The sequence below is a fragment of the Coregonus lavaretus genome (genome assembly GCF_964263955.1).
Source record: "Coregonus lavaretus genome assembly, chromosome: 18".
Classification (NCBI taxonomy): domain Eukaryota; kingdom Metazoa; phylum Chordata; class Actinopteri; order Salmoniformes; family Salmonidae; genus Coregonus; species Coregonus lavaretus.
The window spans coordinates 45,834,720-45,956,615 of NC_140005.1; the positions used below are offsets into that span (position 1 = coordinate 45,834,720).

General features: G+C 43.0%; 1 protein-coding gene across 1 annotated transcript; it reads left to right on the plus strand.

The window, feature by feature from the left end:
* Nucleotides 1-25,797: 25,797 nt before the first annotated feature.
* On the plus strand, nt 25,798-121,428 carry LOC311145269 (CAP-Gly domain-containing linker protein 4-like; the record flags this gene model as incomplete). Its single annotated transcript, XM_084181505.1, has 14 exons — nt 25,798-25,936; nt 45,767-45,906; nt 48,235-48,328; nt 48,528-48,689; nt 49,209-49,327; nt 97,719-97,973; nt 98,888-99,023; nt 99,349-99,456; nt 103,028-103,210; nt 103,973-104,107; nt 109,711-109,834; nt 120,140-120,204; nt 120,478-120,544; nt 121,050-121,428. The coding sequence occupies 14 exons, from the start codon at nt 25,798-25,800 to the stop codon at nt 121,426-121,428; spliced, it is 2,106 nt and encodes a 701-aa protein (XP_084037631.1).
* Between the last annotated feature and the right edge of the window lie 468 nt (nt 121,429-121,896).

A 121,896-nucleotide genomic window follows, 5' to 3' on the forward strand; every position in this document is an offset into this window, starting at 1 on the left:
AGGCCTCTCTCATCTTTTTAAGTGGGAGAACTTGCACAATTGGTGGCTGACTAAATACTTTTTTTCCCCACTGTATGTAAATAAGGTATTTCTGTTTTTTACTTTTAATAAATGTGCAAACATTTCTAAAAATCTGTTTTCATTTTGCCATTATGGGGTATTGTGTGTAGATTGCTGAGTTTTTTTTTTTTTTCATTTAATCAATTTTAGAATAAGGCTGTAATGTAACAGAATGTGGAAAAAGTCAAGGGGTCTGAATACTTTCCGAATGCACTGTATATGGAGACTGTTTACTGCCAAAAATAAGGGGTTAAGTACATAATATTTCCTGATCTTTCTTATATCTCTCAGATGTAGGACAAACATTTCAGAACAAACTTCCTTTTGATTTTTTGGGGGGACTATCTGTTGTTCCATGTAGTGAATATTTTATTAAATGCGTTGTATGGGCTAATAGCAGTAAGGCCAAAACATTTTTTTCATTAAATAGGAAAGCGCTCAGGGATTTTACCATGAGGCCAATGATGACTTTAAAGCAGTTACATGCTTTAAAGGCTGTGATAGGAGATAACTGAGGATGGAACAACAACATTGCAGTTACTCCACAATACTAAGCTAAATCAGTGAAAAGAAGGAAGCCTGTACAGAGGGTACTAAAGTAAAACTTAAAAAAAAATTGGGAAAGAAATTACCTTTATGTCCTGAATACATAGCATTATGTTTGGGGCAAATCCAGAAAAACACATCACTGAGTACCACTTTTCATACTTTCAAGCATGGTGATGGCTGCATCATGTTATGGGTATTGTTGTCATTTTTTTTGGATTAAAATAAACAGAATAGAGCTGAGCACAGGCATAATCCTATAGGAAAACCTGGTTCAGTCTGCTTTCCAACACTGGGAGATAAATGCACCTTTCAGCAGGACAATAACCTTAAACACAAGAGCAAATATACACTGGAATTGCTTACCAAGGTGACATTGAATGTTCCTGAGTGGCCTAGTTACAGTTTTTACTTAAATCGGCTTAAAAATATATGTCAAGACTTGAACATGGATGTCTAGCAATGATCAACAGTCAACTTGACAGAGCTTGAAGAATTTGAAAAAGAATAATATGCAAATATTGTACAATCCAGGTGTGCAAAGCTCTTAGAGACTTACCCAGAAAGTCTCAGCTGTAATCATGCCAAAGATGATTCTAACATGTATTGTTGACTCAGGGGGTTGAATTAGTGTTTTATTTTTAATATTTATTTTATTTTACAAATGTTAAAATTTTTCTTCCAGTTGAGTGTTTTGTATAGATCATTGACAAAAAATTACAATTCAATTAATTTTATTCCCACCGTGTAACACAACAAAATATGGAAAAAGTCAAGGGGTGTGAAGTTTGAAGTTTAGGGAAGCTAATTTTCACCATAAAAATTCCATGCATCATCGCATTTGCAGACTTATGTAAGATAGCCTACTATTCGTAATGTGATGAGTAGATTGGATAGTCATAATTTAGGCCAGTGGTCACCAACCTTTTCTGAGTGAAGATCCCTTTCTGAGTCAAAATGCCAGCCGAGACTTCAAATCAAATCAAATCAAATTTTATTGGCCACATGACATTACAGTGAAATGCTTACTTACAGCCCTTAACCAACAGTGCATTTATTTTTAATAAAAAAGTAGAATAAAACAAAAAAGTATTGAGAAATAAAGAGCAAGGGAGGCTATATATACAGGGGGGTACCGGTGCAGAGTCAATGTGTGGGGGCACCGGCTAGTTGAGGTAGTTGAAGTAATATGTACATGTGGGTAGAGTTAAAGTGACTATGCATAAATAATTAACAGAGTAGCAGCAGCGTAAAAAGATGGTGGTGTGGGGGGCAGTGCAAATAGTCCGGGTAGCCATGATTAGCTGTTCAGGAGTCGTATGGCTTGGGGGTAGAAGCTGTTGAGAAGTCTTTTGGACCTAGACATGGCACTCCGGTACCGCTTGCCGTGCGGTAGCAGAAAGAACAGTCTATGACTAGGGTGGCTGGAGTCTTTGACAATTTTGAGGGCCTTCCTCTGACACCGCCTGGTATAGAGGTCCTGGATGGCAGGAAGCTTGGCCCCAGTGATGTACTGGGCCGTACGCACTACCCTCTGTAGTGCCTTGCGGTCGGAGGCCAAGCAGTTGCCATACCAGGTGGTGATGCAACCAGTCAGGATGCTCTCGATGGTGCAGCTGTAGAATTTTTTGAGGATCTGAGGACCCATGCCAAATCTTTTCAGTCTCCTGAGGGGGAATCGGCTTTCTCGTGCCCTCTTCACGACTGTCTTGGTGTGTTTGGACCATGATGGTTCGTTGGTGATGTGGACACCAAGGAACTTGAAGCTCTCATCCTGTTCCACTACAGCCCCGTCGATGAGAATGGGGGCGTGCTCAGTCCTCTTTTTTTTCCTGTAGTCCACAATCATCTCCTTTGTCTTGGTCACGTTGAAGGAGAGGTTGTTATCCTGGCACCACACGGTCAGGTCTCTGACCTCCTCCCTATAGGCTGTCTCATCGTTGTCGGTGATCAGGCCTACCATTGTTGTGTCGTCGGCAAACTTAATGATGGTGTTGGAGTCGTGCCTGGCCATGCAGTCATGGGTGAACAGGGAGTACAGGAGGGGACTGAGCACGCACCCCTGAGGGGCCCTCGTGTTGAGGATCAGTGTGGCAGTGTTACCTAGACTTAAAACATGACTTAAAAAACATAAGCCTATACAACATTAACCAATTAAAAACAGTTCTGTAACAACAAGGTTTGTACAGTAGGCTATAGGCCCAATACATTATCACTGAATATTGGCTATGCTTGAATTGCCCTGCCAATGTTGTTCTTCTCAGACCATTTTATTATATATGTTTTTATTGGTATATGACCACACTGGTAATAGATAATTTGTTGTATTACTTGCGAGGCATAGTTGGACTGATGGCCTGTGTCTGATGGTCAGTCTGAGGGGAGGGAGGGAGCAGCGGTGAGTTTGCCTCTGTCCCTCCGCTCTCCTTCCCTCCCCTGAGAAAAGGGGACACAGTCTTCCAGCTGATGGCAAAGCTCAATTCGCACTGTATTATTTCTGCCTCATGCACCAATTCATGTTGTTACTCATATGACCAGAGAAAGTGAAATATTCCTCAATATTAAAAAAGACGCAAGCCACTAATAAAAATGTAAGCTTATCGGAACACTTTGCCGTACTCATTCATTGCAGCTGCAGTGCTGGTTGCAGCGTGAGTGGAAGTAGGGAGAAAGCACATTTTATGGCTTATAAAAGTGTTGAACAAAGTGTTGACAGTGCTGAATAACAACTTTAAACATGAACTTACTCATAAAAACAGCAGCTCTTTGCTGTATTCGTTGAGTCTCTAGTCATGGTTTTGAAATCTCACAGTATCAACTTTGCTGTGCATTCTAGGCTTTTTTTTTTTTTACAGTCTATGGGTCGAGGAAACTGTGCAGACACGGTGATCTGAGCTATCTGATTGGCCAGTGCACTTGATTTGCTCTCTGGGCCTGCCGGGTAGGCGGAGTTCTACCTTCAGACACATGAAATTGTTCAAAATGGGAACACTTTGCCTTCCCAGCACTAAGGCTGCTGAATCAAGTGCACCTATTGCCAACAGCGCGAAACAATAAAAAAAAATAGGAACGCAAGGCTTTATCGTTGTTTTTTTTACAGAAACGTTACGTGATCGACTAGGAATGCCTTGAAGATCGACTAGTCGATTGCAATCGACTGGTTGGTAACCACTGATTTTGGCTAATAATATAACTCAATCACTGTTCCCAAAAAAGACTGTTCAATGAATGGCTGAGCGCGTATAGCGTAGAGTATGCATGGAGGAAAATGTGGCCTTTTATTAACACATTTCATGCAATTCTACTACACTTTATATGACTGGAGACATTAGCAGAATCTTTTTTAATATGACAAATTACAGGGTAGCCTACTCTGCTGACACTGACAAACAGATAAATAAAAATGACATTGATTATATAATAGGCCTAAAAGAAGGGCAGGCACAAATAGAATATGATGTCCATCTAAACTGGAGGAGGAAATGATTGTCCAAAAACAAACTTTTAAGTAGCACTGACCCAACAACGCTAAATAGTGAATATGCACAGTGGGTACTCACCGGGGATATTGCAAATGCTCTCCGCTGGTGCCAATAAGATAGGCGATGCTGTTGTTCGCTCAATTAAGTTGAGAATATTGATAACTAAAATACAGATTAGTCTTTTCATTGTCTTCTTGTTACAACAATAACCATTTGCGTTCCAAACTATGTTATCCCGCGATTGTATTTTGAAATATTGCGAGATGCCTGGCTTAGCCTCTCTCCATTTCACAGACAGTCGCAACTCAACAATAATCTGCCCAAATTGTGTGCGTTGCCTTTCCTTTCTTCTGTAGGCAATGCGATTTAACACAATCCAAAACTATTTTTTTAAAAAGAAGCTAATGATCCTCTGTGGCCAAATCATGCTTAAGTAGCCTATTTTGAATTATGTTATTTATTTCTCTATAGACAGGTGTAGGCTAATTAGGCTATATCATTTTGGAAATTTAATTCAATTTACTTTAGGGAAAGCATAGCTTCCCCTAGCCTTATGGACGGCCACCTATGGTTACATATTTTAAAAGTATCTGCACGTATATTACTAGGCTATATGTAAAGACCAGATTACATTAGGAGTAGTCTGATGGGTGAGAATATTGTCAAGTGCTTGTCAAATTGTGAATGAGAGACTGATGAAGTGTGTGCAGCCTGCGCAAGAAACAAAGAAAAGCTCAATGCCTTTCATGCAACTTTTTACACATAATCATTAGTCGCATTACACAGCCTTAGAATGTATAAAAATCTAAACATATAGCCTAATGTTCTATGACAACTAAAGCTGCATAAATAATTCTAAATTAAGCATATAGCAGGACCTTTTTCTTTGTTAACCGCTCAACACAAAATAGCCACATGTGCAGCTGAAATTATTTGGGGAAAATATCCTTTATATTTTATTCAGCTATGTTCAATTGTATTCTTCATACTATTAATTAATGTCAAATAATTTCATGGAATTCTAAGCAAATCCTGTCTGCTAAATGAACTAGTGTAGCCCACGGCCATACGGCATAGCCAGATCAGCGCCTAACATCAGGACAACTCAGAGTATGGTATTCTGTTCTTCTGAAATAGGCTACATTTTCTTCATATCATGTTTCTTTAGACCTGTCTAAAATAAATAATGGATTCATTGTGATGGTGTAGGCTATATTAAATGGATTTATTATACTTTTTTAAATGTAGATGTTCCAAAGGTCCGCATCAGTGGCTTGTAGGCTATGCGTGGAAGCCAGGAGATACTAAACGTGTTTATGTTAATTAACGGTCAATTACCGTGAGACCGGCAGTTATTTGCATGACAATTTCATGACTGCCACAGCCCTAATCGTGACTACAACTAAGTTACTAAGTCGTTGACCACACTGTGTTGTTACTTTGGTGAGTAAAAACTCTTGCTTCCTACCCTTTAAAGCGGCAATCAGCAGTTTAAACAATAACTCCCCACCCCTGTTTCGGTAAAAAGCTGAGCGATGGTGCTGGAGAAATGTAACAACTCTCAAAGTCATAGACAGAGGTACGCAAGGACTGACCATCGCGCCTCCTTCTTAAACCTCATTGGAGGAGAAGACCCAAGGTTCCTCCCCTCAGACCTCGTTCAATGGGTTTTGAGAAGGATGCAAGTAGAGAGGAAGTGAGGAGTTGGGCATAGAATAATTGGGACAGAGCTCATGTCATTGTTTTAGGTGGAATCTTATGTTGAATTATATATTTATTATCTGTTTGCAGCAGAGGAGGCTGGCGGGAGGAGCTATAGGATGACAGGCTCATTGTAATGGCTGGAATGGAATCAATGGAACAGAGCCAAACGTGGTTTCCATACATTTGATACCGTTCCATTTATTCCATTCCAGCCATTACGATGAGCCCGTCCTCCTATAGCTCCTCGCACCAGCCTCCTCTGGTTTGCACGTATATCTTTGTTCTACTTGTGCTCTTTCCACAGATGGCTCTGGCTTGCTGATAACATCTGATCTGATGAGACTCCCTATGCGATTTGACTCCTGTATTACTGACTGTATTCAATAAAACTTCCAATGCCAAATTAAACAAATGTGGGATTCTGTCATTGATAGACAATGGTAGTTCCCAATCAGACAATTACTATAAAACAAATCTGTTTTCCTCAGTGCAATGTTTGGTGAATGCATGGCGTTGTTTTGTTTACTGATTCAGTTCTATCTTCACTTCCTCATCACTGCAACGGATTGTCCGGTCGCTGAGAGGGCCATTGGCTGCCACCTGCCCTCCATCGAGGTCCTGCACGACTCCAGGGCAAGGACGCGTGCAAGCAGGATCATCGCCGACCCCTTCCACCCCCTCTTCCAAAGACGCCCCTCTGGCAAACAGTTCAGGTCAATCACGACCAAAACCTACCGCCACCTGAACAGTTTCTTTCCCTGCGCCGTGGCCCTCACCAACCATCCACCTGGTCCATGATGATCCTCTCATCCATGGATTCTGCACTATTCATCCACAGACTATGCAACCTGCGCTATCATCCCAGAACTGCACATTTCTCTTTGCACTCTCTGCACTTATCTTACATGCATAATTTATAATGTAGCTTATAGTGTTCATCGTGTAGTCTGTAGTTTTTAGCTTACAGTGTTCAGTGTACATACTGTATGTGGATCTGTGGAAGTTCTACGTCTTTATGTCTTGCCTGTATTTTCTGTTTATTGTCTGTCTGTTTATTGTGTCAAATTCCTGTACATGCAAATGTTTTGGTGAATAAAGGTGATTCTGACATGTTAACCTGAGTTTAGCTGGTTTATCATATTCTTGCCAGTTTACATTCTATTATTTGGGACTGGTTATGTACTGTATGAACTGTAGCAGGTTCCCCCCTTTGTGTTTTCATATAATTCAAAATCCCAATGTGCTGTGTGCATGTGTGTCCTTGGGCTTAATATTGGATCCTAGCTTCAATTAGTGGACTCGTTTTATGGACTCGTTTTATGGACTCGTTTTATGGTGTTACCTAGAGTTGACTGTCTGCTTTTCATTTTTCAGACGAACGTTGCTGGCTAACAAGTAATTAGCCAGCTAACTTTAGCAAGTAGATTCCACTCAACTCAAGGTTTATACTGTAGTATATTTATTTCCCAATTCATTTGGTTCTCAAGCTGCTGGGTTTCCCTGCTCACTAGCTAGACAGAAGGCTCTGCAGTGCATCTGTTTGAAGGCACGCAAACAGAAGGCTCATAATAGCCAATCACAACACTGGACTGGCCAAGGGCAGGAATTTGTTAGTTCGTCCATCACTCCAGTGAAAGTGACACATCTAAGGTTTCTAGACACGCACCCGCCTTTAAGCCCACCCCCATCAGCCTGAAACCCAAAGGTGCCAAGACTTGAGAGAGAGCAATTTGAGAAATTAAGAGCAAAAACTTGACAATGACAAGTGACTATTGCTGGTGGACAATTGAATGCATTCAAATGTAATTTTTACACGTTTTAATCATGTTTCTTTGCTTACAGTTCTATATGTATTGTTAAAGAATTTTTTCTTTTTGATCTGTGACGATGTTTTTACTACAGATTTGATTTGATTTGATGTTCTGCTCACTCAAACACACACTTGCAAACTTTCAAGTTTTAATTTCTGCTCTCAACTGGCCTGTGCACTCGTGGGACCCGTCCTCTACTCGCTCACCCCATTTCTTCTCTCTTGCTGACCAAATTTCTTCTCTCTCGACTCAGTGTTTGCTCGCGCAATGATGTTTCATCTTGCTCGCGCGTGCCATCTCGCACCCGTTCGACTTTTGAATGGATTTGACTCCATACAATTTAAATGTATTAACATTTGCTTGTGTTTTAGCTCCATGGGCAAGAGGATTAATTTGCTCATAAACAAAGTAAATGTAAACAAAGACTAGGCTATATACAATGCCTTCGGAAAGTATTCAGACCCCTTGACTTTTTCCACATTTTGTTACGTTACAGCCTTATTCTAAAATGGATTAAATGAATCAAAATCCTCAGGAATCTATACACAATACCCCATAATGACGAAGCAGAAACAGGTTTTTAGACATGTTTGCAAATGTATAAAAAACAGAAATACCTTATTTACATAATTAGTCAGATCCTTTGCTATGAGACTCGAAATTGAGATCAGATGCATCCTGTTTCCATTGATCATCCTTGAAATGTTTCTACAACTTGATTGGAGTCCACCTTGGGTAAATTCAATTGATTGGACATGATTTGGAAAGGCACAGACCTGTCTATATAAGGTCCCACAGTTGAAAGTGCATGTCAGAGCAAAAACCAAGCCTTGAGGTCGAAGGATTTGGGGAAGGGTACCAAAAAATGTCTGCAGCATTGAAGGTCCTCAAGAACACAGTGGCCTCCATCATTCTTAAATGAAGGAAGTTTGGAACCACCGAGACTCTTCCTAGAGCTGGCCGCCCAGCCAAACTGAGCAATCGGGAGAGAAGGGCCTTGGTCAGGGAGGTGACCAAGAACCCGATGGTCACTCTGACAGAACTCCAGAGTTTTTCTGTTGAGATGGGAGAACCTTCCAGAAGGACAACCATCATGACAGCCCACTTGGAGTTTGCCAAAAGACACCTAAAGGACTCTCAGACCGTGAGAAACAAGATTCTCTGGTCTGATAAAACCAAGATTGAACTCTTTGGCCTGAATGCCAAGCGTCACATCTGGAGGAAACCTGGCACCATCCCTACGGTGAAGCATGGTGGTGGCAGCATCATGCTGTGGGGATGTTTTTCAGCGGCAGGGACTGGGAGACTAGTCAGGATCGAGGGAAAGATGAACAGAGCAAAGTACAGCGAGATCCTTGATGAAAACCTGCTCCAGAGCGCTCAGAACCTCAGACTGGGGCGAAGGTTCACCTTCCAACAGGACAATGACCCTAAGCACACAGCCAAGACAACGCAGGAGTGGCTTCGGGACAAGTCTCTGAATGTCCTTGAGTGGTCCAGCCAGAACCAGGACTTGAACCCGATCAAACATCTCTGGAGATACCTGGAAATAGCTGTGCAGCGACGCTCCCCATCCAACCTTACAGAGCTTGAGAAGATCTGCAGAGAAGAATGGGAGAAACTCCCGAAATATAGGTGTGCCAAGCTTGTAGCGTCATACCCAAGAAGTCTTGAGGCTGTAATTGCTGCCAAAGGTGCTTCAACAGAGTACTGAGTAAAGGGTCTGAATACTTATGTAAATGAGATATTTCCATATTTCAAAAAACCTGTTTTTGCTTTTTCATTATGGGGTATTGTGTGTAGATTGATGAGGGAAAAAAACTATTTAATCCGTTTTAGAATAAGGGTGTAACGTAACAAAGTGGAAAAAGTCAAGGGGTCTGAATACTTTCCGAGTGCACTGTAGCTTCAAAACATTGTTAAAACTATAATTATGATATCATGGATGGTCAGTCCTTGCATCCATAGCTTTATGAATTTGAGTTGGTACATTTCTCCAGCCCCATCCCTCAGCTTTTTACCGAAACCAGAGCGGGGAAAACACTTTGTTATTGTTTCAACTGCTGATTGCCTCTTTAAGGTTAGGCTATTTGTTCAAAGAAAGGGAAGGAGGTTGAGATTTTTTAAATACTACTCTACTTGATCACTTTGCTGTAGTCTCAACACAATTAGCATGAATGCAAAAATCGGTGCTGTGTCTCAAACCCTGTGTCACGGATTCGGCCGAGGCTGCTCTTCCTCCTTGCTCGGGCAGGCTTCGGCGTTCGTCGTCCCCGGAGTACTAGCTGCCACCGTTGAATGTTATCGATGTTTGTTTGGTTTTGTCTTCCTTGTACACCTGTTTCCATTTAGTGTTCATTATGTCCCCTATAAGTTTCTCGTTTTGTTTGTAGTTAGTTGTGTGTAATTGTACGCCTGTCTGTTGGGGTTTGTTGGATTTTGCATTCTCGTTTTTCAAGAGTAGTTACGCACTGTTTGCGCATCTCTTGTATTTAGTGTTTTACGCACGGTCTGCGTATCACTCGCCTCCGTCGTTTGAGGCTGTTTATTTTGTATTTGTCCTTTTCCTGACTAGTAAAGTCTGTTTGGATTAAGCTTCTGTGTCCTGCGCCTGACTCCACCACCACATCGACATCAGTACCACTGACACCCTGTCACCCATGGTAGGCAGCCTAATCAACAGGAGACAAGCTCCATCTTCACATATGTGCTGTTGCTTTGAGTTAGCACTTTTTCTGAAAGGGCTCTAGGCCTAATAAATGGGTTTGCTCAACCCCAGGCAGTAGACAATGCCTATTTTACACAATCAACTTACTTCTGTTAAAACTGGAATTGTGGTATTTGCAGTAGTCATTTAAAAAAATCTTAGTTCTTAATTATCCTGTAGTTATAAAACTTCAATTTCTAAGATGTATATTTCTGGGGGGTATTTAAGTTATACTAATTTTCCTTTTTTCCCCATCAAACAAACACATTGTATAGCATAAAAACATTGAACATGACATTTAGACATACCCTCTAGCATAACACACATTCAAAATCAAGTACCTCTTCAGCATCGCATAAGCTACAATACAAAACGGATTCACAAGCACAGTATTACCATACAACATGGGCCATCCCCTCCCAGTCCAAGAAACGACATGACAAAGAAAGTGTCCAGATTCTCTTAATGTTTTCATTTCTACCAGTGATTCTAGCAAGCATTTGTTTATAAGATGCCACTTCCAGCATTGATTATATCCACTGTTTCAGAGTAGGAGTGGCATGGCCTTTCCAAAGTCTAAGAATCAATCTAGGAGCTGTAACGATACCAACATTAATCAGATACTTACATTAATTATGTTCTGTTACCTAAGAGACATATTCTTGGCGAAACTGGGATTGTTGATCCCGAGCATTCTCCCAAATATTTCAGAATATCCTTTCAGAAGGTAGCACTAATGTATATTCCAATATTGCGTGTAAGAATGTCTGTGTCTTTTTGACATTTCCAGCACAGATTATTGTTGATCAACCCCATTTTGTGAAGCCTTGTTGGAGTCCTAGGGCCTTATAAAATCTGCGATGCAGAGAATATAAAATACACGATTCTGAGAAAGTGGACGGAATCACGGAAATCAGACATTAAAACGGAATTCAACAATATTCAACAAAAAATTGAACTTAGTAGGGAATCACCTAAAGTATTGAAAATGAATTAATTAGCCCAAGTTTATCATAAGACATGAACAGAATGCATCAGTGATTCGTATTTCCTAAAACGTTCTGAAGATGCAGCGAGAATTCCCCGTATGTGCGGGGCACTTTGTGTAGCCATTAGCAATGATGCTAATGAAAAGTATTTTGGTAGATGGAAAGGTTTCCCAAAAACCTTTTCAATTAAATGTTAACTACAAAGTAGCCAATGCTTACCTGGTAGAATGATATCATGATTATTTGCATCAATCCAGTGGGTATTTGTTTAGAAAATTCTACCATCACATTGCCTTCAAAAACACTGCTAAACAACAGCATTTTGCGAGGTGCGCACTGGAATTAAAGAGTAACTACACCCCAAAATGTAAGTTTCTCAAATTTTTCTCAGACCTCAAAAGTGGTGATGTGGTTTAAGCATTGTTGTGGACTTACGCCATCCAATTTAGTTGTTTTTCTATTTTAAAAAGTGTGATTTTGAGAGCGAAAACTTGAAAAAACAGGGGGAAACGGAAACCTGGAAAAACTAAGCAGAGAACTGAATTATTGAAAAAAAGAAACAGAATCAGGCAAAAACTTTAACTGATTTTATAGGGCCCTATAGTCCAATATAACTTATGTAGTATCTTATATTGAGTGAGCTGAGTTAGACAAAATCTTTAACCAGGTATCATGCTCAATTTCACATTTAAGATCAGGTTGCCATTGTCCTAAGAGTAAAAATTGGCTGCTTTATATTTAAGTAATTCCAAATACTCCACTGTTGGATTCTTTCCTGGATTTAATTGACAGCAGGTTAACAGACATTCCCTCAATTGTAAATATTTGACTTGACTTTTTCCACATTTTGTTATGTTACAGCCTTATTCTAAAATGGGTTAAATAAAATTTTTTTTTGCAAATATATTAATAATAAAAAACTGAAATACCTTATTTACATAAGTATTCAGACCCTTTGCTATGAGACTAGAAATTGAGCTCATCATGTTTCCATTGATCATTCTTGAGATGTTTCTACAACTTGATTGGAGTCCACCTGTGGTAAATTCAATTGATTGGACATGATTGGGGAAGGCACACACCTGTCTATATAAGGTCCCACAGTTGACAGTGCATGTCAGACCAAAAATCCAAGCCATGAGGTTGAAGGAATTGTCTGTAGAGCTCCGAGACAGGATTGTGCTGCAAAATGCCCATGATCATCCGACATTGGAGAGGGGAGGGAAAAAAACACATTAGGCCCCATCTAACATTTTGGGCTGCTTTGTTGCTCTCCGCTCTTTCTACAATCTACATTGTTCTCTTGTATTATGTTAATAGTCTAGCTACAAAATTGAGGTCAGATAGACAGAAAATAAATCGGTCTGCCATACATACAGTCCCAGTCAAAAGTTTGGACACACCTACTCCTTCAAGGGTTTTACTTTATTTGTACTATTTTCTACATTGTATAATAATAGTGAAGACATCAAAACTATTAAATAACACACATGGAATTGTGTAGTAACCAAAAAAGTGTTAAACAAATCAAAATATATTTTATATTTGAGATTCTTCAAAGTTGCCACCCTTTGCCTTGATGACAGCTTTGTACACTCTTGGCACTCTCTCAACCAGCTTCACCAGGAATGCTTTTCCAACAGTCTTGAAGGAGTTCCCACATATGCTGAGCACTTGTTGGCTGCTTTTCCTTCACTCTGCGGTCCAACTCATCCCAAACTATCTCAATTGGGTTGAGGTCGGGTGATTGTGGAGGCCAGGTCATCTGATGCAGCACTCCATCACTCTCCTTCTTGGTCAAATAGCCCTTACACAGCCTGGAGGTGTGTTGGGTCATTGTCCTGTTGCAAAACAAATGATAGTCCCACTAAGCCCAAACCAGATGGGATGGCGTGTCTCTGCAGAATGCTGTGGTAGCCCTGCTGGTTAAGTTTGCCTTGAATTCTAAATAAATCACCAACAGTGTCACCAGCAAAGCACCATCACACTTCCTCCTCCATGCTTCACGGTGGGAACCACACATGCGGAGATCATCCATTAATCTACTCTGTGTCTCACAAAGATGCGGCGGTTGGAAACGAAATTCTAAAATTTGGCCTCATCAGACCAAAGGACAGATTTCCAACGGACTAATGTCCAATGTTTGTGTTTCTTGGCCCAAGCAAGTCTCTTCTTCTTGTTGGTGTCCTTTAGTAGTGGTTTCTTTGCAGCAATTCGACCATGAAGGCCTGATTCACACAGTCTCCTCTGAACAGTTTATGTTGAGATGTGTCTGTTACTTGAACTCTATGAAGCATTTATTTGGGCTGCAATTTCTGAGGCTGGTAACTCTAATGAACTTATCCTCTACAGCAGAGGTAACTCTGGGTCTTCATTTCCTGTGGCGGTCCTCATGAGAGCCAGCTTCATCATAGCGCTTGATGGTTTTTGCGACTGCACTTGAAGAAACTTTAAAAGTTCTTGACTTTTTCCGGATTGACTGACCTTCATATCTTAAAGTAATGATGGCTGCCGTTTGTCTTTGCTTATTTGATTTGTTCTAGCCATAATATGGACTTGGTCTTTTACCAAATAGGGCTATCTTCTGTATACCACCCCTACCTTGTCACAACACAAGTGATTGGCTAAAACACATTAAGGAAAGAAATTCCACAAATTAAGTTTTAACAAGGCACACCTGTTAATTGAAATGCATTCCTGTTGACTACCTCATGAAGCTGGTTGAGAGAATGCCAATAGTGTGCAAAGCTGTCATCAAGGCAAAGGGGTGGCTACTTTGAAGAATATAAAATGTATTTTGATTTGTTTAACACTTTTTTGGTTACTACATGATTCTATATGTGTTATTTCATAGTTTTGTTGTCTTCACTATTGTTCTACAATGTAGAAAATAGTAAAAAATAAAGAAAAACCCTTGAATGAGTAGGTGTGTCCAAACTTTTGACTTGTACTGTACATTTATCTCTTTATACCAGGTCACCAGCTCACTGCCCTTCTTAATTGCTGGGATTATGTTAAGTGTTCTGCTTTTTCAGTTGCCTTGCTAGCAACTTGCCTGTTTTCTCACATCCCTCATAGGTTCTGAGCCTAAACAGGGCACTCTCTCCCTTTTTATTATACATTTTGTGCAGCTGAAATTTTAGGTTGCAGACGGTTTGAAATGTGTTGTCAGTTGAAGACATTTCCTTTTCCAAAACACATATCTCAGTTTCTAATCTTTTCACTGCTTCCGCCCCTCTTCTTTTTGGATGCATGGGCTATGATTTTTCCTCTGATAAATGCTTTAGAAGCTTCCCATACAGTGGAGAAGTCTATTCTGGAGTGTTTTATGTTATTCTCTATCATTAGGATTAACAAATCTCTAGATGTCTCTAAGACCCATATCCTGTGAATTTACTTTTATCAATCACTTGGTTAAAATCTCCTGCCAGGATGATATGCCCCTCCATATTTCCTAGTATAACATTAACCTCATGAAAGAAAATCTGGTTCCTTCTTATTTGGAGCATATACTGTATGTTGAATAACTCTACCTTAATCACATTTATAAGAGCCTCAATGCAGATAAGCCGGCTGACCCCATCAGTGTTGCGTTAACATTACAACATATATTTTTTGCTTATCAGAATAATCTCCCCATATCATTTGGAATTAAATGAGCTATGATAAACTTCTCCAACCCAACCTTCTTTAAATGTCAGTGCCTCTGTATCTGTTAGATTCAACACCTTGTATGAATACAATATCTGCCTGTTTTGATTTTAAATATGTCAATCTTTTTCCTGTTCACTTGGTTCCCACAACCATTATGATTCCAATAAATAATGTTTACATAACCATTAGCCATGTTTTCTCTGAATAATTATAGCCTGTGAGCTGAAGTTTCCCATATGGTAATACATGTGTTACCTACAGTTTCACAATGTAAGCCTCTTCTGTACAATAAAACAGTTTGTATCAAAGTAGAAAAACAAACACAAAACAAAGCAAATGTGACGTTGCTTCTCAATGAGCTAACCATCAATTGTCACGTTCGTTGAGTACAGGATTGGACCAAGGTGCAGCGTGGAATGCATACATGTTTATTAACGAAGTTAACACATGACAAAACAACAAAAGAACGTAACGTAAAGCTCACAATGGCTACACACAAACAAGCCAAACAAGAGTCAAGATCCCACAACTAAGGTAGGCAAAATGGCTGCCTAAGTATGATCCCCAATCAGAGACAACGATCGACAGCTGCCTCTGATTGGGATCCACACCCGGCCAACATAGATCTAAACATACTAGATATACACATTACATAGATACTCACACCCTGACCAAACCAACTAGCGAACTCTATGTCAGGGAGTGACAGTACCCCCCCCTCTCTCTCCCCCCACAGGTGCGGACTCCGGCCGCAGAAACTAACTTAACAGGGGAGGGTCCGGGTGGGCATCTAGCCTCGGTGGCGGCTCCGGGCGTTACGTCCTCTCCCTTTCTGCCTCCCCGTTGCACCCCTGGTCCGGTCTGGACCTCGGCGCGATGCTTCCCCTCTCTGTCCTCCCACGATGCACCAAGCCCTGTCTGGACCCTGGTGTGGGAGGCCCCGACCCTGGAGAGGGGCTGACATCTGGGCCTGGACCGGCAATCCGGACTGGGAACACGCACCACTGGTTTGGTGCGGGGAGCAGGTACAGGGCGTACCGGGCTGGCGACACGCACCACTGGTTTGGTGCGGGGAGCAGGTACGGGCCGCACTGGGCTGGCGACATGCACCACTGGCTTGGTGCGGGGAGAAGGTACGGGGCATACCGGGCTGGCGACACGCACCACTGGTTTGGTGCGGGGAGCAGGTACGGGCCGTACCGGACTGGATACACGCACCACTGGTTTGGTGCGGGGAACAGGCACGGGCTGTACCGGTCTGAGAAGGATATACTGGACCGTGGAGGCGCACTGGAGGTCTGGAGTGTATAGCTGGCACAACCCGTCCTGGCTGGATGCCCACTTTCGCACGGCACATGCGGGGCGCTGGCACAGGACGCACTGGGCTGTGAAGGCGCACTGGCGACACAGTGCGTATCTCCGCATAACTTGGTTCCACAATGAACACACGCTCCCTCTGTTGCCTGGCCAGCTCCTCTCTCCGTGCATCCACTAATTCCTTCTCCCTTTGGGCCTCCTGCAGCACCTCCTTCTGAAGTGAGAGCTCCTGCTCCCTCTTCTCTATCAGCCCCCGTAATATGATGGCCTCCTCTCTCAAACTGCTGATCCGCAGGTCTTGGAGGACCTCTACAATAGCGGCCTCCTCCTCCACAGTCAGCCCTTTCACGGCCTCCTGCTGCTTCGTCGACCACCCCGTGAGCCCCCCCCCAAACATTTTCTTGGGGTTGCCTCTCGGGTCTCCTTCGTCATTTCGCATTTTGGAGTCGCCGTCTTTTCTCCCTCGCTGCCTCTGTTTGCTCCCAAGGAAGGTGATCCATACCATCCTGGATCTCTTCCCACGTCCATGATCCTTTTCCTTCCAGTATCTCCTCCCATGTCCAGGCTTCTTGCTTTTCCTGGCCACGCTGCTTGGTCCGTTGGTGGTGGGATCTTCTGTCATGTTCGTTGAGTACAGATTTGGACCAAGGTGCAGCGTGGAATGCATACATGTTTATTAACGAAGTTAACACATGACAAAACAACAAAAGCAACGTAACGTGAAGCTCACAATGGCTACACACAAACAAGCCAAACAAGAGTCAAGATTCCACAACTAAGGTAGGCAAAATGGCTGCCTAAGTATGATCCCCAATCAGAGACAACGATCGACAGCTGCCTCTTATTGGAAACCACACCCGGACAACATAGATCTAAACATACTAGATCTACACATTACATAGATACTCACACCCTGACCAAACCAACTAGCGAACTCTATGTCAGGGCGTGACATCAATACAGAACTGTCTTACATGCTACAGAAAATAACCTGTAGTCTCATCTCAAAATCCCTTATGGTCTGTGAGGTGCTTAAAAGCTAACCTAGGCTAAATTAGCAAAACACTCCCTAGAGTCCTGCACCCACATACAGTACCTTCGCTTGTATTTGTAATCGGCATACCATCCAACTTGTATTTTACATTGTCCCGTCTCCTTTATCTTCTGGACTTCCTGATGGGCCTCCCCCAGATGGTGATGGAAAGCAACAACACATCCGCCGCGGAGACCCTCAACACGGGGGCCCCTCAGGGGTGTGTGCTTAGTCCCCTCCTGTACTCCCTGTTCACCCATGACTGCGTGGCTGTGTACAACTCAAACACCATCATTAAGTTTGCTGACGGTGGTTGGCCTGATCACCGACGACGATGAGACACCCTATAGGGAGGAGATCAGTGATCTGGCAGTGTTGTGCTAGGACAACAACCTCTCCCTCAACGTCAGCAAGACAAAGGAGCTGATCATGGACTACAGGAAATGGAGGGCCGAGCATGCCCCCATCCACATTGACGGGGCTGTAGTGGAGCGGGTCGAGAGCTTCAAGTTCCTGTGTGTGTGGACAATTATCATGGTCCACACACACACCAGCACAGTCATGGAGGCCAAAAAGATTTGCCATGGGCCCTCAGATCCTCAAAAAGATCTACAGCTGCACCATGAGAGCATCTTGACTAAGTCTGAGGGGGGTTTTAACCTTCCAGACCTGGAATTGTGTCAACTCTCCACCAAAGGCTTTTACTTGTGACATATTGTTAAATATGCTAAAGAGGAACAATGGGTACGTATTGTATCAGTGGAGGCTGCTGAGGGGAGGACAGCTCATAATAATGGCTGGAGCGGAGCAAATGAAATGGAATCAAACATATGGAAACCATTTATTTGATACCATTCCACCTATTCCGCTCCAGCCATTACCACGGACATCCCAATTAAGGTGCCACCAACCTCCTGTGGTACATATTGAAAATGTGCATGCACATCCCCAGAATCTTTTCACTTGTCAATTTTCAAAGCTAATAACATTAACAACTTTATAGTTAAGAGCACTATAACAATATATAAGACAATTCTACAGATTCTACAATAACCAATATCACCACCTAAAAGTACACCCCTATGGAACAATCCTCAGATAGCTTTTCAGAATTCACTGATAAATTGGCCCACATGGAAAACTAAATAACTTGGTAATAGGAAATACAATTATTTTCATGACAGAATTAAAATGCCATTTTGAACTGACTAATGTAGGCATTTTCAAATACTTTAGTTTTATAGTGAACAAAAATATAAACACAACATGTAAAGTGTTTCATTAGCTGAAATAAAAGATCCCAGAAATGTTCCATGTGCACATTTCCTCTAAAATGTTGTGCACAAATTTGTTATTGAGTATTTCTCCTTTGCCAAGATAATCCATCCACCTGACAGGTGTGGCATATCAAGAAGCTGTTTAAACAGCATGATCATTACACAGGTGCACCTTATGCTGGGGACAATAAAAGGCCACTATAATGTAAAATGATCTACCATAAGCCGCCTCCAACGTCATTTTATAGAATCTGGCAGTACCCACAAAACACCAGTCTCAACGTCAACAGTGAAGAGGCGACTCCGGGATGCTGACCTTCTAGGCAGAGTTGCAAAGAAAAAGCCATATCTCAGACTGGCCAATAAAAAGAAAAGATTAAGATGGGAAAAAGAACACAGACACTGGACTTTTTCTTTGCAACTCTGCCTAGGTCAGCATCCCGGAGTCGCCTCTTCACTGTTGACGTTGAGACTGGTGTTTTGCGGGTACTATTTAATGAAGCTGCCAGTTGAGGACCTGTGAGTCGTCTGTTTCTCAAACTAAATACTCTAATGTATTTGTCCTCTTGCTCAGTTGTGCACCGCGGCCTCCCACTCCTCTTTCTATTCTGGTTAGAGCCAGTTTGCGCTGTTCTGTGAAGGGAGTAGTACACAGCGTTGTACGAGATCTTCAGTTTCTTGGCAATTTCTCGCCTTCATGTCTCAGAACAAGAATAGACTGACGAGTTTCAGAAGAAAGTTATTTGTTTCTGGCCATTTTGATCCTGTAATCGAACCCACAATTGCTGATGATCCAGATACTCAACTAGTCTCAAGAAGGTCAGTTTTATTGCTTATTTAATCAGCACAACAGTTTTCAGCTGTGCTAACATAATTGCAAAAGGGTTTTCTAATGATCAATTAACCTTTTAAAATTATAAACTTGGATTAGCAAAGACAATGTGCCATTGGAACACAGGACTGATGGTTGCTGATAATGGGCCTCTGTACACCTATGTAGATATTCCATAAAAAATCAGCCATTTCCAGCTACAATAGTCATTTACAACATTAACAATGTCGACACTGTATTTCCGATCAATATGATGTTATTTTAATGGACAAAAAAATTGCTTTTCTTTCGAAAACAAGGATATTTCTAAGTGACCCCAAACTTTTGAATGGTAGTGTAGATGTGGTGGGACCATGTGGGTCTGGGCAGGTGTGATGTCAATGATGTTTGTTTGCATCTGTCTGTTGTCTTTTGTCTGTATATGTTTATATTGTAAAAAAAAAATGAAAAAAAAAAGAGCATCTTGACTGGCTTCATCACCGCTTGGTAGGGCAACTGCTTGGCATCCGACCATAAGGAGCTACGAGGTAGTGCGTACGGCCCAGTAAATCACTGGAGCCGAGCTCCCTGCCATCCAGGACCTCTATACCAGGTGATGTCAGCGAAAGGCCCTAAAAATGGTCAAAGACTCCAGCTACCCAAGTCATAGATTGTTCTCTCTGCTGCTGCACCATGTCTGGAACCAACTGGACCCTGAAAAGCTTCTACTCCGAGCCATAAGACTGCTAAATAGTTCGTCCGGGTAGCTATTGGTTAACTATTTAACCATTGACCCTTTAACCCTATTGACTATTTTGACTCTTCACATATGCTGCTGCTACTGTTTATCTATCCTGTTGCTTGGTTACTTTATCCCTACCTACTGTATATGTACATACACTATATATACAAAAGTATGTGGACACCCCTTCAAATTAGTGGATTCGGCTATTTAAGCCACACTCGTTGCTGACAGGTGCATAAAATTGAGCACACAGCCATGCAATCTCCATAGACAAACATTGGCAGTAGAATGACCTGTACTGAAGAGCTCAGTGACTTTCAACTGGCACCATCATAGGATGCCACCTTTCCAACAAGTCAGTTTGTATAATTTCTGCCCTGCTAGAGATGATCCGGTCAACTGTAAGTGCTGCTATCGTGAAGTGGAAACGTCTAGGATCAACAATGGCTCAGCTGCAAAGTGGTAGGCCACACAAGCGCACAGAACGGCACTGCCGAGTGCTGAAGCGCGTAAAAATTGTCTGTCCTTGGTTGCAACGGGAGCTTCATGAAATGGGTTTCCATGGCCGAGCAGCCGCACACAAGCCTAAGATCACCGTGTGCAAATCCAAGCGTCGTCTGGTGGTGTAAATATCGCCGCCATTTGACTCTGGAGCATTGGAAACGCGTTCTCTGGATTGATGAATCACGCTTCACCATCTGGCAGTCCGACGAACAAATCTGAGGTTGGCAGATGCCAGGAGAACGCTACCTGCCCCAATGCATAGTGCCAACTGTAAAGTTTGGTGGAGGAGGAATAATGGTCTGGGGCTGTTTTTCATGGTTCGGGCTAGGCCCCTTAGTTCCAGTGAAGGGAAATCTTAACGCTGCAGCATACATTCAATCAAATGTACAGTGGGGGAAAAAAGTATTTAGTCAGCCACCAATTCAATCATTCAATCAAATGTACAGTGGGGGAAAAAAGTATTTAGTCAGCCACCAATTGTGCAAGTTCTCCCACGGCAAGTAGCTTAGTGGGTAAGAGTGTTGTGCCAGTAACTGAAAGGTTGCTGGTTCTAATCCCCGAGCCGACAAGGTGAAAAATCTGTCGATGTGCCCTTAAGCAAGGCACTTAACCCTAATTGCTCCTGTAAGTCGCTCTGGATAAGAGCGTCTGCTAAATGTCAAAATAAAAAATAAAAAAAAAGAGAGAGGCCTGTAATTTTCATCATAGGTACACGTCAACTATGACAGACAAAATGAGAAAAGAAAATCCAGAAAATCACATTGTAGGATTTTTAATGAATTTATTTGCAAATTATGGTGGAAAATAAGTATTTGGTCAATAACAAAAATGTCTCAATACTTTGTTATATACCCTTTGTTGGCAATGACACAGGTCAAACGTTTTCTGTAAGTCTTCACAAGGTTTTCACACACTGTTGCTGGTATTTTGGCCCATTCCTCCATGCAGATCTCCTCTAGAGCAGTGATGTTTTGGGGTTGTCGCTGGGCAACACGGACTTTCAACTCCCTCCAAAGATTTTATATGGGGTTGAGATCTGGAGACTGGCTAGGCCACTCCAGGACCTTGAAATGCTTCTTACGAAGCCACTCCTTCGTTGCCCGGGCGGTGTGTTTGGGATCATTGTCATGCTGAAAGACCCAGCCACGTTTCATCGTCAATGCCCTTGCTGATGGAAGGAGGTTTTCACTCAACATCTCACGATACATGGCCCCATTCATTCTTTCCTTTACACGGATCAGTCGTCCTGGTCCCTTTGCAGAAAAACAGCCCCAAAGCATGATGTTTCCACCCCCATGCTTCACAGTAGGTATGGTGTTCTTTGGATGCAACTCAGCATTCTTTGTCCTCCAAACACGACGAGTTGAGTTTTTACCAAAAAGTTATATTTTGGTTTCATCTGACCATATGACATTCTCCCAATCCTCTTCTGGATCATCCAAATGCACTCTAGCAAACTTCAGACGGGCCTGGACATGTACTGGCTTAAGCAGGGGGACACGTCTGGCACTGCAGGATTTGAGTCCCTGGCGGCGAAGTGTGTTACTGATGGTAAGCTTTGTTACTTTGGTCCCAGCTCTCTGCAGGTCATTCACTAGGTCCCCCCGTGTGGTTCTGGGATTTTTGCTCACCGTTCTTGTGATCATTTTGACCCCACGGGGTGAGATCTTGCGTGGAGCCCCAGATTGATGGATATTATCAGTGGTCTTGTATGTCTTCCATTTCCTAATAATTGCTCCCACAGTTGATTTCTTCAAACCAAGCTGCTTACCTATTGCAGATTCAGTCTTCCCAGCCTGGTGCAGGTCTACAATTTTGTTTCTGGTGTCCTTTGACAGCTCTTTGGTCTTGGCCATAGTGGAGTTTGGAGTGTGACTGTTTGAGGTTGTGGACAGGTGTCTTTTATACTGATAACAAGTTCAAACAGGTGCCATTAATACAGGTAACGAATGGAGGACAGAAGAGACTCTTAAAGAAGAAGTTACAGGTCTGTGAGAGCCAGAAATCTTGCTTGTTTGTAGGTGACCAAATACTTATTTTCCACCATAATTTGCAAATAAATTCATTAAAAAATCCTACAATGTGATTTTCTGGATTTTTTTTCCTCAATTTGTCTGTCATAGTTGACGTGTACCTATGATGAAAATTACAGGCCTCTCTAATCTTTTTAAGTGGGAGAACCTGCACAATTGGTGGCTGACTAAATATTTTTTTCCCCCACTGTATTTATAAAGCCCTTTTTACATCAGCAGATGTCACAAAGTGCTATACAGAAACCCAGCCTAAAACCCCAAACAGCATGCAATGCAGATGTAAAAGCACGGTGGCAAGGCAGAAACCTAGAGAGGAACCAGGCTCTGAGGGGTGGTCATTCTCCTTCTGGCTGTGCCAGTTGGAGATTATAACATGGCCATTAAGGCCTGATTTTTCTCCAAGATGTTCAAACGTTCATAGATGACCTGCAGGGTCACATAATAATCACAGTGGTTGTAGAGTTGCAACAGGTCAGTACATCAGGAGTAAATGTCACTTGGCTTTTCATAGCCGGTCATTTAGAGGTTGAAATAGCAGGTCTGGGACAAGATAGCACGTCCGGTGAACAGGTCAGGGTTCCATAGCCGCAGGCAGAAGAGTGGAAACTGGAGCAGCAGCACGACCAGGTGGACTAGGGACAGCAAGGAGTCATCAGACCAGGTAGTCCTGAGGCATGGTCCTAGAATTAGAGGAAGCATACTTAAATTCACACAGGACACCGGATAAGACAGGAGAATAACAGCAGATATAACAGACTGACCCTAGCCCCCCGGCACATAGACTATTGCAGCATAGATACTGGAGGCTGAGACGGGGGGGGGGGGGGGACACTGTGGACCCGTCCGACGATACCCCCGGACACGGGGATTCTGGAAGCACAGAATCGTCCAACTTTGTGGCAACAGTTTGGGGAAGGCCCTTTCCTGTTTCAGCATGACAATGCCCCTGTGCACAAAGTGAGGTCCATACAAAAATCGTTTGTCGAGATCGGTGTGGAAGAACTTGACTGGCCTGCACAGAGCCCTGACCTCAACCCCATCGAACACCTTTGGGATGAATTGGAACGCCGACTGCGAGCCAGGCCTAATCGCCCAACATCAGTGCCCGACCTCACTAATGCTCTTGTGGCTGAATGGAAGCAAGTACCCGCAGCAATGTTCCAACATCTAGTGGAAAGCCTTCCCAGAAGAATGAAGGCTGTTATTGCAGCAAAGAGGGGACCAACTCCATATTAATGCCCAAGATTTTGGAATGAGATGTTCGACGAGCAGGTATCCACATACTTTTGGTCATGTAGTGTATCTACCTCAATTACCTCGTACCCCTGAACATGGACTCGGTACTGGTACCCTGTGTATGTAGCCAAGTTATCGTTACTCATTGTGTATTTAATCCTTGTGTTGTTAGTTTTCTATTGTTTCAATTTTTTCACTGCATTGTTGGGAAGGGCCCATAAGTAAGGATTTCACCGTTAGTCTACACCTGTTTTTTACACAGCATGTGACAAATAAAATGTTATTTTCTGCTAAACAAACTGCTCTTCCATGAATCTCTCTGCCTCCACGCTGTCCTTAAAAGTCATTTTCTGTCCCTTCCAGGTAAAAAGCAGTGTCGCTGGGTATGCCAGTGTGTGTCTGACATTTGTTTTCTGCAGTTGCTTTGTTTGTCACTGAATACTTCTTCCTCTTCATTGCGAGTTCCCTGGACAGGTCCAGAAAGATAGACAGCCGACGGCTCTCCCACTGTATGCCACCCTTTTCTTTTGCCGCTTGAAGTACCTTATCCCGGACTGTAGATCGTAGGAAACGAATGAAAACTGCACTCGGGGTCAGTTCTCGTCAGGAATGGTTAGTGTGCGATGGGTCCATTCAATTTCGTATTCGTGGCTGTCATCAAGCAATGATTTTCTGCACACATAAGATTAATCAACCGCCAGCCTCACTTCCATCTTTCAGATTAACCAATTTTACCATATTTCTCCTACTTCTGTTCTCAAGGTCTTTGACATGAGTCCACAACATTTCCAGCTTTTCCTCATTTCTCATTGTCCTTCTCAAGATGAGTGATGACATCCTCCGCTGTAGAAATCTGATCTTCTGCCTTAACCATCCTCTCATGCATTATGTCCACTTTGTCCTTCAGTTCGTTAGTTGTTGCTTTTATCGTGGAAACATCTGATTCAACACCCAACAAAGTTGTATTCATCCTTCCCATTTGCTCAAATACATCCTTCAGATTTCTTTGGGCTCGTTATTCATTTCATTTCTCTGTTGGGGGATTTGGAAGAGGTTGTTGTTTGATTGCTAGCCATGGTGTCCTTCTGTGAGTACCACATGTTGGGCTTGAAGACATTTTTGGCGTGTGACATTGCAGTTACAGTGGCTTGCGATAGTATTCACCCCCCTTGTCATTTTTCCTTTTTTGTTGCCTTACAACCTGGAATTAAAATAGATTTTTTGGGGGTTTGTATAATTTGATTTACACAACATGCCTACCACTTTGAAGATGCAAAAGAATATGAAATGGGCCTAGTACTAGGTTAGATTCTGGTGGGAAGATCTGAGTAAAAAAAATATTGCATTGACGCTACTAGTGTGCATCTTTTCCTTTTCTTTTAAAAATATCTAAGCTAATGCCTGGGCTTTAGCTCAGGGGGCTATCACAGTTTTATCACAATCGGACACAATATAGCATATAGGCCAATGCTGTTTTTTTCTTCTGTACTGCTGATATAAAAAGGTCTTCATATAATTTGATTGGGACGATTCCACAACAGGACAACCCGAACATATTTTGGGTGTATCAGATTGTTCTGTTAATTCTCAAATAGAAACTTAATTGAGAGGAACAATGTTTTTTTTTTTATTACACAAAATTTATTTTGAGAATTTATAAAAAATTGTCAGAGATGGTGTGTGATACAAATGTAAAAAGCATGTAAAAAGAATGTCAAATATGCTTCCTCCCAATAGGAATAAGTTCCTCCCAAGTTTATATGTGAGAATTGCCAGAACAATCAGAAATACCCGAAATATTTTCAGGCTGGCCTGGCGTGGATTGATTACTATGACCCATATTTTCTCCTCTGCTCTTGTCTGTGTGTCTATAGGCCCTGGGGGGGAGATGACCAAAGAGGTTGTCCCGGTGTCAGAGTCTTCAGAGGGGGACTCTGTCCTGGGCTGTCACAGCACACTGTCCCACGTTGGTATAGAGCGCCCCATCATCCACCAGGTGGCCTCTACCCCTATGCCCACTGACTGTGGTAAGGACACATAACATCAGATTACATTTGAATCGAAGTGTATTGAAAGGTTAATGTAGCCCTTAACACTCACAATATATACGGGTTGAAAATGGCAGATTTGGACATTGATGAGCATCTAAATTAGAACGCAGTGGCTGGACAGTAACATGCTAAGGGGTCTCTGCTCTAAGCGTGAGCACCAAGCGCAACAAAAAGAGGCCCCCATCCTGCTAATTGGGCTACCTTTGCAAATGTTTTGTTGTTGTGAGTGAGATGCTGTAAATCAAGAGGACTCGATGTGTTCTGAAAGATGAGACATTGAGGATTATAATAAATTCTACATTGATGTCATACAAGTAAACCACTCCAATGTGCACTTCACTATGATCACTATGTTTGATGTACAGTTACAAGATGACATGAGCTGTGTTCGAATACTCATACTAACCGCACTAACCGTACTATTTGTGATGTAAATTGAGTATGTAGTATGCTTATTGGTCATAGTATGGATATAGTTAGTATGCCAAAAGGTCCCGGATGTCATACTACATTCGCCAAAATACAAAGTATGCAAGCAGTGGACACTATTTCCGTATTTTTAGGGCCCATAATGCAATTCTTCAGAAAATGGGCGTGGCTTCACAACGTTTTCAGATTTGAGGAAAATGGCTGAAAATAGTCCCAACTAGAGCGGATAGAAATTCATTGCTTTAACTAATAATGACAAATGTTAAGAAAATGTTCAGCAATGTAATAAAGTAATGACTTTTCAAATAAGTTACCTTACACGTTATGTTGGCTGACAATTTGTTAGCAACGCTATCCTTACAAACCGCATAGCATATCATTACAGCAGTATGTACCGGTATGTTAGCTAGCTACCTAACATTAGTTGGCTACTAATGCATCGAACTTGCCAGTATATTTACTATATGCTATCTAACTAACTACCCAACATTTATTGACTTGATTATTCCCGTCATTCATAGTTTACCTAAGTGGTATAGTCGTTGTGCGTTCTCAATGGACATTCGGGTTCGTTCGTAAATTTGCTCTGGCTATCTACTCCGATTTCAGAGCACTCTCGTCTGACGTGCACCTGTGCCAGAGCGCAGAATAACTAATGAATTTACGAACGCTCAACATCAGTTGAATATGGCCGGTGTCAGTAAACGTCTGCAATAAAGCATAATTATATTGTTGCCAGCAGCACAGTTACGGTCACCAACACTCTGGATAACATGAAAACAGTCTAACCAGCTCTGCTAGGGTGAGTAAAATGGTAAAATGAGTGAGGTGTTCTCTCATTTGTGTCTGGAAGTAGCTAGAAAGTTAGCCAGTTAGCTTGGGTGCTTGACTGCCGTTGTGAGGTCAGAACGCTTAAATCAACCCTTTTCCTTGGCCAGAGCGTCCAGTGTGCGCTCTGAACGCTCTGAGAGCGAAATGCTCTGAATTTACGAACACACCCGAAGTTGTAAAATGTCTAGCTAGTCATTTGTTATGCTAACAAGCTAGCAAGAGGTTGCATAGCAACAGCATCAACTTCCGGTAGACAGGCGAAGCGCTAGTATGTTCAACTGAAAGGATACCGTTCGTTTACAGTATACTAAAATGAACTAATAGTATGTAGTATATACTCATTAAGTATGTAGTATACAGTATGTTAGTATGGGTATTCGAACACAGCTATGGTGTCATACCCTGGGTTGCTCTGAACAGAATGAGCCTGTTTTATTGTATTGTAAAGAAAATTTGACGCGGTACACACACCTGAATGCATTCATGACTCCATTCTATCAAAATTACTATCGGTTTCTCTGAAGTGCCTTGTGAAAGCCTAACACTGTAAGTTCGTATTCTATAACTTAGCTAGTCATGCTGGCAATAGAATAGGCATTCAAATTATTTAAAAAAATAAGTATTTAACCTTTATTTCCACAGGGAATCCCATTGAGACCAAGGCCTCTTTTGCAAGGGAGCCCTGCATATACACAATTTATCAAATTTACACACATTTACAATGACATCATAATTAAAAACATATAGGGATTTAAGAAAAACAATCACATTCCTCAGCATAGAGGTCCTTTATCAACAATTTGAACTGCCGCGGAGTCACCAGAACATCAAGTTTTGCAGTGAACACTGTAGATAATTCCATACATGGGATGCAAAGAAACTGAAAGCAGATTTACCCAACCCAGTGGAGATCGAAGGCCAACTGTTGGGGCAATAGCATACACAATAGTGTCATCTGCATACAGGTGTATAAAAAAAATGCAGATATACCAATATTATTTATATAGACAGTAAAAAGTACAGAACCTAAAATCAAAGAAACCTGACATAACACCATCAGAAAATACACACTGTGTCCTCCTGTCTGTCAGGTAATTTTTAAACCAATTACATGATGCCTGTTCCAAGTCAACGTCAGAAAATCTTTGAATTAGTAAAGAGTGGTCAGAAGCAATGTTCCATATAATTATTTTAGTCACTGAGCAAATTTCAGGTCTGCAGAGCACAAACTTGAATGTTGTGAAAATTCTGTGCAACTTCCGGCGCGCGTTTACTGTGAACACAGGCTGTACCCGCTTTAATTAAGTTTTAACAGTGGTCAAGTAGGCTACTGTGGCTATTTGATCATAATGTAGGCCTACCAGAGTGGCCTTCCATCAAAAACAATGGAGAAAATGCATCCAATAACATTTTAACATGGAAATAGCTGTTCTATCGTTCAACCTACACTGGGGGAAAAAGGTATTTAGTCAGCCACCAATTGTGCAAGTTCTCCCACTTAAAAAGATGAGAGAGGCCTGTAATTTTCATCATAGGTACACGTCAACTATGACAGACAAAATGATAATTTTTTTCCCAGAAAATCACATTGTAGGATTTTTAATTAATTTATTTGCAAATTATGGTGGAAAATAAGTATTTGGTCAATAACAAAAGTTTCTCAATACTTTGTTGTATACCCTTTGTTGGCGATGACACAGGTCAAATGTTTTCTGTAAGTCTTCACAAGGTCTTCACACACTGTTGCTGGTATTTTGGCCCATTCCTCCATGCAGATCTCCTCTAGAGCAGTGATGTTTTGGGGCTGTCGCTGGGCAACACAGACTTTCAACTCCCTCCAAAGATTTTCTATGGGGTTGAGATCTGGAGACTGGCTAGGCCACTCCAGGACCTTGAAATGCTTCTTACGAAGCCACTCCTTCGTTGCCCGGGCGGTGTGTTTGGGATCATTGTCATGCTGAAAGACCCAGCCACGTTTCATCGTCAATGCCCTTGCTGATGGAAGGAGTTTTTCACTCAAAATCTCACGATACATGGCCCCATTCATTCTTTCCTTTACACGGATCAGTCGTCCTGGTCCCTTTGCAGAAAAACAGCCCCAAAGCATGATGTTTCCACCCCCATGCTTCACAGTAGGTATGGTGTTCTTTGGATGCAACTCAGCATTCTTTGTCCTCCAAACACGACGAGTTGAGTTTTTACCAAAAAGTTATATTTTGGTTACATCTGACCATATGACATTCTCCCAATCCTCTTCTGGATCATCCAAATGCACTCTAGAAAACCTCAGATGGGCCTGGACATGTACTGGCTTAAGCAGGGGACACGTCTGGCACTGCAGGATTTGAGTCCCTGGCGGCGTAGTGTGTTACTGATGGTAGGCTTTGTTGCTTTGGTCCCAGCTCTCTGCAGATCATTCACTAGGTCCTCCCGTGTGGTTCTGGGATTTTTGCTCACCGTTCTTGTGATCATTTTGACCCCACGGGGTGAGATCTTGCGTGGAGCCCCAGATCGAGGGAGATTATCACTGTTCTTGTATGTCTTCCATTTCCTAATAATTGCTCCCACATTTGATTTCTTCAAACCAAGCTGCTTACCTATTGCAGATTCAGTCTTCCCAGCCTGGTGCAGGTCTACAATTTTGTTTCGGGTGTCCTTTGACAGCTCTTGGCCATAGTGGAGTTTGGAGTGTGACTGTTTGAGGTTGTGGACAGGTGTCTTTTATACTGATAACAAGTTCAAACAGGTGCCATTAATACAGGTAACGAGTGGAGGACAGAGGAGCCTCTTAAAGAAGAAGTTACAGGTCTGTGAGAGCCAGAAATCTTGCTTGTTTGTAGGTGACCAAATACTTATTTTCCACCATAATTTGCAAATAAAATCATAAAAAATCCTACAATGTGATTTTCTGGATTTTTTTTTGTCAATTTGTCTGTCATAGTTGACGTGTACCTATGATGAAAATTACAGGCCTCTCTAATCTTTTTAAGTGGGAGAACTTGCACAATTGGTGGCTGACTAAATACTTGTTTTCCCCACTGTACAGTAGTAGCCAATGTGTGGTGTTCAATGTAGGCCTACATTCCATGAGACTTTTGAAAAAAACATGCAGGGCTTGACATTAACCTGTTTATCCACTTGTCCTTCAGACAAGTAGGTGACAAAAAATGTTTTGTGATGTTTGATGCATTAAACCGCTTTACAAAATAAAATGCATCATTATTCCCATACCATTATTATATAGAATCAGACAAATTATGCTACCCTCTGCCTATTGGCTGCTTAGCTTATTCATGCCTGTCTCAAAATACAACACTGCCCCTTTAAGTAAAAAAAAAAAGCTCTTTACCTGACTCGTTTTTCAAAGATGTCTAGAAATGCACATATTTTGTGCTCTTGTAGGAAGCAATCATTCCCCCATTGCTGACTACAAATTATCTATAACTGGGCTAATAACTCACTCACTAGCAAAGGATATGAACAAATTTACACACGGCGCTACATGTAGCTCTCGCTTTGATTTCAAAACAAGCGCATCAACTCACGACCGCTGATGCTGTAAAAACAGTCCAGTTCAAAGTGAATGGCACAGATCCATATATGGCAATGGTCTATTTGCATATAGGCCTACTGCAGCTCTGATTGGTTATGCCGCACAGGTCGTCTGTGTAGAGTCCTTGCCTGAGTCATGCCTGTCAATGCAATCCTACTCCGATGTGTTCTGCCTACAACCTGTGCACGTGCGCAGCTTAGAGGGAACATTGGTCAGAAGTATCAAAAGCCTTCGACAGGTCAGTGAAGAGGGCAGAACCGTGTTTCCACTTTTCTATACCCTTTACCACATTATTTAAGACCAAGGATGCAGCAGAGATGGTGCTATAACCTGGCCTGAAACCAGACTAATGAACACTTAAAATACATTTTGTAGTAGGAAAGATCTAAGCTGACAGTTGATCAAAGAGTCTAACATTTTTGCTAGGCAAGAAAATTTAGAGATGGGGCGATAATTATTTCGATCGGAGGGGTCACCACCTTTGTGGAGAAGGAACGTGGGCCGCCTTCCAAACCCAGGCAAATACTGACTGTATACATTGCATATCAGTGTTTTCTCAGTACATTCAACATATTAATCTATATTGATTCCAGATATGTTTCTCTTGGCTGAGGTTCATATCAAGATCTTGATATGCTTTTTGATATGCTGAAAATAAGGACGTTTTCTGATACATTTCTGAGTTTTCAGCACAGTGCCATCCGTTTTGTCACCAAAGCCCCATATACTACCCACCATTGTGACCTGTACGCTCTCGTTGGCTGGACCTCACTACATATTCGTCACCAAACCCACTGGCTCCAGGTCATCTATAAATCCCTTCTAGGCAAATCCCTGCCTTATCTTAGCTCATTGGTCACCATAGCAACACCCACCCGTAGTATGCGTTCCAGCAGGTATATCTCACTGGTCATCCCCAAAGCCAACACCTCCTTTGGTCGCCATTCCTTCCAGTTCTCTGCTGCAAATGACTGGAACGAACTGCAAAGATCTCTGAAGCTGGAGACACTTATCTCCCTCACTATCTTTAAGCATCAGTTATCAGAGCAGCTTAACAATCACTGCACCTGTACACAGCCCATCTGTAATTAGCCTACCCAACTACCTCATCCCCATATTGTTATTTACATTGCAATTTATTTTGCTCATTTGCACCCCAGTATCTCTATTTGCACATCATCTTCTGCACATCTATCACTCCAGTGTTAATACTAAATTATAATTGTAATGATGATTTTGCACTATGGCCTATTTATTGCCTTACCTCCATAATTTACTACATTTGCACACACTGTATATAGATTTTCTATTGTGGTATTGACTGTATGTTTTGTTTATTCCATATGTACAGTGAGGGAAAAAAGTATTTGATCCCCTACTGATTTTGTACGTTTGCCCACTGACAAAGACATGATCAGTCTATCATTTTAATTGTAGGTTTATTTGAACAGTGAGAGACAGAATAACAACTAAAAAATCCTGAAAAACGCTTGTCAAAAATGTTATAAATTGATTTGCATTTTAATGAGGGAAATAAGTATTTGACCCCTCTGCAAAACATGACTCAGTACTTGGTGGCAAAACCCTTGTTGGCAATTACAGAGGTCAGACGTTTCTTGTAGTTGGCCACCAGGTTTGCACACATCTCAGGAGGGATTTGTCCCACTCCTCTTTGCAGATTTTCTCCAAGTCATTAAGGTTTCGAGGCTGACGTTTGGCAACTCGAACCTTCAGCTCCCTCCACAGATTTTATATGGGATTAAGGTCTGGAGACTGGCTAGGCCACTCCAGGACCTTAATGTGCTTCTTCGTGAGCCACTCATTTGTTGCCTTGGCCGTGTGTTTTGGGTCATTGTAATGCTGGAATACCCATCCACGACCCATTTTCAATGCCATGGCTGAGGGAAGGAGGTTCTCACCCAAGATTTGACGGTACATGGCCCCATCCATCGTTCCTTTGATGCGGTGAAGTTGTCCTGTCCCCTTAGCAGAAAAACACCCCCAAAGCATAATGTTTCCACCTTCATGTTTGATGGTGGGGATGGTGTTCTTGAGGTCATAGGCAGCATTCCTCCTCCTCCAAACATAGCGAGTTGAGTTGATGGCAAAGACCTCGATTTTGGTCTCATCTGACCACAACACTTTCACCCAGTTCTCCTCTGAATCATTCAGATGTTCATTGGCAAACTTCAGACGGGCCTGTATATGTGCTTTCTTGAGCAGGGGGACCTTGCGTGCGCTGCAGGATTTCAGTCCTTCACGGCATAGTGTGTTACCAATTGTTTTCTTGGTGACTATGGTCCTAGCTGCCTTGAGATCATTGACAAGATCCTCCCGTGTAGTTCTGGGCTGATTCCTCACCGTTCTCATGATCATTGCAACTCCACGAGGTGAGATCTTGCATGGAGCCCCAGGCTGAGGGAGATTGACAGGTCTTTTGTGTTTCTTCCATTTGCGAATAATCGCACCAACTGTTGTCACCTTCTCACGAAGCTGCTTGGCGATGGTCTTGTAGCCCATTCCAGCCTTGTGTAGGTCTACAATCTTGTCCCTGACATCCTTGGAGAGCTCTTTGGTCTTGGCCATGGTGGAGAGTTTGGAATCTGATTGATTGATTGCTTCTGTGGACAGGTGTCTTTTATATAGGTAACAAGCTGAGATTAGGAGCACTTCCTTTAAGAGTGTGCTCCTAATCTCAGCTCGTTACCTGTATAAAAGAAACCTGGGAGCCAGAAATCTTTCTGATTGAGAGGGGGTCAAATACTTACTTCCCTCATTAAAATGCAAAAATGGATTTTTTTTGTTGTTATTCTGTCTCTCACTGTTCAAACAAACCTACCATTAAAATTATAGACTGATCATGTCTTTGTCAGTGGGCAAACGTACAAAATCAGCAGGGGATCAAATACTTTTTTCCCTCACTGTAACTCTGTGTTGTTGTTGTTTTTTCCGCACTGCTTTGCTTTATCTTGGCCAGGTCGCAGTTGTAAATGAGAACTTGTTCTCAACTGGCTTACCTGGTTAAATAAAGGTGAAAAAAAATAAAACAGGCTCAATAATTTGTCAAATATGAAATCCATATTTTTCTTTCATGCACAAATCATTTTGGGATTCCCTCCTGATATCATACATAGTATGGCCGGTTATTGACTCATTAGATATCCTGAGATAGGCCTATGTAGACATCTTATTTTCTCTATATGATTACAAATACTGACAGTAGGCCTACATAGTATATTTTCTCAGCACATATGCTCTTGACCGAGGTCCATATCAGGATCTTGATATGCTTTTGAATATGCTAAATAAGGACAATTTCTGATGCTTATTTGAGTTGAGGACATGTTCAATAATTGGACAAATATTAAATCCATATTATTATTTCAGACACTAGCTAAACTTTTTGTTTTAGATCTGCATAAAGGCATGCACAAAGCTAATCTAAAAGCACTGTAACTGGTATCCCAGCAACTAGAATCACATATTTTCTGCTGTGGCACCCACATTTTTGAATTTCGTGCCACAAATGAGTTTGTAAATGGTGTGTGGTCGAACTGACAACTGGAGAAACAAAGAAGTGAGAAGCTGTTCAGAAAATACTTCAAAGAAGTTAACGCTAAAGTGAGTAGCTAATTTGAGATATTTTATTTATCTTAGTAACTACAATCAAGAACGTTAGCTAATTTGGCCAGCAGCCAGTAGGACTAGCTAGCTAGCTAGGCTTGATAGGGGGGTAAAAGCTAACTGGTAGCCTAGCTAGCTAACAAATAACGAAATGTCCTTCATTCAGGGATTGTTTTTTTCAAGCCTCAAGGTGACAGCTAACGTTTTAAAACTTTTGGGCATAATTTTGTATTACTGGTTAATATAAGATATCTAACGTTAGCTAGCCAACCTATCTAGCTAGCAACTTGGTTATCTAGCTTGTTCCAGTTAGCTTACTCATCATGAATGAAGCAGATAGAGTAGCTACATTGTGGTATGGTTATGTGAAATTACAATATTTTCTTGCAATATCAAAACAATTTTTATTAATGATTTATACATTGACAGTTTGGAGTGGATCACAGACCAACACTACCACCATGTTGGGTATGGACTGCGAGGGACCACCGCCAGCACCACTGATGACTCAATCTGCACCCATCGCATCCATCGTCCATAACAAACAGAGCAGGCAGGAGTATTGAGAGTGTGCAACTTTTATTTTCTGTTAAATAAATAAAATACATTTTTAGTAAAGACTGGTCTACGTTTGCATCTTTACAGAAAACATGTTGTGATTGGAGCTCTGGATTTGCTATGCTTCATTTTTTAAACAGAAATAGCAGAGATGTGCTTTAGATTAAATATGACAATATTTGCTTTTCCGTGCCTTGTAGCCTACTACTGAATATAGTGCAAATGAATGCTCAGATATGTCACCTTCATGTGAAGAAGCGCAGTGATTTTCGACGCCTGAACAGGTAAAATAATTTGGGCGCTGGACATTGATCATGTGTCAAATTTAGCCCATTTTCGATCAGACAAACAGTACCCGTCAAGAGTTTGGACACACCTACTCATTCAAGGGTTTTTCTTTACTTTTACTATTTTCTACATTGTAGAATAATAGTGAAGACATCAAAACTATGAAATAACACATATGGAATCATGTAGTAACCAAAAAAGTGTTAAACAAATCAAAATATATTTTATATTTGAGATTCTTCAAAGTAGCCACCCTTTGCCTTGATGACAGCTTTGCACACTATTGGCATTCTCTCAACCAGCTTCATGAGGAATGCTTTTCCAACAGTCTTGAAGGAGTTTCCACATATGCTGAGCACTTGTTGGCTGCTTTTCCTTCACTCTGCGGTCCAACTCATCCCAAACCATCTCAATTGGGTTGAGGTCTGGTGATTGTGGAGGCAAGGCCATCTGATGCAGCACCATCACTCTCCTTCTTGGTTAAATATCCCTTACACAGCCTGGAGATGTGTTTTGGGTCATTGTCCTGTTGAAAAACAAATGATAGTCCCACTAAGCGCAAACCAGATGGGATGGTGTATCGCTGCAGAATGCTGTGGTAGCCATGCTGGTTAAGTTTGCCTTGAATTCTAAATAAATCACAGACAGTCTCACCAGCAAAGCACCCACACACCATCACACCTCCTCCTCCATGCTTCACAGTGTCAACCACAAATGCGGAGATCATCCGTTCATCTACTCTGTTTCTCACAAAGACACGGCGGTTGTAAGCAAAAATCTCAAATTTGGACTCATCAGACGAAAGGACAGATTTCCACCAGTCTAATGTCTATTGCTCGTGTTTCTTGGCCCAAGCAAGTCTCTTCTTCTTATTGGTGTCCTTTAGTAGTGATTGCAGCAATTCGACCATGAAGGCCTGATTCACGCAGTCTCCTCTGAACAGTTGATGTTGAGATGTGTCTGTTACTTGAACTCTGTGAAGCATTTATTTGGGGTGCAATCTGAGGTGCAGTTAACTCTAATGAACTTATCCTCTGCAACAAAGGTAACTTCCTTTCCTGTGGTGGTCCTCATGAGAGACAGTTTCATCATAGCGCTTGATGGTTTTTGCGACTGCACTTGAAGAAACTTTCAAAGTTCTTGAAATGTTCCGTATTGACTGACCTTCATGTCTTAAAGTAATGATGGACTGTCATTTCTCTTTGCTTATTTGAGCAGTTCTTGCCATAATATGGACTTGGTATTTTACCAACTAGGGCTATCTTCTACAGTTGAAGTCGGAAGTTTACATACACCTAGGTTGGAGTCATTAAAAGTTGTTTTTCAACCACTCCACAATTTTTTTGTTAACAAACTATAGTTTTGGCAAGTCGGTTAAGACATCTACTTTGTGCATGACACAAGTAATTTTTCCAACAATTGTTTACAGACAGATTATTTCACATATAATTCACTGTATCACAATTCCAGTGGGTCAGAAGTTTACATACACTAAGTTGACTGTGCCTTTAAACAGCTTGGAAAATTCCAGAAAATGATGTCATGGCTTTAGATTAGCTTCTGATAGGCTAATTGACATCATTTGAGTCAATTGGAGGTGTACCTGTGGATGTATTTCGTTGCCTACCTTCAAACTCAGTGCCTCTTTGCTTGACATCATGGGAAAATCCAAATAAATCAGCCAAGACCTCAGAAAAAGAATTGTAGACCTCCACAAGTCTGGTTCATCATTGGGAGCAATTTCCAAACACCTGAAGGTAACACGTTCATCTGTACAAACAATAGTACGCAAGTATAAACACCATGGGACCACGCAGCCGTCATACCGCTCAGGAAGGAGACGCATTCTGTCTTCTAGAGATTAACGTACTTTGGTGCGAAAAGTGCTAATCAATCCCAGAACAACAGCAAATGACCTTGTGAAGATGCTGGAGGAAACAGGTACAAAAGTATCTATATCCACAGTAAAACGAGTCCTATATCGACATAACCTGAAAGGCCGCTCAGCAAGGAAGAAGCCACTGCTCCAAAACCGCCATAAAAAAGCCAGACTACAGTTTGCAACTGCACAAAGATCGTACTTTTTGGAGAAATGTCCTCTGGTCTTATGAAACAAAAATAGAACTGTTTGACCATAATGACCATCGTTATGTTTGGAGGAAAAGGGGGGTCGCTTGCAAGCCGAAGAACACCATCCCAACCGTGAAGCACGGAGGTGGCAGCATCATGCTGTGGGGGTGCTTTGCTGCAGGAGGGACTGGTGCACTTCACAAAATTGATGGCATCATGAGGAAGGAAAATTATGTGAATATATTGAAGCAACATCTCAAGACATCAGTCAGGAAGTTAAAGCTTGGTCGCAAATGGGTCTTCCAAATGGACAATAACCCCAAGCATACTTCCAAAGTTGTGGCAAAATGGCTTAAGGACAACAAAGTCAAGGTATTGGAGTGGCCATCACAAAGCCCTGACCTCAATCCTATAGAACATTTGTGGGCAGAACTGAAAAAGCCTGTGCTAGCAAGGAGGCCTACAAACCTGACTCAGTTACACCAGCTCTGTCAGGAGGAATGGGCCAAAATTCACCCAACTTCTTGTGGGAAGCTTGTGGAAGGCTACCCGAAACGTTTGACCCAAGTTAAACAATTTAAAGACAATGTTACCAAATACTAATTAAGTGTATGTAATCTTCTGACCCACTGGGAATGTGATGAAAGAAATAAAAGCTGAAATAAATCATTCTCTCTACTATTATTCTGACATTTCACATTCTTAACATAAAGTGGTTATCCTAACTGACTTAAGACAGGGAATTTTTACTAGGATTAAATGTCAGGAATTGTGAAATGAGTTTAAATGTATTTGGCTAAGGTGTATGTAAACTTCCGACTTCAACTGTATATACCAACCCGACCTTGTCACAACACAACTGATTGGATCAAATGCATTAAGAAGGAAAGAAATTCCACAAATTATCTTTTAACAAGGCACACCTGTTAATTGAAATGCATTCCATGTGACTACCTCATGAAGCTGGTTATGAGAGAATGCCAAGAGTGTACAAAGCTGTCATCAAGGCAAAGGGTGGCTACTTTGAAGAATCTAAAATATATTTTGATTAGTTTAAAACCTTTTGGGTTACTGCATGATTCCATATGTGTTATTGCATAGTTTTGATGTCTTCACTATTATTTAACAATGTTGAAAATAGTAAATATAAAGAAACTAAACTTGTGACTGGTACTGTAGATACGAGAAGGAATTATATATACAACAAGCTGTTTGTATGTGGTTGCTATGAAACTGAACTGTGTTTGCGTGTGATCAGGGGTGTATTCATTGCACCGATTCTGTTGAAAAACGTTTCTTAAACGAAGCTAACGGAACGAAACAGGGATAAACATACCTGAATTTCTGCAATAGAAACTCTTGTTTGCAACTGTTGGACTAATGATTACAACCTAGATCAACTAGATGCAGGCAAGAGTTTGCAATATTCTCTCAACCTGTGCACCTACGTTGTAAACTTTCATTCATAGGCTAGGTTGTAGCAACTTTATGATGGGTACAGGGAAAATCAGAGTATCATGTAGTAGCCTAAACCTATCGATGTTACATTGAGTTGGGTGAATTAAATATGAATGACTGTCATCCAATATGCTGTAACAGAAATATAAGGCCACGTTCATTTACAAAAATACGGCACCGACCGTCACTGTATCCGGGGTAATCTGGTTAATGGTTATATCATTGATTAGCTACACTCACTGACACAGGATAAACTTTACCCCTCATGCTGGCCCTGACCAAACCAGTAAATTGCCCCTCACTATAGCTGCACTACTCCACATGGCCAGACTTATAGTGGTCTTCTCCCGTTTTAATGCTCATGCTCATCCTTGAAGAATGCCATAAGCTCAGAAATAGACACCAAAGTCGACATACTGTACAAACTATTATCTAGGCTAAGTAAAACAAAATACTTTTTTATCTACTGCTCTGCTAACTAGCTAGCTAAAGTGTAATCAGTGGCTAGCTAAGACAGAGAAAGACGACGTATGAAGTTCATGGATTGGACACAGGTTTCTGATCGTGCTGGTGAACAGTAGCTGACAGTCGACTAGAGATGACGTGCAGGAGCTTCCTGCAGGAATTTGTAGTCTTGCTGAGGTCCTCAGTTGCTAATTAGCATTTCCATTTTTTTACATTAAATTGAGGTGAATATATTGATCAAACTCACCTTGTCCGAGAGAGAATGACACGGTTATCAAAACGTCACACCAGGGTAAGCCTAGACAAAACACAGACCTTATATGAAGTAGTTCTAAAATCCCAGATGCAAAATGAATGGTGAAAAAACTATTGGAACCATTACCGGGTTTTACCGCAAGGTTTTATGGGTATTATGACACGTCCACTGTGCTGGACTATTTGCGTTTTATAGTGAATTGCATTCTGGGATTAGGGAGTTTTCTCGTCACACATAAACAAAATAGCTGCCATCATAAAGAATTTAGCCGCTGTTAGCTTAGCTGACACTTATCTCTTTTCTAAACAATATTAAAAGTCTCCCTTGTGCTCACCAGAGATGTGGTACATTGTAAACAAGTCTAGATGTTAGGTTGCTAACTTATATTTTGTTTTTTTTGTCAGCGCAAGCTGTTATTTAGACTGGTTTATGGAATGAGTTTGGCTGTGGATGTGTTCCGTGTGTTGCTTGATCTGTTGTTTGAATACGGCGATACGAGCGCTTATTTCAAAGAGCGCTCCGTAAACCACGCCCCAGTAGGCAGAGCTTGGCATGTTGCACTGGGACACGTTTTAATACGAAGAAAAGCCTCTCAATTTATAATGGGTACACCGTGGTTCTTTGTAGCCTAGTTATGGTAATATATTTGAGACCAGTGTATTGCAGATAATTTTGTCTTTGACTTAATAAGTAAAATATCTTTGAGTAGTAAACAGGGAAACGAGTCCCAGACAGTTTGCAATAATAGGACATACCAGAGGGGGGCATCGTTTACTAGGCTACCTAAATTATTGGTGTAAAATGGTTTTAGCCATACTCTAGAGGAGGGCCACGTGGGATTGGGCCAGGCACGTCCAGGTGTCAGGCCAGGGTGTCCTCAGTCACAGTCCAAGAGCCTCAGGCCCTCGGGAAGGGGAGACAGAGAAAGATACAACATGAGGGTTAGTGAGCATGGCCAAGACCATAGAACACCACATGCACTGGGGGTAGAGAATAATCAATGTTGCTGTGGACACTCGATAACCTTGACCTCGATACTGTAGGAATACTTGTGTTACTTTTCTGAGTCAATTAGTGTTCAATGTCCTGCATTTGTGTTAACTACGGCAGTCAGCATTGTAAATAAATAGATGTGCAGAAAGATAGTCTGTGGATCCTTTTCCCTTAATGTATTTTCAGCCAGGCCCAACTTTTCAAAGAAACACCATTTATTTCAATCTCTAGTTGAGTAAAATAAGGAGTCTTGTTCTGGTCACACGACAAGCCATAAAATTGTGGTAAACAGTGCCACACTCAGGCAGAAAACGGAAAGTTCTATTCTCAGTCAGCCCCATCTTTTCAAAGAAAACAGATTTTATTTCAATCTCTAGTTTAGCAAAATAAGTAGTTTTGCTGTGATCACAAGAAAATCCTAACAATTCAGGTAAAGAGCACCACAGTCAGGCAGAAATATCTAAATGTTCTATCATAAAGTGAGAACAATTACTTTCCCTGGCAGATACGGCTGCTACATAGAAATACTATAACAGTCAATAATTAATAGGTGACATTCACTGCTATAAACCTGTCTCCAATATAATCGCATAGTTTACAAAGACCCACTGCGGACCTTTAACAAATACATCTCAGAGTGAAAAGGCATCCCATGATTTGCTATGTCAACGAACTCAATGTATTCCAAACACTGGTGGTAAGCAGATTATCCCAAATATTTAGGTAGCCTAGTAAACGATACCACCTTCTGGTATGTTCTATTATTGCAAACTGTCTGGGAGTCGTATCCCTGTTTACTACACAAATATATTTTACTTATTAAGTCAAAGACGAAATTAACTGCAATATACTGGTCTCAATATATATTAGCATAACTAGGCTACACAGAACCACGGTGGACTCATTGTAAATTGAGAGGCTTTTCTTCGTTTTCTTGTAAGGCATATTCCAACTCATGTAGTTATCCAACCATATCGGGCAATCAGACCACCGCAACTGAAATGTGTCAATTCTGCCAATGAGAGCCAGCATTGCTTGGGATTGGACAAAACAGGTGAAAATGAGCTTCATGTAAAATTAAACGTCCATTAAAATCACTGCATGGTCAAGTCTGACGTCTGCATTGGCCGTACAGCATTTACGGTGATACGGCCTCTGCAGAAGTCAAGGCATTTATACTTCTGGCGCTTTGCTGACCAGATGTGAAGGAAGTTGTCAAGGAAGTGAGTTTGTGTTTATACTGGACCTCCAGCCCCCACCTACCATCAACCAATCATGTCAATGCGGAGCTTAGGGCTGGGCAATATACCATATTTACGACATACCGGTATTGATGCATGGACCGGATTGGATTTTTACTTTACCTTCGATAACGGTATTTGAATGTTTGGTTTGTTAAATGTGGTACGCCGTGTGTAACGTTCATTTTTATAGTTTACTTTACTACTTGAGGCATCTCTCTCCACTCTCTCTCCCTCCATGCCACATTCCACATAGACCTAGCCCCGCCCCCTGTCACTCAAGGAGCACATTCGTTGTTCCTCGACCACGAGACACTTGTGTTCAGTCTCGGTATGGTCAATGCAGCACACGCAACAATGTTGATGACAACGATGCTGTTTTCACTTTGCATCTTAATATAAGTCCACTAGTGTTCTATAATTACACTATTAGTTTGTGTTTCTTACGTCTGCAAACAGCTAGTTTGCCTTTTCTTCGCAAGTTGGGCCTAAATCTTGTTAGCCGCTAATGCTAATTGCTAATGAATGTACTGAGTCAGAGCAAACGTTTGTGCAACAGTATCTTCTCAATCAAAGAGGAATACGCAAAGCAAGAATATGTTGGCTACATGAAGTAGCTAAGAGAAAACATTCAATGTAGCCACAGATTATAGGGTCCCCTAAGAAACACTTATCAATACTTTGGTTTCTACCCTGTCACTCCCTGGCATTTTCATTCGTTGTCATGTCAAACACTTTATTCATAGTGCCCATATAATTAGAATAATCATTCTATTTCCATGACTCCCAACTGTTCACCCAAATGTTTTGCTCTAAATCGCAAGTCAAATCGCAATTGCAACATTTGTTTATACATATGGCCTAGACCTAGATTGTTTTCCCATATCGTGCAACCCTACGTGGCAGTGTGGAAATGATCTCAAATTAGTGCAGGAAATGCAGAAATTGCTGAAAATAATTTTGGGTTGAAGTTGAATTGAACAGTTTAAAACAATCAGAATGGAGAAAGAACTATTGAAATCACTTAGAATGTATGTGTTGCCACCCTACAGTGAGGGAAAAAAGTATTTGATCCCCTGCTGATTTTGTGCGTTTGCCCACTGACAAAGACATGATCAGTCTATAATTTTAATAGTAGGTTTATTTGAACAGTGAGAGACAGAATAACAACAAAAAAATCCAGAAAAACGCATGTCAAAAATGTTATAAATTGATTTGCATTTTAATGAGGGAAATAAGTCTTTGACCCACTCTCAATCAGAAAGATTTCTGGCTCCCAGGTGTCTTTTATACAGGTAACGAGCTGAGATTAGGAGCACACTCTTAAAGGGAGTGCTCCTAATCTCAGCTTGTTACCTGTATAAAAGACACCTGTCCACAGAAGCAATCAATCAGATTCCAAACTCTCCACCATGGCCAAGACCAAAGAGCTCTCCAAGGATGTCAGGGACAAGATTGTAGACCTACACAAGGCTGGAATGGGCTACAAGACCATCGCCAAGCAGCTTGGTGAGAAGGTGACAACAGTTGGTGTGATTATTCGCAAATGGAAGAAACACAAAAGAACTGTCAATCTCCCTCGGCCTGGGGCTCCATGCAAGATCTCACCTCGTGGAGTTGCAATGATCATGAGAACGGTGAGGAATCAGCCCAGAACTACACGGGAGGATCTTGTCAATGATCTCAAGGCAGCTGGGACCATAGTCACCAAGAAAACAATTGGTAACACACTACGCCGTGAAGGACTGAAATCCTGCAGCGCCCGCAAGGTCCCCCTGCTCAATAAAGCACATATACATGCCCGTCTGAAGTTTACCAATGAACATCTGAATGATTCAGAGGCGAACTGGGTGAAAGTGTTGTGGTCAGATGAGACCAAAAGGGAGCTCTTAGACATCAACTCAACTTGCCATGTTTGGAGGAGGAGGAATGCTGCCTATGACCCCAAGAACACCATCCCCACCGTCAAACATGGAGGTGGAAACATTATGCTTTGGGGGTGTTTTTCTGCTAAGGGGACAGGACAACTTCACCGCATCAAAGGGACGATGGACAGGGCCATGTACCGTCAAATCTTGGGTGAGAACCTCCTTCCCTCAGCCAGGGCATTGAAAATGGGTCGTGGATGGGTATTCCAGCATGACAATGACCCAAAACACACGGCCAAGGCAACAACGGAGTGGCTCAAGAGAAGCACATTAAGGTCCTGGAGTGGCCTAGCCAGTCTCCAGACCTTAATCCCATAGAAAATCTGTGGAGGGAGCTGAAGGTTCGAGTTGCCAAACGTCAGCCTCGAAACCTTAATGACTTGTAGAGAAATCTGCAAAGAGGAGTAGAACAAAATTCCTCCTGAGATGTGTGCAAACCTGGTGGCCAACTACAAGAAACGTCTGGCCTCTGTGATTGCCAACAAGGGTTTTGCCACCAAGTACTAAGTCAAGTTTTGCAGAGGGGTCAAATACATATTTCCCTCATTGAAATGCAAATCAATTTATAACATTTTTGACATGCATTTTTCTGGATTTTTTTGTTGTTATTCTGTCTCTCACTGTTCAAATAAACCTACCATTAAAATTATAGACTGATCACGTCTTTGTCAGTGGGCAAACGTACAAAATCAGCAGGGGATCAAATACTTTTTTCCCTCACTGTATGGTCATGCACTACTCATAAAGCAAATTTTGAACTTGTATTATTCGAAAACATAAAATACTGTCATACCGTCCAATCTTAAAAAATACTGTGACATTATATTTCGGCCATATTGCCCAGCCCTAGCGGAGCTATATAGAGCCCTCTCCATTGATACAGCATTTGGGCGGCGCATGGTGATGCGGTACGGAGCTCAATTTGGCCTATGCATGCCTGCGGAGGCTCCGCAATTGCGTCAGACCATCAAATCAAATCCAATTTTATTGGTCTGATACACATATTTAGCAGATGTTATTGCGAGTGTAGCGAAATGCTTGTGTTCCTAGCTCCAACAGTGCAGTAACATCTAACAATACACAACAATACACACAAGTCTCCAAGTAAAATAATGGAAATATATAAATAAATAAATATTAGGACGAGAAATGTCAGAGTGGCATTGACTAGAATATAGTACAGTATATACATATAATGTATAATGAGTAAAACAGTATGTAAACATTATTAAAGTGACCAGTGTTCCATTGTTAAAGTAACCAGTGATTCCATGTCTATGTACCTAGGGCAGCAGCCTCTAAGGTGCAGGGTTGAGTAACCGGGTGGTAGCCGTCCAGTGACAGTGACTAAGTTCAGGGCTGGGTGGAGGCCGGCTAGTGATGGCTATTTAACAGTCTGATGACCTTGAGATAGAAGCTGTTTTTCAGTCTCTCGGTCCCAGCTTTGATGCACCTGTACTGACCTCGCCTTCTGGATGATAGCGGAGTGAACAGGCCGTAGCTCGGGTGGTTGATGTCCTTGATGCTCTTTTTGGCCTTCCTGTGACAGCAGGTGCTGTAGATGTCCTGGAGGGTAGGCAGTGTGCCCCCGGTGATGCATTGGGCAGACCGCACCACCCTCTAGAGAGCCCTGTATTTCTGTCTGTAAGGAGTATTTCTGTCTGTAATAAAGCCCTTTTGTGGGGAAAGTCCCTCCTGCCCTTCCCTAATACTTTTTGAAGTCTTTCGAATACTTTCAGTATTTGATAAATTGGGATTGCAGTTTGCAACTGTTCTATTGGTTCCATTTTACCAGAACCTCACTCAAGCCTAGATAAAGTATTTTAAATGATTACAAATAAATTAGTAGTTGAACTCAGGTCTAGTTTGCAAGTGACAGGAAAGATGGTGGATAAATGAAGATAGTCGACTCAGGCCGTTTACCATTGTCTACTTAAGGGGGTGGCTCTCCCATAGACGCCAATGCGATAGCAGCTGGGTCTGGTCTACTTATTCAATTGACTTCCATTGAAAAAAAAAAACATTAGGGAGTGGGATGTCTCGATTCTTCTTCTGTCTCTGCATAGAGGATGAAAAGTGTCTTTGTGTTTTTGCTCTCATTCCCCCCTCCAGAGTTCTCCTTCTTTGACCCAGAGGAGCCTCAGTGTAGGGAGGTGCTGGTGGACCCCAGCACCACAGTACCGGAGCTGTTCGCCGTGCTCAGGCAGTGGGTGCCCCAGGTCCAGAAGAATATCAGCCTGATCGGCAACGAGGTGACCCTTCTTCCTCCATTACACCTAGGCTGCGTCCCAAATGTCACCATATTCCCCATTTAGTGGCTTTGGTCAAAAGTAGTGCACTATACAGTATAAAGGGAATAGGGTGCTATTTGGGATGCAACCTAATCTCTCTCTAGGTTAGTTCATTAAGATAACCCATTAGTCTAAGTCAAAGCTAATCTTCCTGCGGTTGTACACAAACAGACAACACGCAACACAAAGGACAATGTCAAAGATCACACTCATGCCTGATTCACACTTTGAGGCTGACCCGAACCGTACTGTGCTGGCTCAGATTTTTTCATTTTCACATTGTCCTTCCCAGCATTGTTTCTGCAACTATGGTTGATGCGTCAACAGGCCAGCTCAGTACATCTCATTTTGTCTTGGCTCAGTTTGGGCCTATAATGTGAATCCGGTGTCAGTCACTCACTCACTCACTCATTCACTCACTCACACGCAAACATATTTTGTATTTAATACAAAAACATGCATTTGTATGATAATATAAATATTCTATGTAGCTATGTCACCTGTATGTAGCTATATATAAATATATATATATATAATACTAACAAAATGTCACATGCTTCGTACACAACAGGTGTAGACTAACAGTAAAATGCTTCCCAACAATGCAGATTGAAAAATAATAGAACAATAATAACATAAGGAATAAATACACAATGAGATACGATAACTTGGTTATATACACGGGGTACCAGTACCGAGTCGATGTGCAGGGGTACGAGGTACACTATATGGCCAAAATTATTCAAATTAGTGGATTTGTCTATTTCAGCCACATCCATTGCTGACAGGTGTATAAAATCAAGCACACAGCCATGCAATCTCCATAGACAAACATTGGCAATAGAATGCCCTGTACTTAAGAGCTCAGTGACTTTCAACGTGGCACCGTCATAGGATGCTACCTTTCCAACAAGTCAGTTCATCAAATTTCTGCCCTGCTAGAGCTGCCCCGGTCAACTGTAAGTGCTGTTATTGCGAAGTGGAAATGCCTAGGAGCAACACAAGCTCACAGAATGGGACCACCGAGTGCTGAAGCGAGTAGTGCATAAAAATCGTCTGTCCTCGGTTGCAACACTCACTACTGAGTTCCAAACTGCCTCTGGAAGCAACGTCAGCACAATAACTGTTAGTTGGGAAATGGGTTTCCATGGCCAAGCAGCCACACACAAGCCTAAGATCAGCATGCGCAATGCCAAGCGTCGGATGGAGTGGTGTTAAGCTCGCCACCATTGGTCTCTGGAGCAGTGGAAACGCGTTCTCTGGAGTGATGAATCACGCTTCATGAATCTGGGTTTGGCAGATGCCAGGAGAACGCTACCTGCCCCAGTGCCAACTATGAAGTTTGGTGGTGGAGGAATAATGGTCTGGGGCTGATTTTCACGTTTCGGGCTAGGCCCCTTAGTTCCAGTGAAGGGAAATCTTAATGCTACAGCATACATTGACATTCTAGACGATTCTGTGCTTCCAACTTTGTGACAACAGTTTGGGTAAGGCCCTTTCCTGTTTCAGCATGACAATGCCCCCGTGCACAAAGCAAGGTCCATATAGAAATGGTTTGTCGAGTTCGTTGTGGAAGAACTTGACTGGCCTGCACAGAGCCCTGACCTCAACCCCATCGAACTCCTTTTGGATTAATTGGAATGCCGACTGCGAGCCAGACCTAATTGCCCAACATCAGTGCCCGACCTCACTAATGCTCGTGGCTGAATGGAAGCAAGTCCCTACAGCAATGTTCCAACATCTAGTGGAAAGCCTTGCCAGAAGAGTGGAGGCTGTTATAGCAGCAAATAGGTAGATATGAACATATAAGTAATGATAAAGTGAATAGGCAACAGGATAGATAATAAACAGTAGCAGCAGCGTATGTGATGAGTCAAAAAGTTCAATGCAGATAGTCCGGGTAGCTATTGGTTAACTGTTTAACTAACTATTTAGGAGTCTTATAGCTTGGGGGTAGAAGCTGTTCAGGGTCTCTGCCTCTGTCCTTAAGGAAATTTAACAGTCAGACAGGTGGACATTTCTCTTTGAATACCAAAGCTTACAACTTGTTTCAGTGACAACAGAGCAGTGCAAAAAAAACAAGACCTCCTCACTGCATGACATCTTGGTTTGGGTTTTCAATCTCTCAAGTGAGCACCGGTTCAGTGCTGTAAAATCGCTTGGTCTCAGACATTCCTAGGTTATCATGGCTATTTTTTTGTTCTGTGTTCCACATAGCTATCTAACTATGTGAGGTTGCTAACTAGTAGTTAGACATAGCAGTGATGCTTATCGTTGCTCCACTGTTAGATCCTAAAGAGAGGCTGTGGTGTGAACAACCGAGATGGCTTGACTGACATGAGCCTCCTGCACTACTGCTGCAAGGCGGGGTCACCCGGCATTGGTGGGTAAAGGGAAGGGTGTGTTTGTGGGGTGCAAGTGTGTGTGTGTAAGCACAGTTCCACACACACGTGCATATGATTGAAAGAGTGTCTGTCTGTCTGTGAGAAAGATTGTATGAGTGGCTTAAAGTCTGCATTGACATCGTGTACTGTAGTGTTCTGGCGGCCATTGACCGTCTGTACGTCTGCCTGTCCCCTAAGGTGACGCCGACACGGCGGCCAGCTTCGCCCGGCAGCTCCTGTCCCTGGGGGCGGAGCCGGGCCTGAGGTCGCGCTGGACCAACATGAGTGCCCTGCACTACGCTGCCCACTTCGACGTGCCCCAGCTCATCCGGGTGGTGCTGCACGCCTCCCAGCCCGGGGGTGAGGAGATGGGGGAAAGAGAGAGGGGGGTGGGAGACTAAGTAGAGTTTGGGGAAAGGAGGAGTAAGGAGAGTTTGGGGAGGGGGGAGTAAGGAGAGGGGAGAGAGGGGGAAGACAATAAGAGAGACTGTGGTCAGAAGAGAGAAACTGATGAGTGGAGAGAAACACAACACTTGCCTTGATACTGATATTCCACAACCACACGTTTATGAGCTCAAAGAAAAACAACTCAAGCGTTCAGCGTTCAGAATAGACCACTCGCGTGCGCAGGCGTCAGGCGGTACTTGTGTAAGCAAAGATACGGAGTAAACATTGCTACAGGCAGACACAAACGATAAAAAGGCAACAATTACTGTTGCCTTTTCAAATAAAGAATAAGTAAATAAACTTCATGTAGCACACAAATTGCTGACTTTCCTTTTTGTATTCTTGTGATTATGAAGCATTGAGATGCACATTTCAGCAAAAGCAGACAATGAAGTGTAATCTAATCTTATTTGATCTTTTAACCTGTTTCAGAGGTAGACGCCACCTGCAGTGACTTTGACTTTGGCACCGCGCTGCACGTCGCCGCCTCCAACCTGTGCTCCTCTGCCGTCAAGTGTCTGCTAGAGCTGGGAGCAAATCCCACCTTCAGGGTATGTTCCCCCAAATTGCCCTTCCCCTCGGATATCACATTACGGATAAACACTTTGGGCTGATTTCCCAGAGAATGTCCATTGAACATGTTTTTTAGTCTAGGACTAGCCTGAATCTGTGTCCAGGAAACCAGCCCTAAATCTATCTGTACTGTTTATGTACCTGCTGTTTACTGGATTTTTTTTTGTCAATGGGTACCTTTTACTTCCTGTAACATAGTTGAACACAATTGGTAGCTACCTGCTACCGCCTACCTGACCAGCTTAGAAGCTGTTCAGATGTCTCTCCTCACTTCACATTTGACCAATGTAAAACACAACTCAAAACCACTTTATTAGGCTTGGTTTCTGTATAAGCACTTTGTGACAACTTCTGATGTAAAAATGGCTTTCTGAATAAAATTTACTGATTGATTTACTACCATTTTACCATAACCCCATACCCTTTTAACATGTTGAACTTTGTGCCTTCAGAAAGTATTCACACCCCTTGACTTTTTCTACATTTTGTTGTGTTACAGCCTGAATTGAAATGGATGAAATTGAAATGTTGTGTCACTGGCCTACACACAATACCCCATAATGTCAGAGTGGAGATATATATATAGTATATTTTTACAAATTAATACAAAATGAAAAGCTGAAATGTCTTGAGTCAATAAGTGTTCAACCCCTTTGTTATGGCAAGCCTAAATAAGTTCAGGAGTAAATAACATAATAAGTTGCATGGAATCACTCTGTGTGGAATAATAGTGCTTAGCATGATTTTTTTATGACTACCTCATCTCCCACACATTACAATTATCTGTAATGTCCTTCAGTCGAGCAGTGAATTTCAAACACAGATTCAACCACAAAGACCAGGGAGGTTTTCCAATGCCTCGCAAAGAAGGGCACCTAAAAAGCAAACATATCCCTTTGAGCATGGTGAAGTCATTAATTAGACTTTGGATGGTGTATCAATAAACCCAGTCACTACAAAGATACAGGTGTCCTTCCTAACTAAGTTGCCGGAGAGGAAGGAAACCGCTCATGGATTTCACCATGAGGCCAATGGTGACTTTAAAACAGTTACAGTTTAATGACTGTGATAGGAGAAAACTGAGAATGGATCAACAACATTGTGGATACTAACCTAAATGTTACTTGTTTCAGGAAACTAGGCGTATGTCGCACGTCACTACTTCACAGGAGCACCATTTTAACGTAAACTTATTTGGCAGAAATGCCTTCTGGAACGTGAACTTTCATGTGCCTTAATAACAAACGTGTATGCCATCTGTAAATATGAATAAAATTGTTAAATTACTAGCGTAGTTGGATTAGCCACGGAAAAAGACAGTAACCTTCCCGCTAGCCATAATTGGCTGAGATAATGAGTGGGCTGGACATGCCGAGAGATGAGTTCGGATTGGTCTGCCATGTAGCACGCTTCTGTCTATAACATGAGCTGGTAAGTATGTGTAGGTAATCCTTTCTAACGCAGTTTAAAAAAAAAGATATCACGTAGTAGAACTGCATAAGTGTTGATCTCCACTTTCTGGAGGATCGAGTTTTGAAATCAGTGGAATTAGTGTATGATAGCTAAGGAGATGGAGAACATTATTGCGTTTGATTGCAAATATGCAGACGGAGTCGAAAAGAGAACACATAAAAGGCTGTTGTATAAAACACCTGACTCCAGATTACATCTTCAAACCAAGGGCAACCATGGCATCCGTAACAGAGAGGGAGAAGCGTCCATCCATGTATACGGGTAAGCTAGTTTAGCTAGATACATTTTCAGATATTACACTTTTCTAATTTTGTCAGAAAGTCGTTTTCATTTCAAGTTGAAGTGTACTGTTAGCTAGCTAGATAACGTTAGCTGTCTGGCTGGCTAGCTAGCTAACGTTAAGTGTATGATCTGTGTAGTAATATTATTCGTATCTCAGAGCCATTTACATCGCTAGTTATAAGCTAATGTTAGCTAGCTAACATTGAACCTGGTTGGTTAGCTACCTGCAGAATCATGCAGTGTAGTAACGTTATGAGTTGGGATTATGGTTCATTGTTTAGCTAGCTAGCTACATGTCTAAACAAAAGACTCCACTATGCAAGTAACTATTTCAATAGAATGTTTATGATGTCACTGCGACAACTGTCGATAGACGTAGCTGGTAAATTTGCTCTGGCTATCTACTCCGATTTCAGTGCACTCTCGTCTGAGTGTGCCAGAGCGCAGAATAACTGACAAATTTACAGCCTAACCAGCTCTGCTAGGGCGAGTAAAATGGTCAGAGTGTGCTGTTCTCTCATTTGTGTCTGGAAGTAGCTAGCCAACGTTAGCCAGTTTGGATGCTTGACTGCTGTTGTTAGGGCAGAACACCCTACTCCTCGCCAGAGTGTCCAGTATGCGCTCTGAATGCTCCGAGAGTGAAACGCTCTGAATTTACGTACGTCAATCTGACAACGCTCTGAGTTTTCGAACACTCAGAGCACACTCTGGCACTCCAGATTAAATTCATGAACACACCCGTAGTATAAGCCAGCCTTTAGTCTTGAATTCTTTGGTTGTTTAATACATAGCCTCACATGTGAATCCTTAAAGAGATGGGTGGGGCTACATTTTAAGAGGGTGTGAACGATGCTGAATGGGTGTAGCCAAAGAAGAGGTCTCCAGTAGGTACCAAAACATTCAAGGGCCATTTTCTCAAAAGTGAGGTTACAAGTTTATCAACTTTCAAAGCAGAATTACTTTCCCATTGTTCCTCAACTGTAGTGTATGATATACCATTTTCTAGCTCTGAGTCTCTACTTTTATCCAGTGTAAAAAACACATTTTCAAATGTTGCTACATAAGACCGAATCGAGCCGGTCGGTCACAAATGACAAGAGTGAAAAGAAGGAAGCCTGTACATAATACAAATATTCCATCCTGTTTGCAACAAGGCACTAAAGTAATACTGCAAATAACCTGGTTCAGCCTGCTTTCCACCAGACACTGGGAGATTAATTCACCTTTCAGCAGGAGAATAACCTAAAACACAAGGCCAGATCTACACAGGAGTTGCTTACCAAGAAGACTGAATGTTCCTGAGTGGCCAAGTTGCAGGTTTTACTTAAATCTACTTGAAAATCGATGGCAAGACCTGAAAATGGTTGTCTAGCAAGGATCAATAACCCATTTTACAGAGCTTGAATAATTTTGAAAATAATAATTGGAAAATGTTGCACAATCCAGGTGTGGAAAGCTCTTAGACACTTACCCAGAAAGACTCACAGCTGTAATCACTGCCAAATGTGCTTCTACCAAGTATTGACTCAGGGATGTGAATGCTTATGTAAATTTGATCTTTCTGTATTTCATTTTTAATACATTTGTAAAATTTAAAAAACATGTTTTCACTTTGTCATTATGGGGTAGATGGGTGAGAGAAAAAATATATTTCATCAATTTTCTTTTCAGGCTGTAACACAACACAATGTAGAATAAGTCAAGGGGTATGAATACTTTCTGAAGGCACTGTATTTTTACATTGTTCTTCGGAAATGGAGACCCTAGAACCTTTTCTTTTTTATGACCAACGTGCCCGTTGAAAAGAGCAGTCACTGTGTTGAGAAGGGTATATGCATCCTGTTGGTGGGCAATTCCACAGTAATGGTAATACTGTGAGATTCCGATCTTTCACTTTAAAATGTATGCCAAACAAGAAACATGGATTTCAAAGTTTAACAAACCATACAACTCTATGCTCAATGACTACTTTAAACAATATACGCTCTCCGTAGCCAATGTGAGTAAGACTTTTAAGCAGGTCAACATTCACAAGGCCGCAGGGCCAGACGAGCCAACATTTTCAACATGTTCCTGACTGAGTCTGTAGTACCAACATGTTTCAAGCAGACCACCATACTCCCCATGCCAAAGGACACTAAGATAACATGCCTAAATGACTACTGACCTGTAGCACTGACGTCTGTAGCCATGAAGTGCTTTGAAAGGCTGGTCAAGGCTCACATCAACACCATTATCCCATAAACCCTAGACCCACTCCAATTTGCATACTGCCCCAACAGATCCACAGATGATGCAATCTCTATTGCACTCCACATTGCCCTTTCCCACCTGGACAAGAGGAACACCTACGTGAGAATGCTATTCATTGACTACAGCTCAGCATTCAACACCATAGTGCCCTCAAAGCTCATCACTAAGCTAAGGATCCTGGGACTAAACACCTCCCTCTGCAACTGGATCCTGGACTTCCTGACGGGCCGCCCCCAGGTGGTAAGGGTAGGTAACAACACATCTGCCACACGGGGGCCCCTCAGGGGTGCGTGCTCATTCCCCTCCTGTTCTCCCTGTTCACCCATGACTGCAAGGCCAGGCACGACTCCAACACCATCATTAAGTTTGCAGACGACAACAGTGGTAGGCCTGATCACCGACAACGATGAGACAGCCTATAGGGAGGAGGTCAGAGACCTGGCCGTGTGGTGCCAGAATAACAAACTCTCCCTCAACGTGACCAAGACAAAGGAGATGATTGTGGAATACAGGGGAAAAAAGAGGACTGAGCACGCCCCCATTCTCATCGACAGGGCTGTAGTGGAACAGGTTGAGAGCTTCAAGTTCCTTGGTGTCCACATCACCAACGAACTATCATGGTCCAAACACACCAAGACAGTCGTGAAGAGGGCACGACAAAGCCTATTCCCCCTCAGGAGACTGAAAAGATTTGGCATGGGTCCTCAGATCCTCAAAAGATTCTACAGCTGCACCATCGAGAGCATCCTGACTGGTTGCATCACTGCCTGGTATGGCAACTGCTCGGCCTCTGACCGCAAGGCACTACAGAGGGTAGTGCGTACGGCCCAGTACATCACTGAGGCCAAGCTTCCTGCCATCCAGGACCTCTATACCAGGCGGTGTCAGAGGAAGGCCCTCAAAATTGTCAAAGACTCCAGCCACCCTAGTCATAGACTGTTCTCTCTGCTACCGCACGGCAAGCGGTACCGGAGTGCCAAGTCTAGGACCAAAAGACTTCTTAACAGCTTCTACCCCCAAGCCATAAGACTCCTGAATAGCTAATCATGGCTACCCGGACTATTTGCACTTTTTACGCTGCTGCTACTCTGTTAATTATTTATGCATAGTCACTTTAACTCTACCCACATGTACGTATTACCTCAACTACCTCAACTAGCCGGTGCCCCCGCACATTGACTCTGCACCGGTGTCACGATCGTCACAACCGGTACCCCCCTGTATATATAGCCTCCCTACTGTTATTCTATTTTACTTCTGCTCTTTTTTTCTCAACACTTTTTTGTTGTTGTTTTATTTTACTTTTTTTATTTAAAAATAAATGCATTGTTGGTTAAGGGCTGTAAGTAAGCATTTCACTGTAATGTCTACACCTGTTGTACTCGGCGCATGTGGCCAATACAATTTTATTTTATTTTATTTGAGTAAATATTGGAAAAACTCTGCTGATGCGAAGTTTGGTGTCAGAATTACGGTAAAATCTCCCTCAGTTTTATTCTGTTACCAAACTTTGTATCTGCACAGTTCTTCCTGTAAATGTGTTTTCGTAAAAATTGTTAAATGTAGTCCTTGTGCATAGTTATAGGGTTTGTTCAACTTTTAAATCAATCATTTTTGTTTGGTGAGCATTTTAAAGTGAAAAATCTGATTCAGCATAATTCCGTTACCATGGACTTGCCAGAGTCTTGATTGACATGAAAAAGCATTTTGAGAGTCCCACGTCTCTACAGTATGTACTGTATATTTAGATCTGTCAACACTCCCTGTGCTGAGATGAACACCATAGAGAAGACTAGGAAGTGGGACAGTGACAAAGTAGGGTGCCAACCCAGTGTCAGCTTGATTTATAGTAGTGGGTTCGGTTTTACACAAACACACACACACACTCAAACAAATATACACATGCTCGCCACACACAGTATTTGTTTGTAAATGCACATACACACTCACACAAACAAATGCATGCGAAGCACACACACACACACACATGCGCGCAAACACACGTACAGAAGTACACATGTACACATACAGTGCATTCGGAAAGTATTCAGACCCCTTGACTTTTCCCCAAAAATGTTACGTTACAGCCTTATTCCAAAATGTGTTAAATCGTTTTTTCCCCTCATCAATCTACACACAATACCGCATATAGACAAAGCAAAAACAGGTTTTTAGACATTTTTGCAAATGTATTAAGAGTAAAAGGTATTCAGACCCTTTAAGCACCTTTGGCAGTGATTACAGCCTCAAGTATTTTGGGGTATGACGCTACAAGCTTGGCACACCTGTATTTGGGGAGTTTCTCCCATTCTTCTCTGCAGATCCTCTGAAGCTCTGTCAGGTTGGATGGGGAGCGTCACTGCACAGCTATTTTCAGGTATCTCCAGAGATGTTCGATCGGTTTCAAGTCCGGGCTCTGGCTGGGCACCTCAAGGGCATTCAGAGACTTGTACTGAAGTCACTCCTGCGTTGTCTTGGCTGTGTGCTTAGGGTCGTTGTCCTGTTTGAAGGTGAACCTTCTCCCCGGTCTGAGGTCCTGAGCGCTTTGGAGCAGGTTTTCATCAAGGATCTCTCTGAACTTTGCTCCGTTCATCTTTCCCTCGATTCTGACTAGTCTCCCAGTCCCTGGCGCTGAAAAACATCCCCACAGCATGATGCTGCCACCACCATGCTTCACCGTAGGGATAGTGCCAGGTTTCCTCCAGACATGACGCTTGGCATTCAGGCCAAAGAGTTCAATCTTGGTTTCATCAGACCAGAGAATCTTGTTTCTCATGGTCTGAGAGTCCTTTAGGTGCCTTTTGGCAAACTCTAAGCCGGCTGTCATGTACCTTTTACTGAGGAGTGGCTTCTGTCTGGCCACTCTACCATAAAGGCCTGATTGATGGAGTACATTTACATTTACATCATTTAGCAGACGCTCTTATCCAGAGCGACTTACAAATTGGTGCATTCAACTTATGATAGCCAGTGGGACAACCACTTTTCTTCTTTGTTTTTTTATGGGGGGGGGGTAGAAAGATTACTTTATACTATTCCAGGTATTCCTTAAAGAGGTACTGCGGAGATGGTTGTCCTTTAATTTAATTTACTACAGGTGGACTCCAATCAAGTTGTAGAAACATATCAACGATGATCATTGGAAACAGGATGCACCTGAGCTCAATTTCAAGTCTCATAAGAAAGGGTCTGAATACTTATGTAAATAAGGTATTTCAGTGTTGTTGTTTTTTTACATTTTCAAAAATGTCTAAAAACCTGTTTTCGCTTTGTCATTATGGTGTATTGTGTGTAGATTGATGAGGAAAAAAATGTATTTAATCAATTTTAGAATAAGGCTGTAAATAAACAAAATGTGGAAAAAGTCAAGGGGTCTGAATAATTTCCGAATGCACTGTACATTCTCATTCATATTAATAGTCTACATATGGATGTTCTCCATTTCACTCATGCATGTGATCATAGAAAATGTATATACAGTGAGGGAAAAAAGTTTTTGATCCCCTGCTGATTTTGTACGTTTGCCCACTGACAGAGAAATGATCAGTCTATAATTTTAATGGTAGGTTTATTTGAACAGTGAGAGACAGAATAACAACAAAAAAATCCAGAAAAACGCATGTCAAAAATGTTATAAATTGATTTGCATTTTAATGAGGGAAATAAGTATTTGACCCCCTCTCAATCAGAAAGATTTCTGGCTCCCAGGTGTCTTTTATACAGGTAACGAGCTGAGAATAGGAGCACACTCTTAAAGGGAGTGCTCCTAATCTCAGCTTGTTACCTGTATAAAAGACACCTGTCCACAGAAGCAATCAATCATCAGATTCCAAACTCTCCACCATGGCCAAGACCAAAGAGCTCTCCAAGGATGTCAGGGACAATATTGTAGACCTGCACAAGGCTGGAATGGGCTACAAGACCATCGCCAAGCAGCTTGGTGAGAAGGTGACAACAGTTGGTACGATTATTCGCAAATGGAAGAAACACAAAATAACTGTCAATCTCCCTCGGCCTGGGGCTCCATGCAAGATCTCACCTTGTGTAGTTGCAATGATCATGAGAACGGTGAGGAATCAGCCCAGAACTACACGGGAGGATCTTGTCAATGATCTCAAGGTAGCTGGGACCATAGTCACCAAGAAAACAATTGGTAACACACTACGCCGTGAAGGACTGAAATCCGGCAGCGCCCACAAGGTCCCCCTGCTCAAGAAAGCACATATACAGGCCCGTCTGAAGTTTGCCAATGAACATCTGAATGATTCAGAGGAGAACTGGGTGAAAGAGTTGTGGTCAGATGAGACCAAAATCGAGCTCTATGGCATCAACTCAACTCGCCATGTTTGGAGGAGGAGGAATGCTGCCTATGACCCCAAGAACACCATCCCCACCATCAAACATGGAGGTGGAAACATTATGCTTTGGGGGTGTTTTACTGCTAAGGGGACAGGACAACTTCACCACATCAAAGGGACGATGGACGGGGCCATGTACCGTCAAATCTTGTGTGAGAACCTCCTTCCCTCAGCCAGGGCATTGAAAATGGGTCGTGGATGGGTATTCCAGCATGACAATGACCCAAAACACACGGCCAAGGCAATAAAGGAGTGGCTCAAGAAGAAGCACATTAAGGTCCTGGAGTGGCCTAGCCAGTCTCCAGACCTTAATCCCATATAAAATCTGTGGAGAGAGCTGAAGGTTCGAGTTACCAAACGTCAGCCTCGAAACCTTAATGACTTGGAGAAGATCTGCAAAGAGGAGTGGGACAAAATCCCTCCGGAGATGTGTGCAAACCTGGTGGCCAACTACAAGAAACGTCTGACCTCTGTGATTGCCAACAAGGGTTTTGCCACCAAGTACTAACTCATGTTTTGCAGAGGGGTCAAATACTTATTTTCCTCATTAAAATGCAAATCAATTCATAACATTTTTGACATGCGTTTTTATGGATTTTGTTGTTGTTATTCTGTCTCTCACTGTTCAAATAAACCTACCATTAAAATTATAGACTGATCATGTCTTTGTCAGTGGGCAAATGTACAATATCAGCAGGGGATCAAATACTTTTTTCCCTCACTGTACACACCACACACACAGTCACACTTACCCTCACACCTCCTTTCTTCTATCTTGACACGTAGCTCTCAAAATCATACCGCTCAGGGGTGTGCAATCCTTGTAATACAAAAACCCCATTGTTCTTCTTCGCCACTATAGATGTCACACATCCCGCCTACACGCTTCGCTTTGCCATCCCCAACCCTCTCATTCAGCTCTCTCCCACAGGCTTTTTCTGCAAATTAACCACGCTAATTTATCTCCTAAACTCATTTTACACCCCCACGGCGGGAAGAGAGAGGAACGCAACACCCAGAGCACACGTGAGGCAACCCGGCAAATGAGACATCAAGCGTGAATTTTTATTATTGATATTATTTACCCTTGATAAGAAGTATGCTGTGTCTCAAACAACCCACGACACCTGTTTAAGCTTGTAAGGCCCAGAGGGGGGACAAGTAAAGGTTCAAACCGAGTCTCTGTGGCTCAGTCTGTAGCTAACGAGATATGTTCCCGGAACATTTTGGTCGGTTCTCATAATCCCAGTTTGGTTCTAAGGTAGAGGTAAAGGTTTGAGGGAATGTTCAAGGCAATATGTTGTGGAAACATTTTGTCAAGGTCAAATGAAAACAATTAATTGATTGATTGCACCCTTTCATATGGCCAGCCCATACCATGATGACACCACTTGTATGGTATTGTATAAGAAAGGTTTCATGTCACAATCCAAAACACTGTTCCTGTTCATGTGTCTGAAGAGATTCTTCTCGGAATAGTCAGAACACTGGACAAATAGATATTTTTACATTTACGTTTTAGTCATTTAACAGACGCTCTTATCCAGAGCGACTTACAGTTAGTGAGTGCATACATTATTTTTTCATTTTTTTCATACTGGCCCCCCCTGGGAATCGAACCCACAACCCTGGCGTTGCAAACGCCATGCTCTACCAACTGAGCTACATCCCTGCCGGCCATTCCCTCCCCTACCCTGGGCCAATTGTGCGCCGCCCCATGGGTCTCCCGGTCGTGGCCGGCTACGACAGAGCCTGGATATTTAATGAACATCGTCACTATACATTCCAGGGACCAAATAGTTGCTAGTTTGAAATGTATCGCATTTACCTTTTGGTCTTTTTCCTACTCAGTTGACACAGAACAATAAACAGGCATTCGTTTGGAATACCAATGTCTTTGATGTGCTTTGAATAGCCCCCTCCTATCTTAGACAAAAAGCTCCCTCATATAGGCTCTGACTGTGAGGCTTTTTGTCTCTGTAGCTCTGCAAAATGTACAGTTGAAGTCAGAGGTTTACATACACCTTAGCCAAATACAGTGGGGAGAACAAGTATTTGATACACTGCCGATTTTGCAGGTTTTCCTACTTACAAAGCATGTAGAGGTCTGTAATTTTTATCATAGGTACACTTCAACTGTGAGAGACGGAATCTAAAACAAAAATCCAGAAAATCACATTGTATGATTTTAAAATGAATTAATGTGCATTTTATTGCATGACATAAGTATTTGATACATCAGAAAAGCAGAACTTAATATTTGGTACAGAAACCTTTGTTTGCAATTACAGAGATCATACGTTTCCTGTAGGTCTTGACCAGGTTTGCACACACTGCAGCAGGGATTTTGGCCCACTCCTCCATACAGACCTTCTCCAGATCCTTCAGGTTTCGGGGCTGTCGCTGGGCAATACGGACTTTCAGCTCCCTCCAAAGATTTTCTATTGGGTTCAGGTCTGGAGACTGGCTAGGCCACTCCAGGACCTTGAGATGCTTCTTACGGAGCCACTCCTTAGTTGCCCTGGCTGTGTGTTTTGGGTCGTTGTCATGCTGGAAGACCCAGCCACGACCCATCTTCAATGCTCTTACTGAGGGTCGGCAGGTAGCTTAGTGGGTAAGAGCGTTGTGCCAGTAACCGAAAGGTCGCTGGTTCTAATCCCCGAGCCGACTAGGTGAAAAATCTGTCGATGTGCCCTTAAGCAAGGCACTTAACCCTAATTGCTCCTGTAAGTCGCTCTGGATAAGAGCGTCTGCTAAATGACTAAAATGTAAAATGTAAAATGTACTGAGGGAAGGAGGTTGTTGGCCAAGATCTCGCGATACATGGCCCCATCCATCCTCCCTTCAATACGGTGCAGTCGTCCTGTCCCCTTTGCAGAAAAGCATCCCCAAAGAATGATGTTTCCACCTCCATGCTTCACGGTTGGGATGGTGTTCTTGGGGTTGTACTCATCCTTCTTCTTCCTCCAAACACGGCGAGTGGAGTTTAGACCAAAAAGCTATTTTTGTCTCATCAGACCACATGACCTTCTCCCATTCCTCCTCTGGATCATCCAGATGGTCATTGGCAAACTTCAGATGGGCCTGGACATGCGCTTGCTTGAGCAGGGGGACCTTGCGTGCGCTGCAGGATTTTAAACCATGACGGCGTAGTGTGTTACTAATGGTTTTCTTTGAGACTGTGGTCCCAGCTCTCTTCTGGTCATTGACCAGGTCCTGCCGTGTAGTTCTGGGCTGATCTCTCACCTTCCTCATGATCATTGATGCCCCACGAGGTGAGATCTTGCATGGAGCCCCAGACCGAGGGTGATTGACCGTCATCTTGAACTTCTTCCATTTTCTAATAATTGCGCCAACAGTTGTTGCCTTCTCACCAAGCTGCTTGCCTGTTGTCCTGTAGCCCATCCCAGCCTTGTGCAGGTCTACAATTTTATCCCTGATGTCCTTACACAGCTCTCTGGTCTTGGCCATTGTGGAGAGGTTGGAGTCTGTTTGATTGAGTGTGTAGACAGGTGTCTTTTATACAGGTAACGAGTTCAAACAGGTGCAGTTAATACAGGTAATGAGTGGAGAACAGGAGGGCTTCTTAAAGAAAAACTAACAGGTCTGTGAGAGCCGGAATTCTTACTGGTTGGTAGGTGATCAAATACTTATGTCATGCAATAAAATGCAAATTAATTACTTAAAAATCATACAATGTGATTTTCTGGATTTTTGTTTTAGATTCCGTCTCTCACAGTTGAAGTGTACCTATGATAAAAATTACAGACCTCTACATGCTTTATAAGTAGGAAAACCTGCAAAATCGGCAGTGTATCAAATACTTGTTCTCCCCACTGTACATTTAAACTCAGTTCTTCACAATTCCTGACATTTACTCCTAGTAAAAATTCCCTGTCTTAGGTCAGTTAGGATCACCACTTTATTTTAAGAATGTGAAATGTCAGAATAATAGTAGAGAGAATGATTTATTTCAGCTTTTATTTCTTTCATCACATTCACAGTGGGTCAGAAGTTTACATACGCCCAATTAGTATTTGGTAGCATTGCCTGTAAGTTGTTTAACTTGGGTCAAACATTTCGGGTAGCCTTCCACAAGCTTCCCACAATAAGTCGGGTGAATTTTGGCCCATTCCTCCTGACAGAGCTGGTGTAACTGAGTCAGATTTGTAGGCCTCCTTGCTTGCACACGCTTATTCAGTTCTGCCCACACATTTTCTATAGGATTGAGGTCAGGGCATTGTGATGGCCACTCCAATACCTTGACTTTGTTGACCTTCAGCCATTTTGCCACAACTTTGGAAGTATGCTTTGGGTCATTGTCCATTTGGAAGACCCATTTGCGACCAAGCTTTAACTTCCTGACTGATGTCTTTAGATGTTCCTTCAATATATCCACATAATTTTCCTTCCTCATGATCCCATCTATTTTTGTGATGTGCACCAGTCTCTCCTGCAGCAAAGCACCCCCACAGTATGATGCTGCCACCCCCGTGCTTCACGGTTGGGATGGTGTTCTTTGGCTTGCAAGCGTCCCCCTTTTTCCTCCAAACATAACGATGGTCATTATGGCCAAACAGTTCTATTTTTGTTTCATCAGACTAGAGGACATTTCTCCAAAAAGTACGATCTTTGTCCCCATGTGCAGTTGCAAACCGTAGTCTAGCTTTTTTTGGCGGTTTTGGAGCAGTGGCTTCTTCCTTGCTGAGTGGCCTTTCAGGTTGTGTCGATATAGGACTCATTTTACTGTGGATATAAATACTTTTGTACCTGTTTTCTCCAGCATCTTCACAAGGTCCTTTGCTGTTGTTCTGGGATTGATTTGCACTTTTCGCACCAAAGTACAGTGAGGAAAAAAAGTATTTGATCCCATGCTGATTTTGTACGTTTGCCCACTGACAAAGACATGATCAGTCTATAATTTTAATGGTAGGTTTATTTGAACAGTGAGAGACAGAATAACAACAATAAAATCCAGAAAAACGCATGTCAAAAATGTTATAAATTGATTCGCATTTTTACGAGGGAAATAAGTATTTGACCCCTCTGCAAAACATGAGTTAGTACTTGGTGGCAAAACCCTTGTTGGCAATCACAGAGGTCAGACTTTTCTTGTAGTTGGCCACCAGGTTTGCACACATCTCAGGAGGGATTTTGTCCCACTCCTCTTTGCAGATTTTCTCCAAGTCATTAAGGTTTCGAGGCTGACGTTTGGCAACTCGAACCTTCAGCTCCTTCCACAGATTTTCTATGGGATTAAGGTCTGGAGACTGGCTAGGCCACTCCAGGACCTTAATGTGCTTCTTCTTGAGCCACTCCTTTGTTGCCTTGGCCATGTGTTTTGGGTCATTGTCATGCTGGAATACCCATCCACGACCCATTTTCAATGCCCTGGCTGAGGGAAGGAGGTTCTCACCCAAGATTTGACGGTACATGGCCCCGTCCATCGTCCCTTTGATGTGGTGAAGTTGTCCTGTCCCCTTAGCAGAAAAACACCCCCAAAGGATAATGTTTCCACCTCCAGGTTTGACGGTGGGGATGGTGTTCTTGGGGTCATAGGCAGCATTCCTCCTCCTCCAAACACGTCGAGTTGAGTTGATGTCAAAGAGCTCGATTTTGGTCTCATCTGACCACAACACTTTCACCCAGTTCTCCTCTGAATCATTCAGATGTTCATTGGCAAACTTCAAACGGGCCTGTATATGTGCTTTCTTGAGCAGGGGGACCTTGCGGGCGCTGCAGGATTTCAGTCCTTCACGGCGTAGTGTGTCACCAATTGTTTTCTTGGTGACTATGGTCCCAGCTGCCTTGAGATCATTGACAAGATCCTCCCGTGTAGTTCTGGGCTGATTCCTCACCGTTCTCATGATCATTGCAACTCCACGAGGTGAGATCTTGCATGGAGCCCCAGGCCGAGGGAGATTGACAGTTCTTTTGTGTTTCTTCCATTTGCGAATTATCGCACCAACTGTTGTCACCTTCTCACCAAGCTGCTTGGCGATGGTCTTGTAGCCCATTCCAGCCTTGTGTAGGTCTACAATCTTGTCCATGACATCCTTGGAGAGCTCTTTGGTCTTGGCCATGGTGGAGAGTTTGGAATCTGATTGATTGATTGCTTCTGTGGACAGGTGTCTTTTATACAGGTAACAAGCTGAGATTAGGAGCACTCCCTTTAAGAGTGTGCTCCTAATCTCGTTACCTGTATAAAAGACACCTGGGAGCCAGAAATCTTTCTGATTGAGAGGGGGTCAAATACTTATTTCCGTCATTAAAATGCAAATCAATTTATAACATTTTTGACATCCGTTTTTCTGGATTTTTTTGTTGTTATTCTGTCTCTCACTGTTCAAATAAACATACCATTAAAATTATAGACTGATCATTTCTTTGTCAGTGGGCAAACGTACAAAATCAGCAGGGTATCAAATACTTTTTTCCCTCACTGTACGTTCATCTCTAAGAGACAGAACGCGTCTCCTTCCTGAGCGGTAGGATGGCTGCGTGGTCCCATGGTGTTTATACTTGCTTACTATTGTTTGTACAGATGAACGTGGTACCTTCAGGCATATGGAAATTGCTCCCAAGGATGAACCAGACCAGAATTATTTTTCTGAGGTCTTGGCTGATTTCTTTTGATTTTCCCATGATGTCAAGCAAAGAGGCACTGAGTTTGAAGGTAGGCCTTGAAATACATCCACAGGTACACCTCCAATTGACTCAAATTATGTAAATTAGCCTATCAGAAGCTTCTAAAGCCATGACATCATTTTCTGGAATTTTCCAAGCTGTTTAAAGGCACAGTCAACATAGTGTATGTAAACTTCTGACCCACTGAAATTGTGATACAGTGAATTATAATGAAATAATCTGTGTGTAAACAATTGTTGAAAAGATTACTTGTGTCATGCACAAAGTAGATGTCCTAACCGACTTGCCAAAACTATAGTTTGTTAACAAGAAATTTGTGTAGTGGTTGAAAAATGAGTTTTAATGACTCCAACTTAAGTGTATGTAAACTTCCGACTTCAACTGTATGCTGACTTCTTTGCTGTGGTGGCTCCCTGATTTAAATCTGACCAGGTGAAATGTACAATGTGCCTTCATGCAGTGTTGTACATAGGGTTGCAAAGCTACCAATAATTTACCAAAGTTACCGGAATCTACAGTAATTTAGGTAATTAACAGAATCGATGGTAATCTATGGTAACTTTGGCAAATTGTAAATATACTTGAATAACTTTTAGTTAGTATCAATTTTTGATATGTGTGTGTATGTTGTCCATGAGTTTGTAGTAGATCGACCATTATGGTTGAAGAGAAAATAGCCTACTTATTGAAATAAAGCAATGAACTCCGCAAAACAATTAACTGTGTAACTCTTCCAACTTTTACTTTTTTCACAACTGCACCAGTTTGACGCCACATATTGCCAATAAATACATATTGGCATAGTAAAATTAATAAAAGTTTGTAAAAACAATCAATAATGGACATTTAATGTTGAAACCCTCATATTAAACACCAATGGTATTCACTGAGTTTATGGTTTATATTTAGGATAATGTTTTACAGCTTTGTCATTCTATTTTTTTATTTTAAAATCATCTTATTTAATTATTTCATATATTGTACATAAGGCCACACAGAGCGACACCTGTGATAATCTGAAGTACCCAACAGGGACACTAGATGTCTTGTGATAGATCACATAAAATCCTTGAAAGATACCAGAATTCTGGTAGTTTACTGGTAAACTTCGGAAGTTTCCAGTAATATACTTTGCAACCCTAGTTGTACATATTTGCATTCGAGTGCATTTGCCTCCCCATGATTCCCATTCTGCTTCTGTGGATGTGCAACATTTGACCACATGAGAGCAGCAGAGAACTATATGTAAATCTATTCAGATCCTTACACAACAAGAGAGCTTGGTGTTTGTGTTGGTTTATGTTGATCCACATTAGCTTTTGCAGAGGCAGCAGCTATTCTTCATGGTGTCCACAAAAAAACACAAATCATGACAAGTAACAAAACATAGACAAGGACAGTATACACAAATTTAAAATACAACGATATACAAACAACTAATGCAAAATTAAATTTAAAAAATAATAATACAAACAATGCAACTAATGAAATAATGTGTGTGTATCCCCTCACATTCTCTGCCGTTTCATGACATTTTTTTAAGGTAATATTTCTGTTTGCTTGAGTAAAAGGGAGTTCTATGCGATCATGGCTCTGTATAATACTGTGTGTTGAACATATTTTTATAACAGACATACCCCTCCCCATCTCCACAACTTTGTGAATATGACTTGCCCATGATAATTGACCATCCAATGTTATACCTATAAGTTTAGCTTCCTCAACGGTCACACCCTTTATAAACAACTCCAGTTGAGGTTTAGGTCTTAGAGAATGTTTGAACTAAATACAATGCTTTTAGTTTTAGATGTATTTAAAGGGGAATTTCACCCTGGCTCTGCCACGGAATATATTCATTACTATATTAACAACATGATGCTTTTATCATAAACATCACAATTATCTAAACCACAAGCTAGAACTTTTGATGACTTGTGTATTCCTCTGCTCATAGTAAACCACAAAGTCCGGCATTCATAGCTAGGGCTGTGGTGGTCATGACATTTTGTCAGCCGGTTATTGTCATGCAAAAAAGTGTCACGCTCATGGTAATTGACCGTTAATTAACATAAACAAGTTTAGCATCTCCAGGCCTCCACACATACAAGCTGCATACAACCCGCTGATGTGCGCCTTTTGGAACTTCTACATTTAAAAAGTATAATAAATTAATTTAATATATACCATCACAATAAACCCATTATTTATTTTAGTCAGGTTTAAAGAAACATTATAATATGAAGAAATTGTACTATTTCAGAAGAACAGAATATGAGTTGGCCTACTGTATGTTATCTGGCTATGCGCCATGCCATAGGCTGCAGGCTTGTTCATTTAGCTGACAATATATGCTTATAAATCCCATGCCATTATTTTATATTATATGATTTTATAGTAAAAAGAATATAATTGAACTTAGCTGAATAAAATAGAAAGGATATTTTTCCCATTCCGGAGCGAGTGCACAAATGAAGTGGCTATGTTGAGCGTAAAAGTGATAATTTGAAACAGGTCCTATACGCTAGATTTAGAGTTATTTGGCAACTTCAGTTGTGAATGATACAAACCTTAGAATGTCTTAGAAATCAAACATATGGGTAACTTCTGGTCGGGCGATGTAAGAAGACGTGTTTGAGTGAGGTTCCCAATTAAACTTTAATTTTAAAGTTTTTACACGCCGCTGTTAGTTTTTATGTTGATGTATCAGTTGGTTATATTATTTTAATCACTTTTCAAGACCAATCCGAAAAGAACTGCTACGACCAACACATAGTCGAAAGCCGAACCAACTACTCAAACACCTAAAATGGCTGCCACAGCCAGCCCTTCTGCAGAGTCAGAGGCCTTGTATATGACCAGAAGTAGCCTAAAAGAGGATATAGCTTCTCTCATCAGCACTTCACTGGCACCTCTACAAACTTCCATTGACGCCTTTCGAGAAACAGTCAACACGTTTGGGTGACACCTCACTACACTAGAAGGTTTCTCCACTGACACCGAGTGGATTGCCGAGCTAGAGGCAGCTGTCTCTCATATGAAAACGGCCAACACAGCAATACTTTCCAAGGTAGATTCGTTGGAGAATTATACCAGAAGGGGAAACATCCGTATCGTTGGCGTCATGGAGGGAATTGATACTGGAGTCAACCCTGTGAAATTTGTCTCCGACATGCTGGTGGAAGTGATGGGTAACGGTGTCTTTGACAAGCCGCCAGAGTTCGACTGAGCACACAGATACCTCGCCCCCAAACCCAACTCAGGGGAGCGGCCCAGGGTAATCATAGCCCACTTTCATCATTACCAAAACAAGGAACGTGCAATGCCCTGGGCGAGGGACCATCAACCAAAATTCCGTGGCCAAGATATACAATTCTACCCGGACCTGAGTGCCAACCTCGTGAAGAAAAGAGCTGAATTCAAAGACATCAAAACCTGTCTCTACAAGAAGGGGATACAATTTCAGCTCCTACACCCTGCCCGTCTTTGTGCATTCTATGTCCGGCACATAGAGTAGAGTAAAGTTGATAGAGGAAGCAGCCCGGCTGGCTAGCCATGGCAGGAGGAATATGTGGCTGACTACTTTGCTAGCTGGCAACGGACTGATTTTCATTACATCCATTTGGATATTACTTTTTACATGAAAGCAATGTTTTTTTTAAAAATGTTATTCCAGGAGCACCCAATGACATCTTAATTTTTTTTAGTTTTATTTGACTGAAATTAGTGGCAATGTTAGCTATAATACAGCACAATCAAATTGGCTGGCTAGCAAGAGCTGGCTGGACACACGTTACTGTTTACTATCTGGCTGGCTAACTAACGCCACATTTATTTTTAAATGTATTTTTACATGCAACAAGATTATTGCTTGACTCCAGGAGTACCCAGGGATATCTTTACCACATCTATACTTGGCTGAGAAGATTTCAAACAACAGGAACATTTGGCTGACTTGCTAGGATGGCTAGCTACGCACAACAAAAACCGGAGAGCTCAAGCATTGACTGGGCTATTTGAATGTGGCGGTGGATTTAGCTAAGCACTTCTCCACCATTTTTGTAGCGGCTAGCTAGCTGAGATATAGCTTGACATATGGACAACTACCTAGCTAGCTACATCAAGAATAGACTGAACGTAGGCCTGTATCCATGTAGGTAACATTGGCTGGCTGACTAGCTTAGCTGGCACTAGTAACACATGTTAAATATCCAACGTTTGTTTGTTATGTCTTTGTTTGAACTAAATTGGCGTTAGCTAGTCATTTACCTCTCTAAAGACTATTTAATAATGCTACAATCTCAGGGTTTGACTCGGGTTGATTTCTTGTTTGCACTTTTATGTGATTGTATTGCCTTTGTTTCATTGAGTGGGTGTTTGGATATATTTAGCTTTCGCCTCTACCGAGATTCACTGATGTTGGAATATTTTGGCATTCGTGTTTGTGTGGTTCGTTCCCTACTTTATTCTCTGTGGTCGCGCTGCGCCTGAGTATCATATTTTACTCCCTGTAGATGTGGGCACAGTTGCACGGTGTGGCTGCGGGAGCATGGCATGGAGTTTGCCCCTAACACAACCCATGGGCCGAAGTCTTGATCAATAGAAGCATTTTATTTTGCTATTTGCGTTTGTTAAAGCCAATGGAGGATGTAGCTGATCGACTATTGAGTGACACTGTTAATATTTGAGTTTATTTGAGTTTGAACAATTTAAAACTGGCGTTGTAAATAATTATGTTAATAATTGGGAGCCCTCTTGTGTAGGGTAAGTTAAGTGGCAGATGGTTAAAAATATGCAACTAATGAAATAATGTGTGTGTATTCCCTCACAATCTCTGCCGTTGCATGAGATGTTTAAAAATAATGTAAAGGTAATTGTTCTGTTTGCTTGAGTAAAAGGGAGTTCAGATATTGGGGTGGGAGTTGGGGGGTCAGCTATTAGGTTTACAAGCTGGAACGTCAAGGCAATGAACAGCCCGGTTAAATGGGCTACAGTATTTGCTCATCTTAAGAACTTAAAAACCGATAAAGCAATCTTACAATAAACACATCTGTGTACAGCAGATCAAGGTAGACTCCATAAAGCTTGGGTAGGATAAATATTCCATTCAAAATGCAATGCTAAGGCAAGGGGAACAGCAATACTTATTCATAAGAAAGTACAATTTACTGCTGCTGACATAATCTCAGCTCCACAGGGTTGTTTTGTTATGGTATGTGGTTCTCTCTTTCACACCTGTTTTGCTTGTAAATGTTTATGCTCCCAATTCGGATGATGTTGATTTTATTAACAAACTTATTTCTTTGCTGCCCAATCTCAACTCACACCATTACATTTTTGGAGGCGACATGAATTGTGTGATCCACCCAGTCTTGGATCACTCAAACCCTAGATCATTATCTCCCTAAAACATGTCCAGTGTTTTGTCTGCATTTATGAGCTAGGCAGGATGTGTAGATCCATGGAGATTCATTTTTCCCAGTAACATAGAATTTTCTTTCTTTTCACATGTGCACCACTCCTATTCTAGAATAGACTACTTATTCGTAGATAAAGCCCTTCTCCCCTCTGTTAAGAAAGTAGAATACTCAGCCATTGTTATTAGTGACCATGCTCCTCTGTCGCTCGACCTCTCATTGTCATTGAACTATACAGATCGCCCCCCATGGAGACTTAACTCATCTTTACTTTCAAACAATTCATTCTGCACCGTTCTTTCGAATGCAATTGATGTCTTTATTGAGACAAATAAAACAGATAATTTCTCCATCTACACTTTGGGAACACTTAAAGTTGTTCTTAGAGGCGAAATAATTTCCTATTTCTCTCTTCTCAATAAACAACGCAAAATTAAACAACATCTAATCGACCCCATTCTGGAATTAGACCAACAATACAATACCAACAATAAGTATATACTGTATATATATATATATATATATATATATATATATATATATATATATATATATATATATATATATATATATATAACATGGGGGATTGGAAGTGATGCAGACAATTACAGTGATGGAAGTTACAATCTATCTGAAATATTAAGCTGATCTACCCCCTACAAAAAAATTATTAATAATAATAATACTCTGCCTCTCCATCACCAGAACTTTACAAAGAAAGGCTGAGTCTTCAAACTCAGTACAATTTATTATCCACAGATAAGGTTGAGCAGCAGATTCTCCGCTCACACGGTTTTGTTAACGAGCATGGAGAAAAGGCTGGTCGACTCAAGTGCTAATCTGCCTCAAAGCTGATCCCTCAAATGCACAACACCTCGAGTGTTTTAACAGTTATTCCCACTGAAATCAATAATACTTTCAAAACATTTTATTCAGATTTTTACACATCAGAATCACCTGAAGACAATTCAATTATGAATGATTTTCTTGACAATTTGGAAACTCCTACCATTAGTACAGAGAAGAGAGAGGAAATTGATCAACCTTTGCAGTTAGAGGAGATTATGAATTCAATTACAGCAATGCAAAGTGGGATATCCCCTGGCCCAGATGGCTACCCAATCGAATTCTAAAAAAGAAAATCTGCCAAACTTGCACCCCACCTGCTTGAAATGTTCGAAAAGGCCCTGGACCAGGGTGTTTTACCCCAAACCCTGACAGAGGCGTCGATCACACTTTTGTTAAAACCTGGCAAAGATGCATCTGAGTGTCGCTCATACAGACTGATCTCACTTTTAAATGCAGATAAATATTAGTGAAATTGCTTGCCTCTCAAATAGAATCCACTATCACAGACATCATATCAACGGATCAGACAGGGTTTATTAAGGGTCGCCAATCCTTTTCTAACATTTGACGTCTGCTTAATGTATCTTCGGACGTTCCTGAAGTAATTATCTCTTTAGATGCGGAGAAGGCATTTGACAGGGTAGAATGGGAATATTTATTCTCTGTACTGGGAAAATGTGGCTTCGGTGCAAACTTCATTTCCTGGGACCGACTGTTGTACTCATCACCCAAGGTATCAGTGCTTAAAAACAAACTTCATTCACAGTATGTCCCATTATCAAGGGCCACACACCAAGGATGTCCAATGTCCCCTCTGTTATTTGCCCTGGCGATAGAACCAATTTCTATTATGCTAAAGGACACACCCTCAATACATGGTATCTACAGATGGGGACTGGAACAAAAGGTTTCCTTGTATGCAGATGACTTGCTTTTATATATCTCAGACCCTGAAGTGTGTGTCCCTGATGTAGTGGACCTGCTGCTTAGGTTTGGTGTGTTTTCGGGTTATAAATTGAATTTCTCAAGAAGTGAAATTTTTCCTATTAATGAATTAGCATTACAAATTCCACAGGATACTATTCCATTTCGTATGTCCAAGTCTGGCTTTAAATATTTAGGGATCAATATCACCAGTACCTTGTCTTCCATCCATGATGAGAACTTTATTCCCCTGATTAGCAAACTTAAACTGGACTTTCAGAGATGGAGTATTCTCAATTTTACTTTAGCTGGTAAAGTGAATTTTATCAAGATTAATGTATTTCCCAGATTTCTGTATTTGTTCCAATGTGTCCCTCTTTTTTTTACCAAAGTATTTTTTCAGTTTAGTGGATAGGCTTATATCTTTTTTTTATGGGGCGGTGGGAATCCAAGAATATGTAAAGCATTCTTCCAGAGATATAGAACACACAGAGGACTAGCCCTTCCTAACTTTATCTATTATTACTGGGCAGCGAATATACAAAATATTGTTTACTGGCTTCGCACAAAAGCTGAAGAACATACGCACATCCAGGTACTTTCCGCAGGTGCTGGAGTTGTAGGCAAATTCGTGAAAAACAGAAAGGAAAACGCCGCACACTGCTGCTCATGCTCCCAGGTGATATTTATTTATAACAATGTTTTGACTTTTAGGTCTTCATCAGGCATCCATTTCCCAAGTGGGGGTGGACAGTCCTATAAATAGGGGCAGTACTCAGTGACATCACTTCCTGAAACAGGAGGTAAAAAGTGTATAACATAGGTTCACAATATTAACATTCAATGTATCAAAATATATGATCATATACAAAGAATACATACAATGTTCAATTAGGATTGTAAAAAAACACAATTTGGACATATTGAAACTATAAAAATGGTTTCAAGTCAAACTCCTCGTTAAGGCCAAGAGGAGACAGTGTGTTGAGCCTGTGGATCCAGAAAGATTCCCTTTGAAGAAGTTTCCTCTCAATGTCCCCTTCCCTGTGTGACACCTTGACCATTTCTATTCCAATGTACAGTTGAAGTCGGAAGTTTACATACACCTTAGCCAAATACATTTAAACTGGGGCCGCGTGTAGCTCAGTTGGTAGAGCATGGCGCTTGCAATGCCAGGGTTGTGGGTTTGATTCCCACGGGGGACCAGTATGAAAAAATTTATGCACTCACTAACTGTAAGTCGCTCTGGATAAGAGCATCTGCTAAATGACTAAAATGCTAACGAGATATGTTCCCAGAACATTTTGGTCGGTTCTCATAATCCCAGTTTGGTTCTAAGGTAGAGGTAAAGGTTTGAGGGAATGTTCAAGGCAATATGTTGTGGAAACATTTTGTCAAGGTCAAATGAAAACAATTGATTGATTGCTTGCACCCTTTCATATGGCCAGCCCATACCATGATGACACCACTTGTATGGTATTGTATAAGAAAGGTTTCATGTCACAATCCAAAACATTGTTCCTGTTCATGTGTCTGAAGAGATTCTTCTTGGAATAGTCAGAACACTGGACAAATAGATACTTAATGAACATCGTCACTATACATCCCAGGGACCAAATAGTTGCTAGTTTGAAATGTATCGCATTTACCATTTGGTCTTTTTCCTACTCAGTTGACACAGAACACTAAACAGGCATCCGTTTGGAATACCAATGTCTTTGATGTGCTTTGAATAGCCCCCTCCTATCTTAGACAAAAAGCTCCCTTCTATAGGCTCTGACTGTGAGGCTTTTTGTCTCTGTAGCTCTGCAAAATGTACAGTTGAAGTCAGAGGTTTACATACACCTTAGCCAAATACATTTAAACTCAGTTTTTCAGAATTCCTGACATTTAATCCTAGTAAAAATTCCCTGTCTTAGGTCAGTTAGGATCACCACTTCATTTAAAGAATGTGAAATGTCAGAATAATAGTAGAGAGAATGATTTATTTCAGCTTTTTTTCTTTCATCACATTCCCAGTGGGTCAGAAGTTTACATACACTCAATTAGTATTTGGTAGCATTGCCTTTAAATTGTTTAACTTGGGTCAAACATTTCAGGTAGCCTTCCACAAGCTTCCCACAATTAGTTGGGTGAATTTTGGCCCATTCCTCCTGACAGAGCTGGTGTAACTGAGTTAGGTTTGTAGGCCTCCTTGCTCGCACACGCCTTTTCAGTTCTGCCCACAAATGTTCTATAGGATTGAGGTCAGGGCATTGTGATGGCCACTCCAATACCTTGACTTTTTTGTCCTTCAGCCATTTTGCCACAACTTTGGAAGTATGCTTTGGGTCAAGCCTAAGATCACCTTGCACAATGCTAAGCGTTGGCTGGAGTGGTTTAAAGCTCGCTGCCATTGGACTCTGGAGCAGTGGAAACGCATTCTCTGGACTGATGAATCACGCTTCAACATCTTGCAGTCCGACGGACAAATCTGGGTTTGGCGGATGCCAGGTCAAGGCTACCTGCCCCAATGCATAGTGCCAACTGTAAAGTTTGGAGGAGGATAAATAATGGTCTGGGGCTGTTTTTCATGGTTCGGGCTAGGCCCCTTAGTTCCAGTGAAGGGAAATCTTAACGCTACAGCATACAATGACATTCTAGACGATTCTGTGCTTCCAACTTTGTGGCAGCAGTTTGGGGAAGGCCCTTTCCTGTTTCAGCATGACAATGCCTCCGTGCACAAAGCAAGGTCCATACAGAAATGGTTTGTCGAGATCGGTGTGGAAGAACTTGACTGGCCTGCACAGAGCTCTGACCTCAACCCCATTGAAGACCTTTTGGGATGAATTGGAACACCTACTGCGAGCCAGACCTAATCGCCCAACATCAGTGGCTGAATGGAAGCAATTCCCTGAAGCAATGTTCCAACATCTAGTGGAAAGCCTTCCCAGAAGAGTGAAGACTGTTATAGCAGCAAAGGGGGGACCAATTCCATATCAAAGCCCATGATTTTGGAATGAGATGTTTGACGAACAGGTTTCCACATACTTTTGGTCATGTAGTGTATTTCACAAAATGGTTGACAGCCCCTCTGCGTGCTCCAGAAAGGAATAAAGGAGAGAGAGGAGGAGATGGAAACCTATGGTGTTGAGATATTCTGTAGCTAAAGGTAATGTGTCAGCCTATTAATTATGAAAAAATAAAAAATAAATCCTTCTTATTAGGCTATTCAAAATCAAATACAAATTCACTATAATTGCTAACTGTAAGCCACCCTGCACAATCAATGAACCAACAGCATCACCTAGGGCTGCCTATACGTTCTCTCCCAGACTCGTGGATATACATTTTGGAGGGTAGCATAAGGTAAGCAGTCCCTGCAGTATGTATAACAATACAGTCCACACTCAAAGGTCACTACTCAAATTTGTTTAATTTTGGAGTATTGGCTAGACCAATTATGTACCAAAGACATCTTAAATCAGTTTTGTTTTATGTTTTTCTGCCATGCGTAATTTGCTGGAGGCTATGTATTCTATAACAGCACAATCATAATTTTAATTCAGGTTTTTTTTTTTTCTGGCTTGGGCTCATAAGCCTATGCATAAGCTCTAATATGCATATTGTTGTTTTTAATTAATCATCACGTTAGAAAGTGCTATCCATTTTCTTTCGTTGTGTTAGGCTTTGAAACAACATCCACAATGACCATGTTTTACACAAGTTTCAACCTGCTTTTGAACTTAATTCAAATTGAGGTGAGGTGAGTTTTAAAAGCATGGTACTATTTTGATGATAAGTGTGTGGTGTGATTTTCGATTGCATTTGCATTGATGTAAGAGTGGTTAGAGGGACAATACAGCCCTGAGTACCAGGCCATTAGCAACCTGATGGTAGTTAGGGTCTTACCAACGCATGTCCTGAGTGCATAAAAGGAGATTACCGTGACTCAACAGTCACGTGGAATTCTACTGAGGTCATGACTCATGACTGCCGCTGTGGTGGTAATATGGTCACTGCAACAGGCCTATTCATTAATTCATTGAAAGAACAACACACATCAATGTCAGAACTTCTGCAGGCAAGATTTTCTTTGACAATGTTGGTTTTTCACTAACGTTTGTCATAATGCCTGTGTGGCGTTCTATGCCTGGCTGTGCTAATTACAAACAAGTGTGCAATATATATAAATGCCTGGAATATTTTAATTTTGGAGAATCTCTTATGCAATGGGTTAAAGTTATGTATAGTAACCCTAGTTGTAAAATAGTAAATAATGGCTACTTCTCATAAAGTATTAAACTGTCGAGGAGTTAAACAAGGTTGTCCACCATTGGCATATCTATATATTATGGCCATCGAAATGTTAGTTATTAACATCAGATCAAACAATAATATCAAATGGCTAGAAATCCAGGGCTTAAAAAAAGGTTTTCATTGGACATACTAGGTATTCATATCCCGAAAGAAAGAAATGATCTCACTACAATACATTTTAATAGAAAGTAAGATCTTGCTACCATGGAAAGGAAAATATCTGTCTATTTGTGGAAAAATCACCCTGATTAACTCTTTAGTCATATCCCAGTTTACCTATTTGCTTATCGCCCTGCCTACACCTAACGACTTGTTTTGGCAAACCAGACAAAATTAAACAGGCCTATTTATATAATGAATATGGAGGGGAGGGCAGACATTTTTTAAGATTAAAGCATTAGACCTCTCACTAAAGGCTTCAGTCATACAAAAACGATCCTTAAATCCGAACTGTTTCTCTAGCAGATTAGAAAGAATGGCTCACCCCGTGTTCAAGAATGGCCTTTTTCCTTTTATTCAGATTACAACCTCTCACTTTGTTATTTGAAAATGAAATAATCTCCAAAATATCACTATTTTTTAAACAAGCCATAGAAAGTTGCTTGCTATTTCAGTTTAATCCACCAGAAAAGACAGAACAAATATTACAAAAAATATTAAGGTTAAACTCAAATACACAAATTGATTAAAAAAACATATTTGTAAATGATATCATAAATAGGACTGGTGGAATTATGTCACACATGCAGCTAACAAAATATAATGAAAAGTCTGCTCTATTCAAAATTATAACCAACTAATTGCAGCTTTACTGCAAAAATGGAAGAGGCAAGTGGAAGGGGGAGAAGGTAAGGAACTTGTCTGTCGGCCCTGCATTAAAGACCAAAATTGGTTTTAAAAAATTGTGATAAATGAAAAAGTATACCAGTTTAATTTTAGCACCAACAAATGTACAGCTATGTCATACAGGTTGCAAAATAGTTGGGAAGAGATTTTCGATATATACCGATTCCATGGCACATGGTCAATGAACTGAAAGGACACAAAAGGATGCCAGATTCAAAACTTAGTTTTTCAATTACAATTATTATACAAAATTCTTGCAACAAATAGAATGTTATATATATGGGGGAACGCGGAACAAGGGAGAGCTTGGTTTGTTGTTTTGGAAGTGTATTGGAAAGTTTCTTAGTAGCTAGCTAACTTTTGAGTTTGGATCCCACGATACAGTTGGCACCAGTTGCTGGGACTGCTACTCTCTGTCCAGTGATCCTGCTGACCAAGGCCGGGTCTGAGGAGCTATTTGGCATAGCAGATAGCCTAGCTACTAGCTAGCTGCCTATCAAGCTAGCAGGGTTTTTTTGAGGGCTTGAACGCAGCCCGCGACGCGGTTAGCCATTGTGGCTGGGACCGTGGATTGTCCACGGTTTGTGGCTGCCCACATCCCTGCTGTTTGTTGTTGTTTTCAATCTTCCCTGTGACCTGCCCTGTCTGGAACTGTGAGGAGTAACAGCATAACCTACGTTGCTAGCTACCATGACAAAGACCAAAGCCGGCAGGAGTACCATTGAGGACAGTGGTGTCTCTCTATCACAGGTGAAGGATATTTTAAACAAACAAAAAAAATTCTATAAGCAGTTGTTACAACAACAAGTGTTTTGTCCAAATACTGGTGGATTCAACTAATAAAATAATGGACCTGACCAGAGAGGTCCAGGACCTGAAGAACAGTTTGCAGTTCTCCCAGGGTCAGCTCGATGAGTTGAAACAGGCGAACGGCAAGATGACAGCAATCTGTAAGTCATTGAGAGAGGACATCAGTTCTGTGTGTGAATCCATGATAATAATGACGGAGAAGGGGCAATCAAGTCGAAATAACATGGTTGTGGACGGAATTGCAGAATCTCCACATGAGACCTGGACAGAGTCTGAGGACAAAGTGAGGGTAATGATATCTGAGAAATTGAAGAGGGACCACAGGAAGATTGAGGTGGAGCGCGCCCACAGGACTGGAAAACCCACCAACAGCCCAGGTGACAGGCCCGATAGTGGTCAAGTTCCTGAGGTTAAAGGACAAGGTAGCTGTTCTGGAAAGAGCCAACTTCAGAGTAACATATATCTTCCTTAACGAGGACTATCCTGAAGCTGTGTGCCAGAAGAGGAAAGAACTTATCCCAGCCATGGGAGCTGACAGAGCGTGTGGGGACATTGCCTATATACGCTCTGACAGGCTCATTGTCCACCCTCCCTCCCAGAAGCCTGGAAGGGATGAGAGAGCCAAGCCTATGGGTTCGTTGCTTCAACTCTGCAGTACACACACACAACCCATTTTGATTAATGGACTGCTGAATGTATATATTTTTCTTATCTCTGATAAGCTACCAGGAAAGGGCTGAAAATAGCCCATATTAATATATGTAGCCTTAGAAATAAGGTTCATGAAATCAATAACTTGCTAACATCAGATAACGTTAATATATTATCCAGGCTCTGTCGTAGCCGGCCGCGACCGGGAGATCCATGGGGCGGCGCACAATTGGCCCAGCGTCGTCCAGGGTAGGGGAGGGAATGGCCGGCAGGGATGTAGCTCAGTTGGTAGAGCATGGTGTTTGCAATGCCAGGGTTGTGGGTTTGATTCCCAAGGGGGGCCAGTATGTAAAAATAATGTATGCACTCACAAACTGTAAGTCGCTCTGGATAAGAGTGTCTGCTAAATTAATATATTAGCAATTTCTGAGACTCACTTTGATAATTAATTTGATGATCTAGCAGTAGCAATACAAGAATATAACATCTATAGAAGAGACAGAAATGCTGTAAAGATTCAGAGCCATATCCCTGTAATGCTTAGAGAAGATCTTATGTCAAGTGTTATTGAAGTGTTGTTGTTGCAGGTTCACTTGACATATCTAAAGCCTTTTCTTTTGGGGTGTTGCTATCGACACCAAGTGCTAACAGTCAGTATATAAATAATATGTATGAAATGCTTGATGGTGTATGTGATGTAAACAGATAGGTCTACTTTCTTGGGGACCTGAATATTGACTGGTTTTCATCAAGCTGTCCGCTCAAGAGGAAGCTTCTCACTGTAACCAGTGCCTGTATTCTGGTTCAGTTTATTAATCAACCTACCAGGGTGTTTATAAACACTACAGGAACAAGATCATCCACATCTATCGATCACATGTGTACTAATACTGTAGAACTTTGTTCTAAAGCTGTATTCGTACTCATTGGATGCAGTGATCACAATATAGCGGCTACAGTGGGGGAAAAAAGTATTTAGTCAGCCACCAATTGTGCAAGTTCTCCCACTTAAAAAGATGAGAGAGGCCTGTAATTTTCATCATAGGTACACGTCAACTATGACGGACAAAACGAGAAAAAAATTATGGTGGAAAATAAGTATTTGGTCAATAACAAAAGTTTCTCAATACTTTGTTATATACCCTTTGTTGGCAATGACACAGGTCAAACGTTTTCTGTAAGTCTTCACAAGGTTTTCACACACTGTTGCTGGTATTTTGGCCCATTCCTCCATGCAGATCTCCTCTAGAGCAGTGATGTTTTGGGGCTATCGCTGGGCAACACGGACTTTCAACTCCCTCCAAAGATTTTCTATGGGGTTGAGATCTGGAGACTGGCTAGGCCACTCCAGGACCTTGAAATGCTTCTTACGAAGCCACTCCTTCGTTGCCCGGGCGGTGTGTTTGGGATCATTGTCATGCTGAAAGACCCAGCCACGTTTCATCTTCAATGCCCTTGCTGATGGAAGGAGGTTTTCACTCAAAATCTCACAATATATGGCCCCATTAATTCTTTCCTTTACACGGATCAGTCGTCCTTGTCCCTTTGCAAAAAAACAGCCCCAAAGCATGATGTTTCCACCCCCATGCTTCACAGTAGGTATGGTGTTCTTTGGATGCAACTCAGCATTCTTTGTCCTCCAAACACGACGAGTTGAGTTTTTACCAAAAAGTTATATTTTGGTTTCATCTGACCATATGACATTCTCCCAATCCTCTTCTGGATCATCCAAATGCACTCTAGCAAACTTCAGACGGGCCTGGACATGTACTGGCTTAAGCAGGGCGACACGTCTGACACTGCAGGATTTGAGTCCCTGGCGGCGTAGTGTGTTACTGATGGTAGGCTTTGTTACTTTGGTCCCAGCTCTCTGCAGGTCATTCACTAGGTCCCCCCGTGTGGTTCTGGGATTTTTGCTCACCGTTCTTGTGATCATTTTGACCCCACAGGGTGAGATCTTGCGTGGAGCCCCAGATCGAGGGAGATTATCAGTGGTCTTGTATGTCTTCCATTTCCTAATAATTGCTCCCACAGTTGATTTCTTCAAACCAAGCTGCTTACCTATTGCAGATTCAGTCTTCCCAGCCTGGTGCAGGTCTACAATTTTGTTTCTGGTGTCCTTTGACAGCTCTTTGGTCTTGGCCATAGTGGAGTTTGGAGTGTGACTGTTTGAGGTTGTGGACAGGTGTCTTTTATACTGATAACAAGTTCAAACAGGTGTCATTAATACAGGTAACGAGTGGAGGACAGAGGAGCCTCTGAAAGAAGAAGTTACAGGTCTGTGAGAGCCAGAAATCTTGCTTGTTTGTAGGTGACCAAATACTTATTTTCCACCATAATTTGCAAATAAATTCATTATAAATCCTACAATGTGATTTAATGGATTTTTTTTTCTAAATTTGTCTGTCATAGTTCACGTGTACCTATGATGAAAATTACAGGCCTCTCTCATCTTTTTAAGTGGGAGAACTTGCACAATTGGTGGCTGACTAAATACTTTTTTTCCCCACTGTATATCCAGGAAAGCCAAAGTTCCAAAGGCTGGGCCTAAAATAGTGTATAAGAGATCAAACAAAATATTTCGCTGTGACTCATGTGGATGATGTTAAAAATATTTGTTTGTCTGATGTGATTAATAAGCAGTATCCAGACGCTGCACTTGATGAATTTATGAAAATGCTTCTTCCAATTATTGATAAACATGCACATGTTAAGAAACTGAATGTTAGAACTATTAAGGCTCCATGGATTGATGAGGAATTTAAAAACTGTATGGTTGAAAGAGATGGGGCAAAAGGAGTGGCTAATAAGTCTGGCTGAACATCTGACTTATTGCAAATTGAGAAATTATGTGACTAAACTCAACAAAAAGAAGAAGAAACTGTATTATGAAGCCAATATCAATGATATAAAGAATGATGGAAAAAAATACTTTGGAGTACGTTAAATGAAATGATGTGCAGAATAACAAATTCAACGACAAATTCGAATTCAATTATTTTAATGATTACTTCATTGGCAAAGTGGGCAAACTTAAGCAGGAAATGCAAACAACGAACAGTGAGCCATCATATTCATACTTAAATAAATAAATAATGAAAGAAAAGCATTGCAAGTTTGAATTTTGTAAAGTTCGTGTGGAAGAGGTGGAAAAATTATTGTTATTGTTATCGATCAATAATAACAAACCTCCTGACATTGACAACTTAGATGGAAAGCTACTAAGGAAGAGAGCTGACTCTATAACCACTCCTATCTGTCATATCTTTAATCTGAGCCAAGATGAAAGTCTTTGTCCTCAGGCCTGGAGGGAAGCCAAAGTAATCCCGCTACACAAGAGTGGTAAAGCGGCCTTTACTGGTTCTAGCAGCAGACCTATCAGCTTGCTGACAGCTCTTAGATAACTGTTGGAAAAAATGGTGTTTGACAAAATACAATGCTATTTCTCTGTAAACAAATTAACAACAGACTTTCAGCATGCTTATAGAGAAGGGCACTCAACATGTACTGCACTGACACAAATGACTGATGATTGGTTGAAAGAAATTGATAATAAGAAGATTGTGGGAGCTATACTGTTAGATTTCAGGGCAGCCTTTGATATTATTGACCATAACCTGTTGTTGAGAAAACATATGTTTTATTCAGAGCTATCTATCTAATAGAACTCAAAGGGTTTTCTTTAATGGAAGCGTCTCTAATGTCAAAAATATAAAGTGTGGTGTACCGCAGGGCAGCTCTCTAGGCCCTCTACTCTTTTCTATTTTTACCAATGACCTGCCACTGGCATTAAACAAAGCATGTGTATCCATGTATGCTGATGATTCAACCATATACGCATCAGCAACCAATCAATCAATCAATCAATTTTATTTTATATAGCCCTTCTTACATCAGCTAATATCTCGAAGTGCTGTACAGAAACCCAGCCTAAAACCCCAAACAGCTAGTAATGCAGGTGTAGAAGCACGGTGGCTAGGAAAAACTCCCTAGAAAGGCAAAACCTAGGAAGAAACCTAGAGAGGAACCAGGCTATGAAGGGTGGCCAGTCCTCTTCTGGCTGTGCCGGGTGGAGATTATAACAGAACCATGCCAAGATGTTCAAAAATGTTCATAAGTGACAAGCATGGTCAAATAATAATCAGGAATAAATCTCAGTTGGCTTTTCATAGCCGATCATTAGAGTTTAAAACAGCAGGTCTGGGACAGGTAGGGGTTCCATAACCGCAGGCAGAACAGTTTAAACTGGAATAGCAGCAAGGCCAGGCGGACTGGGGACAGCAAGGAGTCACCACGGCCGGTAGTCCCGACGTATGGTCCTAGGGCTCAGGTCTCTCAGTTGGCTTTTCATAGCCGATCATTTAGAGTTGAAAACAGCAGGTCTGGGACAGGTAGGGGTTTCGTAGCCGCAGGCAGAACAGTTGAAACTGGAATAGCAGCAAGGCCAGGCGGACTGGGGATAGCAAGGTGTCATCATGCCCGGTAGTCCTGACGTATGGTCCTAGGGCTCAGGTTCTCAGAGAGAAAGAGAGAACGAGAGAATTAGAGAGAGCATACTTAAACCACAGCTAATGAAGTCACTGAAACCCTTACCAAAGAGTTGCAGTCTGTTTTGGAATGGGTGGCCAGTAATAAACTGGTCCTGAACATCTCTAAAACTAAGAACATTGTATTTGGTACAAATAATTCCCTAAGTTCTAGACCTCAGCTGAATCTGGCAATGAATGGTGTGGCTGTTGAACAAGTTGAGGAGACTAAATTGCTTGGTGTTACCTTAGATTGTAAACTGTCATGGTCAAAACATATAGATTCAATTGTTGTAAAGATGGGGAGAGGTCTGTGTGTAATAAAGAGATGTTCTGCTTTTTTTTACTCCACACTCCACAAAGCAAGTCCTGCAGGCTCTAGTTTTGTCTTATCTTGATTATTGTCCAGTCGTGTTGTCGAGTGCTGCAAGGAAATACCTAGTTAAGCTGCAGCTGGCCCAGAACAGAGCGGCACGTCTTGCTCTTCATTGTAATCAGAAGGCTGATATACATACCATGCATGCCAGTCTCTCTTGGCTAAGAGTTGAGGAGAGACTGGCTGCGTCACTTCTTCTTTTTATAAGAAACATTAATGTGTTGAAAATCCCAAATTGTTTACATAGTCAACTTACACACAGCTCTGACACACACACACTTACCCCACCAGACATGCCACCAGGGGTCTTTTCACAGTCCCCAAATCGAGAACAAATTCAAGAAAGTGTACAATATTATATAGCGCAATTATTGGATATAACTTCATTCCATCTCATATTGCTCCAATGAACAGCAAAATTGGTTTTAAAAAATGGATAAAGCAACACCTCACGGCACAACACCTCTCCCGTATATTTTCCCCAAAAATATATGGGGGATTGGAAATGATGCACACAATTAAATAGATAGAAGCCACAATCTATCTGCAATATTAAAGCAGAAAATTAGTTATCTTTCACCGTTCTACCTACCAGTGATGTACCATGATGCTGCCAGTAGCTTGGGGCTATCAAGAATGATGCACCTTACGCTGACCAAGGTTTTCAGGCTGATCTGATGGAGAATCCATTTCGACAACTTCACATTTGCTTTCCTTCACAACATAATGGAAGATTCTCGATTACAGGTAACCTAATGTGAGCTAGCTTTCTAGCCTATCTGGACTAGCTAGGTACAGTGAGGGAAAAAAGTATTTGATCCCCTGCTGATTTTGTACGTTTGCCCACTGACAAAGAAATGATCAGTCTATAATTTTAATGGTAGGTTTATTTGAACAGTGAGAGACAGAATAACAACAAAAAAATCCAGAATAACGCATGTCAAAAATGTTATAAATTGATTTGCATTTTAATGAGGGAAATAAGTATTTGACCCCCTCTCAATCAGAAAGATTTCTGGCTCCCAGGTGTCTTTTATACAGGTAACGAGCTGAGATTAGGAGCACACTCTTAAAGGGAGTGCTCCTAATCTCAGCTTGTTACCTGTATAAAAGACACCTGTCCACAGAAGCAATCAATCAATCAGATTCCAAACTCTTCACCATGGCCAAGTCCAGAGCTCTCCAAGGATGTCAGGGTCAAGATTGTAGACCTACACAAGGCTGGAATGGGCTAAAAGACCATCGCCAAGCAGCTTGGTGAGAAGGTGACAACAGTTGGTGCGATTATTCGCAAATGGATGAAACACAAAATAACTGTAAATCTCCCTTGGCCTGGGGCTCCATGCAAGATCTCACCTCGTGGAGTTGCAATGATCATGAGAACGGTGAGGAATCAGCCCAGAACTACATGGGAGGATCTTGTCAATGATCTCAAGGCAGCTGGGACCATAGTCACCAAGAAAACAATTGGTAACACACTACGCCGTGAAGGACTGAAATCCTTCAGCGCCCGCAAGGTCCCCCTGCTCAAGAAAGCACATATACAGGGCCGTCTGAAGTTTGCCAATGAACATCTGAATGATTCAGAGGAGAACTGGGTGAAAGTGTTGTGGTCAGATGAGACCAAAATGGAGCTCTTTGGCATCAACTCATCTCGTTGTGTTTGGAGGAGGAGGAATGCTGCCTATGACCCCAAGAACACCATCCCCACCATCAAACATGGAGGTGGAAACATTATGCTTTGGGGGTGTTTTTCTGCTAAGGGGACAGGACAACTTCACCGCATCAAAGGGACGATGGACGGGGCCATGTACCGTCAAATCTTGGGTGAGAACCTCCTTCCCTCAGCCAGGGCATTGAAAATGGGTCGTGATGGGTATTCCAGCATGACAATGACCCAAAACACATGGCCAAGGCAACAAAGGAGTGGCTCAAGAAGAAGCACATTAAGGTCCTGGAGTGGCCTAGCCAGTCTCCAGACCTTAATCCCATAGAAAATCTGTGGAGGGAGCTGAAGGTTCGAGTTGCCAAACGTCAGCCTCGAAACCTTAATAACTTGGAGAAGATCTGCAAAGAGGAGTGGGACAAAATCCCTCCTGAGATGTGTGCAAACCTGCTGGCCAACTACAAGAAACGTCTGACCTCTGTGATTGCCAACAAGGGTTTTGCCACCAAGTACTATTTCATGTTTTGCAGAGGGGTCAAATACTTATTTCCCTCATTAAAATGCAAATCAATTTATAACATTTTTGACATGCGTTTTTCTGGATTTTTTTGTTGTTATTCTGTCTCTCACTGTTAAAATAAACCTACCATTAAAATTATAGACTGATCATTTCTTTGTCAGTGGGCAAACGTACAAAATCAGCAAGGGATCAAATACTTTTTTCCCTCACTGCAAGTTAGCTAGCTAATGTTACAGTCCTGTATTGAACTAAATCATATAAATAGCTAGATAGCTATATTTTTTATACACACCGTCAATCAATTTAGCTTATGCCATGGTAGTCACTGCTAAACTGGTAGCTACCTTCAGCAGAGTAAACATGTTTGTTCGTTCTATCTTTGACTGACATTTGCTAATGTAAGCTAGCTAATGTTAGCAAATAAGAGTAGCTCAATCTGGTAGCCATCTATTCCACCCTTTACTAAAAATAGAATTGTCTAAATAGATAACTCACTCTCTGTTTGAGTGTTGGTAGCAATGATGAATGTGTATAAATGTTCTATGGTTGGTTAGTTGGTTCTCACCCAGTCTCAGCTGGCTAGCAATCTTGCTGCCAATTTAGTGACATTAGTTAGCTAACAGCAAGCTGACAATATTGAAATGTGCAAGTTAGGTATGCTAAGCTAGCCAGTCTAATATTCTGTGTATCAATACAATTAGTGGGGTGGTTAAATTATGTATTGTTGTGTATTTTGTTGTAGGTGGCACAGAATCTGATTCCATCAACATGCGCTTCCAACCCCTAGCTCTGCACAAGGTGAAGGTGAGTTGGCAAAAATATTTACAAGCTGACGGCTAAGATAGCTTAATTTACAGTAAGCAGGGTATAAACATGAATTGGGTAGTGTTTTTTTATGGTTTATGTTTGTGTTATGGGGTTACAGGTGGTTAGAGGTAGCCTGAGGACCATAGAGTACCTTCCAGAACATGTAATCAATTCAGTCTACCCTCTTCTCTTTTTACGTTATTTTTGTAAAACTCAGGTTATCTAGAGTCATTCCACAGTGCCCTGCTGAAAAATACCCCAAAGCGGCGACATTTTGTGTACACAAGCATGAGGGAGGGGACACACCTTGTGGTTATGGAGCACAACAAGATTGTGGGACGAAAACGAGCCAGGGACACTGAAAGGTAAAAAATCAAGACTACATCAGTAATGACAACCACCTCGTTCTTCTCTCTGCAGATTCTCAAAACACAGTACAAAGACACGTCTACAAAAATCCCGTTCTAAGGGCAACTATTGACAAGAATGATCTGTCAAAGTCAATGGGCTGGGGGAGGTTTACAGATAGGACTTTGAGGTGAGGAATGGGGTTTTGGTTGTGCAGGGATGTGCTTAGACAGTGAATGTGTATAAGAGCGATTGAGGTGCCATTTCTGCTCAATCTCCCATACACAATTCATACTGTGTAAGAACTGCCTTCCTAAGACTTTTCACACGTTCTTTAGCCCCCCAGCCCATTCACTTTGTCGACTGATCTTTCCTCTCAAAAGCAGCTCCCAATGTCCCCTTATTTTCCCTAAACAATACGATAGCCGATCCCATTTGGTTTACACCAACAAAGGCGTGTTGCCCTACGTCCCTTCCACAAGAAGTGTAAATGCTAAGGAGACGTGCCAGGAGATCTTCTGCAAGAGGACCAAACAGTCGGTGGTTAAGAAGCCCTACGCCACAGTCTTATCCAGCTGACTATTCACCGCAGACAGGACAAGCCATGTCATAAGCACAAAGAGTCTCAGCTTCCCCAGCCCACCATGCTGAACACCATTACCAGTGTACGGAAGCCGGATAAAGGACTATGGCTGCGTTTACACAGGCAGCCCAATTCTGATCCTTTTCAGAACTGGTCTGGTTGGTCAAAGGACCAATTAGTGGAAAAAAGATCAGAATTGGGCTGACTGTGTAAACACAGCCAGTGTGGCTCAGCATAAGACCATGTAGAACAGTGACTCCAACCCTGTTTCTGAAGAGCTAACCTCCTGTAGGTTTTCGCTCCAACCCCAGTTGTTACTAACCTGGTTCAGCTTATCAACCAGCTAATTATCAGAATCAGGTGTGCTAGAAACCTACAGGATGGTAGCTCCACAGGAACAGGGTTGGAGAGCGCTGATGTAGATCCACCATAAAATAAATATGGATATTTTCTATCAATCTTCGAAATGTGGATTTATGGATTCACAGAAGATATTTATATAAGCTGTACAGGGCTCTGTAGCACCAAACAGATGCTAAACAGGGGAGTGTACACTATTTAATGTTAACGCAAGAGAACTGGGTATTCAAGAATAATGTTTTGGTAAAAGTAACAGACAAAAAAATAGTGTGAACAGTGTAGTGCAGTTCAGTGTTTCCGAGTGTGTCTCAGGTGTAGAGACACACAAGTGCGTTGAACTGTAGCTACAGATTGTTACACCAGACAATGTAATTTCTGTGATACACCAAACAGTACCTATTCTGTAACTCCCAGTAATGGATACCAAAAATATTTTGTTAAATCACATTATCTGGTGTATCAATCTGTAGCTACGAGAACTGGTGGTCATGATGAAATTGCCATTGACAAAGAAACATACAGTAAGAAAATACAGTATGATCAGTGTACTACAGTTCAGGAAATACATGTAAAGCTGTGGGAGGAGTGTTGTCATGATCAAACTGCATTTCAGCTCCTCATGAGTCATCTGCTTGAAAACCAGCATAATGTCTAATCCTACGAAGGGGATACAGTTCACGGGATACAGTTATGCTACAATGACACATGCAGGCAAAGGAATTCTGTTTCTGTATCTAGAATCCACTCCAGGAAGAAGGCCCCACATGTAAATGATGCTCTATTGTACAGTTTGAACGACGGTTGAATTGTGCCAGCATAACATCAACATTAGGGTAGACTAGTTGAACATGCATACATGTGCACAGGCACTGAGATTACATTTACAACAATATCTAGCCTAATATAAATAAATATGGCATAACCCTCAACCTTTGCACAATGACTAGACCGTACAAATGTACCTAGGTAGGTAGGTATACAGTATATACCTACAGCCGTGTCTATCAGGCATGCTTAGGCAAATATTTTTATAGTAAAATCATCTTCAGTTTTAGAGATTTACAACAGTACATTTTTGTATTATTGTTTCTCCTCACTGTTTGCTACTAAACTTAGCTAACTAGCTTGCTGGATATACAATCATTGTTATTTACATCTTTTTGGAATCCTATATTGCGTCGTGCCTATAATGTTGTGAGATTAAAATGCATCCACAGTCATAAACATAACCAATGTCAACCCTCGTCAATTATGTTACATAGCTAGTTAGTAAAATGATTTACAGTTCCTGATGTTACACGTTTGCTAACAAGTTACAAACACGAGGCGTGGCGCATAACAAGTTAGCAGGCGCCAGGCTAACTAGCTAGCCAACTCCAGTCATGTGCTAACATTTGCTGGTAAACCTACCTTTAGGTGGCTGGTTGTAACGTTGTAGCTTGCTGTTTAGTATTCTTATCTACGACTAAAAATAGAAAAGGTTTTACAATCGAGATACACAAGATCTCCGATTGTAAAACCTCTTCTATTTTTTGTCATAGATATGATTACCGGTATTTGTTTAGCTAACTTTGTGTTGTTAGTGTCCACCTCCTTTTCAAAAAAGTTAACAGAGGGGAGAAGGGCTTTATCTAGGAGTGGTGCACATGTGAAAAGAAAGAAAATACTTTGTTTCTGGGGAAAAGGAATCTCCATGGATCTACATATCCTGCCTAGCTCATAAATGCAGACAAAGCACTGGACAATTTTTAGGGAGATAATGATTTACATTTACATTTACATTTACATTTTAGTCATTTAGCAGACGCTCTTATCCAGAGCGACTTACAGTTAGTGAATACATCTTTTTTTTTTTTTTTTTTTTTTTTATACTGGCCCCCCGTGGGAATCAAACCCACAACCCTGGCATTGCAAACACCATGCTCTATCAACTGAGCTACATCCCTGCCGGCCATTCCCTCCCCTACCCTGGACGACGCTGGGCCAATTGTGCGCCGCCCATGAGTCTCCCGGTCGCGGCCGGCTGCGACAGAGCCTGGATTCGAACCAGGATCTCTAGTGGCACAGTTAGCACTGCGATGCAGTGCCTTAGACCACTGCGCCACTCAGGAGTACATAATGATCTAGGGTTTGAGCAATCCAAGACTGGGTGGATCACACAATTCAAGTAGCCTCCAAAAATGTAATAGTGTGAGTTGAGGTTGGGCTGCAAAGAAATATGTTTTTTAATAAAATCAACATCATCCCAATTGGGAGCATAAACATTTACAAGCAAAACAGAGAGAACCAGATGCCATAACAAAAAGTCCCTGTGGATCCGAGATTATGTCAGCAGCGGTAAATTGTACTTTCTTATGAATAAGTATTGCTGTTCCCCTTGCCTTAGCGTTGCATTTTGAATGGAATATTTGTCCAACCCAGGCTTTACTGAGTCTACCATGATCTGCTGTACACAGATGTGTTTCTTTTGAGAATGCTATATCGGTTTTTAAATTCTTAAGATGAGCAAATACTCTAGCCCATTTAACCGGGCCGTTCATTGCCTTGACATTCCAGCTTGTAAACCTAATAGCTGACCCCCCAACTCCCACCCCAAGATCTGAATTGTCAGTCATTAAAAATTCAGATTACAAAATTTAAACTGGAATAAGACCACCGATCATATCTTGTGACAAAACAAAAAGCATGTACCGAAAAGTTAGACAAAATACTGTTGAGGTAGAATGTGTAACAATCAAATGGTTAATGAAGGCAAACAACATCCCCCCACCCACCTGACATAAATCCCTCCAAATAACACAACAAAATAAACACAGTACAAAATAACAGACTTCCCCAAATAGGGTCAAATTCCTGGTTAACCATCTGTCACTTAACTTACCCTACACGAGGGCTCCCAATTATTAACATAATTATTTACAATGCCAGTTTTAAATTGTTTAAACTCAAATATTAACAGTGTCACTCAATAGTCGATCAGTTACATCCTCCATTGGCTTTAACAAGCGCAAATAGCCATGTAAAATTATGTTGGTCAAGACTTTGCCCATGGGTTATGTTAGGGGTGCGCTCCATGCCACGCTCCCGCAGCCGCACCTCACAACTGTGTCCACAACCGCAGGGAGTAAAATATGATACTCAGGCGCAGCGCGACCACAAAGACTACAGCAAGGAACGCACTCCACAAACACGATTGCCAAAATAGTCCGACTTCAATGAATCTCAGTAGAGGCGAAAGCTAAATATATCCAAACACCCACTTAATCAAACAAAGGCATTACAGTCAAATGAAAGCAAATGCAAACAAGAAAGTAACCAGAGTCAGACCCTGAGATTGTAGCATTAGTAAATAGGCTTTAGAGAGGTAACGTTAAATGACTAGTTAATGCCAACTTAGTTCAAACAAAAACATAACAAACTCACGTTGGATATTTAACATGTGTTACTAGTACCAGCTAAGCTAGTCAGCCAGCCAATGTTACTTACATGGATACAGGTCAACGTTCAGTTGATTCTAGATGTAGCTAGCTAGGTAGTTGTCCATGTCAAGCTATATCTCAGCTAGCTAGCCGCTAGAAATGGTGGAGAAGTGCTTGAGCACTCCGGTTTTTGTTGTGCGTAGCAAGACATGCTAGCAAGTCATCCCAGACTTCTCAGCCAGTATAGATATAATAAAGATATCCCTGGGTGCTCCTGGAGTTAAGCACTCATCTTGTTGCCATGTAAAAATACATTTCAATAAAATGTTAGCTAGCCAGCCAGATAGTAAACAGTCAAGTGTGTCCAGCCAGCTCCCGCTAGCCAGCCAATTTGATTGTGATGTATTAGCTAACGTTGCCACTAATCTCAGTCAAATAAAACTAAATAAAATAAAGATGTTATCAGGTGCTCTCGGAATGACAAAAAAAAAAACATACTTTCATGTGAAAAGTAATATCCAAGTGGGTGTCATGAAAATCAGTCCGTTGCCAGCCAACAAAGTAGCCAGCTACATATTCCTCCCACCATGGCTATCCAGCCGGGCCGCTACCTCTATCAACATTATTCTATGCGCCGGACATAGAACGCTTTAGCCTCGGCCAGTGTGTCAAAAATTAGGGTCTCTCCCTCATAAAAGACATGAAGACGGGCAGGGTGTAGGAGCTGAAACGTTATCCCCTTGTAGAGACCGGTTTTGGTGTCCTTGAATTCAGCTCTTTTCTTCACGAGATTGGCACTCAGGTCCGGGTAGAATGTATATCTTGGCCACGGAATTTTGGTTGATGGTCCCTCGCCCAGGGCATTGCACGTTCCTTGTTTTGGTAATGATGAAAGCGGGCTATGATTACCCTAGGCCGCTCCCCTGAGTTGAGTTTGGGGGCGAGGGATCTGTGCGCTCGGTCGAGCTCAGGCGGCTTGTCAAAGACACAGTTACCCATCACTTCCACCAGCATGTCGGAGACAAATTTCACATGGTTGATTCCAGTCTCAATTCCCTCCATGACGCCAACGATACTGATGTTTTCCCTTCTGGTATAATTGTCCAACGAATCTACCTTGGAAAGTAGAGCTGTGTTGGCCGTTATATATGAGCGACACTGCCTCTAGCTCGGCAATCCACTCTGTGTTGTCAGTGGAGAAACCTTCTAGTGTAGTGAGGCGTCGCCCAAACGTGTTGACTGTTTCTCCTCAAAAGGCATCAATGGAAGTTTGGAGAGGTGCCAGTGAAGTGCTGATGAGAGAAGCCATATCCTCTTTTAGGCTACTTCTTTGTTTAGCTAGCTCAGCTACAAGCATGGTGATAGACAAGGCCTCCGACTCTGCAGCAGGGCTGCAACTACGGTGTTCGAGTAGTTGGTTCGGCCTTCGACGATGTGTTAGTCATAGCAGTTCTTTTCGGGTTGGTCTTGCTCAATGTACCATGAAAAGTGATTAAAAGAATATAACCAAATGATACATCCACATAAAAACTAACTGCGGCATGTAAAAAACTTAAAGTTTAATTGGGGACCTCTTTCAAACACGTCTTCTTACATTGCCCGACCGGAAGTCCAATCGAGTGCCCTTCTCTATTTGCATGCTGAAAGTCAGTAGTTAACTTCTTTGAAAAATAGCATTATATATTTAGTGAAACACAATTCTCTCCATCAGTTTACTAAGAGCAGGCAGCAAACTGATTGGGAGGCTGTTAGAGCCAGCAAAGGGTGTTTTATTATTTTTAGGCAGTGGAATTACTTTAGCTTCCTTCCACGCCTGTGGACATACACAATCCTTTAGGCTTTGGTTTAAGATATAACAAATAGGGGTGGCAATACAGTCTGCTATCTTTCTCAATAGTTTCCCATCAATGTTGTCTATACCTGTTGGCTTATCATTATTGATGGATAGTAGATTTTCCACCTCTCCCACACTAATTTGACCAATTTAACACAGCAATCCTTCTCTTTCATTATTAGATATTCTATACCCCCCCCCCCCCCCCCCTAAAAAAAATCCAGATTTCTTCCAAAAAAATTCATATATATACAGTGGGGCAAAAAAGTATTTAGTCAGCCACCAATTGTGCAAGTTCTCCCACTTAAAAAGATGAGAGAGGCCTGTAATTTTCATCATAGGTACACATCAACTATGACAGACAAATTGAGGGAAAAAAATTAAGAAAATCACATTGTAGGATTTTTAATGAATTTATTTGCAAATTATGGTGGAAAATAAGTATTTGATCACCTAAAAACAAGCAAGATTTCTGGCTCTCACAGACCTGTAACTTCTTCTTTAAGAGGCTCCTCTGTCCTCCACTCGTTACCTGTATTAATGGCACCTGTTTGAACTTGTTATCAGTATAAAAGACACCTGTCCACAACCTCAAACAGTCACACTCCAAACTCCACTATGGCCAAGACCAAAGAGCTGTCAAAGGACACCAGAAACAAAATTGTAGACCTGCACCAGGCTGGGAAGACTGAATCTGCAATAGGTAAGCAGCTTGGTTTGAAGAAATCAACTGTGGGACCAATTATTAGGAAATGGAAGACATACAAGACCACTGATAATCTCCCTCGATCTGGGGCTCCACGCAAGATCTCACCCCGTGGGGTCAAAATGATCACAAGAACGGTGAGCAGAAATCCCAGAACCACACGGGGGGACCTAGTGAATGACCTGCAGAGAGCTGGGACCAAAGTAACAAAGCCTACCATCAGTAACACACTACGCCGCCAGGGACTCAAATCCTGCAGTGCCAGACGTGTCCCCCTGCTTAAGCCAGTACATGTCCAGGCCCGTCTGAAGTTTGCTAGAGTGCATTTGGATGATCCAGAAGAGGATTGGGAGAATGTCATATGGTCAGATGAAACCATAATATAACTTTTTGGTAAAAACTCAACTTGTCGTGTTTGGAGGACAAAGAATGCTGAGTTGCATCCAAAGAACACCATACCTACTGTGAAGCATGGGGGTGGAAACATCATGCTTTGGGGCTGTTTTTCTGCAAAGGGACCAGGACGACTGATCCGTGTGAAGGAAAGAATGAATGGGGCCATGTATCGTGAGATTTTGAGTGAAAACCTCCTTCCATCAGCAAGGGCATTGAAGATGAAATGTGGCTGGGTCTTTCAGCATGACAATGATCCCAAACACACCGCCCGGGCAACGAAGGAGTGGCTTCGTAAGAAGCATTTCAAGGTCCTGGAGTGGCCTAGCCAGTCTCCAGATCTCAACCCCATAGAAAATCTTTGGAGGGAGTTGAAAGTCCGTGTTGCCCAGCGACAGCCCCAAAACATCACTGCTCTAGAGGAGATCTTCATGGAGGAATGGGCCAAAATACCAGCAACAGTGTGTGAAAACCTTGTGAAGACTTACAGAAAACGTTTGACCTGTGTCATTGCCAACAAAGGGTATATAACAAAGTATTGAGAAACTTTTGTTATTGACCAAATACTTATTTTCCACCATAATTTGCAAATAAATTCATTAAAAATCCTACAATGTGTTTTTCTGGAGAAAAAAAATCTCATTTTGTCTGTCATAGTTGACGTGTACCTATGATGAAAATTACAGGCCTCTCTCATCTTTTTAAGTGGGAGAACTTGCACAATTGGTGGCTGACTAAATTTTTCCCCCACTGTATATATATATATATATATATATATATATATATATATATATATTGATCACCACACCTTTATTGGATTTTCAACATTGCAGAACCAATTACATTTTTAGTAAGTACTAGCTCCAAGGTGCCAATAATTTTGTCCATGCCATTTGTCTTAAGTAAAACATATATATTTTAAACAACGTTTACAAAAATAAAATTGGTTCTGCAATGTTGAAAATTCAATAAAAAGGTATGGTGACCAAAAGTATTTTTTGAAGAGATAAGGAATTATTTAAGAAAATTGCAAGGGTGCCAATATATTTGGCCGGCACTGTAGCTATCTTTCTTTCTTTATGTCACTAAGTATATGAGCTGTCATCCTTAAACTCACTGAGCTGTCAAGAAACACACTGTTAATATACTGTAAGTATAACATTTTGTGTCTGCTCCTTTTTTCTTTTTTTAAGGAGTCTTCATTGAAAAGGCGCAATGCTCGCTCACCATTAAAACTATTCATATATTTGTTTGGTTGCACCTTGACTCACGTTGGTTGACAATGCAATGTACTTTATTCAGACCGCAAGGAAAGAGATGGGGAGACAGAACAGGTAAAGACATAGGACAGGATGTGGTTTGAAACCCTGCCTCTGGGGGTAATGTGTAGTCTGTAGTCAGCAATACTACCACTTAAACCTCTGTCTCTATCTGCTCTGCTCTGTTTTTTTGGTGTATTGACTGTTGGCTCATACCACCAGTCTAATGTCTGGGTTGGTTGTTTTTCAAGGGGTTCGTTATAGTCAGTGCTTGCTCTAAAATCTGCGTCGCATCAGATCTCCACTGGCACAGACCAGAAGCTAGTTAGACAGTCAGAAACTAGAGACAGATTTTTTGGCTATCGAAACTGATGACTTATCAGTCAGCTCAGTGTGTGTGTGTGTGTGTGTGTGTGTGTGTGTGTGTGTGTGTGTGTGTGTGTGTTGTGTGTGTGTGTGTGTGTGTGTACGCATGTTGTGCTTGTTTGTTGACCTCGGTAGCACTTCATCATTGCAAGAGGGACTTGCCAAAATAAGAAAAGGCCCAAAATAAGACCTACAAAAGTTGATGTTCCAAGAATCATTTCAGAATGCTCATTCTGCCGAAGTGCAGTAGTATTTACAGTACAGGATAGTGTAAGGTATTGGACAGAGACTCAAGGTCAAAGGGCATCTACAGGCTCCACACCAGCATCCTCGGTCAGCACTTCCTGGTATCAGCACGGGCCTTGGCCATCCATTATTTGGCAGCTTTCTTGGGCCACAGTCTCCCACAGTCTGCCAATCTTGACATCTCTCTCAGATACAGTAAATCAACGGGCTCTCCGTTTGTGTTTTTCTCTAGTTAACATCAGTTATGTCCTTCTGTAGCAAAATATAGTTATGTTTCACCGCTCATGTACTGCATCTCCCTATAATCACAGGCAAGCGCCAGGTTTTCCTGTACATGAGTGGCAATTGAAAATGTGCCTGCAAATGGTAGTAGTGCATTAACGTCTATCTAACGATGGAAAACAGCCCTTTAAAAAAAAAACACATGGTGGCTACTGTGTACGTGTCCATCTCTCTGATGATCTATTTAGTGCAGACTAGCATTAGCTAGTCAGCTTTAGACTGAAACTGGTCCAGGTCAGCTGTTAGCACTAGCACAGGAACCGCATCAAAGTCAGTGGCTGAAATTGCTATCTTGCTTCTTTGCCGAGCTACTCACTATTCACCATTAAGGGGATGAAGCCTGTCCAAATGTATGTCCTGGCTCTGTAATTGTCTTCCGGCTAGCTCCTCTCTCACATTTTAATAAAGGTTCAAGACGGGTGTGAGATTTGTCCGCCCAACTTACTACCATCTGCTATCTTCCACCGTGGGCCACCTACCCTTAGAGCCCCTCTGCAAACTGCTGCCCATATCACAACGAATCCCTTCTCCCAATTAGAAAGGCTGGAACCCGACCATTTCACCCACAGCAACTGTTGCTTTCAGAGACAGGTGTCAAGATATAAACAAACTATTTGTTTTGGTTGTTACTCTTGTAACCAGACATGACATGTTAGGCCGCCACCCTGCAGGTGGTAGGTATAAACATAACTTTAATGAGGGCTTACTTTGCGAAGCTCCGTATCAGGTAGTGATTGTAGTCTCTGTAGCTAAAGCAAGCGTTAACTTCCCCACGCCTCCTCTGAATGCTAAATCACTGTATTGTAAAATGTCTTAACATGCTAATTGGTCCATTGAATCTCCTTAACGCTTGTTGGCAGTTAAAAGCAGCGAGGTATCTAGGAGCCCAGCTTGAAATGGAATAGAGAAAATTACAGAAGTGCTGCACTGGCAGGGTCAAGGTTTTTGTAGGAATGAAAGTATGGAACTGAATGAAAGATTGGAAGAAAAAGAGTACCTGCCACCCACCCACACAGCCCATTGCCACTGCCATAAAATCCCTTCCTGGTCACCAAGAGGGCTGTTTTAACACATCATAAATTAGCATAGTATTAACACACATGGCCTGACTTAGAATACATCCCATATGCACATGCGCACACACACACATGCACACACACCCTTCTATCTCCAAATGCCTTAATGTACCAAAGAAATGCTTTAGTTCAACAACATGATAAATTACTTACACAGCATTCATATCACACACACACAAGTCAATAAGCACGGCGCGAAAGGCAGGCCCTCTCAGAGAGCTCCTTTGACGATTCATAAAGAACTGCTCAGAGGGGTGGGTGAGTGGGGTCCCAATTATTTCAGCAACACCACTTCAAACAGGAACTCTGTCCCTCCCTCGTCTAACACGCCTCTGAAGCCATCTCTCCTCTCTCTTCCCTGACATCTCAGTGCTCTGAATGTCTCTCTGACAGTTATGAGGTTCTCTGAGGCTTAGCCATTTCACTGAACCCCCGGGGTGTGTGCCTGCGTCAATGTACTGCACAGGTAACCACTGATAGGGTGTGTTTTTGTTGGTAATGGTGGTAATCAAGTCCAAACTTGAGCGCTCCGGACCTGAATAGAACGACCAGCGTCGTTAAGTGACATTTTGTTAACTTTTTGGGAGGCACATTTTTGCTCTATTACCAATCAGCTGGGGATAAATCAGCCTACTTCAGAACACTCTTTCTGCCTTTATTTGTTTGCTTCTCTCTCTCCCTTATTCTTTCCGGTCTTTCTCCCTCTCTCCGTACCCTCTCGTTTATTTTCCTCTTCTTGCCCCATCTCTCTCTCCCCTCCTTCTCCTCTCTCTTTCTCTTTCTGTCCCTTTCCAGAACGAAAGGGGCCAGTGCCCGGCCGACGTGGTACCCGAGCCCTTGGACATGCCCCTGGAGATGGCGGATGCCGCCGCCCTGGCAAAGGAGTTGCGCAGCCTGCTGAGGGAGGCCCTGTCCCGGCCCTGCACCCCACTGCCACTGCCACTCACCCTTCCTGCCCTGGCAACACCAGGCCTCTCCGACAAGGCCCGGGCCCAGCTCACTACCATGAACATCCAGCTGGGCGACCGCGTGGTCATTGCTGGTCAGAAGGTAGGCGTCCAGTTCCATAGCCATCAATGAAGCATCTCAAATCCACATTGGTTGATTGTTCATAACTGAGGTAAAAAATGAGCCTTCTTAGTCTTCTCATTTGAGTAAATGGTCAATTCCTCATGTGGCAAGCCAGTCAGACAATCAGAACAGAAGCCTCTTGTTCCTTCTACACATTCTAAGGCTTATCTATACAGCCCTCAATGAAAGATCATGTTGCTATCATGTTGATCATGCTGTTCACCCCACCGACTCTAGCCCCGGGAAAATACACAATATTTTGGCTGTCAAGTATGTTTTTATTTTTTCTCAAGACAAGTGAAGGAGAAGAAAGGTATGAAAACGAATAGAAAAGGAATGCAGCATGGTGAATTGAAGGACTTGTAATCTTCATTGTGTTTTTGCTTGAAGATGCCCTCACTGTCGCGGCTCCTAAGCACGCACACACCAGTCGGACGGGGCCCCCTGAAAGAACAAGCCATTAATGAATTTTCTCTCCACACTGCGAGCGAAAACGCTGGGCGTGGAGTTCCCGCAGATTGGCTAATCAAAACCCTATTATTACATCTCAGAAACCGGCCAGGTGCTTTGATCTCTATTTTCCTTTAAATTCATTTTTTTCCCTTCTCAGCGTGTTTATATATTTAGACACATCAAAACATGCGGCAGGTTCTTGATAGAGGGGGCCGCTCTTACCTAAATGCGCAGCAAAGCGCGTGTGCATTTCTAAATGAAGAGGTAATCACTTTCCGCCACACTCTGCCGATGGGCAGATAAAGAGAGGATGAAACGAGCATTCCGTTTTTTAAAACTTTTTACTGACTGTTTATCTGTAGGAGTAGAACCCTGTTTGTTGGCTTTAAAGCTGTTTAACCTGTGTGTGTGTGTGTATGTGTGTGTGCGCACGGATTCAGGTGGGTACTCTGCAGTTCTGCGGTAGCACCGAGTTTGCCGGTGGTCTTTGGGCCGGTGTGGAACTCGACCAAGCGGAGGGGAAAAACGATGGATCCGTCGCGGGAGTGCAGTACTTCACCTGCCGCCTCAAACACGGTACATCCGCTACAACCCCAACTGACAGTACTCCCTAAGCACTTATCAATCCAAAACTATTAGGACCTATTGAACAAGTCAGTTGCTCAATGGTGTCTGAACGGCTTGCTGGCAATTGCTATTCTCCATGTGAGATGTGAGTCAATGGCTGCCCTAATCTGGTGTTTGGCCTTTGTTGACCTTTTGCACTCATCATTACTTTGAGCAATCACTCTATCTTTCTATCTCTCTCTCTCTCTCTCTTTCTCTCTCTCCCTCTATGTCTCTCTGTGTCTGTTTGTCTCTCTTGTTCTCCCTTCTCACATTCTCTATTTCCCGCTGACAGGGATCTTTGCACCCCTGTCCAAGATCAGCAAACCCTCTGAACGACACAAAGCCATACGGCCCCCTCAGCGCATCGACATATCGCGCGTCACCTCCAAAATAAACACAGGTAACCGTTTTTTAAATGTATTTTGCGTCTATGTATGGATGTTTGGATAGGGTACACGGTAAAGGATAGCTAGGCCTATAGTCCGAAGGGGCATAAAGACAAATGGACTCGGCCCAAATAAGAAACCTATTTGTGATGAAAAAACATCATTATGATAGCACAGAGAAGCTCTTGAGCCTGAAGGGCTGAGAGGTTGAGATAGGGAGGTAGGGAGTAGAGTCGGGAAGAGTGGTAGAAGATGGAGAATGGTATAAAGGGGGGAGAGCCATTTTCCACGAGTCACCGTTTATCTCAATAAACCCCCTCAAGGACCTGTTTCTGGAAACTCATACACATTAATGCATTATTAGAGACCACACATCACAGGAACCACGGAAACACACACCTTGCCACCTCTCCCTCCCTTGCAGAAACATCCAGGAATAATGACATTAGTTAGATTTAATGTCTGATCCCCCTCAATCCCAATATGCTTCCACTGACTGAAACATAACTCTGACATGAATTCACTCTGGGGGTTGTGGAACACAAGCCATGATACAGACAGTAATGGTAATGAAACCCATATGTCTTCATCTCCCTGCTGCTCGGGGGTGGCTAGCAAACAACAGAGGGGCCAACGATGAAGTCACAAACCCCATGAAAGGTGATACCGGCTTCACGAGGGCGCCAATCTCGGCTAACCGGATTACCGTGGATGCCCGACGGAAAGGTGCAACCACCACCTCCAATGTTTGTGACTCAATATCTTGCCTACCTCACCTGGGAACGAGATGGTTTATCTGTCTGTCGGAGCTCTCCGGGGCACAAACCAAAGTCTCTCCCACACCTTGATTGGATTGTCTGACGTGGTCGCAGAGGCAGCAAAGCAAACCCACAGTAGTATCATGTTTGATTGTAGGGAGGGTGTTATTTTCTTTGAATGCTTAATTTGGTCATTGGACTACACTGCTGAAGGAAGGAGACACAAGACACTTCCTGACGGGCCGCCCCTAGGTGGTGAAGGTAGGAAACAACACATCCACTTCGCTGATACTCAACACAGGGGCCCAGCAAGGGTGCGTGCTCAGCCCCCTCCTGTACTTCCTGTTCACCCATGACTGCATGGCCACGCACGCCTCCAACTCAATCATCAGGTTTGCAGACGACACAACAGTAGTAGGCCTGATTACCAACAATGACGAGACAGCCTACAGGGAGGAGGTGAGGACCCTGGCAGAGTGGTGCCAGGAAAATAACATCTTTCAATGTCAAGAAAATGAAGGAGCTGATCGTGGACTTCAGGAAACAGCAGAGGGAGCACGCCCCTATCCACCTCGATGGGACCGTGGTGGAGAACGTGGAAAGCTTCAAGTTTCTCGGCGTACACATCCCTGACAATCTGAAATGGTCCACCCACACAGACAGTGTGGTGAAGAAGGCACAACAGGCCCCTAAGACCCTCAGAAACTTTTACAGATGCACAATTGAGATTGAGATGCACTATCTCAAGGCCATCAGACTGTTAAATAGCCATCACTAGCACATTAGAGGCTGCTGCTGCCTATTGAAATCACTGGCCACTTTAAGAAATGGAACACTAGTCACTTTAATAATGTTTACATATCTTGCACTACTCATCTCATATGTATCTTAGTCCATGCCGCTCTGTCATTGCTTGTCCATATATGTATATATTCTTAAATCCCATTCCTTACTTTTTTGTGTGTATTGGGTATATGTTGTGTAATTGTTAGATATTACTGCACTGTCGGAGCTAGAAGCACAAGCATTTCGCTACACCCGCAATAACATCTGCTAAACACGTGTATGTGACAAATAGAATTTGATTTGATCACAACTTTTTTTTATTTTAAATAAGTACCCTTTTTCGTGATATCCAATTGGTAGTTACAGTCTTTTCCCATCGCTGCAACTCCGCTACGGACTCGGGAGAGGCGAAGGTCGTGAGCCATGCGTCCTCCGAAGCATGACCCTGCCAAGCCGCACTGCTTCTTGATATTTTGTCTCCTTTTCATTTACTCATTTGTGTTTTGTCCCTTTCTTTCTTTATGAATGTGCCTCTTTTTGTGTGGAGAAAAGGTTCTCCATCCGTCAAAAAATCACCCGATAAACAAAAAGGCTCCCCAGTTCCTGAACAGGGCAAAGACGAGCTTCCTGAGGCCAAGACAGGTACTGCAGTCACATTGGAATGGGCTGTGTTGCGCTATGTATGGGAAGTATGAAGCCTCTGGAACCCATTCTGGGCGGGATTATCATATGTCAATCATGTTATAGGAGTGAAGAGCCACCTTAAAGGTATAGTTCACTTTTGTGAAGTTTTGGCTTATTTTCTACTTTGACTAACCAGCTACTTTAGGTAGAAAAGTTAAAAATGTTTTTAAAGACAACTGATAATGGAGTCGGTATGATAATCCCACCTATGTTGGTCCCTCAAGTCGACATATGTCCCATCACTAGTACAAAGTGTACATTGATACTGAACCTACCATCCCTTTCAACCGTCCCAACAGCTGACCGCAGACCTATTTTACATTTACATTTTAGTAATTTAGCAGACGCTCTTATTCAGAGCGACTTACAGTTTTCTTTGTTTGTTCATACTGGTCCCCCGTAGGAAACGAACACACAACCCTGGCGTTGCAAACACCATGCTCTACCAACTGAGCTACACAGGACTATGGGGTGAGCAGCACAATAAAAAAAAATTCTGTAAGCATTGCTAAAAGGCTTCTCACAACTATCAGATTTCCTGGATTTGTCAGATCGATAGTCTGCAAGTTTTCATCTGCAACGAACAGAGACTTCTCTGCTGCAATGAATACGTAATTAGACCAAAGCAAGTGGACAGAATCAACTATTTAGCATTTTGACACTCAATACATCTGCTAACATCTTCCATTTAGAGGTTTTGGAATATAATCACTTACCTTCCCCCCTACGAGTCTAGTTCCTCATCAGTTTGGAGCAGAATCTATCCTTTTTACTTAAAACGTTTTGGCGCGGGTTTAATCAATTCGTCACTCTAACTTTCACAATTCATAAACTCTTGGCCTGTGAAGGTCGTCGAAAGTTAAAGCTTAATGAGGTCCTGCCTCCAAAATGTATTTTGAAAAGCCAAATCGGATGACCCGCCCTTCCATCTCATTCCTTAAAGCCTGGGGAAAATAGAATTTTGGCTCTGTTGTACCCAAGACGAGCATTTTTATTCAATATCGATCCGTTAAAGCAGGCTCCGAAGTGCACACTATGTAGCGTGCATCGTAGACCCTAGGGAATGATAAGGAGCTCATAGCGGACATGAGAGGAATGGATGGTTCAGTATTAGGCACACACCCTATGCTGTGTGATTTAGGGTGTAGAGAAAGAGAAAGCTTCCTTTGTACGTGTTTTGCATGGAAACATGATGCACTGCTCGATCAATGAATGACTGATGGTGGTAGTTTTCCCTCAAGGCCTGGTCACATTCATCTGAACAATGAATTCTGGTCATAGTACTTGTTTTCCCCCTTTTAAGTTTTATAATTCATTTTCCATTGCGTCATAACTCTTACTTCCTCTCCTTCCCCAGGTGCTGTCTCTCGTTCTCTCTCTTCCTCTTCATCCTCCCTGGACTCCAGACACTGGCCGACCACTCGACAGCAGCCGTTGCTGCGGCAACGGCTTCCCGCGAGGCAGAGGCAGGAACTGCTCCAGCCCAGCTCCAGAACCACTCCCCCTCCGACCCGTTCCAATCCCAGCTCCAGCCTCATTGGTACTGCACACTCGTCATTATTTCTGGTCAATGAGATCCACTTACATTGCTTTGAGTGACAGACATAAAGTCGTAGAGGTGTCTCTGATTTCATTGTCCCCCACGATTGGGACTGTGTATCTGTCCGTGCGTATGTACGTGCGTGCGTGCGTACGTGACATGCGATAACTCAGACACCACTGGCCTGATTTTGACTAAACTTGGGTGAATAATGTGTCTTGACATAGAGATCAGGCATTTACAAAATTACACTGATTGGCCATATGGTGGCGCTATAACAAGCTATTGAAAATGCAAACTTTGAAAAATCACGCCCCTCATCCCCTTTGACCTAAAGTCATTAAATTCTGTACATACAGTAGGTCCCTCTCCTCACAAGGAAGTGTTGTTGAAGATGATAATGATGATTATATTATGGTTTACCTGATGTTACAGCTGTTTACGGTGTTAGTAAAAAAGACAGAGATGGATAAAAGCCTCTAGTGGCATGGGCAGCGGCAGTTAGGACTTTCACCATTTTGAATTGGTCAACTGGGTGGACTTCCAACTTCATTGGCTGATCCCTCTTGATGTCCCGGTTTAAGTAATGTACAACCGGGTCATCAAGAGGGAGCAGCCAATCGTGAAGAAGAATATTGGCTACTTCAAAATGGAGATGCCCATGCGCTCACAGAGGCCATAATTGGATGGATATAAGGTTGCGACCTCTTTCCATCTCTATGGTAAAAACAACAAATTCTTCCTCCCCATCCCATGTTCCAGTACCCCATGGCCGGACCCCCCCTGCCAGTAGCTCCTTGTGCGACGGGCCGGAGGTGCGCCTGGGGGAGAGGGTGTTGGTGGTGGGCCAGAGAACAGGGGTGGTCCGCTTCTACGGCAAGACCAACTTTGCCCCAGGTCAGATCACTGTCCATACCCCAAACCCACTACACACATCACACTACTAACTGCCATACTAACATGGTTGCGGTCAATTCTATTTAAATTCAGTCAATTCTGAAACTGCACGAAAAACTGCACGAAACATGTATTCTGTGCAAACAGTCTGACAGTACTTTTGACAGGATTTAAATCTGAAGGAATTATGGTTTGAAGTGACTAAAATGCATCAGAAAGGTATTGGGAAGTTCAGAAGATCATCAGGCAATAATGTTTTTATGATATTCTGTGTAGAAAATAACATCACTGTGTACAGTTGTGGTCAAAAGTTTTGAGAATGACACAAGTATTGGTCTTCACAAAGTTCGCTGCTTCAGTGTTATGATATATTTTTGTCAGATGTTACTATGGTATACAGAAGTATAATTACAAGCATTCCATAAGTGTCAAAGGCTTTTATTGACAATTACATTAAGTTTATGCAAAGAGTCAATATTTGCAGTGTTGACCCTTCTTTTTCAAGACCTCTGCAATCCGCCCTGGCATGCTAGCAATTTACTTCTGGGCCACATCCTGACTGATGGCAGCCCATTCTTGCATAATCAATGCTTGGAGTTTGTCAGAATGGGTTTTTGTTTGTCCACCCATCTCTTGAGTTCTCAATGGGATTAAGGTCTGTGGAGTTTCCTGGCCATGGACCCAAAATGTCGATGTTTTGTTTCCCGAGCCACTTAGTTATCACTTTTGCCTCACCTTACTTTTGCAAGGTGCTCCATCATGCTGGAAAAGGCATTGTTCATCACCAAACTGTTCTTGGATGGTTAGGAGAAGTTGCTCTCGGAGGATGTGTTGGTACCATTCTTTATTCATGGCTGTGTTCTTAGGCAAAATTGTGAGTGAGTCCACTCCCTTGGCTGAGAAGCAACCCCACACATGAATGGTCTCAGGATGCTTTATTGTTGGCATGACACAGGACTGATGGTAGCGCTCACCTTGTCTTCTCTGGACAAGCTTTTTTCCGGATCACCAAACAATCGGAAAGGGGATTCATCAGAGAAAATGACTTTACCCCAGTCCTCAGCAGTCCAATCCCTGTACCTTTTGCAGAATATCAGTCTGTCCCTGATGTTTTTCCTGGAGAGAAGTGGCTTCCTCGCTGCCCTTCTTGACACCAGGCCATCCTCCAAAAGTCTTTGCCTCACTGTGCGTGCAGATGCACTCACACCTGCCTGCTGCCATTCCTGAGCAAGCTCTGCACTGGTGGTGCCCCGATTCCGCAGCTGAATCAACTTTAGGAGACGGTCCTGGCGCTTGCTGGACTTTCTTGGGCGCCCTGAAGCCTTTTTCACAACAATTGAACCTTTCTCCTTGAAGTTCTTGATGATCCGATAAATGGTTGATTTAGGTGCAATCTTACTAGCAGCAATATCCTTGCCTGTGAAGCCCTTTTTATGCAAAGCAATGATGACGGCACGCGTTTCCTTGCAGGTAACCATGGTTAACAGAGGAATAACAATGATTTCAAGCACCACCCTCCTTTTAAAGCTTCCAGTCTGTTATTCTAACTCAATCAGCATGACAGAGTGATCTCCAGCCTTGTCCTCGTCAACACTCTCACATGTGTTAACGAGAGAATCACTGACATGAGGGACAAGAGGGAATTTGCAATTAATTGCAATTCATTTGATCACTCTTCATAACATTCTGGAGTATATGCAAATTGCCATCATAAAAACTGAGGCAGCAGACTTTGTGAATATTAATATTTGTGTCGTTCTTCAAACTTTTGACCACGACTGTACACTATATAATAAACTTGAGTGAAAGGTCATGTTAGAATATTTTTTTTAAATACTGATAGAAAGGCAATACAAGGCCTCCTGAGTGGCACAGCGGTCTAAGGCACATCATCGCAGTGCTAGAGGCGTCACTACAGACCCAGGTTTGATCCCGGGCTGTACCAGAACCGGCTGTGATCGGGAGTCCCATAGGGCGGCGCACAATTGGCCCAGCGTCATCCGGGTTAGGGGAGGGTTTGGCCGATGGGGGCTTTACGTGGTCATCGCGCGCTAGCGACCTCTTGTGGCTGACCTCGGGTCGTCAGGTGAACAGTGTTTTCTCCAACACATTGGTGCGGCTGACTTCCGGGTTAAGAAGAGCGGACCTTAGCCTCCTGAGCCCGTTGGGGACTTGCAGCGATGAGACAAGATCGAAATTGGGGCAAAATGACAATACAACTTACGCCTACTGTAGACACAAAATGTAAACCATTACGCCTACTGTAGATACAAAATGTAAACCAGCAAAATACAAAAAGTTGTTTTGTTTTTGCATGACTATACAATAAAAAAAAACAAGTGCAGACTTCAGAGCAGCCATTGTATGTACAGTTGAAGTCGGAAGTTTACATACACTAAGGTTGGAGTCATTAAAACTTGTTTTTCAACCACTCCACACATTTCTTGTTAACAAACTATAGTTTTGGCAAGTCGGTTAGGACATCTACTTTGTGCATGACACAAGTAATTTTTTCAACAATTGTTTACTGATATATTATTTCACTTATAATTCACTGTATCACAATTCCAGTGGGTCAGAAGTTTACATACACTAGGTTGACTGTGCCTTTAAACAGCTTGGAAAATTGGCTGATTTCTTTTGATTTTCCCATGATGTCAAGCAAAGAGGCAATGAGTTTGAAGGTAGGCCTTGAAATACATCCACAGGTACACCTCCAATTGACTCAAATGATGTCAATTAGCCTATCAGAAGCTTCTAAAGCCATGACATCATTTTCTGGAATTTTCAAGTTTCAAGGACATTCAGTTCGGCACAGTGTTTTCCGTTCAACCCTTTAGTATAAGCAATTATCTGTCCCCTCAGATAGGCTTTCAATGCATCCCAAAGAATGAAACTGTCAGGAGCAGAGGGTTTGTTTGTCAAAGTAAAAATATTGATCTGCTCTTTGATGAATACACAAAATTCTAGTTGCTTCAGGAGTGTAGAATTTTGTCTGCATCTATATGCTCCATTTATGAAAATGTATGCACTCACTAACTGTAAGTTGCTCTGGATAAGAGTGTCTGCTAAATGTCAAATGTAAAATCATTTACCTTGGTAGGAATGGAGATTGATAATACCAGAGGAGAATGGTCACTAAGCAATCTGGGGAGATAATCGGTCCTAAACACTCTATGAAACAGTTGGATTGATAGCAAAAAGTTATCTATGTGTGTGTGTGTGTTGTGTGGGTGTGAATAAAAGAGTAGTCCCTATCCAGAGTCTAGTAAATTGAGATCCTTCATGAATGACGTGGAGAGCTTGGCGGCTTTGGTAAGAGGGGAGGGTTTATCAAAGGACCTATCAACAACTGTATCTAAACAAAAATTCAAATCTCCTCCAGAAAGTAGCCATCTTGGTGGTGCTTGAGAAACCTGAATAAACATATGGTCAACAAAGTTAGGAGCATAAACATTCAATCGCGGGGTAAACTGATCCAAATTCCAAATAGACATCAGCAGTACAGTCCCAGGACAGAACAAACAATAAAAAACCTATATACTGGTTCAAATCCCACCGATAGACCTTCATGAATAAAACGCGGTTCAGTTCTTTGAGAAAAGGGAACACTTCTCCCGGCGTGTCGAAGAGATGGCTTTGGCCATTGTACTCAACTTTCATCCGCGCAGGGTGAATGAGGTAGCCGGTGATGTTCTTCTCCTTCAGTGCTTTGGCGGCTGGTTTGAACTGCTTGCGACGTCTGTCGAGATCTGCACTCATATCCGGGAAAAGGCTGACCCTCTTGTCATCGATGGTGATGTCCCCTTTGGCTCTTGCAAGTCGCACTATCTTCTCCCTGTCCGGGAAATGGAGGAACCTGATCAGGACGGTCTGTAGCGTGGGTTTCGGTGATGAGGTTCTGTGGGCGCGTTTGATTTCCAGCAGCTTGGTGAAGTTGGTTATGCCTAGGACATCAGGGATCCATTGAGTGAAGAAACGGACAGGGTCACGGCCCTCGCTGTCCTCCTTCAATCCCACCACACGGATATTGCTACGTCTGCTCTGGTTCTCCATCTTGTCCACCTTGTTTTTGACATAGGCATTGTCCTTCGTCAGCTGTTTCATAACCTGGTCATGTTGGGTGACGGTATCTTCAACTGTGCTAATGCACAACTCAGCCTCAGTCATTCTCAAAAGGAGATCATTCAGGAAGGATTTCAGGTCTTCAATTGAAGAATGGAGTTTAGCCGATTTCTTGTACATTTTCAGTGAAAGACCTTTATTACCATCTTGAATTTCCGGGAGGAGAGTAGCAAGCATGCCGGAGGACTCGGAAGAGGCTGCTGAGCGCAACAGTGTGGAACTGTCGTCTGAGTTAACAGGGCTAATGCTAATCTTGCTAGCTGTGGCGTAATCATTATCTTGGGATTCAGCTAAGTTTTGGTCATCCTTCTTGCCTCTCAGCCGGAGGTCCATGGCTCTTTGGGAAGGTAAGTACTTAACAGTTTATCAGCCGATGTAAAAATATTGTTTCAACGTTGTTATTTAGGTAATAGTAGGATAACTTTGAAGAGCTCGGTTTGTTGACGTCTGCTCAGCTCCACTGCATCACGTGCTCCCCATTCTAGAAAAGGCAATTCATGGCCGATGTTCTAGAACAGCTGTCTTGAAAGTGAATGTCCACATCCGGGGCCATTGTCACAGCACAGTTTCTCAACAGACCTCCATTCAGGAGACATAGAGAAGGGTACAGTTCACTTTGTTACTGTCACGCCCTGGCCTTGAGAGACCGGTTTTTCTTTAGTTGGTTTGGTCAGGGTGTGTATTTCTATGTGTACATTCTATGTTTGTAGATCTATGTTGGCCGAGTGTGGTTCCCAATCAGAGGCAGCTGTCGATCGTTGTTTCTGATTGGGGATCATACTTAGGTAGCCATTTTGCCTACCTATGTTGTGGGATCTTGACTCTTGTTTGGCTTGTTTGGGTGTAGCCATTGTGAGCTTCACGTTACGTTGCTTTTGTTGTTTTGTCGTGTGTTAACTTAGTTAATAAACATGTATGCATTCCACGCTGCACCTTGGTCCAAACCTGTACTCAACGAACGTGACAGTTACTAAATAAATATACAATACAAATGTCATAAGCAGTAACAATGGCAAGATATATGTTATGACATTTTTGGAAGTGATATGAGACAGTAACTTAGGAGGAATATACTCCTACGTAGTTTGGGTCTTTTTAATAACGTCATCAGTTGGAATGCGTCAAGCTTTTAACAGTAGGAATTGTGTAGAAGACAGTTGTCTAAGAACGATAGTTCTTGTAGACACAGCAGGCAAGAGTTTATTCTACATGAAGGCACTTACTCTTGTTTAACATTGTAATACTTTGCATTCAAGGGTTGATGGCCTTGAGAAGCTGCACACAGTGGCTTTTCATCCAGCTAAGCTAGGATTAAGTACACTCAAGGACCATTCACTTGTCCTTGTGATACTTTAGGTTCATGACACGCAGCAGATTGGCACAACACACACAATTGTGTTTCTTGTCACACTGCTCTATTCATGGATGACCCTGACCTTCTGTCCGCCTCTTTTTCCATCTATCCGTCCGTCCCTCAGGGTTCTGGCTGGGGATCGAGCTGGACAAGCCCAGCGGAAAGAACGACGGCTCGGTTGGTGGGGTGAACTACTTCAGCTGCTCTCCCAAACACGGTGTCTTCGCCCCATCGTCGCGTGTACAGAGGTGGCTACATAATTGTACTGATTTGTAAAATACTACATAAAAAACACATCTGGATGAAGTATCTGTAATGATTTCTCAGATTTAGAAATGGGTTTAGAGAAAAATAAACATGGCTCGAACCAAAGGCGCATCTGGTAAATGTCGCTGGAGGTGGTAACGTTTCATTACACTCATCAATATTTGGATGGCACTAATGAGCCAGGCCTTGACAATGCCATTTGTGAGAACTGTTGGAAAATTCGATTTTCACTGTCTTAAGGACATTACAAACAGTCCAGATTGGTGATTTACTAGACCACGGGTGTCAAACAGGGACAGGATGTTTAGGGCTTATTCAAAGCAGAGCTGTCTGGGCTGTGTTTATTAGGCAGCAAATGGAAGAAAACTAACTGAAACAGGGAAGGGGCTACCTGGTCTGTCTGTTAAAAATGTATACGGTCCGGGGCAGGGTTGGGCTCAATTCAGAATTTAATTTAGAATGCCTCCTAAATTCCAACTCAATTCTTGAATTTGAATTTAATTTGAATTGAAGTAGAAAACAGAATACAGAATTGCAATTAAAAATGTAATTAAAGGAAATATAATTGAATTCAGTGAAATGCAATGAAATTCAAATGCCTCTTCTATTCTATATTAGGTGTAGTCTATACAAATATACATCTTGTACATAAAACATAAAACATGTCGTTATATACATGCATATCAAATATTGTGGAAACAATAGATTTTCAGGACAAACTATTACAATTAATGAGCAAGGAAAACAAAATATGTATGTGATTATTCTAAGTTATTATATTTCATTAATCACTTACATTTTGTTCAATATGGGGAACAACATTTAAATGTTTTCAAGATACATAGCTTTCAAAATACAGAAATACAGCTGTATTTCTGTATTTTGAAAGCTATGTATCTTGAAAACTTGATTGCTGACATGCAAAACATTTTGCGACTATATTAATAATGGACTAATGTGACCAACTACCTCGATTCGGTCTTATGATGCAAAATGTGAAATGGTGTAAAAAAAAAAAAAAGAGTTTTCCTTAAAGTTGACCCTGAGGCCTTCAAAAAGAAGGGAAACAAATGAAATGGTTGGTGGAAATATAATAGGCTATTTTAAGCAGGAAGGTTAAAAGAGTATGTGAACATTGTTTCCAGAAGTGTGGAAGTGTGACCTGTCAGATTCAATGAACATTGTTTCCAAATTGTGATTCAAGGAAACTCTCATGTTCTATAACTGAGTGGAATTTATTTTAATTGAATTCTACTTCATGTCATCAAAATCAAATTCTACATCCTGTGGGGTGTGGCCAATTCAAATTTTAATTTATGAGTTGAATGGGAGTCAATTCCAAAATTCTGAATAAGCCCAACCCTTGTCTAGGGTGAAGTTTCCTCTAGGCACAGATCTAGGATTAGCTTCCATTCCCCCAATCCTAACCTTAACCATTAGTGGGGAAAATGCTAAACTGACCCAAGATCAGCATCAAGGGGCAACTTCACCTTACACAAATATATACAGTTGTTTGTAAGGTAACGTATGGCCAGGAAAAAATGTTTTTAAGGGGACATTTGCTTATATTTTCCATCTAAGCTTCACACTACCCAACTGTCATTCATTTGAATGGCCTATCTAGAATATGTCCCCCCCAGGGATAAATTATAATAATAACACGTTATTTGCATAGTGGAAATAGTAATTTTACTGCCACAATCTCAAAGCTCTTCACATTATAAAAACAAGTGGGAAAAGTGCATTAAAAAGGCAATGCGGTAAAAGCAAAAAAGGTAATTACCTTGTACATGCAATTCTGTCAAATGTCTTTCTCTACTGTGCCTATACACTGGAAAAGGTCACGCACACACAGCCTTTTAAATAAATAGTGAATTATTGTGAAGAACTCCTACTATGGCACCTACACAGAAAGCTCCTTTGAACTATTATTAAAGAAGTATATGAAAAATACTAATTCTAACTGAGACGTTTAAATCAGTATTTGACTCTTCTTACAGATTACAGCGCATGTATCTTTCAGACAAAAGTGTTGTCAACAGCCGAGCAAAACGGCAAAGCTGGCTCTTTTTGGAAGCTCTTAATCATTTACATTTACGTCATTTAGCAGACTCTCTTATCCAGAGCGACTTACAGTTAGAGTGCATACATTTTCATACTGGCCCGCCTGGCCCCCCGTGGGAATCGAACCCACAACCCTGGCGTTGCATGCGCCATGCTCTACCAACTGAGCTACACAGGGCCACAATCCTTTCAATCCTTGAGATATGGAAGAGCAGGCGGTGCCATACATACATATTCACTATCTAGCCACCTAGGAAGAAAGATGAGTCAAGGAAAGGGAAATAAAGTCTAATATTGGGCTATTAAGACTCAGCATGTCCCTCATGTAGGCCGAATAAGAGGGGGGTTAGGTAAGTTGATTAATTTGGTTGAAGTTTCTATTAAAGGCAGACAGCGCCACACAGTCACTAATTGTACAAAACATTAGAAACACCTTCCAACTATTGAGTTGCACCCCCTTTTGCTCTCAGAACAGCCTGAATTTGTTGGGGCATGGACTCTACAAGGTGTTGAAAACGTTCCACAGGGATGCAGGCCCATGTTGACTCCAATGTTTCCCACAGTTGTGTCTAGTTGGCTGGATGTCCTTTGGGTGGTGGGCCATTCTTGATACACACGGGAAACTGTTGAGTGTGAAAAACCCAGCAGCGTTACAGTTCTTGACACACTCAAACCGGTGCTCCTGGCATTTAATACTATACCCCGTTCAAAGGCAATTAAATATTTTGTTGTGCCCATTCACCCTCTGAATGGCACACATACACAATCCATGTCTCAATTGTCTCAAGGCTTGAAAATCATTCTTTAACCTGTCTTCTCCCCATCATCTCCAGTGATTTAAAGTGGATTTAACAAGTGACATCAATAAGGGATCATAGCTTCCACCTGGATTTACCTGGTCAGTCTATGTCATGGAAAGAGCAGGTGTTCCTAATGTTTTGTTCACTCAGTGTACATATTTAGTAGCCACATAGCAAGGAAAGGGAGTCGAGGAAAGGTGAAAGATTTGTTGAAGATGTTGAGATAGTATGAATGAGGAGGCTGGTTTAGGTAACTTAAGTAACATGTTAAGTTAATTCATTTGGTTAAAGTTTTGTTTTGTTTTTTTGGGCTCTCGTTCTTTCCTCTCCCACCACCATCTTATTTTCTTAGTCTACTTTTACTGTGTGATAAGAGGAGTGTTTTCTGGAGGGAAAACTCCAGCACTCCTTCTTTCATCCCCCCCTCCCCTCTTTTTCCCCCAATTAACCCGCGGAGCAAGCGGACGCTCCGCTAAAGCGTGGCTCGGGCTAATGGAGATCTCCCTCTCACATTATCTCCATCTCCTCTCACGTTCTCTCCATCACAGAGAGCCAGAACGCCAGAGCAGCCATTCTTCCATTCTCTCAGCTTCCTGTCAGCAGCTATCAGGATCCATTAAGAAAACAAACAGCGAGGTGTTATTTTTTTCTTATTTTTTCTCCTTTCTCTCACCTCCTTTTCTGCTCACAAACAAGATGAGGCTGTTTTTGGCTCCTTTTTCCACTTCACCAGCCTCTGTGTTAATGGTTTTCAAAGCTCCAGCTAATATCACTGGTACACAACGGCTTAGGCAAGAGCATCTACCAAGTCGGACAGGCACATCCTGCTGGGATGTCGATTTTTATTTTATATTGTGTCCATTGGAGAATTGATGGATGGAAGGGAAGGCCCCTTACTTTCAGGATAGCGGTTGGGGGTCAATTCCATCTCGACTCATTCCATTCCGGAAATGAATGGATAATCAATGGTTTAATTGGAGAAATAGCCCATTATTTGAAATGAGGACTAATTTCCTGCCCTATTCATTTGTTGAATTTCAGTTAATTCCCTGTGTAGTGAAAAGATGAAAGTTGAAATTGAATTGACCCCAACCTTGGAATGGAAGAGAAAGAGCTGTTATTGAAGCAGGATGGCCTAAAGTGTTTCCAGAACTCTCCACCAGTACAGGCTTTAATGATTGTGTGTTGTAGACTCTGAGGCTCTAGTGTAAATATATATATGTCACGATCGCCTAAGAAGTATGACCAAAGCGCAGCGTTGGGAGTGAACATCTTGACTTTAATAATTCAACACGAGAATACAAAACAAACCACGATCGTGAAGTCCTTGTCACGACCGTCTATAAAGGGAGCAGACCAATACGCAGCGCGTTGAGTGAACATGATGACTTTAATTGATAAAGCACGTAACTACAAAACAAAAGACGATAGTGAAGTCCAACAGTGAACAAAGACTGAACTTGGAACAAAAACCCACCACCACAAGGTGAAAACACACAGTATAAATATGGCTCCCAATCAGAGATAACGAGCCGACAGCTGACACTCGTTACCTCCGATTGGGAGTCACTGACCAAACACGGAAACAAAACCAAAACCAAACACAACAAATGAACACACCCTAACCCAACACAACCAAATGAATACACCCTGGCTCAAACAACACAGTCCCGGAGCCAGAGTGTGACAGTACCCCCCCCTAAAGGCGCGGACTGCGACCGCGCCTCAATACGGGCTAAACAAGGGAGGGCTGGGCGGGCATACCTCCTCGGCGGTGGTTCTGGCTCCGGTCGTGGTCCCCACCCCACCATAGTCACTAGCCGCTTTCGTCGCCTCCTCCAACTGACCCCCACCGGATTAAGGGGCAGCACCGGACTAAGAGGCAGCCCCGGACTAAGGGGCAGCACCGGACTGAATGGCGGATCCTGGCTGGCTGGCTCTGGCGGAGCCTGGCTGGCGGAAGGCTCTGGCTGATCCTGTCTGGCGGAAGGCTCCGGCTGATCCTGTCTGGCGGAAGGCTCTGGCTGATCCTGTCTGGCGGAAGGCTCTGGCTGATCCTGTCTGGCGGAAGGCTCTGGCTGATCCTGTCTGGCGGAAGGCTCTAGCGGCTCCGGTCTGGCGGACGGCTCTGAAGGCTCATGGCAGACGGGCGGCTTATGCAGCGCTTGGCAGACGGACAGTTCAGACGGCGTTGGGCAGACAGGCAGTTCAGGCGCCGTTGGGCAGACGGGCAGTTCAATCGCCGTTGGGCAGACGGGCAGTTCAGGCCTCGTTGGGCAGACGGCAGACTCTGGCCGTCTGAGGCGCACTATAGGCCTGGTGCGTGGTGCCGGAACTGGTGGTCCCGGGCTGAGGACACGCATCTCAGGGCTAGTGCGGGGAGAAGGAACAGGCCGGACCGGGCTGGCGACGCGCACCGTAGGTTTGGTGCGAGTGGCAGGAACAGGCCGGGTCGGGCTGGCGACGCGCACCGTAGACTTGGTGCGGGTGGCAGGAACAGGCCGGGTCGGGCTGGCGACGCGCACAGTAGACTTGGTGCGGGTGGCAGGAACAGGCCGGGCCGGGCTGGCGACGCGCACCGTAGACTTGGTGCGGGTGGCAGGAACAGGCCGGACCGGGCTGGCGACGCGCACCGTAGACTTGGTGCGGGTGGCAGGAACAGGCCGGACCGGGCTGGCGACGCGCACCTTAGTCTTGGTGCGGGTGGCAGGAACAGGCCGGGTCGGGCTGGCGACGCGCACCGTAGACTTGGTGCGGGTGGCAGGAACAGGCCGGACCGGGCTGGCGACGCGCACCGTAGGTTTGGTGCGAGTGGCAGGAACAGGCCGGGTCGGGCTGGCGACGCACACCGTAGGCTTGATGCGTGGAGTAGGAACAGGCCGGTCCGTACTGGGAACACACACCACTGGCCTTAACCGGGGATCAGGAACGGGCCGGACCGGACTGGTAACACACCTCAGTCTCTTACGCCGTGCCTCAACTGCTTCCCTCCCTCTACTCGCCAATGGCTCCCGTAATCCGGTAGCCTTCTCTCCACGTCTCTCTGTGGCAGCCTCCTGCTTCCCAGCCGCCCAAGCCATGTGCCCCCCCCAAAAAACTTTTTGGGGTTGCCTCTCGTCCATCCGACGATGGCCCTGCTGACGCCGTTGCTCCTCTCCTGCCAGGTTCTCCCCCTTCATCGCCCTCCGGTACCGGACGGCCTCCTCCTGCGTAATATGTCCCCAGCCGAGGAGGACATCCACCAGCGTTCTCTCCTGCGGGTGTTCCTGTATACGCTGCTTGGTCCTTTTGTGGTGGGTTTTTCTGTCACGACCGTCTATAAAGGGAGCAGACCAATACGCAGCGCGTTGAGTGAACATGATGACTTTAATTGATAAAGCACGTAACTACAAAACAAAAGACGATAGTGAAGTCCAACAGTGAACAAAGACTGAACTTGGAACAAAAACCCACCACCACAAGGTGAAAACACACAGTATAAATATGGCTCCCAATCAGAGATAACGAGCCGACAGCTGACACTCGTTACCTCCGATTGGGAGTCACTGACCAAACACGGAAACAAAACCAAAACCAAACACAACAAATGAACACACCCTAACCCAACACAACCAAATGAATACACCCTGGCTCAAACAACACAGTCCCGGAGCCAGAGTGTGACAGTACCCCCCCCTAAAGGCGCGGACTGCGACCGCGCCTCAATACGGGCTAAACAAGGGAGGGCTGGGCGGGCATACCTCCTCGGCGGTGGTTCTGGCTCCGGTCGTGGTCCCCACCCCACCATAGTCACTAGCCGCTTTCGTCGCCTCCTCCAACTGACCCCCACCGGATTAAGGGGCAGCACCGGACTAAGAGGCAGCCCCGGACTAAGGGGCAGCACCGGACTGAATGGCGGATCCTGGCTGGCTGGCTCTGGCGGATCCTGGCTGGCGGAAGGCTCTGGCTGATCCTGTCTGGCGGAAGGCTCCGGCTGATCCTGTCTGGCGGAAGGCTCTGGCTGATCCTGTCTGGCGGAAGGCTCTGGCTGATCCTGTCTGGCGGAAGGCTCTGGCTGATCCTGTCTGGCGGAAGGCTCTAGCGGCTCCGGTCTGGCGGACGGCTCTGAAGGCTCATGGCAGACGGGCGGCTTATGCAGCGCTTGGCAGACGGACAGTTCAGACGGCGTTGGGCAGACAGGCAGTTCAGGCGCCGTTGGGCAGACGGGCAGTTCAATCGCCGTTGGGCAGACGGGCAGTTCAGGCCTCGTTGGGCAGACGGCAGACTCTGGCCGTCTGAGGCGCACTATAGGCCTGGTGCGTGGTGCCGGAACTGGTGGTCCCGGGCTGAGGACACGCATCTCAGGGCTAGTGCGGGGAGAAGGAACAGGCCGGACCGGGCTGGCGACGCGCACCGTAGGTTTGGTGCGAGTGGCAGGAACAGGCCGGGTCGGGCTGGCGACGCGCACCGTAGACTTGGTGCGGGTGGCAGGAACAGGCCGGGTCGGGCTGGCGACGCGCACAGTAGACTTGGTGCGGGTGGCAGGAACAGGCCGGGCCGGGCTGGCGACGCGCACCGTAGACTTGGTGCGGGTGGCAGGAACAGGCCGGACCGGGCTGGCGACGCGCACCGTAGACTTGGTGCGGGTGGCAGGAACAGGCCGGACCGGGCTGGCGACGCGCACCTTAGTCTTGGTGCGGGTGGCAGGAACAGGCCGGGTCGGGCTGGCGACGCGCACCGTAGACTTGGTGCGGGTGGCAGGAACAGGCCGGACCGGGCTGGCGACGCGCACCGTAGGTTTGGTGCGAGTGGCAGGAACAGGCCGGGTCGGGCTGGCGACGCACACCGTAGGCTTGATGCGTGGAGTAGGAACAGGCCGGTCCGTACTGGGAACACACACCACTGGCCTTAACCGGGGATCAGGAACGGGCCGGACCGGACTGGTAACACACCTCAGTCTCTTACGCCGTGCCTCAACTGCTTCCCTCCCTCTACTCGCCAATGGCTCCCGTAATCCGGTAGCCTTCTCTCCACGTCTCTCTGTGGCAGCCTCCTGCTTCCCAGCCGCCCAAGCCATGTGCCCCCCCCAAAAAACTTTTTGGGGTTGCCTCTCGTCCATCCGACGATGGCCCTGCTGACGCCGTTGCTCCTCTCCTGCCAGGTTCTCCCCCTTCATCGCCCTCCGGTACCGGACGGCCTCCTCCTGCGTAATATGTCCCCAGCCGAGGAGGACATCCACCAGCGTTCTCTCCTGCGGGTGTTCCTGTATACGCTGCTTGGTCCTTTTGTGGTGGGTTTTTCTGTCACGACCGTCTATAAAGGGAGCAGACCAATACGCAGCGCGTTGAGTGAACATGATGACTTTAATTGATAAAGCACGTAACTACAAAACAAAAGACGATAGTGAAGTCCAACAGTGAACAAAGACTGAACTTGGAACAAAAACCCACCACCACAAGGTGAAAACACACAGTATAAATATGGCTCCCAATCAGAGATAACGAGCCGACAGCTGACACTCGTTACCTCCGATTGGGAGTCACTGACCAAACACGGAAACAAAACCAAAACCAAACACAACAAATGAACACACCCTAACCCAACACAACCAAATGAATACACCCTGGCTCAAACAACACAGTCCCGGAGCCAGAGTGTGACAGTCCTCAGTGACAACTACTGAACAATGAACAAAAACCCACAACCCCAAGGTGAACAATGACAGTTTAAATATGGCTCCCAATCAGAGATAACGAGCCGACAGCTGACACTCGTTACCACTGATTGGGAGTCACTCAACCAAACACAGAAACAACCAATAACCACCCAACCAACCCAAACACAACAATACTTAACACACTCTGGCTAAAATACCAAGTCCCGGAACCAGAGCGTGACAGTACCCCCCCCTAAAGGCGCGGACTGCGACCGCGCCTCAAAAACCCAAATAGGGGAGGGCTGGGTGGGTGTTGCTCCTCGGAGGCGGCTCCGGCTCCGGGCTTGACCACCACCCTACATAACTCCCCCCGTAATGGCCCCGGTCCAATCCAACCCAGCTGGCTGGATCCAAACTGATGACGCGCACCCCTAGCTTGGCGCGTGAGACAGGAACGGACCGGACCTGGCCGACGATACGCACCCTCGGCTTGGTGCGTGGAGCCGGAACGGACCTCCTCAGGTTGACGACTCGCCTCCCTGGCTTGGTGCGAGTAGCAGGAATAGGCTGAACCAGGTTGACGACTCGCCCCCTTAGCCTGGTGCGAGTGGCAGGAACAGTCCGGGTTGGGCCAGCGACGCACACCGTAGTCTTGGTGCGTAGAGCAGAGACAGGCCGGGCTGGGCTGGCGACGCACCCCCTAGGTTTGGTGCGTAGAGCAGGGACAGGCCGGGCTGGGCTGGCGAAACGCACCACAGACTTGGTGCGGGGCGCAGGAACAGGCCGGGCTGGGCTGGCGACGCACCCCGTAGGCTTTGTGCGTAGAGCAGGGACAGGCCGGGCTGGGCTGGCGAAACGCACCACAGACTTGGTGCGGGGCGCAGGAACAGGCCGGGCTGGGCTGGCGACGCACCCCGTAGGCTTGGTGCGTTGAGCAGGGACAGGCCGGGCTGGGCTGGCGACGCGCACCGTAGGTTCAATGCGAGGAACAGGAACAGACAGAACCGCACTGGGGACACACACCCCTGGCCCTACACGGGGATCAGGAACGGGCCGGACCGGACTGGTAACACACCCCAGTACCTCTCGCCGTGCCTCCACACTTTCCTTCCCCTTCGTAACCAGTGGCCCCCTTAAACTGGCGGCCATATCTGCCAACCTCTTGCACTCCTCCGGGCCGTACACCTTCTGCCCCGACGTCGTGAGCCCCCCCCTAAAAATTTTCTGGGGGTCTCTCCTCCCCGTGGACCAGGCATCTATCTTCCTCGCCAGACTCTCCAGACTCTCCATCCTCTGCTCCCAAGTCCAACCTCTCTCCTCCTCACGCGGCTTGACCCAGTCGAAGTGGATATCCGCTAGAGTTGCTTCTGGCGTTGGCTCCTGGACACGCTGCTTGGTCTCGTTGTGGTGGGTTTTTCTGTCACGATCGCCTAAGAAGTATGACCAAAGCGCAGCGTTGGGAGTGAACATCTTGACTTTAATAATTCAACACGAGAATACAAAACAAACCACGATCGTGAAGTCCTCAGTGATAACTACTGAACAATGAACAAAAACCCACAACCCCAAGGTGAACAATGACAGTTTAAATATGGCTCCCAATCAGAGATAACGAGCCGACAGCTGACACTCGTTACCACTGATTTGGAGTCACTCAACCAAACACAGAAACAACCAATAACCACCCAACCAACCCAAACACAACAATACTTAACACACTCTGGCTAAAATACCAAGTCCCGGAACCAGAGCGTGACAATATATGTATATTCTTTACAATTCCACAGGATCCATGGCTCTATGGATTGTCTTTCTGAGCTGTCCTCCTCGCGTCTCAAATGTGGTTTCACCGGTGAGTTTTGGACTAGGTTGTTCCTAATTGATTTGCTTCATACAATGCTGAACAAACTGAATCAATGGTTATACAATTTTAAGGACAATGCAGTAGATAGCATTTTAATGACAGAAAATGCAGTTTTTGTTGTGTCACAATCATTTGTGTACCCTTAATGTGTGTGTGTCTTTTTGTAAATGTTTGTGTACTTGTTTGTCTGTATGTGTACTACATATGTAAATATGTGTCTGTGTATTCACACACGTGTGGCTGTCTCTGTCATTCATTCAGGAATCCGCCGCAGCTTCAGCACGTCGACGGCCCAGCAGGAGCAGAGCCAGAATATTCCCGGCAACAGGTGGCAATTTTGTTATTACCACTCTTCTCCACATTCCCCCTCTCTGCATTTCTCCTCCTTATTCCGTAATGCTTTTCAGCTTTCTCCCTAATCCCCCCACTGCCGGAGGTCAAATCAATAGTGATAAGAAGCAGCGGTATTAGTCAGCCAAATAATAATTTTGGGGAATTGCCAATGCATGATAGCAGGGTTATAGTGAGTATGAAAGGAATCCAAGATCAATCCCTCTCCTTTGCGTTCCTCTTCCTCTCTCGTTTCACATCCTCATCTTTCTCTCACCCCTCCCATTCCTTCCCTCCCCTTCCCACTCTCTGTTTTCTTCCCTGTCCCGTCTCTTTCTCATTACGCCCTTCCTTCACTCTTTTTATCCTCCTTTCTCCCTCCCATGATCCTCATCTCTTTCTCCCCTATGCACTATTTCACCATCTTTCTCTACCCTTTCTCTCTCTGTCTTTTTCTCCCTCTCTCTCCCCCTCTAACCTCATCTCTCTTTCTCTCTCCTCAGGTCACGTTCCAACTCTCAACGTCGGCGCTGGAGCACCCTGAGCGGCGGCTGGGGTCCGGGAACAGGCGGCCCAGGAAGCACCGGAGGAACCACCGCCACCTCCTCTGGATCGAACGGCTCGGTGCGCCTTCACCTGGGCATGCAAGTGCTTCTGAGCAGCGCCAGCGAGATGGCCGTGGTCCGCTACATGGGCCAGGCTGACTTCGCCCCCGGCCTGTGGCTGGGCCTGGAGCTGCGCACCACCAAGGGCAAGAATGACGGGCAGGTGGGTGGCCGCCGCTACTTCACATGCCGTCCAGGCCACGGCTTGCTGGTGAGGCCCAGCCGTGTCACTTACCACGGCATTAACGGCGCCCGGCTAGTGGACGAGAACAGCTGAGGACATTAGGACACTAGGGGTAAGGTCGGGTAGGTAGGAAAAAAGCAGATGGAATATATCGGATAAAAGTTACAGTATGTTTTTTTCTTTTTTTCTTGGGTTTTGTGTTATTAGCAGACAGTTTTGATTATATAAATTCAATAAAGATTTTTTTATTTAAAGATGTATGTTAAGTTGGTGTGGACAGCCTACATTTTAACTACACATCAACTATACTGAACAAAAATATAAACGCAACATGCAACAATTTAAAATATTTTACTGAGTTACAGTTCATAAAAATAAATCAGACAATTGAAATGAATTCATTTGGCCCTAATCTATGGATCTCACATGACTGGGCTGGGGCGCAGCCATGGGTGGGCCTGGGAGGCCATAGGTCCACCCACTGGGGAGCCAAGCCCAGCCAATCAGAATGAATTTTTCCCACAAAAGGGCTTTGTTACAGACAGAAATACTCCTCAGACA